This window comes from Zootoca vivipara, chromosome 1 (assembly GCF_965207765.1).
Source record: "Zootoca vivipara chromosome 1, rZooViv2.hap1.1, whole genome shotgun sequence".
Classification (NCBI taxonomy): Eukaryota; Metazoa; Chordata; class Lepidosauria; order Squamata; family Lacertidae; genus Zootoca; species Zootoca vivipara.
Genome location: NC_142582.1, coordinates 121,333,414 through 121,477,592, shown reverse-complemented (window position 1 = coordinate 121,477,592; position 144,179 = coordinate 121,333,414). Strand labels below are relative to the sequence as shown.

The 144,179-nt window shown below is 46.4% G+C and overlaps 2 protein-coding genes across 7 annotated transcripts; one reads left to right on the top strand and one right to left on the bottom strand.

Moving 5' to 3' along the window:
- Nucleotides 1-33,955: 33,955 nt before the first annotated feature.
- On the bottom strand, nucleotides 33,956-108,625 carry TRMT61A (tRNA methyltransferase 61A). Of its 3 annotated transcripts, none has more exons than XM_088655698.1 (4): nucleotides 108,479-108,625; nucleotides 88,543-88,907; nucleotides 67,153-67,419; nucleotides 33,956-35,445 (listed from the first exon to the last, which is right to left on the bottom strand). In XM_088655698.1, the coding sequence occupies exons 2-4, from the start codon at nucleotides 88,871-88,873 to the stop codon at nucleotides 35,117-35,119; spliced, it is 927 nt and encodes a 308-aa protein (XP_088511824.1). In that variant the 5' UTR covers nucleotides 88,874-88,907; nucleotides 108,479-108,625; the 3' UTR covers nucleotides 33,956-35,116. The 3 variants fall into 3 exon arrangements, with proteins under 3 accessions (XP_088511824.1, XP_088511823.1, XP_034961134.3); XM_088655697.1 differs by lacking the exon at nucleotides 108,479-108,625 and adding an exon at nucleotides 106,369-107,219; XM_035105243.3 differs by lacking the exon at nucleotides 108,479-108,625 and adding an exon at nucleotides 95,703-95,886.
- A 625-nt stretch (nucleotides 108,626-109,250) lies between these two features.
- CKB (creatine kinase B) lies at nucleotides 109,251-129,029 on the top strand. Of its 4 annotated transcripts, none has more exons than XM_035105323.3 (8): nucleotides 109,251-109,342; nucleotides 111,837-112,024; nucleotides 113,933-114,087; nucleotides 117,356-117,488; nucleotides 118,698-118,869; nucleotides 121,226-121,349; nucleotides 122,787-122,976; nucleotides 128,626-129,029. In XM_035105323.3, the coding sequence occupies exons 2-8, from the start codon at nucleotides 111,847-111,849 to the stop codon at nucleotides 128,802-128,804; spliced, it is 1,131 nt and encodes a 376-aa protein (XP_034961214.3). In that variant the 5' UTR covers nucleotides 109,251-109,342; nucleotides 111,837-111,846; the 3' UTR covers nucleotides 128,805-129,029. The 4 variants fall into 4 exon arrangements, with proteins under 4 accessions (XP_034961214.3, XP_034961205.1, XP_034961197.1 ...); XM_035105314.3 differs by lacking the exon at nucleotides 111,837-112,024 and adding an exon at nucleotides 111,144-111,349; XM_035105306.3 differs by lacking the exon at nucleotides 111,837-112,024 and adding an exon at nucleotides 111,140-111,349.
- The last annotated feature ends 15,150 nt before the right edge of the window (nucleotides 129,030-144,179 follow it).

Here is a 144,179-nt window from a genome sequence, read left to right as displayed (position 1 = left end):
CCTAGAAAAAGGTCAACAACTTTGGGCAACCGGGGGGGGGGGGAGCACCGAGCAGATCTTTGCACCCCAGCGCCGCATATGCTTAAGACGGCCCTGAGGAGGAGTGGGATCTAATACGCAACATTAGGGATGTCACAGAGTTCTGACCAAAACAAAAACAGGAGCAGAAATTGCTGGTGTTCGTTGATTTGCCACATTTCCAGAACAGAAATCAGCCCAGCAATTATAATTGGTAATTGTGGTTGTTGTTCGTGGTTGTTGCTTCGAGTGTGCAAACAATATGGAATTGATTACGCGCGTGCGCACACCCCGAATTGTGTTTCCTGTGAGTGGAATAACAATGTAATTAGATCATTTATGTAATTCTCATAAGTAATTACATTATGTAAGTTATGTAAGTGACGTACTCTTGCCATAGCAGAGAGTGAAACAAATACAGTGGTACCTCGGTTTACAAACACAATTGGTTCCTGAAGTCTGTACTTAACCTGAAGCGAACTTTCCCATTGAAAGTAATGGAAAGTGGATTAATCCGTTTCAGACGGGTCCGCGGAGTACTTAAACTGAAAATACTCAAACCGAGGTATACTTAAACCGAGGTATGACTTTAATGCAGTTTTTGGAGGAAGAGAATTTTTAGTGGAACAGAGGTGCTGCTGCAAGCGATGAATACGAGACATAATAGAAAATCATGCTGCCTTCTTTCCTCCCTACCCAAAAGCAAGGCTTGTTCTGTTTTGGCCTTGCAGGAAAGAAAAGAAAAACACACACACACTAAGATTGCCCTTGGGATAATGAACAGATACAGCTGATGAATCCAATATGCTGCTGTCATCCCTGTTGTTGTGGCATTAGTGTTTTATTATCTTGTTTTATATTGGTTGGCTGTGTTTTAAATTGATTTAAATTGTTTTATTATTGGGATAAGCTGCCTTGCGCACTGGCTCGAGCCAAGAATGCAGAATAAAAGCTGGAAAATAAATTAAAATAAATGACAGCTTATCCTATAATGGGGCATCTTCGCTGCATCACATAATATTGCTTTCTACTCCTTGAAAGAGGGCTGCAGCGTGGAGTACACAAAAATCTGTCCTTGGGGGGGAAAGAGTACTTGAAACTCAAGAGCAATGAGCAGATGGGGGGTGGGGAGGAATCCTGGATACAGAGTTTGCCAATATGACACCCATGGCTGCCAGTCACTATCACCCTCCCCTCTAGCTAAGGATCTCTGTTTGTAAGCCTGTTTGGTACCTGTCCCCAGAGTATGGTTCAAAGATGCTAAAAGCCGCCCCCCTGCTGATGCTAAACCTGCCTGGGTCTGGTCAACCTCCCTGGGAACCACATTTCTGCCACCTTGGTTTCCCGATCCAAGGAAAGGAAAGATAGATGTGTAAGAAAATATATTTACACTTATTTGCTAAATTTGTATCTCACCCTTCCTCCCAAAGAAGCCCAATAAGACAAGTGTTTGATAAAGCCTTTGTGCAATTGTGCGTCTGTCGGTTGCTTTTAAATAGCAAGGAAGTTTGCGCTTTGGCACTTAAAGCTGAATTACAGGATCAGGCTGCCGAAAGGACCTTTGTTTTACTTTGCTCAGGTTCTTTGTCTTGATCCTCCCAGATCAAGCAGTACCAAAGCTTGGGGGAGTGTGTGTGTGTGTGTGTGAGAGAGAGAGAGAGAGAGAGAGAGAGAGAGGATAACAGGAAGTATATTACACAAAAAGGTAGAACAATGAATCGCAAAGCCCTTACTAAGTACCATGGGCTTACAGTACACAAAGCTTCTACACCTGGCAAACATGCTGTTCTGATAAATGAAGGGCATTGCCTGAAGCGCTGAGGTAGTGTCTAAAAAAGCAACTGGCTGGAACACAGCTTTCAGAAGTCTTGCAGTCATCTCATTACACCTCCTGTGCCAGATAGACTACATTTCTTACTGCTTTCTTGTTGGGCTTTGCACACAATATTGTGTCATAGCTGCCAAGTTTCCACTTTTCTCGCGAGGAAGCCTATTCAGCATAAGGGAAAATCCCTGTAAAAAAGGGATAACTTGGCAGCTATGTATTGTGTGATTGATTATGCGGGGCGGAACTTACCTGCCCCCCCCCCAATATTTATTCAAGTTGGCACCCCTCGTTGGAGGAAAGCACATTTCAAAGCACTCCCCCCCCACCAATAATTCTGGGAACTGTAGTTTATTCCTCCCAGAGCTAAAATTCTCAGCACCCTTAGCTAACTGCAGTTCCAGGATTCTTTGAGGGCGAGGAAATATACTTTTAAACCATGGGAAGGCGAACTAAGGCCTGGGGGCTGGATCCAGCCCAATCACTTTCTAGATCTGGCCCGCGGACAGTCCAGGAATCAGCATGTTTTTACATGAGTAGAATGTGTGCTTTTATTTAAAATGCATCTCTGGGTTATTTGTGGGGCGTAGGAATTTTTCAAAATATAGTCCAGCCCCCCACAAGGTTTGAGGGACAGTGGACCGGCCCCCTGCTGAAAAAGTTTGCTGACCCCTGCTTTAAACGTATGGAATGTACCATAGCCAGCGTGTTTCATTGCAGTGGACATGACAGTATAGCTGACTAATATTAGGTACTTTTTGCCACAAGGAAGAAAATATGGGAAGTGAAACAGTAGATGGCAATTCACGAGAAAAGCAGAGTTGTGTGACTGTAAATAAACTTCTTTGGGGGAAGCAAGTCATAGGCCACATTGAAGGAGGACTCATTTATTGCTCAAATAATCCACCTCGCTTTGACTAAAACAGCCTATTTTGTTTTTATTCTGCTTAGAAGAAGCCGTATTTCTGAATACAGTGGTTTTATTTTGTTTAGGCAGTAGGAGCTCAAAGGGTGTAGTAGGCTAAACTGCATATGAACATGGAAAGCAATTGACAGACTTAAGCTGAGAATTCATTTCATTCCCTTCGCTATCTTTTTTGTTTATGTTCTATGCCTGCAGGCAGGGCTTGAATCCCTTTTATCTTTGTCATAGTCACTTAATTATAGTGCTCAGTGGGTTTTATGGGCTTTGTAAAATAGCAACCATCCTAATATCTGGGACAATGTATAATTGATTAACCAGATTGGTTTTAAAAGCTTATAAAGGAAAATGGTGCCCATAATTCATTGAGCACTAATGGAAGGAAAACAATAACTTTTAATACTAGCAGTGATGAAATCTGCAGGTGGGAATCACCGTCTTATTTTCTCATATATGAATTGGGATATTTCTAACAGAATACTTCTGAGAAGAAGATTGATGCAGCCAATGTATGCATTATCTAAAAATGAAGGCAACAGGCTTCAGCACTATTGTTTTTAGCAATTTGTAAGTTTAAACCCTGCTTATTTAACTTATATGCAGAATCCATCATGCGAAAGGCTGGACTAGATGAATCCCAAACCGGAATTAAGATTGCCGGAAGAAATATCAACAACCTCAGATATGCAGATGACACAACCTTGAAGGCAGAAAGTGAGGAGGAATTAGAGAACCGTTTAATGAGGGTGAAAGAGGAGAGCGCAAAATATGGTCTGAAGCTCAACATAAAAAAAAACCAAGATCATGGCCACTGGTCCCATCACCTCCTGGCAAATAGAAGGGGAAGAAATGGAGGCAGTGAGAGATTTTACTTTCTTGGGTTCCTTGATCACTGCAGATGGTGACAGCAGTCATGAAATTAAAAGACGCCTGCTTCTTGGGAGAAAAGCAATGACAAACCTAGACAGCATCTTAAAAAGCAGAGACATCACCTTGCCGACAAAGGTCCGTATAGTAAAAGCTATGGTTTTCCCAGTAGTGATGTATGGAAGTGAGAGCTGGACCATAAAGAAGGCTGATCGCCGAAGAATTGATGCTTTTGAATTGTGGTGCTGGAGGAGACTCTTGAGAGTCCCATGGACTGCAAGAAGATCAAACCTATCCATTCCGAAGGAAATCAGCCTTGAGTGCTCACTGGAAGGACAGATCCTGTAGCTGAGGCTCCAATACTTTGGCCACCTCATGAGAAGAAGACTCCCTGGAAAAGACCTTGATGTTGGGAAAGATTGAGGGCACTAGGAGAAGGGGACGACAGAGGACGAGATGGTTGGACAGTGTTCTCGAAGCTATGAACATGAGTTTGACCAAACTGCGGGAGGCAGTGGAAGACAGGAGTGCCTGGCATGCTCTGGTCCATGGGGTCACGAAGAGTCGGACACGACTAAACGACTAAACAACAACAAAGTTTAATCAACTGATTATTCAGTTCATTGGCTAAAACCCATGACTGAATTAGTGGCCCATGTGATGCTTAATTTGATTCTAAAAGGTAAAGGTAAAGGGGCCCCTGACCATCAGGTCCAGTCATGTCCGACTCTGGGGTTGCGGCGCTCATCTTGCTCTGTAGGCCGAGGGAGCCGGCATTTGTCCGCAGACAGCTTCCGGGTCATGTGGCCAGCATGACAAAGCTGCTTCTGGCGAACCAGAGCAGCGCACGGAAACGCCGTTTACCTTCCCGCCGGAGCGGACCCTATTTATCTACTTGCACTTTGATGTGCTTTCGAACTGCTAGGTGGGCAGGAGCTGGGACCGAGCAACAGGAGCTCACCGCGTTGCAGGGATTCGAACCGCTGACCTTCTGATCAGCAAGCCCTAGACTCTGTGGTTTAACCCACAGCACCACCTGGGTCCTATTTGATTCTACCATCCCTATAAATATATAAATGAAAAGAGCAGCCCAAGTGACTTGGACATCCCATTTATTTATTTGAAACATCTCAAGCACAGGCAGGGACTTAACGATGGCTACAGGGTTACAGCACATTCCTTCTGCAAAGCCCTTGAGATCTGAATGGGGAGGGCAGGGGCGGCTGAGGGCAACAAGAAGATGTTCACGTATTTCCCTCCATCCATTCCCCGGCTAAGCCTGCACAGGGAGGGAGCTGCATTAGTCAGCCTATTTTTAATTAATTAAAACTTAAATACCACTCTTTGACCAAAGGTCTCTGAGCAGATGGGGTTGCTGAGCAGCCGTTGTTCCTTCAGAGGTGCAGCCGAGAGCCCCATCTACAAGCTGGCTGGATTTGGAAATGGCATGTTTAATTCTGACTCCTCCTGCGCTGCGGAAATGCACATGTAGATCTCTGGCAATGATACTGCGGGCCGTTTATTTGGCTTGCAGAGTGGAAAATGCCACCTTTTTCTAGGATTAAGATGGAGAGGCAAGTCTCTTTGCTGGTTGGAGGAGGGAACTAGTGAAAACAAAAGCAGGTCTATAATACCCACCAATAACATGGGCTGCCTTTTCCCGCGAGGATTAGATTTTTAAATTTGGGACAGTCTGTTCCTGCATGTCTGACATACTTTGTCCTTTTCTGAAACAGCATTTACTGCGAGCATAGGCATAGCTTGGGAGCAGAAAGGAATAACGGCTGAATTGCTGGTGTAAAAATCATCTGATCCGAGTGAAGTACATTTAAGTCCAGTTTCCTCAAGCGAGAGAGTAACAGCCGAATCTTGTCCACAGTGCGATCTTGCTCTGAATGGGACTTATTCCCAGGTAAATGTATGGATACAATGCCAGCTTTGAAGACGTGTTTAACTCTCTTCCATTGAAATACCTGTAAATGTAACTTCCATGTGCCAAATTTGGGCTGGATTGCCACTGTTGAAAGCCAGCCAGCCAGCCAGCCAACCAAAGTGTTTGGGGACAATAGATGAAAGAGAAGAGGCTTTTTAGTGCATCCATCAGTGAAGGACTGGATAACTTGTGGTACTCCAGATGTACTCCAATTCCGATCAACCCAGCCTGTATGGCCAATTGTCAGGAATGATGGGAGTTGTGGTCCTGCAACATCTGGAATGCCACAGGTTAGCCACTGCTGCCCTAGTAAGTTTTGTTTTGTTTTGTTTTGTTTTGTTTTGTCTGTTTGTTTATTGAATTTGTAAATTCCCATTTTTCTGTGAGATGCTTTGAAAGACCTATCGAGTGTAGGAGTCGATCATTCTGACCTGTTTTGCACCCAGTTGCTTAGCTTATGCTGAGCAAGCTTGATGTCAGAGCCTGGCACTGTTGGGTTCCTCTGGCAGGGCCCCCTGATGCTTACTAGGGATGGGGGAGAAATTCAATTCAGTTAGCATTTAAAGGCGAACCTACCTAACCCAACACTTTTCGAAGCAGTGCATGAGCCCCAAACACCAGGCGTTCCTTGAACTTCAATTCAGATATTTAAAGGTGAACCTCCCTTTCTGAAACACGTCCTTCCTTTGAAATTTGCACTTCTCTGAATTCTGCAATGCAGCTTTCCAGCTATGTAACGTGCACAGAAAATGTTTATATTAGGAGAAAGCGTGTCTGAAAAACCGCACATCTTGTGGAAGGCTTCTACTGATTAGGTTTGCTAGCTGAATCCGGCCCCAACCCCAACTGAAGTTTGGACATGCTTCGTTCCATAAAAATTGCTGAGGCCTGCAGAGTGGGACAGGATATGAATGTGTATTCATGTATGCAAATGATTTTAAGGGGAGGAAAACCATGGTGTGCTTCTATGCATGCAGATCCAAAACAGATATAAGCACCTGAGCCAGTGAACAATGGCTGCTGCCCACACATTGCTCAATCTCTCATGCTTCTCCAAGGACGAGGGACTCAAGCGGATTTTACTTTGGCCATTTTGTAATATGAATGAAAAACCTACACCAGCCCAAATGCCTTTCCTCTACATTCTGGTCTATATCAGCCAGGCTGGGTAAGGTCCACAGAGCACATGTAGAAAGGCTAAGGTTCAGTTCCTGCCATCTCCAGCTAATAACTCTCTATCTCCTGGGTTGCGGAGCTAGATAGTTGCTTCAAGACAGGGGACTCAGCTACATTAGTCAAAAAACAGCGTTTTAAATGTGTTATAAAGATGCAACACCAGTTGGTAGTGTAGAGCACAAAACTTTTCTATGTGATTTTACAGAGGTTCCCCCCTCCCTTTTGTTATAATGATTTAATTTATGACTTATTTATAGCGGGTTTTTCCTGTGTGTAGATCCAGCCAGAGTAGATTGCACTGAGGTAGATATGGATCTAACTTCCTATAACACAGCTCCATATGATCAGCCACTAGCATAAAGCACTCAGAAACTCAAAGGCAATTTAGTACACTTGATAACCTCGCAAATATGTGTTTGCTTTGGCCACGGCTAACATGCTGTAGTAAGTCCCTTTGTTATTCCTCATGGACCTCGGCTTTTATCCACAAACACAAACGCGTTTCATTCTTCTGCCTCTATATCAAAACAGCATGAATCAGGTTGTGAATCAACTCTTCCCACTCATGTCAGGAGGTACCGCATTGAAATCTCAAGCAGCCTTGCTCAGGAGGGGAGATCTGAATCATGATGTGAATAAACTCCTCTTCATTATCCAGTGAAGATGAGCTGACAGCTCCTGTAAAAGCATCTCGAGTCAGCTGCCCAGGAAAAAGTAGGGCCAAGAAAAAACATGCTCTGCACCAAATGTTCAACCTAGAGATGAAGCCAACACCTGCATAGATTTTTGCAACCTATAGGATGCACAATTGCTCATGCACTTGAAGTCCTTTTAATCTACAATCTCTCATTAGATTGTGGAAGTGGCTAAAGCTCAATGCTAGAGCAGAGCATAAGATTATGGATCCAGTCCTTGCCAGGTCTCAAGCAGCAGAATTTTTGCCAGGCAGCTTCCACACATAGGGCACTTTCTCTGAAAGTAACGTCTTTTGTATTTCCAGAGAACCAAGAAGATTGCAGAGAGTCCGGATGACATCGCTGCCAAACGGCTACATATCAATCTTTTCGGTTGTGCTCCTGTCTTTTTAAAGAATTGGTTTGCAGCGTATTTTTCCTGCACCACCCTTTCCAAGTGCTATTGAAGTTCCACCTATATTTCCTGCTTGTAGCTCCTTCATTGCATGCTCTGCAATGTGACCTCTTTCCTCATTACTTTTAAGGGCCAAAATCTTACTCCTCCTGCCTTACTCACTTTAACTTTCCGATGCTTTGAATTGCATTAGTTTCCACTTCATTTCCAGGCACAGTTCTAAGCACTTGTTATTACCTAAAAATCTTGAATTGGCTTGAGCCCAGGACCATCTTCCCCTCTCATGAATCCGTCCACCCTCTGCAGTCTTGTTCCATGTCCCTTTGCCTTTTGAGGCTCAACTAGCCAGGACGCATTTACCATAGGAACATAGGAAATTTGCTTTATACCGAGTCAGACCATTGGACTGAGTACTGCCAACTGCTGACTTCACATTAGCAGTGATCCCTGCATTTCCACGTCCATCATTCAGCCCGGACACTGAAGTCCTGCTCCGAGGACCTTCTGGCGGTTCCCTGATTCCGAGAAGTGAAATTACAGGGAGCCAGGCAGAGGGCCTTTTCAGTAGTGGCACCCGCCCTGTGGAATGCCCTCCTGTTAGATGTCAAGGAACGAAACAACTACTGTATCTGACTTTTAGAAGACATCTGAAGGCAGCCCTGTGTCAGGAAGTTTGTAATGTTTGATGTCTCATTATAGTTTTATATTTGTTGGAAGCTGCCCAGAGTGGCTGGGACAACCCAGTCAGATGGGCAGGGCACAAATAATAAATTATTTTTACACTCTCTGGTTTTCTGTTGTATCGCATCATTTGCTGTACAAAATATACCAACCAACACAGGATTTCTGGGGCCTGTTTTTCTACAGAGAGTATTGACTATCTTTAAGGAGCCTGCTGTGTGGATGCATCTCACCTGCGCGTCTCTCTTTTTTCATCCTTGCTCCTTAAATCCATCATGGTTTCAGTGACTGCAGTAATTAATGGGTGACTGTATTCTGTGGCGTGCTTTTCCATGTGTCTTAAACCTTTCATTTTTCTCTCTGACATTAATAGTGTTCTCCAGTTGATGCCTTTAAGATTCTGGCAATATTTATTGTCATCTGATAACGTGGTTGACAGGAGGCATTATTTCCCCTCAAAATTGCTCAGTGGATTCTGTTGCTAAGAGCCGGTCTACACATTGTGCAGAATTCGGTGGCAAACTGGTGGAGTTTTGGACTGTGCTACTTCAGACTGTAGGTAGGTAGGGTCCAACTTTTTAAAAAACTACAACACTCCCCTACATAAAAAGAACACATTTCAGCTGGACATTATTGCCATGCAAGCTGAATCCCCTCTTCTGTGCAAGTATTAATGGTACAGCATCCTGCCCTATTTGCATCTAGTCACCCCCGACACTGCTACCAATGGAGCTACCACCAAAACCACAATTGTTCTTGTTACATTTAGAGTCCACCTTTCCTCCAAGGAGCTCAAGTTGGTGTAAACAATTCTCCCTCCCCATTTTATCCACACCACAACTTTATGAGGTAGGCTAGGCTGAGAGATGGTGAGAAAAGAAGAAGAGGAGTTTGGATTTGATATCCCGTTTTATCACTACCCAAAGAAGTCTCAAAGCGGCTAACATCCTCCTTTCCCTTCCTCCCCCACAACAAACACTCTGTGAGGTGAGTGAGGCTGAGAGACTTCATAGAATAGAATCATAGAGTTGGAAGAGACCACAAGGGCCATCCAGTCCAACCCCCTGCCGAGCAGGAAACACCATCAAAGCATTCTTGACATATGCCTGTCAAGCCTCCGCTTAAAGACCTCCAAAGAAGGAGACTCCACCACACTCCTTGGCAGCAAATTCCACTCTTACTGTCAGGAAGTTCTTCCTAATGTTTAGGTGGAATCTTCTTTCTTGTAGTTTGAATCCATTGCTCCGTGTCCGCTTCTCTGGAGCAGCAGAAAACAACCTTTCATCCTCCTCTATATGACATCCTTTTATATATTTGAACATGGTTATCATATCACCCCTTAGCCTTCTCTTCTCAAAGAAGTGTGACTAGCCCAAGGTCACCCAGCAGCTGCATGTGGAGGAGGGGAGATGCGAACCTGGTTCCCCAGATTACGAGTCTACTGCTCACAACCACTACACCACACTGGTGAGGCCTATATAATAATAATAATAATAATAATAATAATAATAATAATAATAATAATAATACCCCACCCATCTGGCTGGGTTTCCCCAGCCCCTCTGGGCAGCTTCCTGCACAGATAAAAACAAAGTAAAATGGCAGTGAGTTTCATGGCCGAGTGGGCTTTTGAACCCTGGTCTCCCAAGTCCTAGTCCACCACTCTAACCACACAACACTGGCTGTGGTGACAACACCTCTTTGTCCATGGAATGTACATCGAATGCAAGGGGTTACAGTGGTGATGCAATCCTGTATTCCTCCTTACGGTTAGAGACAATATGCCTCTAAATGCGAGTTGGTTGGAATTTCAGGTAGGCCTTCAGGTGTCTTCTAAAAGTCAGATAGTTGTTCAGTTCCTTGACGTCTAACGGGAGGGCGTTCCATAGGGCAGACACAACTACCGAGAAGGCCCTCTGCCTGCCTCCCTGTAATTTTACTTCTTGATGTGAGGAAACTGCCAGAAGGCCATCGGACCTGGACTTCAGTGTCTGGGCTGAACGATGGAGGTGGAAATTCAGAAATTACTGGTACTGTCAAGTCAGCAGTTGCCAGTACTCAGCCAAATGGTCCAATGGTCTGACTCAGTGTAAACTATTTCCTATGTTGCTATGGTAATTGCATCCTGGCCAGTTGAGCCTCGGAAGGCAAAGGGATATGGAACAAGATTGTAGAGGGGGGGGGGACAGATTAATGAGAGGGTGAGATGGTCTGTAGGCCTTCTGAATGCATCTGATTGGCCAAGCTGCTGGCCTAGATTGGTCATTGGCCATTGGGGCCTTTCTGCTGACATCCTCAATGGAACCCACGCCCTCTGTTCTTGTTTCGATCATCCAAGTTGCAGTGCTTGGCACCTGCTAATGTAAGGTGATTTCATTGGTTTATTATGATCAACAGACCAGAAATATCTAGGAGAGTTACTTCTTCACATAGGGCAGAGATAAACTATGGAACTCGCTGCCGCAGGAGGCAGTGATGGCCACCACCTAGACAGCTTCAAAAGAGGGTTAGACAAATTCATGGAGGAGAGGGCTATCGATGGCTACTAGCCATGGTGACAAGGCTCCGTCTCCACATTTAGAGCAGCAATGTTTCTGAATTGCTGGAAACCACACGAGGGGAGCATGGCCTTGTGCTTGTATTCTGCTTGCTGGTTTCCCACAGGCAACTGTTTGGCCACTGTGAGAACATGGTGCTGGACTAGCTGGGCCATTGGGCCTGCTCCAGCAGCCTCTTATGTTCTCATTTCCCTCTGACATCTGCTTTGAGGGCTCCTCTTCCCCCAGCTCTGTTCTTCCAATCATCAGATCTTCACTCTGAGCCACTTTAATCCCCTCCACCTCTCTCTCACTCCCAGCTGTGTCCTTGAGCTCTCTTGAGACAGCAGTCCTAACGCCACTTACGTTAATGATAATTTAACTGCAGGCTTCCATAAAGTCATGGGACGTCTGTCCACTGAACTCTGAAGATTGACACCAAGGCATGAAACTCTTATTTCCAGAGGAGACAATCTGGTCCTTTAAAAAGTAAAAATAAAAATCCTCCAACTTTGGGAAGCCTAAAGGTAAAGGTAAATAGGTAGGTAGCCGTGTTGGTCTGGGTCGAAGTAAAATAAAAAAATTCCTTCAGTAGCACCTTAAAGACCAACTAAGTTTTTATTTAAAAACTTAGTTGGTCTTTAAGGTGCTACTGAAGGTAAAGGTAAAGGTACCCCTGACTGTTAGGTCCAGTCACGGATGACTCTGGGGTTGCGGCGCTCATCTCACTCTATAGGCCGAGGGAGCTGGCATTTGTCCACAGACAGCTTCTGGGTCATGTGGCCAGCATGACTAAGCCGCGTCTGGTGAACCAGAGCAGCGCACAGAAACACTGTTTACCTTTCCACTGGAGCAGTACCTATTTATCTACTTGCACTTTGATGTGCTTTTGAACTGCTAGGTGGGCAGGAGCTGGGACCGAACAATGGGAGCTCACCCCGTCGTGGGGATTCGAACCACTGACCTTCTGATCGGCAAGCCCTAGGCTTTGTGGTTTAGACCCATGTCCCTAGGCTCCACCAAATGCAGAAAAATGGACACAAGATCTCCCTCAACTAGCGGGGGAAATTCATAATCTATGTTAGAAAAGCAAGCTTCCAAGAGATTTGGAGCGCATTTTGGGAACTCTTTGTCAAGTGATACCCTGAGCAGGAGGCACAACACAGGGACTGAAACATCTCCAACATAATGTTTGTTAATCTGGGGCCCAGCACAGCATCAGAATTAATTTTTCCTAACCCTTATTTGAGCAAGTGAACTTGAGGACATCAGATACGATGCCAAATGGCTGAACATCAGAAATGAAAACACCCTAATGAAAAAGGGAACGATGCGCAGATTGAGAGAGGGCGGAAACTAAGGTACTATACTTTTCATTATAATAATGAGAAAACTCTAACAAGCTGTTTGGCCAAGCACAGGCTAGTGATCCCAACAACTCTTCCTGGCAGGTATTGCCCCAATGAGGCAATTGCAAGGATGGAATGTCCCTGCCTTCCCACAGTCCCCTCTGCGGGGTTTCTCTCTCTCCAAGCAATCAGAGACTGTGTCTCTGCACAAACAGTCTCTCCTCTGCCCTTTTCACTTCTCTGCATGTTCTAGGAGATCACAGTGGGTAGGAGAGCAGCTTGCAGCAGGAGGGGGAGACACCCTGGGCTCTTCAGAAGCTCTGTGTCTCCCGGCTCCCCTCCTCTCCAGCCTCTGAATCAGGACTGCTCTCTGCCCCAGCTTCTTCCTGCTCACCAAACCCTGTTACTTCTTCAGCTTTTGACATCTCCTCCTCCTCGTCTGCTCCCTCTGACCACTCATCGTCCTCCTACCACCAGTTCTCTGGTTCTGAGCCTTCTTCCCTTGGGGGTTCCCCAGCTGGTGCCCCCCCACTCTTCTGCATTCAGCCAATCCATAGCAGACAGACTCCTACAAGAGGTGGTGGACTCTCCTTCCTTGTAGGTTTATAAGCAGAGGTTGGGTGGCCATCTGTCATGTATGATTTAGTTGAAATACCTTCATGGCAGGGGGTTGGACTAGATGACCCTTCCAACTCTAAAATTCTACAATTCAATAGGTAAGAAGAAGAAAACAGCAACAGGTTTGTAGTCATTCTTGTCTTTTATATCGCTCTTACTTAGAGGATATTCCTTTAAAACAGGGGTGGCCAACTCCCAAGAGACTGTGATCTACTCACAGAGTTAAAAACTGGCAGTGATCTACCCCCCTTTTTTGGGGTTCAGGTCAAAGTTGTTTAGCTTTTTTTTAGGAAGGAGGAAGGTCCATTTTGGGGGGGGGGTTTGGTCAATGTTGTTGAGTTTTTTCAGGGAGGAGGTAAAATGTTGAGCTTTTTTTAGGGGAGCCACAGTTGTTCAGCTTCTTTGAGGGGAGCCAGTGAACTACCAGTGATCTACTGCAGACGTCCAGTGATCTACCGGTAGATCACGATCTACCTGTTGGACATGCCTGCTTTAAAAGCACCACCCATGAATAGGACTGGGGGGGGGGGATGACAGTCTTATGCTTCCTCAGAGACAATGAAGAAAGAAGAGATGGGGTTTAAAAGGATTAGACAAAAACAGCATTTGCATCATATTAGTCAGCTCAGAAAAGACAATGGTTATTGATCCTTCACCCTCAAGGGAATAGATGTCTCTTGCCAGCTGGAGCCAGGAAGCCAAGCCCACCTCCCAGAGACATAGCCTAACGCAATTACACATGGCTTCCTCCAGAGCATCTGCTGGTTAGATGATACCCTGGCGGTTAGATGGGCCATTGATCCACTAAAAAAGTGACAATTACACAGATCTCAGGTTGCAGCTGAGGATGCCATCTGTAGCTGGTTTTATATTCAGATAAACTCGGGTCAGCTGTGGCTAATGGGAGCGAGCAGGTTGAAGCTGGGCAAAAAAATGCGTGCCGTTCATTTATTTCTTATGTTTCCTTCTTAGCATCACCTAGTTTCTGGGCCTGGACCAATCCACCAGGATTTGCCAGCTGTCAGAGTCACTTCCTGCCAAAAAAGGGGGACGAGGCAAAACAGACTGCAGCGAGACAAAGGCAGCAGGGAGTGGGGGGGGGAAGAGATGCTGTAGGTCTAGGGTGGTGGAGGCATCTTACAGTTGTGGGGTGGGAGAGGGCACTTGCCTGTGGCTTCTTCTCATCCTGGCTTGAGAAACGTTTTAGGTGGAGGAACCACATGGCTGAGATCAACGGCAAGTTGCTTTTCAGGCAAAGATTGCTCAGCAGGGACGCCAAGCAACATATGGGGCTGGAACTATGCCCCTGGCTCTGCCGTCGGGATTGTAAACATGGATCTGGACCTGTTGTCTTCCTCTGCCCACACCCCAGCTTCTATATCTAAACATTTCCACAGGGATGAGGAACCTCAAGCCTAAGGATCAATTGTGGCCCTCTAGGGTTCTCCATCTGGCCCTGTGGGCTTTCCTATGGCCACACACCCCTCTCCCTGATTCTTGAAGTGCCGTGGGGTATGAGCAGGCAGCCTGCATAAAGAGGGACATGACTTTGCCCAGGGTTTGGTGGCTAGTTTGGTTGCTTTAGACTCTGAGAGTCCGGTTCAAGTCTCAAGAGCTCTTTCCACTGTTGCGGCAAAAATAATATTCTGCAGGAGCTGGTAGACAGCATAGCAAGTCAACGGAGCTGTTCCACTTGATTCCAAATTAAGACATTGTTCTCTGTCATTCCAGTGTAATGATACGCTAGCACTTTGATTTATGTTTATTGAGTGTGTGCCTCCAACTTAATTTCCTAAAGTTAAAATTTAATGAAGCAGAACGGCCAAATAATTTTTTTATGTCCTGAAACTTCGTGCAGTCAGCACGTTCCCTTCTTCCTCCACCGCCAACACTTATTTCGTGGCTTCTTTCATTAAGATCCATTTTTTCATGCAAGGTAATAAATGGAAGAGACAGAGAAAAATCGATCCCATCAATCAATGTTTTGCTACCAGTGTCTTACTATATGTTCAGTTGTTTAGTGATCATCACGGTGATATCTAGCAATCTAGGGGTGGATCTACACATGGGGGGGGGGGAAACACGCTATAAATAAGTCATGAATTAAATCAGGCATCCCCAAACTTCGGCCCTCCAGGTGTTTTGGACTACAATTCCCATCTTCCCCAACCACTGGTCCTGTTAGCTAGGGTTCATGGGAGTTGTAGGCCAAAACATCTGGAGGGCCGCAGTTTGGGGATGCCTGAATTAAATCATCATAACAAAAGAAGAAGAAAAAACCCTATGGAAAATCACATGGAAAAGTGTTGTGCTCTATAGCGCCATCTGGTGTTGCATATTTATAACACATTTGAAATGCTGTTGTTTTTTTATACTAATATAGCTGAGTAGGAGTATTTATTTACTCTGTCTCTGTATGGCTGTTCATCTAACAGGACCATAATGTGATAAATCCTTGCTTCCACTGAAATCACCCACTGGAAGTCAGGCAATAGTGGGGTTGTCCACATTTTACAACACAAGGTCCAATGCCCATAGTCAGGGGCTTGGTCCAGATCTGACAGGAAGGAGGTTCTTCCTCCAGTCTTTCTCATGTCAGAAGAAGATTGGAATTTTACCCTTTTGATTGTGAACTAACTAACCACAGTTCCCTGTGATGCCTGAAGTCAAGGAACTGTAACTTGCTTAGTGAGCAAGTCAGGAACTGAAGTCACACTTTCACTCTGGTTTGTTCCCTAGCAGCCCCATGTTTGGCAACTGTGTGAGTGGACCCTGCACACCTACCAGTATCTGTAAGGAAAATGCAAGGCCTATTGCCATACAAAATGAGACCTTTCGGTGCCTGGGGCAAGATGTGCAGTTGACACTTTCCCCCCACCCCAAATCTGGGCCCATAACCTGGTGTGGTAGGAGGAGCATGATGGGTTGCTTCAGGTTATCTCATTGATGCACCAGCCATGCTAGGACAGCAAGTCAGCTAAGCAGCTGCAGAGCAGGACTCATGGCACACCTTTCTAGACACTTTCCACCTTTCAGAATTTGCTGCCTGAGGCAGCTACCTCATTCTGCCTCAAGGTAGGGCCAGCCCTGCCTGGAAGGTTGCCCAGAAGTTAAGGTGGCCATCAGATTGGAAAAGGCTCCCCATCACTGAACTAGATTTAGCAGCTCAACTGAAGCATTTCAGTTCAATTGCTCTGCCTCTTTGCTGTGTGAATAACAGCCCTGGCCAGGGTCGTTGCAAAGCAGGGGTGGGGGACGTCTGACCTTCCACATGGACTCCAATTCCCATCAAGCAGCATGGCAATTGATGGGAGCTGTAGTTCCTCATTCCTGCTGCAAAGAATACAGAGAATGGATGCAGACGTAACTGCAACCCTCTTAACTGATTCTGCTGTTCCCATAACTACCCACTATTTATGCGGTCTGATGCTGTTAGCAAGAACAATCATGCATGACTGTGGCTTCTCCACCCATGAGCAGGAGAAATTGCAACTTGGCAGAAAGACCGGAAATCCAGAATTTGTGGTGCAGAGACCTTGCTCTAGAGAAAACTCTATTGCTATTTCTTAATAGCATAGGTATGAGAGAATCTCAGCACTGCTATAGTTTGTGTGTGTGTGTTTGTAAAATGGCTGGCTCTAGTTACTTTAAGAACCTGGTTGCCATAGTAACCCTGGTGCCCCAGGATTCCGCTCCTAATTTGTAAGTGGGATGGGCCCCTGAGGCAAAGCAAGTTGCCTACAGATCAGAGGATAATAGCAGAGAGTGGAGGTTGCTGTCCTTGTTCCACAGGAACGCTCACTTGTCTCTGGGGACTCGCTTGGTGGAAGAACGGCAGTACCAATGTTTTCTACATTTACACCTCAAGCGATTTGATTGCTTACCTCGCATTCCCTGCAGAGATGATGGTGGGATATGACATTTTCCCGTGACAGGGCCGTTGGCGGCAGGGGGGGGGGGAAACTCCCAGGCATGTTTTCATGGAAAGAGATATGCTTGACTCTATGAAAATAACTATGCACTATTGACATTGTGCGAGGAGGCAACTGCTCCTGCTAGCATGGCTTTCAGGGTGAGCAAAGCATTTAGGGGATCTGAACAGGGGAGGCTGGTTCATTAGAGAAAATGAGACACTGCCCCACCAACCTCTGTTTACCCCCAGTTAGTCCCCACCTGTCTCCTGTCTAGCATACAACCAATCCAGGGGGTAGCATTGCCTGCCAGCCTCCTCCTCCTCCTTACTCTCAATGTTGCCAATGAGCCGGGAGCAGGATGGTGGCAAAAACTAGATCTGGGTCCACCTGCCTCTGGATCTGTCTACTGCTGGCTTCTGCCTTGCCAATTCCATTGGGCACCAATCACTATTGGCTCTGAAGACATTAACTTCAAATATATAACCCTCTGTCGCCAGTCCTCCCTTTAATCCCACCCACCCACCCTCAGCATTTAGGACCACATGACCAGGCGGCCACCATTTTAATCTCCCCACATTATACTCTGAGGCATGGTGGGAAGGGGTTCTCCCAGTGAGGGAAAGGTGGCCTGTGAATGAGATGCAAAAGATGTCCAACTTAGAATGAGAGCTTTATCAAAGTACCGTATTACACGAATCTAATGTGCCATCAAATCTGACATGCACCCTGATTTTCACAGCGTCGTTTGGCCAAAAAAAGGGTGCACATCAAGTACGGTAATACCATAGCTACAATAGTCCATATTTAAGATGACGCTTGTCCTGATGGTATTTCTTGTCTGAAGGAAGAATCTGTGGGGGGATTTCACCAGGGCTGTCTGATTAGACCGTCTGGATTCATGCTCAAGATAGTGTTCAGAATTCAATTGTTCCCCTAGTGTTCTTCTTCAATTTGTCATTGAAGAAGACATTTTAGTCAAAATGCATTGACTATTGGCTATGGAAGATATCTGGCTCACAATAGTGGATGGTGTAATGCGATGATAATGTTCACCTGTGCGCAATGGCCATTAGGCTGGCGTGGTGTAAATGCACTGGCAAAGTGTATCTGGTGCTTGGACTGCGTCAACCTTGCCCCTGCTTTGCTCCTACCCCTCCACTTCCTGATAAGCCACAGCCATGGGAAGCTGCTACCCTATTGTCCTCTACAGCTGGTTCATGCATAGTATATATGCCACAAGGTAAAGGTGACCCCTGACCATTAGGTCCAGTTGCAGACGACTCTGGGGTTGCGGCGCTCATCTCACTTTACTGGACGAGGGAGCCGGCGTACAGCTTCTGGGTCATGTGGCCAGCATGACTAAGCCGCTTCTGGTGAACCAGAGCAGTGCACGGACACGCCATTTGCCTTCCCGCTGGAGTGGTACCTATTTATCTACTTGCACTTTGATGTGCTTTCGAACTGCTAGGTTGGCAGGAGCTGGGACTGAGCAACGGGAGCTCACCCCATCGCGGGGATTCGAACTGCCGACCTTCTGATCGGCAAGCCCTAGGCTCTGTGGTTTAACCCACAGCGCCACCCGCGTCCTGTATATGCCACTACCACTTCCTAATTGATAAATATATTGGCATGCATTGAGTTTACCATTGCGCATTGTTGCAGGCAGGCATTACTGACTGTTGCGGCTATGGCATTCATTTTATGAAGCTATCATTTTAAGTTGAACCTTTTAAGTTGTATGTTTTATGCATCAAATAAATTTGTATCCCATTCACAGGTCACTTTGGCTTCTTTGTATTCATATATACAAAGGGAACATATACTCTTGCTCTAGCTATGAATCTCCAGTGGGGGCATGCTATTCTATTTCCCTACAGTGTCACTATGTCCAGGGCATTAAAATGGCAGCTTCCTGGCACTGCTTGCAGGAGCAACACGATCACTGAGTAAATCCAAATGAAGGTGGCACAGGCAAAGGAGGGGGCCCACTGCCAGCCCCTGTTCCTGCCCCCCAAGCCTGGAATTGACATGGTCAACAGATCCTACTGTCTTAACTATGGATCATAACAACATTAACTTATGTACAAAACACAGGCAATAAAACATTTAACTAGCTTTGCAACCGTCTATCACATGAATTTGTTGATGCAATAGATAGATTAGTCTCAACTGATCTGGTGCAAGGACAAAGGGAACAACCTTCTCTACCATTGACCTCTCATTTTTTCTGAATTCAATTCTCTGTTTATGCGACCAAAAGCAAAAACTAACAACTCATTTTTGTGGACTTACAGTCCATTAAGTATTATTGTTGCTGACACATTTTTTCTGGCCCATTACTATCCCTCCACAGTATTTGAACATTCAGGGAACGAAGGTTTTCAAAATCTACTTGCTCTTTACTACAGAGGTTTGCAGTGAATGGTTTTGCCCTCCTCTTCTGAGGTTTTATAGTCCAGAGGCAAAGCCCATTGGCTCGTTCCTTTCATATATGGCAACTGTTGTTTTTCATCTAGAACTGCTGACCAGTTAATATTGTCATTTCATTTATTTCAGATTTGTCCTGTTTCATTTCTTCAACGTAATATTAGGCTACCAATGGAAGCTTTTGTGTTGAAATGCTTCTGCCATATATTGAAATACACTGCAGAGGATTCAACCTACAGTATTATGATTGCATTATTGGAGTGTTATGGTAATCATTTCATGTAATAAAGAATATTGCATCTTGTGTGTGTGTTTTGATAATGACCGTCGGTAGCCCCATTGTTTGTAAGAATTTGGAAGAAGCTCATTGTATAACTGCATTTCGAGTTCCCCTAAATGTGGGACGCAGGTGGCGCTGTGAGTTACGGTAAACCACTGAGCCTAGGGCTTGCTGATCAGAAGGTCGGCACTTCGAATCCCCGCGATGGGGTGAGCTCCCGTTGCTTGGTCCCAGCTCTTGCCAACATAGCAGTTCGAAAGCTCGTCAAAGTGCAAGTAGATAAATAGGTACCGCTCCAAGCGGGAAGGTAAACGGCGTTTCCGTGTGCTGCTCTGGTTCGCTAGAAGCAGCTTTGTCATGCTGGCCACATGGCCTGGAAGCTGTACGCCGGCTCCCTCGGCCAATAATGCGAGATGAGTGCCGCAATACCAGAGTCGGTCGCGACTGGACCTAATGGTCAGGGGTCCCTTTACCTTTACCTAAATATGAGACAGGTGGCTCGAAACGGAGATAAGGAATATTTGCAGCTACCGTACTTCATAAAGGCAAAGAGAATAACAGCCACAAGGGATGGCCAGATTAGCACTAAGGAGAATTGGGAGGTGGAGACAGCAGGTGCAGCCCATATGGGACCTGGCATCGAGGGGGCACTTGGGCACTTGACTAGTGTTTGCACATTGCCTTGTGGATTACATGTTCTGCTTTTTTCTTATCAATACCGTAAATGAACAGGGAGAGATTAAGTTGAGATCAGTGCGTGCAAGTTCACTCCTTCCACCCACAAAGCTGAAACAGGAGCATTGCTGTGATTGTTAATCATCTCTTGCGGAGGACTCTCACATGATTGCAGCTTCCCTAGCCTGCCTTAATGAACAAGCACCCGATCGATAAGAGAGCATATTGCCTGACTCTTAGTCCCGCATCGCTCATTGCTACCACCATTATGCCGAAACAAGCCCTCCAGGGGCACACAAATGTCACCAGCACATGGGTATGACGCAGTGTCTTTCCCTTGGCGCGCATGCAAGAAGCATTACCTCCCAGTTAGGAGGCAACATTCAAAGGCTTCATATCATTTTTTAAAATGTGTTGGCCCGTGAGCTGCTATGCTTGCATCTCAACACATTTTTCCGCAGACTGCAATGCTTTAAAATGCATTAAAAACCTCCTGATACAGGGCTGCCTTCAGATGTTGTCTAAAAGTTGTGTAGTTCTTTATCTCCTTGACATCTGAAGGGAGGGTGTTCCACAGAGCAGGTGCCACTACAGAGAAGGCCCTGAGAAACTGAAACTAAAGAAATTAGACAAGGGTCATAGAATCAAAAGAACTGTGGAGTTGGATGAGACCCCTAAGTGTCATCCAGTCTAACCCTCTGCAATTCAGGAATCCCTTCAATAATAATAATAATAATAATAATAACAACAACAACAATAATAACAATAATAAAATTAAAATTAAAATAAAAACATGGAGCCTAAAGACATCACAGTCCCTGCTGTTTCTCACTGTCCAAAAGGTAACACAGACCCTGGTAAGCGTGCCTGGTGTCCCTGGAATCTCAAACTGCTCGGAGGTTGCATGTAACAGTATTCTTCCTCAACAATCCCTTTTCCTCCAGCGAATGGCTTTTAATACAATGCAGGATTGGCTCTGTGGTTTACACCATTAAGCCTCTTGGGCTTGCCAATTAGAAGGTTGGCGGTTCGAATCCCCGCCAACTGCCAACCTAGCAGTTCGAAAGCACACCAGCGCAAGTAGATAAATAGGCGGGAAGGTAAACAGCGTTTCCGTGTGCTCTGGCTTCTGGCTCTGTTGCACCAGAAGCGGTTTAGTCATGCTGGCCACATGACCCAGAAAGCTGTCTGTGGACAAACACTGGCTCCCTCAGCCTGAAAAGCGAGATAGTCACCTTTGACTGGACTTAATTGTCCAGGGGCCCTTTACCTTTTACCCACTACAGCCACAGGTTAAGAGGCAGCTAAGCCATGATAAGCTGTGTGGAGAAACTCACACCAAGGTGGATCACATGTGTTGTTTGGAAATTATGGCTGATGGTGCGCTGACATCTGCTTGTATCTGCCATGAGGATGGAGAAGGGACTAGAACAGGCTGTTGCTTGCTTGTAGGGATGAAATATTTCTAGGCAGAAGCGCCAAGATATTCCAGAGCCCTAATATCTCTGTTCCGTTTTATAAGCTCCGAAAGAACATGATTCTATCACAGTTTGCCTTGCCTGTGCCTTATTCACAAACATAGCTAATTTATTGTGGCCATTAGTTCTGAGATTTACAAGACATCTCTACTGAGATTTGAATGTGGCCTTGTTTTCTTTAAATTTCCATTGCTGCCAAAAAGAGTATTTTCAGAACCACAATGGAAATTTATCTTGAGCTACTGGGGCCCCGCAGAACTGGTCAGCGTGATTATTAATGTGACTGACAAGTGTGACAATTACTATATCAGGAACTGTGACAAATCCCTTCTCACACCCTGCCCCCCCAACCCAACCCAAGACTGCCGAAAAGAGCAGAGTTCACACTATCAAAAATGCTGAGACTTCATTTATGGCTTCCTTGTTTCTGAGCCAGAATGAGACATTGGAGGCTTGACTTCCCCTGACTCTGGATGTTTTAACTCAAGAATTGCTAACCTGGTGCCCTCCTCATGCTATGGGCAACAATCCCCATCAGCTTCAGATGGAAATTGTCGTCCAAAGAATCTGGAAGACCAAGCTAGAGACCCCTATTGCCCTCACAGAGGTACAATTCCCAGAGCTCCCAGGGAAGATGAATTGATTATTAAACCGGTCTGAGAATTTTAGCTCGGTGTGAGGGGAATCAAGGGTCTCCTGACAACTGTCACCATCTTATGCAAACTACAGTCCCCAGAATTCTTTGTGTGAAGCCATGACTGTTTAAAGGGTGGCAGATGGGGCCTTTGTTTGTGTAAAACATTTCTGCTTCCCCTTTGCACACACTCCACACACGACATGCAACCGTCGTACGATATCATAAGATTGCGACGCCCATTATATCTCTACCAATCTGTTGCCTGCAGTGAAAGTGACTTTGCCTCTTTAGCAACACACGCCAGGTATATTTTGTGCCTACAGTCCCTTTGTACACTCTAAAGCAAATGATTGACGTCGTTCAGACTTCTTTTGAATATGGGTGTTTCCAAGCAAAGGCTAAACAAATATCCTTCCTTTATTACCCTTGCCTAGCTCTTCAACACCCTTGAATTTGTAACCTTCAAATGTTTATTCCTGAGGTTTTATCAACGTTCTTGGCCAGCTACTGAATTTTTGGAGTACAGTGGAACCTCGGTTTACGAACACCTCAGTTTACAAATTTTCGGTTTACGAACGCTGCAGACCCATCTGGAACGGATGAATTCACTTTCCATTACTTTCAATGGGAAAGTTTGCTTCAGTTTATGAATGCTTCAGTTTATGAACAGACTTCCGGAACCAATTACACCATGCTTCGGGTTAAGTACGCTTCAGGTTGAGTACTCCACGGACCCATCTTGAATGGGTTAATCCACTTTCCATTACTTTCAATGGGAAAGTTCGCTTCAGTTTATGAACGCTTCAGTTTATGAACAGACTTCTGGAACCAATTGTGTTCATAAACTGAGGTACCACTGTATATATACATGGCCTACTTTTTTTTTGCACTGGATTTACTTGGCCAGAAGTATTAGCTTCAATGGGACTGTCCTCTGAGAGGACACTCTATGATCACAATGTATGGCTGGAAGCAGAGGAGAGGTGGAAGGTGGCAGCTGGGGAACCCCCAAGGGAAGAAAGCTGAGAGCCAGGGGATTGATGGTGAGACAACGAGAAGTGGTCAGAGGGAGAAGTGGTGTTGGAAGCTGAAGAGGGTAACAAGGTTTAGTGAGCAGGAAGAGGCTGTGGAAGACAGCAGTCCAGAAGCAGAGGCAGAAGCAGAGACTGGAGAGGAGGGGAGGCTCAGAGGCAGAGATGAGGCAGGCTGCTGAAGAAGCCAGGGAGTCTCCCCCTCCTGCTACAACCAGCTCTCCTCTCCCGTGGTCTCAGAACCCGAAGAAGTATGAAGAGGGTGGAGCAAAGACAGTCACAGTGACAAAGTCTCAGATTGCTTGGGAAGGACCCAGGGGAGGAGGAAGCTTAGGGAACTGTGGGAAGGCGGGGACCTTCAGTTCTCTCAACTGCCTCATTGGGGCAAGGTCTACCAGGAAGAGATGCTGTGCTTACTCTAATCAGGAGTAGTGTGATAATTAAGGGTTCTTCCAGATGGGCTTAACTGAAAATGGGTCACTGAGATATTCCAATATTTCCTTTCTTTACGTATCTGATTTTCTCCAGTTTTAAATGGGGAGGGAGGCATTTTGTTGCCTTCAGTGTTGTGTTGATGCTGCTAAAAGCTTGCCTGCATGAGGAGCACCAGTCTCACGATAAGCACACATCTGGGCGTTTCTATTTCCCCTTAATTGCCAAGTTCCTAGGATGAACCTTTGACCCTCTTATGCACAATTTCCTGAGTAAAAGGTCCTTTTGAACTTTTAACGTCCTTGTGCACTTTTGAACCTTCTATGCAGGAGAGGCAAAAGGCAACCATTTTTCAACCCAAGTTAGAGAGTACTCGGCAAGGAAAGGGCTTTATCCTGTGAGTTTAATGGACCAAAAATGCAAGCATCGTTTGGGTAAATTCCTCCTTAAAGGTCACCACTTTCCCTAAAGAATTCCTTGTATCCTTGTCCAATCACTGAGGATTTGGGGGGTGTCACTGTTAATGGTCCCCTATGGCTTGGATGCACAGCTCGGATACAGCAGGAGTCATGAATTTTCTGGGCCCAATTTTGTGCAACTCTCTTCCAGTTGAGGTCAGACAAGCCCCATCCCTGTTGAAGTTCTAGCACCTACTGAAGACATCTTTTCAACCCTGCAAGCACTTTAATTGAAGTCTGGTTTTATTGTCTTAAGGGACACGGGTGGCGCTGTGGGTTAAAACACAGAGCCTAGGGCTTGCTGATCGGAAGGACAGCGGTTCGAATCCCCATGACGGGGTGAGCTCCCGTTGCTCGGTCCCAGCTCCTGCCAACCTACCAGTTCGAAAGCACGTCAAAGTGCAAGTAGATAAATAGGTACCGCTCTGGTGGGAAGGTAAACGGCATTTCCGTGCACTGCTCTAGTTTCGCCAGAAGTGGCTTAGTCATGCTGGCCACATGACCCGGAAGCTGTACGCTGGCTCCCTCGGCCAATAAAGCGAGATGTGCGCTGCAACCCCAGAGTCGGTCATGACTGGACTTAACTGTCAGGGGTCCTGTACCTTTATTGTCTTAAGATTTTTTATTTTTATTTTCTCTGTTTTGTATCTTGTACACTGTTTAGAGATGACTGTACGTAAGCAGTGTGTGTGTGATTTCTTAAGTTTACAAAAATGTGTGCATTGCCTCTTTTCAAGTTGTTTTCTACAGATCAGTTTCATTTGTTGTGAGACATTAGTGTTGCATACAGTGTTACGTCAGGAAGAAAAGAGGGGAAAAGAAGAGGGGGCATGGTGAGTAGGGTGGGGTCGAGTGGTTATGCTTCTATTATTCTACTTAAGTGTGTGTGAAAGGTTGTGTCAGCGTCGCTTGTGCAGGTTCTCTTTACTATTCACTCGTATTCCTTTGGTGGCGAGAGATGTTGGGTGTGGTTGGTTGTTTGTGATTGGTTGTGGTGAACTTGGTTTTCATTGCGAGTGGGGTGGGTCGGTGTTTTTCAATCAGGTTAGCCAGATTGAATCGTATCCTGTTGGTGGATTCTTGTCGTTGTCTTGTTGGGCTGTGATGTGATAAAAGGGGAGTCATACCAGGGTGAAGGCATCTTCTTCTATTTGCGCTTGTGTCAGTTTCAGCTTATTGGTTAGTTTTTCTAATAAGGCTGTTTCCCATACTATTTGGTACCATTGGTCCATGCTTACTCCTTACAGGTCTCTCCAGTGTCTGGCTATGATGCTTCTGGCTGCTGAGAGGAGGTGGGTTATGAGCTCCTTTAATTAAGCGGTATATAAATTGCTTAAATTAAATAAATAAACGTGCAGAAAGTTCTGCCTCCACTGTTCCACCCACACTGTTGTGTGCCTCTGAGCAAGAGTTTTCGGAAACCACAAATAGATAGAGATCTTTTGTGCTCATCAGGTCCTGCTTTTCCACTTCCTGTTGGAACATCTGGCTGGTCATAATCATAATCATATATTATTTATACCCCACCTATCTAGTTGGGTTTCCCCAGCCACTCTGGGCGGCTTCCAACAAAACATTAAAATACAATAACCTATTAAACATTAAAAGCTTCCCTAAACAGGGCTGCCTTCAGATGTCTTCTAAAAGTCTGGTAGTTGTTTTTCTCTGTGACATCTGATGGGAGGGCGTTCCACAGGGCGGTTGCCACTACCGAGAAGGCCCTCTGCCTGGTCCCCTGCAACTTGGCTTCTCGCAACGAGGGAACCGCCAGAAGGCCCTCGGTGCTGGACCTCAGTGTCCGGGCAGAACGATGGGGGTGGAGACGCTCCTTCAGGCATAGTGGACCGAGGCCGTTTAGTGAGAACAGGATGCTGGATTAAGATGGACCATTGGCCTGATCCAGCAGAACTCTTCTTACATTTATTTCATAGAATCATAGCATTGGAAGGGGGATCCCGAGGATCATGTAGTCCAGGCTTTCCCAAACTTGGGTCTCCAGATGTTTTGGGACTACAATTCCCACCATCCCTGACCGCTGGCCCTGCTAGCTAGGGATGATGGGAGTTGTAGTCCAACAACTGCTAAGAAACCCAAGTTTGGGAAGCTCCGCTCTAGTCCAACTCCCTGCAATGCAGGAATTTGCAGCTGTCCCTTACAGGGATCGAACCTGCAGCTTTGGCGTTATATTACTGCTTGATTGTAATAAAACTTGTTTTTAGCTTTTAATGATTTTGCTCTGCTTCATGTTTTTTTGATATTGCTGCAAACTGCTGTGATATATTTTTAATGATGCAGTGCTATATAAATATGTTTAATAAGTAAATAAATAAAACCTCTAAGCGGTTTACAAGAAATATTAAAATGATTTCATCTTCACCAGCCTCTCTTGATTCAGGTTGCCTGGAGAACTATAGTTGAGTGTCACCAGCATTCTGGTGGTACCTTGCCCCCAAAACTCCTGATGATTGTTCCATCAGCTTCACATTAAATAGCATCAGGAACTGAATAGCACTCTGCAGCACTCCAGAGAGATGACTCTGTAACATCCACAGGTAGCCGGGGGGGGGGGGGGAGAACCTGTGAAGCTCTTTATAATTTGGCAGTGCCAGTCTTCCTCTGCAGCTGGAAGGAACTGCTTGTCTCCTTGTATAAATCATTCACAGCATACAACAAATTGCTTCACATCCAGGTCCTAGAGGTGATTAATCACAGGTTGTCAGCTCTTGCTGTTCATCAGCTTGCAAAATTAAAAGACTACTCTTTTCGTCCTAGGTAGGCCACAGCAGACCTGGAAAACTATCAATATATATATAGGAAATAAATTTATAAGTGGAAGCATTGCTTTAAATTGAAAAGGGGGACAGAATTGGTGCTTGGAAGGCATATTTTTCCACCCACCTGCCTTTCCAGTTTGGGCAGGTGAAGTCCTGAATTGCCAGAATCCTAGCCATGCCTGATTCAGATGCAACAGAGAGGAAGAGCCGAGTGTCACCAGCATAATGTTTTTATTTATTTTTGATGGTAGAGATCAGGGGTCAGCAACCTTTTTCAGCCATGGGCTGGTCCCTCAGATCATGTGGTGGGCTGGACTATATTTTGAAGACAAAAAAAAAGGAACGAATTCCTATGCCCCACAATAACCCAGAGATGCATTTAAAATAAAAGGACACATTCTACTCATGTAAAAACATCCTGATTCCCGGACCATCTGGGGGCTGGATGGAGAAGGCGATTGGGCCGCATCCGGCCCCCGGGCCTTAGGTTGCCTACCCTGGTACAGGTGATTTGTTTTGAGAACGTACCGGTAATTGTTGCAACAGTAAACAACAAATACCATGTCCTAATAAAATTACAGCTTTTTGTCATGCTATGTAATAAAATTTTCTTTTGATCACTCCAGATTGTGCCAGATTTCCCGATGGGTGAGACTCCCACCAGAGTCTTAACAATTAATGTATAAATAAACATTGGTATCATGTTGATGGCATCCCTGCCCCAGACTCCTAATGACCACTCCCAGATAAGAAGAGTACTGGTGATAAAATGGTGCCCTTTGGTACACCATAGGGTAGACATCAAGGGGCTGATGAACACTCACCCAATGTAGATATGAACAGAATTGCTCCAGATTACCATGGCCACTGGCATCGAAAGCTGCAGAAGTGCTGTAGCTCAGTGCGTGCTTTGGGTGCATAATGTCCCATGTTCAATCCCCAGCTCCTCCTCCCAGCCAGCATGGTGTAGTGGTTAAGAGCAGTGGACTCGTAATCTGGGGAACCGGGTTCGCTTCCCCGCTCCTCCACATGCGGCTGCTAGGTGACCTTGGGCTAGTCACACTTATCTGAAAGTCTCTCAGCCTCACTCACCTCACAGAGTGTTTGTTGTGGGGGAGGAAGGGAAAGGAGAATGTTAGTCGCTTTGAGACTCCTTAAGGGGAGTGAAAGGCGGGATATCAAGTCCAAACTCCTCCTTCTCCTTCTCCTCCTCCTCTTCTTCTTCTCCTTCTCCCCTGCCTAGAACTCTGGAGAGCTACTGCCAGTCAGTGTAGACAATATTGTGGTTGATGGACCAATGCCCGGATTCAGTATGTTCCCAGCATGTTTGCACTCCTGTCTCAGCCGCATCTACACTGGCTTGGTCATGTCCACAGAATGGAAGATGGCAGGATCCCCGAGGACATGCCCTATGGGGAGCTGCCATCAGGCACCAGGCCCATTGGGAGACCAACTCTGCCCTAGAGGTGTATTCCAAACATGACATGAAGTCCGGCAACATCAATCCTGTCATGTGGGAATCCCCTGCAGACAACCGCGGTGCCTGGAGACAGCCAGGCCATGTATCTCCAGCAGTGACCCGAGGAGGAATGACTGCCGGGAGGAGCACAGGCAGAAGAAACGCCACGGTGCACCTGCAGCAGCTCAACTGGATGCCTTCATCTGCCCCAGCTGCAACAAAACATGTCTCTCCTGTATCGGTCTCTGCGGTCACGGCAGGCCCTGCAACCATCCAACAGTTTGACTTCACCCCCAAGGGAGCACTCCTCCATTGTTTCCCAAGAAAAATAAATGCCAACAACTGGGCCTAGGGCGGACTTATTGAGCATGTGGTCAGATGCGCCAGGACTCACATCTTCTGAAACTGATGCCACAGCAGAAGCTTAGACATGGCAATGGACACCTCTACAGAGGTTGTGACGGCCACTAGCTGATGGCTTTAAAAAACAAACAAACCAGGAAGATAAATGAATAAAGGACAATGCTAGTCATGGCTTTTAGATATAATTTCAGGAAGCTGCCTTATCCAGTCAGGCTATCTGTCCATCAAGTCTGTTATTGTATACTCTGAAAGGCAGCAGATCTTAAAAATCTGAGGCAGACAAAGGCCTTTCCCCATCACTTGCTACCTCAATTGCTTTTAACTGGAGATGACAAGCACTGAACCTGAGACTTTCTGCAAGCAAAGCATGTTTTCTATCACCGAGTGGTGGTCCTCCACTAAGATGGGAACCTCGAGGTTTAGACAAGAAAAGCAAACCTAAATAATATAGTCCATGACCAATCAATAGATGCAAAAGGATAAACAGAGTCAAGGTACCCAATAAACTGCATGCATTTCTGTCACAGATATGAAAATGTTTCAGCAATGTTACAAAAAGTCAGTCCTAAGGCCCCTGGCCAATAGACTACTATACAATAACAACCAAGTAATCCTATGTGCTTCACAACACTGAAATGAAGACAAACACAGTGTGGAGCAGTGGGAATTTGAGTCAGCACAGCTAGGTATTTCAGAATACATTTTTCTGTGCACCATGGTTGAGGTATTTCAGAATATACTGATGTGATAGACACCGCCTGCAACTGTATATGGGCCAGAGTCCATAGACTTACTCTTCGAAAAGTTTTTTTTAATATTTTCATATCTGCGTTCTAGAAATACATGATGCTTCTGTAGTGTCATTAAGTGTTTTCTCCCCACCCCACCCCTGGTTTAGAAACACATTTCTGGCCCTTTGTAAAGATAGGCTTGAAAGTATGTAAGTAACATGTCAAGAGACAGAGCTCTGGGGGCCCTTTCTCAAAAGCAATGCTATGTAAATGTGTGCAGATTCTTACATTATTAACCAGCCTCATGAACAGACCATAGGATAGTTTTTCCTGAACTTTATTTTGCAGAGTGAAGACGGCTCTCTATGGTGATAAGGAGCACCTGGCTGACCATTAATGGAACCAAAATGTAGAACCTGATGGTCCCTTGGTCAGAGATCCTGCAAGCCAGTTCTTCAAATCACGTGTTCTTGTAAGGTAAGAAGTGTAAGACCTTTGTTCATGCAAAAGAACTACAGAAACGACGAGAGTGAGGTCAGCGCTTCCCACACATTGACATCTTTGAAGCCAGTCTGTTGGAGCAGCTGCAGAGGTGGGTGTGCTGCTCCACGTCCCCAAATCACGTCAGAAGAGCCGGGCATATCTGCCAGCTTTGAAGAATCTAAAGGACACCCCACAATGCCCTGGTGTAGAAAACATGTGCTGGGCTTGAACGGATGAAAAGCATGTAACTTAAGAGTGCAAGAGCCTGCTGCTGGATCAGGCCAATGGCCCTGTTCTCACAGTGGTCAAAACTGATACCTGCGGGAAACCTGCAAACAGGATTTGAGTGCAAGAGGATGCCCCAATTGTGCGGTTTCCAGCAAGTGGCACCCAGAAGCATCGTCAATAGCCCTCTCCTCCATGCAGTTGTCCAATCCCCTTTTAAAACCACCCAACTCAAGTTTCCATTACTGCCACCAATGGGAGCGAGTTTCATAGCTGTTAGCTATGCACTGGCTGAACAAGTACTTACTTTTATTGGCCCTGAATCTCCCAACAGGGAGATTCACACCTGCGAGTGTTGTACTTCAGGCTCTGTTTGTGGGCTTCCCACAGGCATCTGCAGGAAGAGGGTGTTGGACTAGCGAAGCCTTTGGGTGCTTCTTAAATTTATGCATGCAACCCTCTCTCTCTCCCGTCTCTCTGCCGCAGACCCAAGCCGCAGAGATTGTCTTCATTAAGACTGCCAGCGCCGACTTTGGTGCAGGTGTTCTTCCTTTCCGCCGGGGATGCTGGAAGACACTTTGCAATTCAATCAGGCATGCAGAGACTTGTCCGCAGGGAATGACAGCTCTTCCACACCTGCCTAGGCGAGCGAGTCAAGGAAGGAGAGAACAGGCTGCACCCTCCATCGCTCTCCTGTGAAACCCAGCAGTGGGGCACCAGCAATGAATAACGGCAGAGGTGTGAATTCTTTGAATAATGGCAGAGATGTGAATTCTTAGTTTGACTGCAACGTTTTAACCGGGAGTGAGGGACAATGTAAGAGGCATTGACACTATAAGCCTGTCTTCACCAACTTTGGACCACAATTTCCAACAGGGGCAGCTGTAACCCAAAACCTCTGAGGGGCACCAGGTTGCAAAAGGCTGCACAGGCAACTTAACTCACCTAGCTGCAAAAAGTGCTGTGCATTTAGGTTTTCCAACTTTTAGAAACCCATCCCTGCTCTGTCCCTTTATTGCTTCCTCCTCCTTTTTAATACCAGAGAAGAAAAGTGCTTGGCATTTTTATAGCATTGTATGTTTGATGTTCTGTCCTGCGGCAAAAGGGGAAGAAAATACAGCCCTCTGTTACAGCACTTTCCAACTCGCTGCAATGCAGCGAATGCTGGAGCAACAGGGGGAGGCTTCATGAGACTGGCTAAGGCTGCAAAGACTGTGCACATTTTCTCAGGACAAGCGCCACTGAACGCCACTTACTTCTGAATAAACGGGCCAACACCACATGAAATAAGCCAAAATTAAATCACATCTGCACTGTTGATTGCAACATTTCATTTCAGTTTGCCTGGGAGCCTGATTCAGCCCTCAGGTCTCTCTGTTCAGCCCTTGTTGTTGTTGTTGTTTAGTCGTTTAGTCGTGTCCGACTCTTCGTGACCCCATGGACCATAGCACGCCAGGCACTCCTGTCTTGCACTGCCTCCCGCAGTTTGGTCAAACTCATCTTCGTAGCTTCGAGAACACTGTCCAACCATCTCGTCCTCTGTCGTCCCCTTCTCCTAGTGCCCTCAATCTTTCCCAACATCAGGGTCTTTTCCAAGGATTCTTCTCTTCTCATGAGGTGGCCAAAGTATTGGAGCCTCAGCTTCACGATCTGTCCTTCCAGGGTGCACTCAGGGCTGATTTCCTTAAGAATGGATAGGTTTGATCTTCTTGCAGTCCATGGGACTCTCAAGAGTCTCCTCCAGCACCATAATTCAAAAGCATCAATTCTTTGGCGATCAGCCTTCTTTATGGTCCAGCTCTCACTTCCATACATCTACACCTTCCTTTGAGAGTTTTTGACAGGACTGGAATGAGTCCTTGTTCTCACATAATCCCTCTTGCTTGCCTAGATGGAGGGTTGAGAGCAGGGTCCGACTCTGTGTATAATTGAGCCTACTCTTGTTGGCATCCATCTGTATTGAGAGAGAATGGAGTGTGCCTCTGGGGGTGAAGTCAAACTATTGTGTTAGCAGCACCCAAGGGATTTCCCCAGGGTACAAGCCTGGGCAGTGTGTCTGGAGGTCCTGGGCTGTCCAGATGACGAGACACCCCCCCCTTTTGGCCTGGCTGATGTGGTCCAAAGGAAAGCAGAGCAAGACGTTTGGCACCAGCTTGGCTGCAGGAGTTGCCGGAAGGAGGCGTTCAAGGCGCCATCCAACCATCTTAGGGACTCCCTTCTGGATCTGTGTAGAGTTTTTACTCCTGAGCCTTTTCTTCTCCTGAAGAGATCCCGCAAGGCAGCATAGGCTTAGAATCAAGAATAATGGGGTGTTAGGGGAGGGGTGGGGGACATGTTCTGCTCCTTCTGGGTTCCTGTTCCATCTTTGGTTCCTGTTTGCAGCTCTCACCTGTGGCTCCTAGAAGCTGCCAGCATGTGACAGCAGCTGCACCCTGGCAAACGGCTTCAACTGGCCGGCTAAACCAGGTGAGGGCAGCCGATGGGTCTCCAAGCCCTTGGTGAGTTAGGGACTTCCTCTGCATGTGAAGACAGGCTCCAGCAGATTCAACCAATATTGGGTCCAATGGTCAAGGAGGGGGTTTCCTGTGTGTGCTGTAGAAGGAAGCGAGGGGCAGATGAGGCTTGCCTAGGGCTGGGCAATACATAAAAATATTGTCCAAAACTGGTTTGAAGCCCATATTGTGTTTTTGGTTTCATCATTTTTGACCTAGCAAAAATATTGCGAATCATGATGTGTGTGTGTGTGCGCGCACGCACGCGCTATGTAAAAATCACAATGCGGGGAAAACAGTGAATCCAGCCAGTGCCCCCATATAGCTCTATCCTTATATCATGTGATAGATCAGTATTTCGGGATGTTTAGCTGGTGATATATTGCAATGCTGAAAACCAGGTATCGCCCAGCTCTCGGCTCGTCAGCCTTGGAAAACATCCCATCTAGCCTACTGCACAAAGGTAGCATATACATTCGTTGCTCCGCCCCCTTTGCCTCTGGCCACGCCCACCACCTGCATGTGACCCCTATAAGGTTGTTCAAATGGGAGTATGGAAAAAGCCCCCTCCCCCTTTTCTGGCTTTGCACTAGAAGCACATTGTACCAAGGACACCCAGTGTCGATTTGACTGCAAGCATCTTAAGGACAGAGGCGTTCCCTTGGTTCCGTTTCCTCTCCTTTTGTAGGTTTAAGCAGCTCTCCCCCCCTCCTTCCCAGTTGACCTGATGTTTGCATATGCCTGCTGTTCTCTCTTTGCTTGCAGGCAGGCGTTTGTAGCTACCCCATTAATGATGCAGCAGCAGTAGCAACTTCTAACCCTGCTTTCCCTCAAAAGTACTTTCGAGCACTGCATAACAGAAGACTTTTAACATCCTTCCGAAGAGGAGGAGGAGGAGGAGGAGGAGGAGGAGGAGGAGGAGGAGGAGGAGGAGGAAAGCTGCAGCCCTGGAACACTTACGTAACAGCCTCGAGCTCAAATGATTTGCTTTTCTGGTTTTTAATCTGCTCAGCTGTTCTATCTTTGCTCGCTGCGGTTGGTGGAACTTTTGTTAAACTGTTACGGATTAGCACCGGGGCTGTAACCCGTCAAAAGCTCAGCCATGTTTATTTTTGGTCAAGAAAAGGGTAAAACCGGATCCCGCACTTTCAGCCGTATCTATTAATCAGCCGGCGCATGGAATGGATAAAAAGATTTGCCTCGTGGCTCGCATTTCACCCAGGCCCTAGGAAGATAAGGTTGTGGCGTGCATGTACGCTGGTTAAGAACGCCAGGGAAGGGTTCGTTCTGTTTACAGCAATGGACATCTGTAAATACAAGTACCGTCTTACAATACAGGACAGATGGGTTAAGGGAGGGTTTTTTTGTTGCTTGTTGTTTGGCAGGGAGGAAGCAGGATGCAAATCTAGCCATTTATTCAGGACCAAGTGAATGTGCGATTGTGCTGAGGATGTTGCTCACACAGAAGAGGTAGTAGAATTGTCCCTGGACAGAATTGCAAGCAGGGATGAGACTAAATGACACTTCCTATAGGAAACCTCCAGCTCCATTCAGCATTCGATATCAGGGTGAAGACTTGCAGCCTAACTTCCCCCCCTCAAAAGCTAGATCTGCACTTTTGACAAGGGAGACTCACTCCCATCACCCAACCACAATAAATTGGGTTTGATGCTCTTTCCAGGGTGGTTCACCTATGTATGTATGCATGTATGTGTATATATGGATCCACACACCCACCTGCATTTTTATACTCTCTTTGGTGGGGGTGCTGCTAGCCAATTCTGGGCCTATGGCAAAATCTTTTTTTAAAAAAAACCCAAATATTAAATGAATTCCTAATGGCAAATAAAAAGCCGAAAGCAAAAAATTCTCCCCATTGCACACCCTCTTAGAGGGAAGAATCAATGCAGGGGTTCCAGAAAGCAAAAGGAAACCTCGTTGACATCCCCCCCCCAGCAACCTCAATAAGTGGCTTTTGATTTTGCAAAGTCCAACCCACAGCTATTAGCTGCTAATCCATCTTCCTACCTGACAGGCAGCCAGCCAAGCACTGTTCCAGAAGGACAGTGTACTGCAAGGCTGATCTGGTTAGCGCTCCTGCGTGCTATTTAAACAAAAGCATAATCTTACTCAGTCTGACTATATATGGAATTGCCCGACGAGCAAAAAAAAGCTCGGGATGCTTGATTGGGAGGGAGGGAGGGAGGGAGAGCAGCGAGGAGGCCGCTAGCTTCTCCCGTAACTAAAATAGGCTTTTGGTAGCGAAGGTCAAATACCCAGTGTGACCCACCATCTCCCTAGGTGGCACGCCGCTTTTAAACTGTGCGTTTCCCTGCTGGAGACCAGCAGAAGAGGCACCTTGATCTGGTGGGCTGCCTTTGTCAGACGCTGCCCTGCCATCACCCCCAGCTCCTCTTCCAAGGTCAGGGACTGGCAAGCTGATTGTCCGAACGTTGTACACTCTCAGCAGGATCTCCAGAGTATTAAATTCGGCAAAGCCGTGCTCCTCCAGAGCCAGGCAGGTCCTTTGCACTTGTTCGATGCAAGGGGAAAAGGAACAGATGCGTCCACCTACAGAAAAAAAGGGGGGGTAAAAAAGAGGATGAATGAATGAGAACCGGCACCCTGGCTAATCTCCTCCAACCCTCCCCCCCCCGCCCCTTCCCTAGCAGTGCTACCCAAGCTCCCGTTCTGTGAATCACTTATTTCCGTAGCAGCTTTGCTGAAGTTGCTGGGGCTGCCCCCCTGGTGTAAATTCTATGACAGGTGCAGTTTTTCGATTTCCTGGTTTTATACAAAGTGGGGAAGGCCGCTGACTCCTACTCACTGGAGATTTAGAGAGAGGTGGGTGGGTGCAGGGGCGAGGGTCTGCCTCCTCCAATTCAGTGCAAGTTTTATCTTGTATTTCATGCAGACAGGCAACAGGAACAGTCTGTGCCTTATCCTTGTGCCTGGTTCCTGGGTTGTTAGCATGTCACTTCCTAGATCCTTCACACAGATGCTACAGCACCTCAGTAAAGAGATACTGACTTTCACACAACGCGCTTCGTTAATGTCAGAGCTGTGTAAACAGTGACGGTCTCTCTTTTCCTCCGCTGCTGTACAAGTTGTCTCGGGCCGGAGAAAAGATTTCAAGGTTTGCGATTGGGACAGGCATTCCAGCTAATCTCCCCTGGCATCTCCTCGACTCGCACTCCCCCCAAAAGGGTGGCATCCAATTAAACAGTTCCACAGGACGTTCAACTGTGCGATGGAACTTCCCTGCCTTCGTCTCTGTTGTGGGAAGAACATATTTAGGGGTTGCACAGCATGACAAGTCCTTGGATGGACTAGTGGAACTGTCTAGTTGGTCACCGCCCAACATTATAAACAGTAGGTGTATGCAAATCTAACCGGTAATCCTGTTTTTTTTTTGCCTCCCTTTGCAGGAAGGAAGGCATTGCACAACCTCTTCCAGACTTACACAATGCTGGCTACTTCACTATGCCTTAGGGATATATCTCAGGGATATCTCACAAGTTGCCTTTTCTGCTTGCCAGTACACTGAAGAACACAGCAGTCTTTTATACAGAGCCCGACCTAGATGCATCTAGCTCAGGTTGTCTCAAACTTGGGTCTCCAGCTGTTGTTGGACTACAACTCCCATCATCCTTAGCTAGCAGGATCAAAGGTCAGGGAGGATGGGAGTTGTAGTCCAAAAACAGCTGGGGACCCAAGTTTAGCTGAAACGCTGATTTAGCTGAATATGTGCCCACCTTGACTGGCAGCAGCTCTCCAAAATTTGAGGCCTCTCCCAACCCTACCTGGAGATGCTGGGGATTGAACACAGGACCTTCTGCAAGCAGAGCAGGTGTTCTGTGTCCCAGATATCCAGCGTTTGAAAACAGAAGTTAATCAGACTCAAACAGCAGCCCACAATCCCAGCAGAAGGAAGCATACTTGCACAGGAAACACACAAATATAATTTCTGGGGCTACAAGGAGCAGACAATCCACATGGTTTGGAGAGATATAATTGCTTCTCTTAATTTTTTTTTTTTTTTGCATTCGTATGAATGGCAGCATTAGACCACATGAGGACTGTGGATCCACGGGCCTTACATAGCTAGGCTTAAACTGAATGTCTTATCATTTCTTTTCCTATTATGACTACTTATCTACCTGTTTCAGAAGGAACGGTGCTTTAATCCCTGTGCAAAAACATCAATAGGCAATCAGCAGCAAAATTGTAAACTTTGAAGTGCAAGAGATTTTCGTGATCGGTTCCAAAACCACACCTCTTAAGAAAATCCAGCCCATATCCATCTATTCCCAGTAACAATATAATACTCTTTATTTTTAAAGGATCAGCCAGCAAGATATATGGCAGGCATCCCCAAACTGCGGCCCTCCAGATGTTTTAGCCTACAACTCCCATGATCCCTAGCTAATAGGACCAGTGGTCAGGGATGATGGGAATTGTAGACCAAAACATCTGGAGGGCCGAAGTCTGGGGATGCCTGATATATGGGTTAGTCAGCTACATTTTACTCAGAGTTAACCCACTGGAATTAATGGACCTAACATAGCCATGTCCATTCATTTCGATGGATCTACTCTGAGTAAAACTTCAACTAATTCAACTAATACACCCTCCCCGTTTACAGAATAAATTCCAGCTTGTTTTTTTTTTTTAAAAAAAACTACAACAACACATTGAGCTTTTACAAAATACCTCCAGTCAGCTGAAATTTAAACTTGGTGTTTAATTAGAAATGCAAACGCTTCTGCAAAGAAATGTCACCTTTTAAACTGCTAGGGTGAATCAAGGACAAAGAAAAAAATACCAACAAACCCTGATTTCTCTGTCTATCTCTGTGACTCCCTATATGTTAACCCAGGCACCCCCAAACTTCAGCCCTCCAGATGTTTTTGGACTACAATTCCCATCTTCCCCAACCACTCGTCCTGTTAGCTAGGGACCATGGGAGTTGTAGGCCAAAACATCTGGAGGGCCGCAGTTTGGGGGTGCCTGTGCTTAACCTATCACAAACAATAGTAAAACTTGAAAGCCTCCTTATCACCTCCTTTATCCTGCCATTCTGCCGGATGACATCACTGGTCCTGCTCTAAAAGATGTCCTGCATACCATTAAAGGTGATAAAACGTATTACACTATCATAATCATCATCATTTTGATTTCTTACTTGCCCATTTGCCAGAAGGTTTCAGGTCGGGTCACAGCAACTTAAAATTCAATATTAAAAAACAACAACAATTCTAAACCAACGGCTGTCACTATACTCTACATTAGGCTGGGGTGGGATTGAAGGTATTTAAAAAGCCTGGGATTTTACAGTAGGTGGAAAAATAATCCCTGCTTGTGGAATGTCCTCCCTGGTGAGACGTCTCTGCCTCCCTCATTTAAAAGCATTCCTGCTCAGCCAGCCGTTTGTTGGCTCAAAAATACTGGCCATGGCAACCTTGAACTTCTTAGCGGTGAGGGCAATGTGGTTGCTTTTAGGTGGGTTTAAATGTTTTAAGTAGTTTTTCTTTAAAAAAATGTTCTTAATTGTGTCGTTGCAACTTTTTTTGTGTTTGTTGCCCTGAGCTTCTCCGGTAAGAAGGGCAGGATGTAAATTTAATACATCAAATATAATTGTTGGTGAAGTGGCCTTTGAGGAGGAGGAGGATAGACTGAGACAAACACATTGTGCGGAATAAGTTCTGAGCTGGTAGAATGGGTTGTGCTACTTCAGACTGCAAGTGAAGGGCTGTTCCCCCCCCCTTCTTCCTTAAGTGTTTCTTTTTATTTTAAAAAACCTCCCTGCAAGCAGAAAATGGTGACAGGAGGAAGAGGGCTGAGCTACTACATGGCTCCCTGATGTTCTAGTTTTTTAAAAAAGAAGGGAATTTAAATTTAAAACACGCATGCATGCACTCACACACACAATCATCATAAACATCATCATCACCTCTACTAGAACCAGGGCCTTCTCAACACTGGCCCCGACCTGGTGGAACGCTCTGTCTCCTGAAACCAGGGCCCTGCGGGACCTGATTTCTTTCCACAGGGCCTGTAAGACAGAGTTGTTCCACTTGGCATTTGGCCTGGAGCCAACCTGATTCCATCCCCCTTTTTCCCTTTTATATGAGGCTGCATTTTAAATTTAATTTTGATGTATGTAGTCTTGTTGTTGAGTTGTATTTTAATCAGTTGCTTTGGCTGGGGAGGGCGGGGTATAAATAAAAATTTGCTATTATTATTTTATTATTGTAATTATTATGTGACTCAAGGCAGCTTACATATAAAAATGAGAACCGCTAAAAACATAGAAAAAAACAATCATTAAACAACTATTCCACATTGTTAAAAGTAAAACTATATACATGTACATAGTACAAGCTGTTTGACAGTGGAACAGTCTACTCAGGTGGTTGTGGACTCTCCTTCCTTGGAGGTGTATAACCAGAAGTTGGATGGCCGTCATGGATGCTTTAGCTGAGATTCCTGCATTGCAGGGGGTTGGACTAGATGACCCTCGGGGTCCCTTCCAACTTTATCATTTTACAATTCTATACAGTTAAACCTCGGTTTTCGAATGCCTCAGCTGCTGAACATTTCAGAAGCCAAACACCCAAAACTGAAGTGAATGCTTCAGTTTTCAAACTCGCCTCAGAAGTCAAACGGCTTCCGAGGCGCGTTTCTCCATTTTTCTCAATGGAACTTCCTGACAGCCCTTTTATACCTGGTTTTCTAACGTTTTGGAAGTCAAACGGACTTCCAGAACGGATTACGTTAGAAAACCGAGGTTCCACTGTGTATAAAATCTGTTACAAATAATTACAACAAAAACTGCACGCAACACGCATGCAAGGGGATGTTAAAAGATGGCACCTACCCAGGGCCTTAGCTAGGTGGTGGTGAAGTGGGCCCCCGCCAGGGGCGCAGATGGGGGGGGGGGTGGCGGCACGCAAAATCAGCTTAAAAAGATGTCCATAAATATGTCTGTAAATAAAAATATCGTTATTGCCTCATAAGAAAAGGTTATTAATAGAGGGTGAATTGAATGGGTGTAAGGGGGGGATGGAGGAGAGGCAGAAAGAACTAATTTGTCTGTGGCTAGGGGGGTGCAATCTGGACAGTTCTGCCAGGGGCGCAAGATCACCTAGGTACGGCTCTGCACCCCTACCATCAGAGATGGTATGGTTCATTCCAGAGGTGCCACAAGACGCGATAAGATTTATGGTGGCATGAGTTTCTGTGGACGAGATCCCACTTCAGCCAATGAAGTGGAAATTCATCAGCCTCAAATTCAGTCACTTTGGTGCTGCAAATGCAGCGGTTTGGCTTCACGCCCAAATGTGCGCTCAATTGTCTCTTCTCTGACCCACAAAAGGTTGGCAATCCCTGGTCTACGTACTACTACACAGATCTTCTGCGCGTTTGCCGAAGTAGGCTGTAAAATTGAAATAAGGACATCTGCACAACTGAGCATGGTTCTGTCGTCCACTTCCTTCCATGGGTTTTTGGCTAGAGCTGAGTTTTCAACCAAAAGTTCAGATTTTATTGATTCTCCGAGACTGTGGTACCCACAAGGAGGACTTTTCTTTTGCAGTTTCCGCCCCATCTTCTTCTAAAATTTTAATCCTCTAGCAAAGCAAATGCTTGTTTGCCCATCTGCAGTGGGGTGTCTGGGCCACAATTGCTTGAGGGAAGAGGTCAAAAGGTTGACCACAAGAGAGGAACTAGGTCAAATGGGCAGAAGGCGCAGGATGCTTGCTTCTTACTATCTCCAAACTAGAGATCAATCGGGGGTCACCAGAAGGCAACCACAGAAAGCCTGCAACACACACACACACACACACACACACACACACACACACAAAATCTGCATCTGCAACCCACCAGAAAGTTCACCTTAACTCCTGAGTGAAACACCCAAACCTTGGCAGGTTACATTTTTATCTGGAAGCCAATGTCTAAAACTTAGATACAGTCATACCTTATGTTGCGGATGCTTCAGGTTATGTCTTTTCGGGTTGCAGACCGTGGGAAACCCGGAAGTACCGGAACGGGTTACTTCCGGGTTTTGCCAATCGCACTTTGCGCATGCACAGAAGCACCAAATCGCGGTGTCGCTTGCACAAACGTGGCGCTTCAGGATGTGAACGCTGCGGGTTGCGGACGTGCCTCCGTCACAGATTACGTCCGCAACCTGAGGTTCCATTGTATAAGCTAATTGCCAAATGGCACCATGTCTAAGTGCCTTTTTTCTCCCCAATGAAATTTATTATGATTATTATGATTCATTTATATACCACTTTATAGGGACGCGGGTGGCGCTGTGGTCTAAACCACAGAGCCTAGCGCAGGCATCCCCAAACTGCAGCCCTCCTGATGTTTTGGCCTACAACTCCCATGATCCCTAGCTAACAGGACCAGTGGTTGGGGAAGATGGGAATAGTAGTCCAAAACATCTGGAGGGCCGAAGTTTGGGGATGCCTGGCCTAGGGCTTGCCGATCAGAAGGTCGGCGGTTCAAATCTCCGCGACGGGGTGAGCTCCCGTTGCTCGGTCCCTGCTCCTGCCCACCTAGCAGTTTGAAAGCACGTCAAAGTGCAAGTAGACAAATAGGTAGATAAACGGCATTTCCGTGCACTGCTCTGGTTCACCAGAAGCAGCTTAGTCATGCTGGCCACATGACCCGGAAGCTGTACGCCGGCTCCCTTGGCCAGTAAAGGGAGATGAGTGCCGCAACCCCAGAGTCAATCACAACTGGGCCTAACAGCCAAGGGTCCCTTTACCTTTATACCACTTTATATTTTAAAGAAAAAATCTCAAAGCAGATTACAACACATTAAAACATCAAACAAAACAGTCTAGAGCCAAGAAAGAAAGAAAGAAAGAAAGAAAGAAAGAAAGAAAGAAAGAAAGAAAGAAAGAAAGAAAGAAAGAAAGAAAGAAAGTTGGGAACCATTGGTGTAGAGTAGAAGAAATTCAAGGGTTCATGATCTGTTCTCTAAGGAACATTCTGCTTTCCTCATATTCACTGTCCCTCTCACCCCCTTTTTCCATTTCTCTTTCCTCCACAACCCCACCCTGATGACCACCAAAATGCCTCAAATTGACTATAATGACCTGTATGAAAGACTATGATTTGAAAATAAAGACACAGAATGAACTCGTTACTTATGGGAAAATGGTATCACACATCAAGTTTACTTTTATCCTTTTGTGGATTGCACCAAGTTCCTATTCAATTGACCCTTAACAGTGCACAACTACTCAGAAGTCAGCACTATAGAGTTTGATAGGACTTACTCCCAGGTTAAGTGGGTGCAGGATTGCAGCCTAAGGATATAATAATCGTCACCCAGGAATTGCATTTCCCCCTTAAATACCTGCAATAAATTGTTTACAAAGCCTTAATAAATACACAATACCCATAATTATGATATCGTTAATTAAGTGTCTATTTCCTAGCATGCGCTCAGTCATTAAATACTGCAAAAACGCAAAATAAATCCTACGCAGCGTTCTCAAAACAGAGAGATAAAACAAGTGCATTTTTCCTACTTCCTGGAACCAACATGAACGATTACGTAGAGTTATTGCTAAAACCCCAAAATTATTTACACAACCTCCTCTGAACATACAAATTAGTAACACATTTTCACACTAAGATCAGCCAAGGTTAAGAATGCACTGCCAAATTATAATCCTCAAGTAAGAATTGTTGCAAGGACCCTAAATTAATTTTTTTAAAAAATTCTACAAGTTCACAGAGTAGCTTCCCTCTCACGAAGAACAAAGGCCGACCAAAAAAATATGTCGGCAGACTTTCCGTATCTTACGACTGAACAATATACTTTTGCAGGAACCCAAAACCAATTGCACAACCACCAAAGATTCTAATAAACAAGAGGTTCTAAGCAGCAACATGTTGTGTGTGTGTGTGTGTGTTGTGGGGGAGCCTTGAGACTCCCCAGGGTAAGTGAACAGTCAGCTGGGCAAGTGAGGTAGCGATCAGGTGAGCAAATGACCAGGTGGGTGGAAGCTGGCCAGCTGGTGAAGAGGTGTTGCACAGCCAACATCTAAATGGGCTGGCACACAGATACAGTAGCTTTCCCCCTCTAGCGCAGTGTTTCTCAACCTTTTTGGGGCCACGGCACACTTGTTCCGTGAAAAAAATCACGAGGCACACCACCATTAAAAAAGTTTAAAAAATTAACTCTGTGCCGCCCTATATTATAATTATGACTGCAAGAAACACTTGCCAAATATTGCTTTCCGGCGGATCAGTGTTGTATATTGGCGGCCGCCAGGCTCGTTTGCACTGAGCTTTGGGAAAGAGGAGGAGAAATATTGCTTTCCGGCGGGTTAGTGTTGGGTATTGGCGGCCGCCAGGCAAGTGACAATGCAAATCGCCCTTCCAGTCGCCGCACGTCGCGGCACACCAGCCAGCGTCTCGCGGCACACTAGTGTGCCACGGAACAGTGGTTGAGAAACGCTGCTCTAGCGGATGGTCTTGTGGCCAGCTCAGCTCCTCTCCAGCTGTGGGAGGAGGGTGGAGGCAGCGCAAGCAAGCAAGCAAACAAACAAATAAGTTTTTATTTATACCTCACCCACCTGGCTGGGTTGCCCTAGCCACTCTGGGCGGCTTCCAACACATAGAGAACTACTGTAATAATAAAACATAAAACATTAATAGTAACACCCTGATCCGCTATAAAAAGTCGCAATAACTTTAGAATAAACAACCTGGATATCAAATAAAGCAATATTCGATAATCCATTAGGATCCAATGGTAAGCAAATAACAGTTAAACAATAATTCACACGTATCAGTTACAGGTAGGTAGCCGTGTTGGTCTGACGTAGTCAAAACAAAATTTGAAAAATCCTTCCAGTAGCACCTTAGAGACCAACTAAGTTTGTCATAGGTATGAGCTTTCGTGTGCATGCACACTTCCACACGAAAGTTCATACCTATGACAAACTTAGTTGGTCTCTAAGGTGCTACTGGAAGGATTTTTTAAATTTTGTTTTCACACGTATCAGTTATAAGGAAGAATTGCTAATCTATACAAAAAAACAACAACAGCAAAACACAATGCATAAAATATCACACAAAGGGTCAAATTGAGAAACAAGGACGCCTTCTTTTGTATGGGTGTTATTATTATCATTGATTCATTAATTGCCTTCTAAACTACAGTCTGAAGGCGATTTACACATGAAAAACAGTTTAAAAAACACACATTTAAAACCCTAACAAGTGGGCAGTCATGGTAAAATACCTATTTAAAACCCTGCAGAAACAAAAATGTGTTCAACTGTTTCCGGAAAGTGCAGACATTGGGTGCCTGTCGTACCTTGACGGGAATGTTATTCCACAGGACAGGGGCAGCCACCAAAAAAGCCCTGCACCGAGATACTGCTCTGATTTACTCTCTGAATAACCCATTCAAAGTGAGGGCTGTCCCTTTGACTATGACAGGAATGGAAATAAAATCTAGGGTGAATTGCACCCTGCCCTTGCCTTCCCCGCACCTCAAACTTGCTAGAATCAGCTTGAGTTGAATGGACTAGCAATGATCTCAATTTTAATTTTTGGAAGAACCACTTGCACCCACCAATATAGTCAAAGGTTAACTACAAGGCAATCCCAATCCCACACTTTTCAGCCCTCCATTCCCATTCCACTGGGAATTGTTGACGAGAAGCACAATCTTTTCTCAACCAGTTACTCAGGGAAAGACACGCACCGGGCCTTCTTGTTCCATTATAATCCGTTCAAAAGGAACATAACATAGTTCTCTTGGGGGAAAAGGGAAAATAAATATGGTTCGACTTCCTTAACTTCCCAATTAAGTCAATGCAATCCTTCTTGGTGCTTGTCCCAAAGCAGTCTTTGCAAACCACACTTTGGTCCTGCCACAGCATTGGCCTGGCAGGTTATTTAAGCTAGTAAGTCTTTCTGGAATCTTCATCCCAGGATTTTCATCCTCCCAGCCTCCAATAGGAGCAAGGAAACTTGCTAAATCTTCAAGAGGTAGATGGAGACTTTGCTCCCCCATCTCATACTCCTTTTCTCTAGTCTACGGCTTTTTCCTCTTACCCTTAATTTGCCCTCCACTAAACCCATATCCACGCCCCCTGCTATACAGTGGTACCTCTGGTTACGAACTTAATTCGTTCCGGAGGTCCGTTCTTAACCTGAAACCGTTCTTAATCTGAGGTACCACTTTAGCTAATGGGGCCTCCCGCTGCCGCCGTGCCATCGGCACACAATTTCTGTTCTCATCCTGAGGTAAAGTTCATAACCCGAGGTACTATTTCTGGGTTAGCAGCGTCTATAACCTGAAGCCTTGGTAACCCGAGGTGTTTGTAACCCGAGGTACCACTGAAACAGCCAAACTACTTTAAAAAAAAAAAGAACTGCTGGAAAAAGAGGCTAAACTACAATATAGAAAAGACCACGCAGATGGAAGCAAATTTATAGGAAATGGTTGAAAGAATAATCTATTTTCGTCCTCAGAATCTGGTTTCACCTTAGCTTGCTTTTTAAAAAATATTGGCGCTATGAGCGCTATACCTTAGCGCTATACACTTGCGATTAAGTGCCATCAGAAAAAGGACAGCAAAAGATTTTTGTTGCACCTAGCACGTTTATTACGGCATAAGCTTGTGCGGACTGGGATTCGCTACACCAAGCCTCGTCCACAAATGTTTATGCCAGAATGAAATGTGTTGTCTTTAAGGTGACACAAGGCTCTTGTTGTGACAGGCTCACACAGCTACCCCTTCTGGAAACTGTCAGCAAAGGAGCGCTGACGAGTTTGCTAGCTGCATCCTCTTCCTTTACAAGCTCAGATTTTTCTGCCCAATTATTTTCAGGAGGCCCAGTTTGGCCAGGACACTTCTTGGGCAGTTCCGAAATCTGCTAGGTTCAGACTGCGTGGAATAGCTGTTTGCTGCTTTGGACTAAAAAGGGGAGAATTTTTTTTAAAGGAAAGCGATGATGACGGTTCTCTAGTAAAGTAGAATTAGGCCACATCAACCATATATATTTAAAGCAGGGTTCCCCAAACTTGGGTCTCTAGCTGTTTTTTGGACTACAATTCCCATCACCCCTGACCACTGGTCTTGCTAGCTAGGGAGGATAGGAGTTGTAGTCCAAAAACAGCTGGAGACCCAAGTTTGGGAAACCCTGATTCAAATCATTAGGATGCCACTGTAACAGTCATGGGAATCCTGGGAACTGTAGTCTGATACGCGTGTTGAGTTTTTTAGGAGACCTCTATCTCCCCCACAGAACTACAATTCCCAGAGTTCCCTGGAAAGAGGGATTGATAGTTAAACCATTCAATGTAAGCTCCCTATGTTTCTTATCTCTATTGAGTTTCTCCACCCCATGGATAATTTTATATACCTCTTTCATATTCACATCCCCCCCCCCCCCCGAGCAAAAAAGCCTCAAATGCTGTTGCCTTTCTGCAAAGGGCTGTTGCTTCGGCCCTCTGATAATTTTGGCTGCCCTTTCCTGAACCCTTTTCCACAGCTCCACAACATCCTTTTTGATGCATGGTGACCAAATCTGCAGACAGTATTCCAAGTACAATTGCATCATCGATTGCATAATGGCATTATGATATTGGCAGTTTTACTTTCAACCCCTTTCCTAGCATGGAATTAGCCTTTTTCAAAGCTCTCACATCCTGGGCTGATATCGTCACTGAGCTATCCGCTATGACCCTGGTCAGTCATGACCAGTTTAGACCTCATGAGTGCACATGTGTGAGTTAGGGTGTTTTACTCCCATGTGCATTACACATGTTTTTTTCCACCCTGGACAATTTAGTGTCATCTATAAACCTGGCCACCTCACTGCTCGCCCTTAACTCCAGCTTATTTATGAACAAGTTAAAAAGTCGCAAGTCCTAATGCTGATTCTTGCATATGCCCACTTCTTACATCCCTCAGTTGTGGAAACTGTCCATTATTCTTACCCTCTGCTTCCCGTTTTTTAACCAGCTACTGAACCGTAAAAGGAGATCTCCTCTTATCCCATCACTGCTAAGGTTCCTCTGGAGGCTTTGGGGAGGGATTTTTTTTAAAGCTTTTCGAAAGTCCAAGTACACAATGTTAACTTGATCACTTATATCCATATGCTTGTTGATGCTTTTAAAGAATTCTGAAAAATTAGTGAGACAGGAGTTGCTCTCCAGGAAGCCATGCTGGTTCTGCCTCAAAAAGACTTGTTCTTCTACACGTAAGATTATTCTATTGTTAATCATGTTTCCCACCAGTTTTCCAGTTAAGCTAAGCGGCCTGTAATTTCCTAGATTCCAGTTTAAAAATTGATATCGCATCGCTCACTTTCCAATCCCAACTTGTGGAACCTGATCTTAGGGACAAGTTGCATATTTTTGTTACAAAATCAGCATTTTCACATTTGAGTTGGGAAAGACACCATCTGGAGCTGAGGGTTTGTCTGTTTTTAATTTGTCAATAAGTCCTAGAACCTCACCATGTTGGTTCTACTTCTGCAAGACTTATATGCTTAGTAATTCTTTAATAGCACTTTCCACTAGTTTGCCGAGAACAGATGTTAAGCTAACTGAATTCTAATTTTCCAGATTTCCATCGATTCCCCCCCCCTTTTAAATGCTATTTCACGGGCCATTCTCTATTTCCCCATTTCCTGGAGGAATGTTGTATATCTGCGAACAGTGGAATCCTTAGAAGAGATTTCTCAGCAAATAATTAAGAGTTCCTAGGATTCTTCAAGGAAACAATATTCACACATTTTAGTCCAATTTGCCCACCAACTTTTTCTTGAGATGTGCTTTGGGGCCTACGCTGCACTGCCTGCGATATTACATGCAGATAGAGTGGAACAGGGTTGTGTTTATTTAAAGGGGATGGTATGTGTAAACAGAATAATCCCCAGTCCTTAGATGGAGTGCTCTGGAGACTGTTAGCTTTCCACCCAAGAGGCTTCGCATCTCCTGAATGCATCAACGCAACTCGACAAGAGACAATCCCCCCAAGGCTAACTGATCTGAAACATTGCGAAGGGTAGACAGAAACCAACATCTTTCAGCCGGTCATGTTTGAAGAGAGGCTCTGTTCCTAGATAGCACCCGAAGCCACCTCCAGTCCAGAGCTTTTAAGACGCACCTTTCCTTTCTTTACGGGGAGAGACTGCGTCTCCCGTTTGTCACAATGTCACCTCTGCGGCTGGGAATAGAAGGCTTCGGGCTTTGCTCCGAAAAGCCACCCAGCCAAATCAGCTCAAGGAATTAAAAAAGGACGTGGTCTGCCAGAAATCCAGGGATCATGTGGTCTCGCTCATGATGTAATGTCCTCATAAGGCAGGCAGGCTTCCTGGCACGGAGTAGGTTTTAATGAGTGGGGGAAGGGGGAGAGAAAAAGAATGGCTGGGGTGGCGCTAATTGTTGTTCGGCTCCTCTGCATTCTTTCCAATCTCCCCAACTGGCTGCTGGGTCCTCTAACGAAGGCGCCCTCCTTTGCAGCCGCCCCGGAGGAGGAAGAAGAAGAGGAAGAGGAAGAAAGCCCGTTATGCAATCTATGCAAATGATAACAAGGCAACCTGTCTGATAAAAATAGAGGGTAATGGGGACGCCAGAGTGCCCTGTTTATATCCAACGCTCACCTAAAAGAGGAAAGTCACAAGTTAAGCAGAAAAAGGCGGTCCAGTTTAGGACCACACTACTTGGCAGGTGAGAACATTTGCAAAGGATCTTCCATATGGAAACAAACAAACAACCGGCCTGGATTTATATAGCCAGTGTGGACTTAGGGTTGCCACCTGTCCTGAATAATACAGGATTGCCCCGTATTCTGATGTAAAATGCTATGTCCTGTATTGATACCGGTAGTTTTGTCCTGTATTTCAGGACTTCTCTCTCCGCCAAGTTAGGGACCCTCTCCAAATGCATGTGTTTGAGAAAGGGTGTGTGAAAGGTCACGCATTTAAGCTCTGGGTAGCAAAGCACAGACAGGTTTACACATGTGTGTGTGTGTGTGTGTGTGTGTGTGTGTGACAAATTCCAGAGGGGCCATCCTGTTAGAGATTGTAATGGATTGCTTTGAAGTCGCTTCAGCACCACACACACACACACACACAAATTCTCCCCCCAACTGCACTGCCCCACTCTCTCCTGTAATTTGCCAGAACAAAGGTGACAAGCCTAAGTGTGATGGAGTGGTCAGCATGTTGGACGACGACCTGGGGGACCTGGGTTCAAATCCTCACCGGGCCATGAAGTTAACTGGCTGACCTTGGGCCAAACCAGTATATCTCAGGCTAACCTACCCCACAGGGCTGCTGTGAACTGAAGATCTGAAAGGGGAAACTGCAGTCCTTTGTGGGCGGGGTTGGGGGTGCTTTCAGTGTGCTTTAAACGTCTGGTGTGTACACGGCCCATGCCTCCAAGGTCCTAGCCTAAGCACTTCATTGCATTGTATCTAAAAGCATTTTTTTAAAAATGTATTAGAAAAAATAATCGTCTTGTAATATATGAACAGTTTAAAATCACCAGTTGCAGCAATCAGACAATGCATAGAATCATAGAGTTGGAAGAGACCACAAGGGCCATCCAGTCCAACCCCCTGCCAAGCAGGAAACAGCATCAAAGCATTCCTGACAGATGGCTGTCAAACCTCCGCTTACAGACCTCCAAAGAAGGAGGAGTCTAAAACCTAAAGGATGGCAACTAGGAGGTCTCACATGGTTTTTAATATGTCGCCCTCAAAAGACCGAAGCAGCCCAGTGATTTTTGACCAGGAGAAGCAACAGGAAACCAGTAAGTAGGTGGCCCCTGAGAAACAAGTACTGTTTGTAGCACAGAGGGGGGACATCATAGGGAGATTCTGAGTTCAGCCTTGCACAGATGCACTCAAAGTAAATCGTCACTGAGTAACTAATCCCATGGCTGCTAATCCTGCTGCTACAAATGGTTCTGCAGGACAGACCCGCTAGCTCAGCCTGAGAATTAAAAGGGGGGAAACACACCCACACAACTCGCAAAGTCCTTGCTGACGATGGGCAAGTTTACCATGCACCTTGGAAGGCAAAGGTGCTTCTCCGCTCCCTGTGCCAAGCGTGATGGAGCACAGGGAAAAATCCCCACAACCTGCCCCCGTTTGCTCCAAATACGGCCCATTCATTTATGTTGGAGCATCCGGAACGCAAGAGGCGAGTGTGTGTGTGTGTGTGTGTGTGTGTGTGTGTGTGTGAATGCGTGTGTCACTCAGCATCACCCTCCAAATCGCTGAACATCTGGAGCAGAGGTTCCTTCCCAGCTCAAACTTGTTTGCATTTCTGCAGTGCCAAGTTCATTTTAAGAAAACAGCACAGAAGGAAAACCCAGAGGGGAGTCTAATTAATAAATCACAGCTCTAACAGACAATATATTCTGGCTTTTTGCCACCAAGCTAAGCATTAAAAACAAAAACAAAAAACCAGAGGATGTTAACCAGGGTGCTGGGTATTCTCAGCATTTAGGCAAATGGCTGCAAGGGGTGGTGGAGTATGGGATCTCCGTGAAATGTCACCTCACAATAAATGCTTTGTGCTCAAGAGAAGGCGCTGGGGGGGACGGGACATGGGAGCAGCTTACTATTGTTCCCAGCAGGCTTCTCGAGAGTTTCTCCGTAGTGGTTCGCCCTGGAATGTTATGGAAGTGTTATGATTGACAGTTACACCAGCAGAGCTCCAGAGAAATGGAAAAGATGGCCCAATTGTAAACATTTCCAACAAAACCCAAACCAGAGAAGACCCACAGTTGGGTTTTTGAGACATGCATTCCAAGCCAGGCTGCAGAAGCAACACATGGGCTGTGTGGGCATGTCTCTATGTGTTAACTCTTGGGCGCACCTGCATTACAAGACGTCTTATGTCACTTTGCCATCATGGCTTCCCTCAAAGGATCTTGGGAGCTGCAGTTGGGTAATCAACATCCAAAAGAGATCTCTAGCTCTGTATGTCAGAACTAGTTCCCAGGGTTCCTGGTGTGTGTGTGTGTGTGTGTGTGTGTGTGTGTGTGTGAAAATAGAGACAAATGATGGTGATGATGATGATGATGATGATGATGATAATATATTTATTATACCCTGCCCATCTGACTGGGTTGTCCCAGCCACTCTGGGCAGCTTCCAACAAAACTAACACAGGGTTTATTTATTTTTTTGGTCCCTGGTGAATATCGCTGTGCAGCTTTTCTGTAGCTGCAGTTTCCACAGCACAGCTTCCCAAGGGAATTCCAGCCCAGGAGCAAACCCCTAACGAGAAAGATGTGTCGTGTGAACGCTCCCCACTGCAACCACCCCCAAGGCGGCACCTTCAAGAACTCCCCTACCCCTGCCCCCAACTTTCGAAACAGCTACCCCCAACTCAATTTGTTTAATGAGATCTGTGCGTTAGCCCGAGTTGATACAGTAATTATCCCAGATTAGTCTTGCTCACATTGGGAAGCTGTGTGAGCCTTTTGATCCGGGGAGCTGTCTTAAAAAATGAATGCATTCATGTATAATGCATCTGGCGTGGAGGTGGGGGGAACAATGAGGGGGCCTGTCGAAACCCTTCCAGCCCACATCCATTCGACGCAGGGGGCGAAAGAGCTCTGCGGAGCCACTTTTGCGGAGAGGTCAAGCCTCTCTGTTTCTCGTAGGCTGGGGGGGGAAAGAGCTTAGATGGAAGACCGGCAGACGCGATAAGTAGCAGAGGATTCGGAGTTTGCACAGGTCAAAGCACAGCTTGGGTTGGAGAGATTGGAAATGAGGGGTGCTCTCAGTACAGGATCTTCCCATCCACTTTCTCAGTGTTGAAGCATGAAGCCTTGAGTCACCTGCTTTACAACGGAGGCTACGTCAGCCATCCCTCGGGAGACAAAAGGGCCATGGATAATTCATGCATTCCCATAATCTGAATAACTGCCTTCACAAAACACAAAGAATACTGTTTTGCAGCCGGTGCAGGAGCGCCGGGCCTTGCAGTACTATAAACAGTCTCCTGCCAGAACTGCAGCCCACAACTATGTAAAGCGGGGTTGCCAAAACCTCTGAGTCCCGTGACCCCTTGATGAGCTTATAAAATGGTCATTGACCCCCAAACCAAATCCTCTGAAAATAATGTCAAGATATATGAATAGAAAATCAACATTTATTAGTCACAGAATTGTAGGGTTGGGTGGCACCCCAAGGGTCATTTGGTGCAATGCAGGAATCTCAACATGTGGTCTCCCATCCAATTTGAAACCATACCGGGTCCTGCTTAGCTTTACAAATGTTCCAGCAGTTTTGTATAAATGATGTTATATTGTGGAATCACCTTATTTAATGCAGAGTTTCCTCTCGCGCAAGGGAGCTGCACTCTGTACATGACCCATGCCCTTTATTTCAGAGGTTCGTAGTTCTTCTTCTTCTTCTTCTTCTTCTTCTTCTTCTTCTTCTTCTTCTTCTTCTTCTTCTTCTTCTTCTTCTTCTTCTTCTTCTTCTTCTTCTTCTTCTTCTTTTGCACTATAACTTGCAAATGTCTTTTCAACCCGTTTTTGAACCCTAGATCTTTATTCGACACCTGCACAATCTCATCAAAAGGGTCCATATCAACCACCCTGTGCAGGGCCTTTAAACATCCTTGCCACTGCAGACATAGGAACCACAAGACTAAAAGAAGCCAATAATTTAGCCATTTGCAATGCATGTACTTCAATTTCTGGCCCTCTTTGGCTTCCCAACAAATCCAGACCCATGAGTGGATCATGAGAGCTAGGAGAAACAAAAGAAAAAGGAGCGCCTGCAATTAAGGTGTGTGGGTCCTGTTTCTAGAAGCTGTACCAAGCCGTCAAGCTAGGACAGTGAACTAGCACCTAGAGCCAGATCAATGTCCTTGCGATGAGACCCCTGCATCAAGAACTCAAGTGCCACAAGATATACCATGTTGCACCAAATCACAGTCCATCTTTAATCCACCATCCTGTCTCCAAAAGCGGCTGGCCGTCACTTGGGCAAACACAGAGGCAGGACCTGACGCAATAGCCCTGCGCTCTGTAGTTTCCAACCAGCACCCAGTGCTACCACGACAAGGACAGCTTCTTCTCCTAAGGGTGGGGCTGCTTCTTCTACTGATGTCACATGGGGATAAGCTTGAAAGGTGTGCAGGGGCTCCGGAGAAGGGCAAGACCTACTGCTAAGGCAGTGATGGGCAACCTTTTGAGCTTGGTGTGTCAAAATTCACCAAAAAACTGAGCATAACTTGGGTAGTGTGTCACTTCGAGAAAAAACACACCATAATTTCACGATATTTATAGTTTAAATAACAAAAATGTATAATTGTAATATATAACTGTATTTAATAAACCAAAAACCCCTTATTTATCACAAAGCGCCCAGAATTGTTGAGCTTTTTTGGGGAAGTTGCTGACCAAAGGTTTGGAGGTTTTTTTGGGGGTGCAAAAGTTGCTTTGCTTTTGGGGAGGGGTGCCCCAAAGCTGCAGCGCTTTTTTGGGGGGGAGAAGAGAACAGAAATAAATGCCGAATAATACCTTCGGTGGAACTAACACGCAGCATCGACATAGTCTGCCAAAGCGCCAAAAACCCCAGCACAGAACGGGTTAAAAAACGAACGCTGTTAACCCAATCATCGTCTGCCAAAGCGCCAGAAAAAACAGCACAGAAAGGGTTTAAAAAACCCCATCTCTGGCTACCAGCAGCAACAACAACAACAACAACAGCGTGAGGAGGAGCGGGAGAACAAATGGGGAAAACAACAACAACAGCGCGAATGGGCTGGTGGGGCACATGCCAGCCAGGAGGGCTCTGTGTGTCACGTCTGACACACGTGTCATAGGTTCACCATCACTGTGCTAAGGACTTCATGTTGAGAAGTGCCGGTATCCCAGTAGATGCCTAACTGAGTGTTGCCCTTCGTGTGGGCAGGTGTAACCTCCCATCCCTAAGTAGATCTCCCAAGAAGGGCCATAAGCTCAGGGACAGAGCTTTTGCTTTCCAGGCAGAAGGCGGATGGGCACCTCCAGCTAGGACCAGGAATGACTCATGTCTGAAGCTCTGGAGTGACACTGCCAGTCAGGGTAGGCCAGGGGTAGCCACCAGCATGGACCATCATCAGGGATAATGGGTGTCCCAAAAACATCTGGAGGACACTGGTTTGTTCTGAATTGCCCTAAGGTACAGTGCACATTCCGGTGCTTTATTTCTTAATACCTAAACCTATGATTCCTAACAGGACATCTTCAGGAGAAGAAAAGGTTAAGGAGTAAACCCTACACAAATCTGGAGCGGAGTCCCTAAGACAGCTGGATGGCGCCTTGCACACCTTCCGGCAACTCCTGCAGTCAAGCTGGTGCCAAACGTACTTGTCAGAGGTTGTTGTTGCGACTACTCTAGAGTAACGACACTCCGCATTCTTGCCTTTAGACAGTTTTATTTAGTGCAGTCTATTTACAGTGGAACTGGTGTGTAGAACATGTCTGCTTAATCCGATGCAGAATCCGGGAATGGACCGCCCCTCGACTTCTTCCAGCATAAGAGTCTCGGGACGGCAAACCTTCTTCCCCTCCTTCTCCTGCGTAATTCCGGAACCGGCGGGGGGGAGGGGAGGGTCTACGCTCCATGTTTTCCTTCTCCCCCTCTCTCTCTTCCTCCCTCACGTGTAGCAGGGGCTCTTCTGTGTTGCCAGAGCCCTGCATCCCTCTTCCTCCTTCCTCACTGGACTCCTCCCTGCTGGCAGTGCTGCTATTGGAGAAGCTGCTCTTGATGATGGGAGGAGGATCCCTGTATTCTCTTCTCCTTACAGTACTGTTCAGCTTTCCTTCGGACCACATCAGCGAGGCTGAGATAGGGGTCTTGTCGTCTGGGCAGCCCAGGAGCTCCATACACACTGCCCAGGCTTGCGCCCCAAGGAGGTCACTTTGGTGCTGCTAAATCAGCAGTTTTTGACTTCGTCCTTGGAAGGGCACTCCATTGCCTCTCGAGAAAGACAGGTGCTGACAATCAGACAGGTGCTGAACATCAGAAACGGTCCTCACCACCCTTCCTGGGAAATTAAAGTCTTCCTAACAATTTCAGGCACCAAAAAGAAACCGTAGAAGCAACGCCACACCATTTAAACTTCTGTATTTTTAGAAATGCATTTGTCGCGGTGCTGCGATACCACGGCTGCGTCACAACAACAGCAGGAAATTGCCATTATCTTGGTGGTGGGAGGCACTGATGGTTTGAGTGGGGGTGTGCGCAGCAACATCAGACGGCAGCATCCCTTTCTTTTGGCACTTGCTCAATGCTTACTAGCACACTAAAAAACATTGCCTTTGCAAACAGGGGGACAGAACGTCCTTTAAGAGAGCAGGCACGTGGGCAAACGGATGTTTCGCTGACAAGGGAAATCAGAGGGTTTAGCTCTCCCAAGGAAAGATGGGAGAATGCACTGAATCCATTACAAGGGGAGGGGAGGGGACACTGACAAATCGGAGCATCACCCATGAAGCAAGGTTACTTTGGCTGGAAGGAAAGAATACAAGATTCTGTGCATGTCAGGTCTCAAACCTGACTAGCGCCACATTTGCTCTTCTAATCATCTCAACTTTAATGAAATATGATCATCATCATCATCATCATCATCATCTTCTAGTGCTCACTGGGGGTTTCTTGGGTGGGATGTGGAATATCTATAGAAGGGCCAGAGCTCAGTGACAGAGCATCTGGTTTGTATGCAGAGGCAGCTAGTTGACCACTGCAAGAATCATAGAATCATAAAATCATAGAGTTGGAAGAGACCACAAGGGCCATCCAGTCCAACCCCCTGCCAAGCAGGAAACACCATCAAAGCATTCTTGACATATGCCTGTCAAGCCTCTGCTTAAAGACCTCCAAAGAAGGTCTCCACCACACTTCTTGGCAGCAAATTCCACTGTTGAACAGCTCTTACTGTCAGGAAGTTCTTCCTAATGTTTAGGTGGAATCTTCTTTCTTGTAGTTTGAATCCATTGCTCCATGACCGCTTCTCTGGAGCAGCAGAAAACAACCTTTCACCCTCCTCTATATGACAGAACAGGATGCTGGACTAGATGGGCCCAGGGGCCAGATCCAGCAGAGATCTTCTGATGTTCTCATCTTCACGTTCATGCAGATGGTTCCCCCAGGCTCAATCCCTTTCATCTCCAGGTAAGTCTTGGAGAGAACCCCGTCTGAAATACTGGGAAGCTGTTGCAAGTCAGTGTAAATCATAGTACCGCTCTATTCTGCTTTGGTCAGACCACAGCTGGAATAATGAGCGCAATTCTAGGCACCACAATTTAAGAAGGATGTTGACAAGCTGGAACATGTGCAGAGGAGGGCAACCAAGATGACCAAGGGTCCGGAAAACAAGCCTTATGAGGAACGGTCGAAGGAGCTGGGTATGTATAGCCTGGAGAAGAGGAAACTGAGAGGAGATATGATTGCCGTCTTCAAATATCTGAAGGGCTGTCACATGGAAGATGGAGAAAGCTTGTTTTCTCCTGCTCTAGAGGGTAGGACTCAAACCAATGGCTTCAAGTTACAAGAAAGGAGATTCCAACTAAACATTTGGGGAAACTTTCTGACAGTAAGAGCTGTTCAGCAGTGGAACAGACTCCCACGAGAGGTGGTAGACCCTCCTTCCTAGGAGGTTTTTAAGCAGAGATTGGATGGCCATCTGTTGTGGATGCTTTAGCTGAGATTCCTGCATTGCAGGGGGTTGGACTAGATGACCCTCGGATCCCTTCTAGCCCCTCACCCCCCAAAAGGAAAAAGAATCCAGCAAACTGTGGATGAGAGCACTGATAATTCTTTATTGGCAATCTATAGCCCTCTCCCCCTTACAGAATGACTGCTTCCAGAGAGGAATGGGAAGGATATGAAAATTAGATTTGGATTAAATCTTGCAGCAAAGCTACAGAAGTGCTGCCCGCTGGTCCCTCGCTGTCTAGAGCTCTCCATCCTCGGCCATTTATTTATTCATCCCCTCTCCCTCCGCTTCCTCATCCGTGCCCAGCTCTTCCTAATTATTCGGGAGTTTAAATGCTGCAGTCGGGAACGTTATGCAAATGAAATGCCACACAGCTTATTCTAAGCACATCATCTGGGCTTCTCCAGCACAGGATTAAGGAGGGGTTTCTGTTGGAAGCCTGATGTTCTGTCTTTCTTTTTTTAAAAAGAAAAAGTTCCCCAAACATTTTAGGGTGGGGAGGAGGAATTATTTATAAAGAGACAGAGAAAGGGAAATATAAGAAACAGTCGTCCGCAGCAGTGGCAGGAGGAAGCCCTACAAGTGGGACACCGACATATTGCGGTCACTGCAGCTTGCTTCGAAGTCTAGCATGGGAGACAGATGGAAACATAAGAGAGTTTCTGGATCAGGCCATGCAGCTTTCTAGATGGTTTCGCATCAGCCTTAACAACAACAACAACAACAACAGGAGGCACAAGATAAAAGAAACCAAAATAGAGTGGCACAATGGTTCAGTGTATTTGGCTGTTAACCAGAAAGTTGGCGGTTCGAGCCCACCCAGGTACGGTTGCAGGCAGGATTCCTGCATTGCAGGGGGGTTGGACTAGATGGCCCTTGGGGGTCCCTTCCAACTCTACAATTCTATGATCTCCATGTGGAACACAGGAAGCTGGAGTCAGACCGCTGTCAGTATGGCAGGGGTAGACTTTGGTCTTTCCAATTGCAGTGGTGCCCTGTGCGAGGTTAGAATTCAGCGCCCCCGCCTCTCGCCTTGCGTTCTGCCCAATTCACTATGTCATAGTTGCAGCGTCCTGCAGCACCCCCAGGCTAAGCATCCGGTGCAGTAGAATCACTCACACTGCCCTAAATTCACCTGTGAGCATGGCTACATTGATGAGCAGCAGCTCCCCAGTTTCCAGACTGTGGTCTCTTCCAGTTCTACCTGGATATACTGGGGGTCAACATGCGACCTTCTGCATGCCAAGCAGATGCTCTACCAGGACTTGCGAAAGGGTTACTGTAGTAAATGTCAAACAATGTGTTTTGGAAAAAGCTTAATTTGTTTTTTGGGGGGGGGAGTTTTCCTTCCTCGGGGACAATCTAAAACGTATATTTTACATTAGAAAGAATTTAGAAGATGTGTTAAAAACTTTTTAAACAGTTTGCAAAGAAGGGGCGATAGTGCTGAGCTACCCAGCAGGGTATCTTGCAAGGCTCATTGAGATAATGGGAAATACTTTTCAACAACAAAACCCCGAAATACAGTACTTAATGAAACTGTCAGTTCCGGGAAGGGGAACGGACAAATTCCCACCACTCAGGAACTTCAGATCAATCCTGCACTTAATGTAAACACAGTATGGAACTGTAAACAGCGTTCACTAGACAATCCCACTATTGTCTTCCTGGGGATGAAAGAGCCCCTGCCCTGGTATCACAAACAATCTTCCAATTCAACATCCCATTTAGTTTGTGGGAGTATGAGTGCATTAGAAATCGGGAACTGTCACTGACTGAGCACCTGAACATGTCCTACCGCGAAGCGCATCAGAATTAATGAAAGAAAAAGTTTGTGCATCTTCATCGACACAGCTGAACTGGAGTGAGCCTCCTCTTTATTTTGTATTTATTAAATTTCTAGACATCCGAGGATCACAGGGCTGTTGACAATATAAAAACACAAGGAAAAATAGCAAGAAACAAAAACAATACCCCCCGCCTCAAGTTTAAAAGGCCAAAGATTATTTAATTCGCCAAAGGCCTGAGAGGAGAGGTAGGATTTCGCCTAAAGATATGCAATGAAGGTGCCAGGCGAGTCTCCCTGGGGAGAGCATTCCACAAAACGGGGAGCCACCACAGATAAGTCCTGTTCTTGCGTTACCACCCTCCGGACCTCACGTGGCGGAGGCACACAAGGAAGGGCTGCAAAGGTGCTGCAAAGGAAAGGGTTGGGTGGGGAGAGGCAGGACAGGTTTAGAAGATGAAGGGAGATCTGCAGTGCAGCAGCTTTTGAAAGCAAGAACCGCTGCTGTCAGGAAGCCCACAGTGACAGTAGCAGGAAGCCCTGGCCAAAAGGTACACAGCCGCAAGGCTGGTCCCAGCATGCTACACCTCACCGAGCAACGAATAAGGACCTTGGAAAGGCAAAAACCCAGGGAAGGAGGAGCAGCAGCAATGGATGGATGCTTAACAGACCATTAACCCTCAAGGCTATTAAAATAATGAACTGCAACTATTCAGAGATCAGGGAGTGAGTCAAGCAAGGGCAGAAAAGGCTCCCTCTCCACTTGTTAACGGGATTTATGGAATGTTTAACATTAAAAATTAACACCCACTTTTCAAATAAAATGTTATCTCATCTCTGGGGGAGGGGGGGAGGAGGCAGACAGGCTAAAAGGACGATGACAAGCTGCCTGTTATTTTAGAGTTGGTAAGCACACTCCTTGCCTGCATATGATGGTTTAAATACATGGGAAGGTACCCTAGGCTTGAATTATGGGCAAAGAGATAGGGGTGTGTGTGTGTGTGTGTGTGTGTGTGTGTGTGTGTGTGTGTGTGTGTTGGGCCATCTATGAAATCCACAACCTCCTACTTCCATTTTCGCCCATGATGTATTTTCACTTCACTCATCGCTGCTGAACACATTGCTAGCTCCTATGCTGGGAAGCTCAAGTTCCCAGACACACAGCAGGGAATTCCCAGAGAACCAGCAGAAAACAGCTAGCCTTGGAAATGCTACTGAATTATTCACCCTAAAATAATTAAGTACAGTGCGGCTTGCTGATCTGAGAAATCAGATAAGCTTTACGGCCGGTAGAGTAGAACGTCAGGCTAAGGCAAGGGTGCATGGATTAATTGTTTGCCCACTCGGCAACAGAAAAGGAACAACATACCCAGCTTCAAATATTACTGAGCCCAACTCAAGATGCTGATATTAAGCCCTGCATGACTTGGGGGCCAGATGCATCTGGGGACCACCTCTCTACACATGGGCTTCAGGGCATCCTGAGCAAGTTTGCAGATGACACCAAATTGGGAGCGGTGGCTAATACCCCAGAGGTCAGGATCACACTTCAGAATGACCTTAACAGATTAGACAACTGGGCCAAAGCAAACAAGATGAATTTTAACAAGGAGAAATGTAAGGTACTACACTTGGGCAGAAAAAATGAAAGGCACAAATACAGGATGGGTGACACCTGGCTTGAGAGCAGTACATGTGAAAAGGATTTAGGAGTCTTGGTAGACCACAAACTTGACATGAGTCAGCAGTGTGATGCAGCAGCTAAAAAAGCCAATGCAATTCTGGGCTGCATCAACAGGAGTATAGCATCTAGATCTAGGGAAGTAATAGTACCACTGTATTCTGCTCTGGTCAGACCTCACCTGGAGTACTGGGTCCAGTTCTGGGCACCACAGTTCAAGAAGGATACTGACAAACTGGAACATGTCCAGAGGAGGGCAACCAAAATGGTCAAAGGCCTGGAAACGATGCCTCATGAGGAACGGCTTAGGGAGCTGGGTATGTTTAGCCTGGAGAAGAGAAGGTTAAGGGGTGATATGATAGCCATGTTCAAATATGTGAAAGGATAGTCATATGGAGGAGGGAGAAAGATTGTTTTCTGCTGCTCCAGAGAAGCGGACACGGATCAATGGATTCAAACTACAAGAAAGAAGATTCCACCTAAACATTAGGAAGAACTTCCTGACAGTAAGAGCTGTTCGGCAGTGGAATTTGCTACCAAGGAGTGTGATGGAGTCTCCTTCTTTGGAGGTCTTTAAGTAGAGGCTTGACAGGCATATGTCAAGAATGCTTTGATGGTGTTTCCTGCTTGGCAGGGGGTTGGACTGGATGGCCCTTGCGGTCTCTTCCAACTCTATGATTCTAGGTAGGCAAATGGGCTGGCCCAATGCAAGTTTGCTTCCTGTATTCTTGTAAGTGCTTGAAACCCTTCCAATGGAATTTTTTGGGTCTTGATGACGACAGGCACAAATCCTGACACCATCATCTTTTCGAGGGCAAAGGTGGAGGGGGAAATACCGTAGCATCACCCCAAACTGTTGGTGGTTTGAGTTGTTTATACAGTGGAACACAACAGCCATGATTCTGCAAGCATTTTGTGCACGCATAACTGAAAATGTTGGCATTTGACTTGAACTGGAACCCTGACTGAGCTTTAACAGCAACACCCATGGGACTATGGGAATGTTCTTCTGGCATCTTGCCACATTGCCTTTTTTGCCTAAATTTATTCCAGATATAAGGTCAATGCAATTTACAAGTCTCCAGTTCACGAGCAGAGGCGATGCTGTGCCGTGGGAACAGAAGTGATTGCGAGTTGAGAATGCCCAAAGATGGTCTCCAGAATCATAGAATCATAGAAGTGCAGTCCTGTGCGTGTCTACCCAAAAATAAGCCTTGTTGAGTTCAATGGGGCTTGCTCCTAGGTAAGCAAGTACAGGACGGCAGCTTAGGAGCCTGCTAAGCTCAAAGCAATGCTTTAATCATGTATAATGTGGGTTGAATCTGAAGCCTTTGATAGCGCTAAATCCCTGTTTCCAATTTGGCACGGAGCAATCAATTCTCCTCTGGGAAAGGAAGCCCCAGTTCACCCCCCCCATGTCCATAACCTATGGCCTTTGCACTTGATCAAGGTAGCTGGAGTTGGAATCCAACCACACTAAGAAGACCCCGTTTGGATCCAAACATGCTCTGCCCTTCAGCATACAAAAGGAATCTCCAGCAAACTGCAGGGCGATGTTAGACTTCGTGCTAGGGGCATGAGAAAAAAAATATGCAGAAACAGAAGCAGAGTAATTTCTATAGGACCTCCTTCTTACAGCAGGGCTGGGAGCTGCGGGTCCGCCTTGAAATGCTTTCGAGCTACATCTCCCACCCTTCTTGAACTCAGCGTTCAAAATTCGCCAGTAGCTATCGACCACTGGCAACCAAGTGAAGATGACCGGGGGCCAGGATAGCGCCTGACGTCTCTACCATCAGGAGGTGTGTGCCCGGGTATCCTTGGCTCTTGCCTGTTTTCACACACTAACACACCCTGTAGAATTCTATCCGTCATATTTTATCTACCCAATCAGAATGAATTTCAGGAACCAAAAAAAACACAAAAAATCCCCCACAACTTTTGAGCCGTCTGGCCCCCAAACGGCAGCTAGACATTTCGTTACGGCGACTATAACCCTAGTTTAAGGAGCCATTGGGCCCCTAGCTTATATACCTGAGCTTCTAACACTTCCCCAATCATTGTTCTTGCTGGCTGGGGTTGAAGAGAGTTGGAGCTCAACAATTTTTAGAGGGCTACATGTTCCTCATTTGCAGATATTTCCCCTTCTGATCGCAACTCTTGGTTCCATCCTATTACATTTGAAGCAGGGCTGGATAAAGACATCCCGAGGCCCTAAACTTTCTCAAGTCCAAGAAAGCCCCCCTCCATCCCTTGATGGTGCTGTCATCAAGGGATAACTGCAGACGAGTGACTCAGCCCCCAAGACATGGGTGTAGACAGGGGGGGCAGGAGGGGGCAGCTGCCCCCCCCTAGAAGCAAAAAATTATTGTATTTTACAGACCATAACCAATACTTTGCCCCTCCAAAAACTGAAGTGGAAAGGGCTTTGCTTTAGCAAGAGCAGCTCTCCACTTGCTGGGGGCGGGAACACAGCTGTAACAAAAACACATCAAATAAATAAAGCAAAGTGGCTACCAGTACTTAAGCAGTTAAGACAATGGAGCAGAATATCCCTTCAGGCAAGGTCCACCCTATTCACCCTATTGTTATTCAGTGGGAGTTGTTAATGGGCATTCAGGGATCGCATTAACAGTTCTATTGACGATTTAATGAGGGTGCAGAGGATTCAATTTGACTAAGGTGGCCCTGCAAGGCTAAAAGGAAGTGAATAAGAAGGGGGGGGGCTGTAGCTTTGATAGACACAGTGATGTTTATAAAAAGCATTGGTGTTCCAGTCTGCCCCTCCTCCTGCATCTGTATACTGTAAATCAGGGGTGGCCACCTCCCAAGAGACTCTGATCTACTCACAGAGTTAAAAACTGGGAGTGATCTACCCCCTTTTGGGGGGTTCAGGTCAAAGCTGTTGAGTTTTTTTAAGGAAGGGAAGCCCTGTTTTGGGGGGTTTAGGTCAAACTTGTTGAGCTTCTTTTAGGAGGGAGGGAGGCCCATTTTTGTTTAGGGCTTCAGGTCATAGTTCAGCTTTTTTTTAGGGAGGAGGAAAAATTTGGGTGAGCTTTTTTTAGGGGTGCCAGTGATCTAGCAGTGATCTACCACAGACATCCAGTGATCTACTGGTAGATCACAATCTACCTGTTGGACGTGCCTGCTGTAAATCAAGCAGAGAGAAAGCTGCTTACAAGGCTCCTGTACATCACAGCGTCACCCAGAGGCACCCACAAATGTGAGTTATCCCTCTCTCTATTTCTTCCTTCCTTTCCTCCCTCTTCCATCCTCAATAAAATACTGGGGGGGGGGCAGATAAGCCCCACATAGAAAGCCCATCAACATGGGGGGGAGGACTCTTTAAAATACAGTATTTACCAGTAATTTCTTTTGGGGGGGGCACCTAGGCCTCTAGGAGTTGGCTGCTATGCCTAGGACAATTCAAGAAAGCAGAATCATGCATATGCTATGGTAATATATCAATAGAATCATGGAATTGTAGTCGGAAGGGACCACAAGGGTCATCTAGTCCAACCCCCTGCAATGCAGGAATTTTTCCCCAATGTGGGGCTTGAACCCACAACATGGTTGAAATATTATGCTGATATGCAGCAACGCCTCGGAGCCATCGAGACTGCGGCCCTGTCTTGCCTCGCCCTCGCCTGCCCTGCCACCCCCTCTCCCCTGCCCGACCCTCCCATCCTCTTGCTGCAGAGTTCCAGCTTCACAGCATCACCCAGAGGCACCCACAAATATGAGGTATCCCTCTCTCTATTATTCCTTCCTTCCCTCCCTCTTCCATTCTTAATAAAATATGGGGGGGGGCAGATAAGCCCCACATAGAAAGCCCATCAACATGGGGGGGATGACTCTTTCACATACGGTATTTACTAGTATTTGGGGGGGGGGAGGCACCTAGGCCTCTAGGCGTTGGCTGCTATGCCTAGGAGTAGGACAATTCAAGAAAGCAGAATGATGCATATGCTATGGTAATATATCAATGGAATCATAGAATTGTAGTCGGAAGGGACCACAAGGGTCATCTAGTCCAACCCCCTGCAATGCAGGATTTTTCCCCCAAGGTGGGGCTTGAACCCACAACATGGTTGAAATATTATGCTGATATGCAGCAACGCCTCGGAGCTGTCGTGACTGCAGCCGTGCCTTCCCTCGCCCTCACCCGCCCTGCCACCCCCTCTCGCCTGCCCGACCCTGCCGTCCTCTTGCTGCAGAGTTCCAGCATCACAGCGTCACCCAGAGGCACCCACAAATATGAGTTATCCCTCTCTCTATTTCTTCCTTCCTTCCCTCCCTCTTCCATTCTTAATAAAATATGGGGGGGGGGCAGATAAGCCCCACATAGAAAGCCCATCAACATGGGGGGGATGACTCTTTCACATACGGTATTTACTAGTATTTGGGGGGGGGAGGCACCTAGGCCTCTAGGCGTTGGCTGCTATGCCTAGGAGTAGGACAATTCAAGAAAGCAGAATGATGCATATGCTATGGCAATATATCAATAGAATCATAGAATTGTAGTCGGAAGGGACCACAAGGGTCATCTAGTCCAACCCCCTGCAATGCAGGAATTTTTTCCTAAGGTGGGGCTTGAACCCACAACATGGTTGAAATATTATGCTGATATGCAGCAACGCCTCGGAGCCGTCGTGACTGCGGCCGTGCCTTGCCTTGCCCTCGCCCACCCTGTCACCCCCTCTTGCCTGCCCAACCCTCCCGTCCTCTCCAGCCAAGCAGGGTAGCCGCCGCCGTTGCCAGCCCCAGAAGCACAAGGTGGCCGCTGCCGCCGCTGCCGCCACCACGATGTCGTCAGGCCAGCTGGCCCTGTAGCCCCGCCCACGTTCCCACTTTGTGGCCCCGCCCCTGAATGATCATGGCTTGCCCCCCCCCTAGTTTTGATCCTGGCTACGCCCTTGCCCCAAGAATATGAAATGTGTGCTGTTCCTGACTCAAAGCCCTAAGAGATGGCTTTCCCAATCTTTCATTCAACCACCACGGTCATTAGCAGGAATTTTTTTTATAAAAAAAATCTATATTACACACACACGCACACACCCATCAAAATGTCGCAGAGCATTTACTTTCATCAAGCTATGTTACTATGCCTTCCCACTCACTCGCAGCTCAGCTAGAAGTTCAAGAGCTTTTTATATTATTCACATGCCAATTACTGTGGAATCAAAGGGGGGGAGGGGAAAACAGTGGGAGAAAAGTTGTTTTTCTCCTTTCAGATCTCTGCCACTTGATGCAAAACCTGAAGCTCTTATTTTTAATTGCTTTTTAAGTAAAAAGATCTAAATGGATCTTAGCAACAAGCCGAGCATTTCAAGGCAAGGCCTGCAGAGCTTAAAGGTCAGGAGCCCAGTTCACACATCAACAATATTCCTTGCAGAAATACAGACAGAAGCAGGAAATAATAATTATTATTATTCTGCCATTTTTGCTCCATGCACAGCCTGGCAATAACATAAAATAAAAAAACTGAGCAGGTATAGATCACTTTCAAGTGTTCACAGAGCTTTGCATGCATTATCTTTCCCCTGTCTACCCCCCCCCATCTGAAATCTGTGCCCAGAGTTCAAAAACGGCTCGCGCTAATGAAATTCCCTGTTGCAAAATGTGCCTAGAACAATGGGAGTTTCGAACACTACCCATTGCTTTCTCTCTTAGACTTTCACCCACCTAAGTTATTGTGGCAGGAAAAGGAACACACCTGCAATTCCTTGGAAGGAACAAAAGGACAAAAATGCTACAACTCACAGGTCACTACTAGGGCTGGGTGATACAATAATAATAGTGATGATGATGATGATGATTTACTATTTATACCCCGTCCATCTGGCTGGGTTTCCCCAGCCACTCTGGGCGGCTTCCAACAAAATATTAAAATACAATAGTCCTTCAGATATTAAAAGCTTCCCTAAACAGGGCTGCCTTCAGATGTCTCCTAAAAGTCTGGTAGTTGTTTACTCCTTTGACATCTGATGGGAGGGTGTTCCACAGGGCGGGTGCCACTACAGAGAAGGCCCTCTGCCTGGTTCCCTGTAACTTCGCTTCTCGCAGTGAGCGAACCGCCAGAAGGCCCTTGGAGCTGGACCTCAGTATATCTCGATATATCATCCAAAACCAGTCTGAAGTCCATATTGTGATATCAGATTCATAATTTTTGACCTGGAAATATATTGAGGATCATGGTGTGTGCGTGCGCTATGCAAAATTCACAATGCAGGAAAAACTGTGAAACCAGTGCCTCTACATAGCTCCATCCATATTTCAGGCATTGTGATATATCAGTATATTAAAAAGTTTAGTTAGTGTTGAAAACCAGATACAGCAGTACCTTGGTTAACAAACTTAATCCGTTCCAGAAGTCCGTTCTTAAACCAAAGTGTTCGTAAACCAAGGCGTGCTTTCCCAAAGCAGCGGGGGACTCAATTTACAAATGGAACACACTCAACAGGGAGCGGAACATGTTCTTATTCCAAGGCAAAGTTCACAAACCAAAACACTTACTTCAGGGTTTGCAGCGTTCTTAATCCAAGTTGTTCATAAACTAATCTGTTCTTAAACCAAGGTACCACTGTATTGCCCAGTCCTACTGTTTGCCTCTCCATAGCTCCATTCTTATTTCAGACATTGTTATATATTGTTATATTGACATGTTCGGCTGGTATATCACGATATTGAAAACCAGGTATCACCCAGCCCTAGTCACTACCCTTATTTTCCTTGACCAAACAGAGGCGGTGGCCCCAATCCCTTCCCTAGCCACTGCCTACTTTCAGTCAACCGCATTTCCCCCAGAGTTGTAAAACTTCCCAAAATGATTTTGCATTTGCATCACGTTTCAAGGTTGGGGGTTTTTTTATTTAAAAAGTGAGCCCATTCATAGTGCATAGCTGGTCCGTGATCGCATAATAAAATCTGTATTTCACATGCTAACATCTTATAGTCCAATAATATCATTTGAGATTCTCTTCAAGTGAGGAATTTGGAGGCCTCTGTTGGTACATGCTCTCTACTCCCATGCCCATCTAAGACCCCGGATGGATAAACCACAAAACAGGTAACATACCTTCATGCTTTAGCGCAGATTTGGCGTGCCCTATGGCTTCCCACGGCGACGGAATGTCCAGGAAGACTGCGTCTGCAAGGTGAGTGACGCCAAAGCCGCTCTTGCAGACATCTTGGTTCTTCACCGTCACCAAATGGCCCACCTTGTGCTCTTCAAACTCCTCGATGGCTTTCTCAGCTCTCTGCTGGTGGAACTCCACTGTATACAGGTGCCCTGTTGGGGCAATTGTCCTGATGATTGCATGAGACAAGGAGCCACTTCCAGTACCTAGAAGGGAGGGGAAGGAATTGCAGCCTTTGAGAAAGCATTTCTTACGAGAGAAGCATTCCCTCTTTATGCCCTTGTGTTAAAAGGATCTAGCAAGGGTTCATGGTCAAAGAGGCATTCAAAAACCGAGTCTCCCTGCTCCTAAACCCACCATCTAACCACTATTCCACACTGCCCCACGACTAGGGATCTGGCCAATTTTATTTCATCCACGGTAGAGGATTCTGATCATCTACTTTGCTAATGGGGAGAAAAGCACAGAGCTAAGTCTCTGCCCCATCTGCCTAGTGGGAGGTCGCCTTCTGTTACACAGCAGCTAACAAGACTTTTGCTTGCAGGGAATTTGTACGTTTGGAAGATAGTAAGTGAACAGAGATGAAAGGAGAATTTGCAGCAAGATCTTGAAGACTTAGTCATGTACTGTGCACCGTATCCAGGTTCGCTTTTTCACTAATTTTACAATCATTTTGACATTTCAAAAATTTACTTCCTTCCCCCTCTTTCTGCGGTTCCTTGAATTTATTTTCAATAACTTCTGCACATCCAAATTAACTTAATACAGTGGTGCCTCGACTTACGAATTTAATCCGTTCCGAAGGCACCTTCGTAGGTCGAAAAATTCATAAGTCGAAAAGCGCCATTGTAAACGCAATTTCCCATAGGAATGCATTGGAAACGGAAAAATTCGTAAGTCGAAGCAACCCCATCTAAAAATTCATAAGTTGAAAAAACCCTATCTAAAACTGCCGCAGTTTCCATTCGGATGTCAAAAAAATCGTAAACGCGCGGCCATTTGCCCCATTCGTAAGTCGAAAAATTTGGTTGTCGGGTCGTTCGTAAGTCAAGGTACCACTGTATGCTCGTTTATTCATCTTCTTTAAATATATACTCTTATGAAACTGCAGGTTATTACGGTACCATAATCCCACCAATGTTCTTATCTGTTTACAATTTATCTGTAAATATTCAATAAACCATTTCCATTCTTTTATATAAAAAAGTTTGTTATCTTGATTTCTTATTCTTCCGGTAAGTTTCGCCATTTCTGCATATTCCACAAGTTTTTGTATCCATTCTTCCTTTGCTGGGACTTCTGCTTCTTTCCACTTTTGAGCAAGTAGAATTATTGCTGCTGTAGTAGCATACATGAATAAATTTCTATACATTTTAGGTAGCTCTGTCCCTATAATTCCCAAAGAAAAAGCTTCTGGGTTTTGTTGTTTTACAAAGGTTATTTTAAACATCCTTTTCATTTTATTATATATAATTTCCCAGTAAGCTTTAACCTTACTACAAGACCACCACATACGATAAAAGAACCTTCTTTCTCTTTACATTTCCAACACTTATTTTAGATTTATACTTTTTTGTCAATTTACTCAGTGTAAGATACCATCGATATAACATTTTTATATAATTCTCTCAGACCATAACATGCTGTAAATTTTATATCCAGATTCCACAATCGCTCGCATGCTTCCACGTCTATATATTATGACCAATATCTATTTCCCAGTATCTACCGGGCAATATCCAGATTCACTTCTAACAGATGCAACAGCCATGGGAATCAACAGTTCCACAAACAATGTTCGCTATAATGTCAGACGCAGCAAAAGGAAGTGATCTGAAACGGCTTTGGTAGAAGAGTTAGTGGCCCACTTGAATCACAGAATTGTAGAATTGGAAGGGGCCACAAAGCTCATCTGGTCCAAAAAGATAGCCTGCAATGCAGGAATCTTTTGCCCAACGTGGGGCTCGAACCCACAACCCTGAGGTTAAGAGTCTCATGCTCTACCAACTGAGTCTCATGCTCTACCTAGCCATGGGGCTTTCCCCTAGGAATCCTGGGTGCTGCAGTTTGTTCAAGGAGCTGAGAGTTGCTCAGAAACTCTTGTTCCCTGCACAGTGCTATAATTAGCTGTGCCCGCCCCACTCTTCAAAGGAAGGTGCATAGCCAACGATCGGGGGGAAGATGGCAGTGGTAACATCTGGAGGGCTAGAGGTTCCCCATACCTGGATTGTAGGCTAAATCATGACGTTTGAGCTACTTGTGGCAACAGATGTTTTAGAATCTTAAGTAAATGAAAAATTGTACTGACGGTCGAGTAAAGAATGTGCGCTTTTGTCTGTTAATTGCAGCATGAATAATCTTTGCAAATTGCTGGAAGTGGCAGACAGAACCATTGAAAGCGGATAGTTGTTTAAGATATGGGATATGATTTAGTTAAATTCCCCAAGTTTAAAATTTCTTAAAACAAGGCACTGTTAATAAAGAGAAACACGGAAGTAGTTGTTAGGTATCCTGCAGCGGAACAGCCAGTTGAACGCAAAAGAATGTTTTCTATTAAAAAAAACACACCATGCTGTTTGAATACAGGGCAAAATGTTTATGCTCTCTTTTTCACTTTCCCACTATTTGTTTTTTTATGCGTCAGTGTGAATTTATACGTTTATGTATATGCATAACTCACTGTACGCCATGAATACTGAAATCTTCTTACTTGCAGCATATACAAGGAAAACCTGCAACAAAATAGGAATGTAAGAAGTGTTCTGCAGGATCAGCCCAGCATCCTGTTCTCACAGAGGCCAACCAGATGTCTAGTGCATGAGTGCAATAGATACTTACATTCAGAGGCATTATTATTTATTTATTTATTATTATTATTTATACACAGCCACTCTGGGAGGCTTCCAACAAAATATTAAAATACAATAGTCTGTTAAACATTAAAAGCTTCCCTAAACAGGGCTGCCTTCAGATGTCTTCTAAAAGTCTGGCAGATGTTTTTCTCTTTGACATCTGGTGGGAGGGTGTTCCACAGGGCGGGTGCCACTACCGAGAAGGCCCTCTGCCTGGTTCCATACTGCCTGTGACAGAGGAGACAGGAGCATAGCCACAAAAGTCTTCATGGCTAGTAGCCACAGCCCTCCCCTCTGTGAAAATGTTGCAGCAGGGCATGCTCTTGGTCCGAACGCCAGCCAGGCCTCCTCTCTGCAGCAGCTACGGTTCCCAGAGTAGCTTAACAATCAGTCCCTCTTCACAAGGAAACCTGGGAAATGTAGCTCAGGGAGGGGGGAAAGGGGGTCGCCTAACAATTCTCACCACCCTCTACAAACTATCTTCCCATGATTCTTTGAGGGAAGCCATGACTGTTCGAAGTGCTATCGCAGTGCTTGAAATGCAAGGTGCAAACGCGGACTCATTATGCAGCTTCTTCCATACTTAAGTTTTGTATTCCAACAGGGGTTTCTAGTTGGCTGCCAGTCACTTGGAATTATAGCATGTTCGTTTCCCCACCCCACCCCTGCTCCGGAGGCTAGGACCCAAACTCATGGCTTCAAATAAATAAATAAAATGTCCAGTAGCACCTTAGAGACCAGCTAAGGTAGTTCTGGGTATAAGCTTTTGTGTGCATGCAGTCCTTAACAGTCATCAACAGGTTTACCATACCCATTGAGTCAATCACCCGTCTCCTACTACCCTCCTGAGAAAAACCCCACCCCACCCTCCCACTGTATAGGTCTGGTGACTTCTGTTTCACAGAAGTCTGTGCATGCACACGAAAGCTTATACCCAAAACTAACATACAGTGTTGGTTTCTAAGGTGCCACTGGACATTTTATTTATTTATTTCGACTGCGTCAGACCAACACGGCTACCTACCTGAACCATGGCTTCAAGGTACAAGAAAGGAGATTCCAACTGAACACCAGGAACAACTTTCTGATAGTTCTAGTTACAGGTAGCTAGCCATGTTGGTCTGCCATAGTCAAAACAAAATAAAAAAATTCCTTCCAGTAGCACCTTAGAGACCAACTAAGTTTGTCATTGGTATGAGCTTTCGTGTGTATGCACACTTCTGAAGAAGTATCTGAAGAAGTGTGCATGCACACAAAAGCTCATACCAATGACAAACCTTTGTTATTGTTTAGTCGTTCAGCCGTGTCCGACTCTTCGTGACCCCATGGACCAGAGCAAGCCAGGCACTCCTGTCTTCCACTGCTTCCCACAGTTTGGTCAAACTCATGTTGGTAGCTTCGAGAACACTGTCCAACCATCTCATCCTCTGTCGTCCCCTTCTCCTTGTACCCTCAATCTTTCCCAACATCAGGGTCTTTTCCAGGGAGTCTTCTCCTCTCATGAGGAGGGTCCTCAGCTTCCTGGGACCTGAAGGACCAGGTGCGCAGCCTGGGAGTCATTCTGGACTAACAGCTGTCCATGGAGGCGCAGGTCAATTCTGTGTCCAAGTATTGTAGCCTCAGCTTCAGGGTCTGTCCTTCCAGTGAGCACTCGGGGCTGATTTCCTTCAGAATGGATAGGTTTGATCTTCTTGCGGTCCATGATGGGACTCTCAAGAGTCTCCTCCAGCACCAAACTTCAAAAGCATCAATTCTTCGGCAATCAGCCTTCTTTACGGTCCAGCTCTCACTTCCATACAAACTTAGTTGGTCTCTAAGGTGCTACTGGAAGGAATTTTTTTAACTTTCTGACAGTAAGAACAGTCTCCCTCGGGAGGTTGTAGACTCTCTTTCCTTGGAGGTTTTCAAACAGAGGTTGGATGGCCACCTGCTGAGTTTCTTGCATTGTAGAGTTGGACTCGATGACCCTCAAGGTCCCGTCCAACTCTCCCTTTTCCATGATCCTATCTCCCAAGCCCACTTCCTCCCTTGCCAAGAGCTCTTAAGAGAGCCTTGCTGTGCTCCACAGCACAATGCCCCCACCCTCCAAGCATCTTTATTTACTTCTGGGGGAACCGCAAGCCCCATGCTAAATTACGCAGGCAAACAAGCCTGCCCATCGATTGCTTAGCGTGACAACAGCTGCATGAAGCCTCTTGCCAGGACTGGGGAATTTGGGGCATGCCAGGGAGTGTAATGATTTCTGCTCCCCAGAGGGTTAACCATTGCCCTCGCCCCAGGTCCCTCCCCCATTCATCTCCAGAAGCAAACAGAAGGTAGTCAACACAGCAGGGGTGGGGAGAAGCAAAGGGGGCAGCTTGGCTCTCGTTTCCCACTCTTGCTTCTACATTTTTAATTATCTGGCTTTTAAAAACCTGCTCCTGAACCACCAGGGAAGAAGACTGTTCTCCTTCCCTTTCTAGGAAACCCACCCCCCCCCATTAAAGTTGGCTTTGGCTCAGCGCCTGGGCTCTTGAGATTCATCGCAAGCCCTGTTTATGCCAAGCCTGGAATCTGACGCTATTTGGTGGTGGTTGCTCTTTAATGGCAGGAAGAATGGTGGAGCTTATCAACAAGGCATCACCCCCTGCGGCAGAGAGGGGGGATATTTGCTCAATCGACACCCAAATGTACTTGAAAATATATTTCGCTTGGGGAAAGGACTGCAGCTAAGAATGTTGTAGGAGCCCTACTGATTTGACTCAAGGGTCTGGCTAGTTCTGCAACCAGCTGGGAGCATCTGGGAAGCTCACAACAGCCCTGGCCTGCTGCCTGTGCCCAGTATCTTGCACTCAGAGATAAACTGCTTCAGACTAGGGATACTCCATTTACCTATGAAGGTAACCATTTGGATCCCTTCCAGTCGGGATTCAGTCCTCATTATGGGACTGAAACTGCCTTGGTCGCACTGGTCGATGATCTCCGGCGGGCGAGGGACAAAGGTGAGAGTTGTTTCCTAGTTCTGCTGGATCTCTCAGCGGCTTTGGACACCATCAACCATAACATCCTTCTGGACCGTCTAGAGGGGTTGGGAGCTGGGGGCACTGTCATACAGTGGTCTCCTTCCTCCTGGACCATGTTCAGAGAGTGGTGGGGGGGATGAGTGTTCAGACCCCTGGGCTCTCACTTGTGGGGTGCCTCAGGGCTCTGTCCTCTCCCCCATGCTTCTTAACATCTACATGCAGCCGCTGGGAGAGATCATCAGGGGGTTTGGGCTGGGTGTTCATCAGTATGTGGATGATACCCAGCTCTACCTCTCTTTCAAATCAGAACCAGTGAAGGCGGTGAAGGTCCTGTGTGAATGCCTGGAGGCAGTTGGAGGATGGATGGCGGCTAACAGATTGAGGTTGAATCCTGACAAGACAGAAGTACTATTTGTGGGGGACAGGAGGCAGGCAGGTGTGGAGGACTCCCTGGTCCTGAATGGGGTAACTGTCCCCTTGCACAGTTAATCGCAAGAGAGAGGCAGACAGACAGACAGAGAGAACGCATGAGATGGCCTTTGTTATTGTGGGATCTTCAAGCATAACACATTTGAATTTCGCTGCTCCTTCTGGTTCTTTGTCCTCATGAGGACTAGGAACTTGCCCCGAAGAGAAAAAAGCAGCAGCAGCAGCAGCAATAATGGAGCGAAACTCTCAAGGCTCATGGAGAGCATGGGAAAAGTCTGGAAGCCACATGAAAGCACTTGAGGCCGTGTGTGGGCTTGACGCCCACATTGTTCTTAGCTGCTAATTGCTATTCGGAGAATGCAGAATGCAACCCCATAGTTCCTCTACTTAGGCCACTAATGCTCTTTTCTGGCAGGCGTTTTCAGACAGTTCTGCCTCCCAAGATCTGCCATTGTTCCTGCCAATGTTCCCGTTGTTATGAGAACAAAATATCTGAAGTGCACAACCGTGTATAAATTAGTATTCCTGAAAGGCACCAGAGATAACGAGGCTTGGCATGAGGGCTACACAAAGCCAGCTTGTCTCGCACAGGGCACCCACCAGCCAGCGGAATAATACTGTCCTGAATGTGCCATCAGGCTAGGCCTCACAGTTGCAACCTGCTTCCATCTCTAAAGAGAGAGACCATACTACCCTGAACCTGCTTGATCTAAGCAGGGTCAGGCCTGGCTAGTACTTGGATGGGAATACGAGGTGCCCTAGGCTTTTGCCTCCTTAAGAGATGGGAACATCTCAGTCGGTAGAGTATGAGACTCTTAATCTCAGGGCTGTGGGTTCAATCCCCACGTTCGGCAAAATATTTTCAAGATTGCACAGGGTTGGATTAGATGACCCTCGTGGTCCCTCCCAACTCTACAATTCTGTGATTTTAAGATTCACGTTCTTACAAGCTCATGAGCAGCAGTTACGAGATTCCTGGGACAGACCAGAACTAGGTCTACCATTAGGCAGTGGCTACCTCAGACAGGTGATTTTGAGTGTCGCAGAAAAGACAACAAATGGCTAACTTTTAACATTAATAATAATAATAATTTATTATTTATACCCCGCCCATCTGGGCCGGGTCCCGTGCCCCCGCCACTCTGGGCGGCTTCCAACACACATTAAAATATCACAGATTAAAAATTTCCCTAAACAGGGCTGCCATTAGGTATTTTCTAAATGTCAGGTAGTTGTTCATCTCCCTGACCTCCGATGGGAGGGCGTTCCACAGGGCGGGTGCCACTACAGAGAAGGCCCTCTGCCTGGTTCCCTGTAGCTTTGGTTCTCGCAGTGAGGGAACTACCAGAAGGCCCTCGGTGCTGGACCTCAGTGTCCGGACTGAATGATGGAGGTGGAGATGCTCCTTCAGGTATACAGGACCGAGGCCGTTTAGGGCTTTAAAGGTCAGCACCAACACTTTGAATTGTGCTCGGAAACATACTGGGAGCCAATGTAGGTCTCTCAGGACTGGTGTTATGTGGTCCCGGCGGCACTCCCAGTCACTAGTCTAGCTGCCGCATTCTGGATTAATTGCAGTTTCCGGGTCACCTTCAAAGGTAGCCCCATGTAGAGTGCATTGCAGTAGTCCAAGCAGGACTACTATTATTTATTATTATTATTATTATTATTATTATTATTATTGCCAGGGAGGTGCTTGGTCTGAGGCGTCAAACTAACCTCAACAGTCTTGGGAGCCACAGGTCTTAATCCAACTTAGTCTGACTCAGAGCAGACATGCTGAAATCAGTGAACTGAAATCAGGCACGATTAATGAGTTTAATGGGTCTACTCTGAGCCAGTTAGACTGGATAGAGGTCGCCAGGAGCCAATCCTCCTTGTGTAACATCCTGCCTGGTAGAGACGGAGGAAGAATATAATGTGAAACAGAAACTCCTCGGTTCAAAGCTCACCTCTCCCATGAACTCATTCGAGGGCCCGAGAAGAGTCAAGTCACTCTCAGGTCTGCCCTCTCTGCAACGAAGAGGTAATGATACTCAAACGCCTTGTTCATTATTTAATGTCCTGCATTTAGGTTGCAGCTCCGCAGGAAAAGTTCTATAGCAGGCTCACAAGGCAAAATAGCAACCCCGCTTGGAAAAAGAACAGAGAGTTGGAAGGGACCTTGAGGACCATCTAGCCCAGGGTTTCTCAAACTTGGGTCTTTTTCTTTTTTTGGACTACAACTCCCATCACCCCTAGCTAGTAGGACCAGTGGTCAGGGATGATGGGAATCATAGTCCCAAAACAAATGGCAGACCCAAGTTTGGGAAAGCCTAACCCTGCAAAGCAGGAATATTCATCTGACCCTTACAGGAATCGAACCCTCAATCTTGGCTGTATCAGCACCAGGCTCTAATCAACTGAGCTATCCAGCCACAAAAACAACAAATTAATTATTATTTATTTATTTATTTATTATTTTTTTAAAATGAAAACACAATTAGAATTCTGAGAGGCCCAGGTTACGGAAGGCAAGTTGTTCAAAAGGCCTGGGTGAGTAGAAAGCTGCCAAAGGTGAACTTCATCCACAAAGCTCCCTGGGCCAGGCACTGTCTGTCCCCCTCCTATTTCAGAGATGTACTTAAGACCGTTTTATTTATCCAAGCGTTTCCTGGATGAGATTTTTAGCTCTAGTCCACCAACCATCTTTTGCAACAGCACCGTGGATTTTAACTGCATAATTTACTGCTGGGCTTTCCGCACGCTGCTCTGAAATGTCATAATAATGTGAGCAGTTTATGAATTTGCTTCCGTGCAAAGAATTCCCTTCCTCGAGCTCTGCCACTGACTGCTGCTCCCAATTATACCCAGGCCATTATTCTATGTGCGCGCCAGTTATTCATCGACTCTCTGCCCCATACCCGGCCAAGTCCCAAAAGCTATGGGATGATGCGGTGAAAAGCGTGTCCCCAAATCCCAGAGCCAACTCCCTTCACTCTGCCGTTGGCATGCTAGGCTCCTAAGCGACAGGAAGAACACCCAGACCCTTGCTAGGCTGCCCTGCTTAAAGTCTCTTTAAAAAAAAAAAAAAAAGGTCGTTTGCTCTTGCACTCAACTGGAGCGCATTAATCATGCATGTGCTCGGTGTACAAATGAGAGCAGAATCTAGGTTACTTCACACCGCCGCTATTCAGAGCTGCCCTCAGCTGCCTCACTTGCTGCTTCGGGAATCAGCCATGCATACAAATGCCATCCGCAGGCCGCCAAGACCCACCGCCACGGCTCTTGCTGCAACAAGGCAGATCAAATATTTGATCATAATGCCACATCCTTGCGCACAAGCATTACCGTATCTCGGCTGTGTGGTTCGACTTCCATCCATAGCTGCCAAGTACCCCGTTTTCCCCGGGAAACCTCCATTTTTACTTACCTTTTCCCGGTGGTCCCCCGTATCACTTCGTCTCCCGTTTTTCTCCGTTATTTTCTCCTGCCAGCGCCCATTTCTTTTCTTTCTGATTTGCCCTTCTATGGGCACCCAAAATGGCCGCCAGCGGCTTCAAAAGTCGCATCTACGCATGTCCGGAAGTGCATAACCTGGCTTCCGGTGTCGGCAGTGGCCATTTTTGGTGCCCATAGATGGGCAGAGCGACACCAGAAGTTGTGTCGACGCACTTCCTGACATGCGTAGAAGCGACTTTTGAAGCCACCGCCAGTCATTTTTGGTGCCCATAGAAAGGCAAAGCGACACCGAAAGTTACGTCGACGCAACTTCCGGTGTCACACGGCTGCCGGTCCCGGATTCTGCAGTCCGGGACTTGGAAGGTAAGCTTCCACCAGGAGCTGGAGGGATCCCACCTGCTTGCAAATGCCTTATGCACTCTCGAGGCCCGAATCCAGAGCCTGGTCGCTTGTATCCAGGAACTGCAAAGGGTGACTCATCACCTACCATGGCCACCTGCTCAGCAAGAAACACACTCACAAGCACACCCACCCACCCAAGCATTCTAGATATCTACAAACTTGAAGCGGTATTGATTTTCAGGAGAGCAGACAGGGAGCAGAGAGGATAGAGAAGGGTGGAAGTGGTGTTCTTATTTTTGCAGATTCGGTGGGGGTGGGGTGGGGGGTGGGAATCAAGCATCACCCTTTGTGACCTTGTGGATCCAAACAGAATGAGCCCATTAGCAGGCCTAAGGATACATGGGTTAGGGCAAATTCAGAGGGAAGGCCAGTTGCAGGAAAAAAGCATGGAAGGAGGTCAGCCAGGGTCCACCCACAGACAAAAGCAGCTAAGAGAATCCAATCAGGAAGTAGAAACTGCAACAGGAGAAGGCTGCTAATAACCTCTGCAGTAAAACATTGCATGCAAATTGCAGGGTTTGGCTACATGCCTCATGCCTAAAAGCAGGGGTCAGCAAAAAAATTCAGCAGAGGGCCGGTCCACTGTCCTTCAGACCTTGTGGGGGGCGGACTATATGGGGGGGGGGGATGAATGAATTCCTATGCCCCACAAATAACCAAGAGATGCATTTTAAATAAAAGGACACATTCTACTCATGTAAAAACACACTGATTCCCGGACCGTCCGCGGGCCAGATTTAGAAGGCGATTGGGCCGCATCCGGCCCCCGGAAATGCCCGCTCCCCTCAAGACGGAGCACAGCTTAGCAGCAACGCCTCAACACAAAGAAGAAATTAAAGAGCAGAGCTAAGGACATTTTTAATACATTTTAATACACTTGGACATCAAGAGCTCTGCTGTACTAAATAATTTAACTGACTAACGACAATTAAGAGAATATATAAACGGAACTTATCTCTGGTCTCAGAGGACACGCGAACTGCATTAAAAAGCAGCATGAGACAACAAAGAACGTGGTGCGGAGATCCAGAGAACTGAGAGCGAAAGGAACCGACCCCACCCCCCACCCCTCAACGCCTGGTCTGGACGTACCCAGATTGCTGGGGAAAGGACGAGGTGGACATTGCCAAAAACGTGCGTGGCGGAGCTAGCTATTCAGAGCTACAATTTCCAGGGTTCTCTATAGGGTTGCCAGACTCAATAGAGGACAGGACTCCTGTGCCTTTAATTGCCCTGCTCTCTTTTGAGTCTGGAAACCTTAAAGAGAAACCAGCAGACCCTTTGTCTAATTTCCAAGCAAACCTGGTTTCTCTTTAAGGTTTCCAGACTCAAAAGAGAGCAGGGCAATTAAAGGCACAGAAGTCCTGTCCTCTATTGAGTCTGGCAACCCTAGTTCTCTTTTAAGAGGAGTTGGTTGTTAAGCCACTCTTAGAACCGTAGCTGCTGCTGGAGGAGGCATGGCTTACATTCTGAGCAGAAGGATGCCATGCTGCAACTGTTTTCACAGAGGAGAGGCCTACCAATGGCTCCTCCTCCCCATCTTCTCCCTCTGACCACTCATTGTCGTCCCACCACCAAATCCCCGGGCTCTGAGTTTTCTTCCCTCGGGGGTTCCCCAGCTGGTTCCTCCCACCAGTCCATGACACTCAAGCAGGGAGGCGGCTGTCGCACTCATGATCTGCTCGTGGGCTTCCCATAGCCGTCTGGTTGGCCTGTGTAAGGACAGGATGCGGGCCTGATCCTGCAGGGCTCCTCTCATACAGTATTCCTGTTTTGTTGCAGATATTACTTGTAGATGCTGCAGGTAAGGAGATTTCAGTATTCCGGGTGCACATGTACTTATAAATTCATACTGACGCTTTAAAAAGAAATACAGTAGTGGGATAGCAAAGAAGAAGAAAGGGGGGGGGGGAGAGCATAAATACCTGCTCTGTATTCAAGGAAGCACAATACAATTTTTTTTTTAAAAAAAACACCAACAACATCATTTTGCTTACAGGTAGGTAGCCGTGTTGGTCTGAGTCGAAGCAAAATAAAAAAATTCCTTCAGTAGCACCTTAAAGACCAACTAAGTTTATATTTTGGTATGAGCTTTCGTGTGCATGCAGTATCTGAAGAAGTGTGCATGCACACGAAAGCTCATACCAAAATATAAACTTAGTTGGTCTTTAACATCATTTTGCATTCAACTGGATGTTCCACTGCAGAATACCTAACAACTAAACCCCTGTTTCTCTTATTAAACAGTGCCTTATTATAAGAAATTTTAATCTCAGGGAATTTAACTAAATCGTATCTCATATCTTAAACAACTACCCACTTTCAATGGTTCTGTCTCCCACTTCCAGCAATTTGCAAGGATTATTCATGCTGCAATTAACAGACAAAGCACACATTCTCTAATCTACCGTCCGCCGTTTTAATAAAATTTTAACAGACGTACTACTGAGACAAATTTCCAGCTACTTAAGATCTACGCGTCAACTGCTTGGGAGCCACAAGTAGATAGATAGATAGATGGATAGTTAGAGTAGATAGAGTAGATAGATACTTTATTGTCATTGTACATAGTACACCGAAATTGAATGCCATCAAATAAAAAACAAAACAAAAACACAATTACAGCCACACACACACACCCATCACAACTCCCCAAGATCATATTATTTAGCTACAGCATTTAAGATGGTTATAGCTCTTGGACAAAATAAAAAAATTCCTTCAGTAGCACCTTAAAGACCAACTAAGTTTTTATTTTGGTATGAGCTTTCGTGTGCATGCACACTTCTTCAGATACAGTGTGCATGCACACGAAAGCTCATACCAAAATAAAAACTTAGTTGGTCTTTAAGGTGCTACTGAAGGAATTTTTTTATTTTACTTCGATCCAGACCAACACGGCTACCTACCTGTAACCAGCTCTTGGACAGAAACTGTTTTTTAATCTATTCATTCCTGATTTAAAAGTAGCTCAAACACCATGAATTTGCCTACAATTCAGGTGTGGGGAACCCTCTGGCCCTCTTGATGTTGCAACTCCCATCATCTCTGATCATTGGCTAGGCACCTTCCCTTTGAAGAGTGAGGCATGCACAGCGCTTAATAGCAGCTGGAGTCCTAGGACAGGGTGAGTAAACAAGCATTCCTTCAAGTGGGCTGAGCCTGTGAAGTTTCTTCATGCCAACGCTGGTGTCAAGACTCATTATTCAAGATGCTTGCAGCAGACTCAAGTCAAGACTCAAGTCAAGGCTCATTCTAAGTCATGTTCCTTTGTAGGAGGCTCTAGTAGATGGTGCTTCAGGCAGTTCCTCATCAGGAGGTGTCTGACATAGGGTGTCTGGTGTCATGGGGACAGAACGCTCTTTGTCCACCCACTTCATCCCTCCCCTGGACCCAGTTCTCCATCCCACACACCTCTGGTCCTCTCTCCAGGCTCAGACATCTGTTGGGGTCCTGCAGCTCTTTCTCCCACCCCACTATGAACCTCCCCAGGGTTGCACAGCTCCAACTTTCTGAGCTGCTCCCATCAGGATCTGACCCCCCCCCCGGTCCAAGGTGACACACAACCTCAAGATGGAAGCCAGAGTGAGGTTTTGCACAAACTCTTGTACAATGTCACACACATCTTCCGCTAGCCCTTGTACAACAGATCGTCAGGAACAGTGCTACCGCCAGAAGTTCCTCTCCCTACACACACATTTCTGAATCCTTCCCATGACATTTATCACCCTCTCAAGATTTGCAAAGGGCTTAATTTAAAAGCCTGGCCGGCACAAAATACCAGCCCGATCATTTGCTAGCTCACAAGATGACAGCAACGCGTCCTTCAGTTGTAACTTGGCATCCTCCACATATGCAAAATGTTATGAGGATTATATTACATCCTACTGAAAATGTGTAAATGAGTTATTTCTCACAGGGCTTGTGTGTGTGTGTCTGTGTGTGTGTGTGTGTGTGTGTGTGTGTGTGTGTGTGTTTGTGTCTTTATTTCAATGTGGTCCTTTTCACCAAGCAAACTGCCTACCTCTGCTTGACAATATGTACTGTCAAACGATTTGAAACATAAAAGCAGGCATGCAAAACAAGTTGGAGCAATACGTTCACCTCATCTGCCAGTAACCCGCTTTAAAAAAAGAGAAAAACCCAACATGATGTATGCAAGACTCGACGGCATAAGATTAAAAATCCTGCCCATCAAGTTGGCAATTAATTTCAGCATTAAGCCAACTCCAACGCCCCGAGTTCCTTGCACAACCTCACAGGAACTCGTTTGCAGTATCGCTTCATTCAACAATAGCACAAACGCGAAACATCTCTCCTTCACCTCTGGCCTAGAAAGAAGAAAGACGGGGGAAATGTGGCCCTGCACACACATCCCTGAGCATTGGCTGTGCTGGCTAGGGCTGATGGGAGCTGGAAGTCCAGCAACATCTGAACAGCCACAGATTTCACAACAAGCAAGCAGCTGGCCAGTAAATAATTTTGCAAGAAGGCTATGGAGGTAGCTGACCAAAGTCGCATCCTCATTCCCAAACTGGCAAGCCACCAGCAATTCACAGTGCTACTGCAAACTTATACACAGAATCATAGAATCGTAGAGCTGAAAAAAGCTAGTGCTATTCTAGGCTGCATCAACAGAAGTATAGCAACCAGATCAAGGGAAGTATACTGCTCTATTCTGCCTTGGTCAGACCACACCTGGAGTACTGTGTCCAGTTCTGGGCACCACAATTTAAGAAGGATGTTGACAAGCTGGAAGGTGTGCAGAGGAGGGCAACCAAGATGATCAGGGGTCTGGAAACCAAGCCTTATGAGGAACGGTTGAAGGAGCTGGGTATGTTTAGCCTGGAGAAGAGGAGACTGAGAGGAGATAGGATGGCCATCTTCAAATGTCACTTTCAGAGCTGTCACATGGAAGATGGAGCAAGCTTTTTTCTCCTGCTCTTGGGGGTAGGACACGAAGCAATGGCTTCAAGTTACAAGAAAGGAGATTCCGACTAAACATCAGGAAGAATTTTCTGACAGTAAGAGCCGTTCAACACTTGAACGGTTTCCCTCGGGAGGTTGTGGACTCTCCTTCCTTGGAGGTTTCAAAGCAGAGGTTGGTTGGCCGTCTGTCATGGATGCTTTAGCTGAGATTCCTGCAATGCAAGAATCTCACCCAACGTAGGACTCAAACCCAAGACTCTGAGGTTAAGAGTCTCATGCTCTATGCACCAACCTACCTTCTGGGCAATCACTATTTTGCCTCCAGGTTGCCAAAGCAGAGGGGCCAGGATGTTGACTTCCAGGGGTGCCGATCCCCAGCCTAATGTTTTGTGATGTATTACAGAAACACTGGGTTGAAGCAACCAAGAGGCACTCTGGACCAGGCTTCAGATGTTGTTGAGACTATAACTCCCATCATCTCTTACCACTGGTCATGCTAGCTGGGGCTGATGGGAGCTGAAGTCCAGAAGATCTGGAGGACACCGGGCTGGTGAAGGGTAACATAGATTAACCCCTTGCCCAAAAGGACAGACCCATCTGCCAAACACCAGCCTACGAAGCAACTTAAAGAATCTGGGAAACAAGGTCAGAGTTAATTAAGACGGTGAGAATTGCCACACACATGACGAGTTTCCTCATTCAGTAAGAATTACCATATGAACTGAAGACGTGAGGTTTTCCCACACGTAACTGGTGCCCCCCAGCAAGGGTAGAGCCCTGACTCACCTGCAAAGTTCTACTGAATGATACGGAAACAGGTGTGAGCATGAAAATCTCTCCATAGGCATGTCGCTCTCCAATGGCAAGTGCACTGCTTTCTTGCAAACGGGGCTGTATTACAGAATCTCAAACGAGTTGGGAAAGCCAACGCTGCTTTCATGCAGGAAATCCTCTGCTCTCACTGCCCCAAGTAAACGGCCGTTCAGCCTCTGCTTAACAACCTCTATTGGAGGAGAATCCCCTGCCTTATAAGGTAGCATGTTCCATGCAACACTGGAAGTTACAGGTCAGACCATTGGTCCATCCAGCTGGGCCTAGGACCCTCGCACTTATGAGACCGCCTCTCCCGGTATGCCCCACGGAGGACCTTAAGGTCCATAAATAGTAACACCCTAGAGGTCCCGGGCCCGAAGGAAGTCAGATTAGCCTCAACTAGAACCAGGGCCTTTTCAACGCTGGCTCTGACCTGGTGGAACGCTCTGTCTCATGAGACCAGGGCCCTGCGGGACCTGATTTCTTTCCGCAGGGCCTGTAAGACAGAGTTGATCCGCCTGGCCTTTGGCCTGGACCCAACTTGATCCCCTCCCCCACTTTCCCTTTTCGTATGAGGCTGCATTTTAATTTTAATTTTAATGTTGTATTTAATCTTGTTTTTACGTTCTATCTTAATCAATTGTTTTATATCTAGCGTTAGCTGCCCTGAGCCCAGTTTTGGCTGGGGAGGGCAGGGTATAAATAAATTTTATTATTGTTGTTGTTATTATTATTATTATTATTATTATTATTATGGGGTACACTGACTAGCAGTGGCTCTCTAGGGCTCAGACAAGTGTCTTCTCCCAGCCTTAACTGGAGATTCTCAGAATCGAACTCAAGACTTTATGCTGGCAAATCAGAACCTGCAGCCCCTTCTCTTAGCATGCACATGCACACCAGTTAACATTCCATGAAACCAAGGGTGCCACTGTGGAAGTGATGGCTGACCTTTTTCATTATTTCGTTATGGCATAATTCTTTAGCAGAGGTCGAAATGAGGGCCGCTTGCCCTCTAGTAGCCAGGAGCAAACACGGCAAAGCTTCTCCCATGTGCCACCTGCCGTAACCACAATCCCAGGTGAAAAGATCGCTGCTTTGAATGCAGAAGGTCTCAGATTCAACTCCCAGGCATCTCCAGGCAAGGCTGGTACGGCAACCTGTCAGAAACCCTGGAGAACTGCTGCCAACCAGAGTAGACAACACTGAGACAGATGGGACAAACGGTTCGACTCGGTATAAGGCAGCTTCCCTAGCTTCAAAGCAAGGATAATACAACAAGAATTGGTTGCAAAAGTTCACCGCCTCCTCAGACCCCCCCCCCCCCGTGGCTCCATCTTGCTTCCTGCAGGAACTAGCAAGTACCCATGAGAGCTGGGTATCCGCTCTTTAAAGCTAGTGTAGGGGATCAGGCAGAAATCCAGCAGGTGTTGAAAGAGCTGAAGACACCAACAGCTGGAGTAACAAATTTGAGATACCCCCTGCAAGTGCCACATTTGGGAGAGCTGAGGAAAGCCAACATGTGTTTGCCTTTACAGAGTTCCACCCTTATTTCAGACACCATGATACAGTATAAGGGTACTGTCAGAGGTTCTTGTGGCTACTCTTGTGTAACCACGCTCCACACCTGCTTGTCTTTAAGGTGTTTTTATTGTGCATTCTATTTACAGTGCAAAGAGTCTGGAAAACATGTCTGCTTAGTCCAAGGCAGAACCTCGCAATGGCTTCTTTCTGTTTCGCGCCCAACATAACAGCTTGGGAACCCCAAAGCGCCTCCCTCTTGCCCTACGGGGTGCCGTGCGCCTCAATTCAGGTGTCGGGGGAAGGGCCGTCCTTCTGACTGCTCTCCCGTCATTTCCTCCCCAGCTGCCTCCTTCTCTACTCGGTGTTGAGGCTCTTTCATGCTGTTAGAGCCTCTTCCCTCCCTCTCTACTTCCTGACTCCTGTAATCTGATCCGCTACTGGAGTTACTGCTCTGAGAGGAACTCGACCTGATGAGGGGGGGGGGCTGTTCCCTATAAGCCCTCCCCCTTACAGGTACATCACAATGTTTAGCTGGTGATATTTTACAGTGTTGAAAACCAGATATCGCCAAGCCCTACCAACATCATTTTTGTTGTTTTAATAAAGCTAATGATTGTTTAATGTGGTGTACTTCTGCTTTAAATGTATTGTGCAAGAAGGTTCTTGATCGCCACAGGCCTACCAATAGAGCACCTATATACAATCCCGAATGTACAATCTAGCCTGGCTCTCTGTGCTACTGAAGCTGCCATCTTGGATTTCCCAGCCCTAAACTTAAGCTCCATCTGCACTATACACTGAAAGCAGTATCCTGCCATCTTTGGTTTCCATGGTTTCCCCCAAATAATTCTGGGGGCTGCAGTTTGTTAAGGGTGCTGAGAGTCGCTAGGGCACCCCTATTCCCCTCACAAAGCTAAAATTCTCAAAATGGTTGAGTAGTCATTCCCTCTTCCCAGGGAATGCTGGGAACCACAGCTCTGTGAGGGGAACAGTAGCCTCCCAACAACTCCCAGCACCCTTAAACTAAAGTTGCCAAGATTCTTGGGGGGACGCTATGACTATTTAAAGTGGCACAATGCTGCTTTAAACGCAGGTTGCAGGTGAGGCCTTACCTGAAGAGGCTAATAAGACTAAAGCATGACCGAAAGACTCCTAGCGATTTCTAGCGCAAAGTTCAAAGCATCAACTCAGTCCCTGGAGCTGTTTACCGGCAGTGCGAGTTTCCCACATGGAAGCGGGGAGAAACATCCTGCTGAAGAAGGAAACAGGATGACAGATGGCATTTCGGCCGTCCAAGAAAGATACTGTCATGCCCAGACGCCTGCCAAAAGCTTGTGCAATCATAACAATATTGCTTTCGCTCGAGAGTCACAGGCTTTCGCTTGTTTTCTGACACCATGGTGCATGGGACGTGAGCACACTGGGCAGCGAGAGTGTGGGGAGGGGTGTCCTCAGGGGCCGCCCTCCCCTGGGTGGAACTCTCTCCCACAGAGGGCCTGCCAAAGACCAACCCTGAGCACCTGCTAGACCCATCTCTAAGCCTTCGGGGGCTGAAAAGCCAAGTTGCAAAAGAACAGCAAAATTTCAACGAGTTTGATTTGAATGCTATTCCAGTGCTTAGTCTTAGAATCCTTTCCCTGGGTCTTGAAGAATAGACTTGCTATTAAATGCATACCCACATCAACTTAAGCACAGCTACTTATTCATTCCATACCATGGCGCCTATGATGATGTCATTTTAGCATAGGGCATCTGATCGCCGCAATGCACACATACAGAGATACCTCAACTCATAGAATCATAAAATCATAGAGTTGGAAGAGACCACAAGGGCCATCCAGTCCAACCCCCTGCCAAGCAGGAAACACCATCAAAGCATTCCTGACATATGCCTGTCAAGCCTTTGCTTAAAGACCTCCAAAGAAGGAGACTCCACCACACTCCATGGTAGCAAATTCCACCGCCGAACAGCTCTTACTGTCAGGAAGTTCTTCCTAATGTTTAGGTGGAATCTTCTTTCTTGTAGTTTGAATCCATTGCTCCGTGTCCGCTTCTCTGGAGCAGCAGAAAACAACCTTTCTCCCTCCTCTATATGACACCCTTTTATATATTTGAACATGGCTATCAAATCACCCCTTAACCTTCTCTTCTCCAGGCTAAACATACCCAGCTCCCTAAGCCGTTCAATGGACCCTTTTGCACATTGAGATGGAGGGCAGCTGTTTTCCTCGGCTAGTTCAGTCTTCCCAATCTTCCCACAGTTGCGCTGCACACCACAGCAGCAAAGAGAGGATGCTTGGGGGGGGAGGATTTGGGGGTCCTGCTCCTTTGCGTGTCCCCCAAACCACAAAGATCAAGATAGCAACATGCTAGATTCTAAGCTGGACAGGAAGAAATGCACCCACTGAAGTGTATGAGGTCCCCCCCACCCACCCAAAAATAATAAGCCCCCTTCAAAAGCCAGGGTGCCATGACCCTCGGGGTCTCTTCCAGCTCTACGATTCCTTTTGGATCAGAAGTTTTTGAATGACTGTGCTGCAGACACAGTAATAGTACCAGGAATAACAATACGTGCAAGAGGAATTTCCCCGGTGAAAACAGTAGTACAGTGGTACCTCGGTTTACGAACACCTCGGTTTACGAACTTTCGGTTTACGAACTATCCTAACCCGGAAGTTAGTAAACCGAGGTGCCGGAGGTCTACTGAGCGTCCGATGCCTTCGGGGAGGCCGGGCCTTCGCTCCGATGCCTCCTGGAGGCCCGAAGGCATCGGAGCGAAGGCCAAACCTCCCCAAAGGCATCGGAGCGTCGGATACCTTCGGGGAGGCTGGGCTTCGCTCCGATGCCTCTGCGGAGGCCGGGGAGCGTTTCCGCGACTGGGCTGCAGCCGCGAAAGCGGTCCCCGGCCTCCGCAAAGGCATCAGAGCAAAGCCCCAGCCTCCAGAAGGCATCGGAGCCGGGACTTCGCTCCGATGCCTTTGCGGAGGCCGGGGACCGCTTTCGCGGCTCCCCAGCCTCCGCAAAGGCATCGGAGCGAAGTCCCGGCTCCGATGCCTTCCGGAGGCCGGGGAGCGTTTCCGCGACTGGGCTGTGCAGCTGCGAAAGGGGTCCCTGGCTTCCGGTTGCCGGGGACCGCTTTCGCGGCTGCACAGCCCAGTCGCGGAAACGCTCCCCGGCCTCCGGAAGGCATCGGAGCCGGGACTTCGCTCCGATGCCTTTGCGGAGGCCCCGCTCCGATGTCTTTGCGGAGGCCGGGGAGCACTTTCGCGACGCTCCCCAGCCTCTGGAAGGCATCGGAGCCGGGACTTCGCTCCGATGCCTTCCAGAGGCCGGGGAGCGTTTCCGCGACTGGGCTGTGCAGCCGCGAAAGCGGTCCCCGGCTTCCGGTAGCCGGGGACTGCTTTCGCGGCTGCACAGCCCAGTCGCGGAAACGCTCCCCGGCCTCCGGAAGGCATCGGAGCCGGGACTTCGCTCTGATGCCTTTGCGGAGGCCGGGGACCACCTCCGCAAAGGCATCGGAGCGAAGTCCCAGCTCCGATGCCTTCCGGAGGCTGGGGCTTTGCTCCGATATCTTTGCGGAGGCCGGGGACCGCTTTCGCGGCTGCAGCCCAGTCGCAGAAACGCTCCCCAGCCTCCGCGAAGGCATCGGAGCAAAGCGGTTAATCCGTTCTAGGGGGTGTTTTTCCTCGTCTAGAACGGATTAATCAACTTCCCATTACTTTCAATGGGAAAGTTCACTTCGGTTTACGAACACTTCGGTTTATGAACAGACTTCTGGAACCTTATTGTGTTCGTAAACCGAGGTTCCACTGTAATGAAATGAGTAATTTTAAGGCCATGCAATGGATATAGTAATAACAATAGCAATACACCCCCCCGCCCCCGAGAGAGTAATCCCAATTGCCATTATTAAATGCCATGCAACAAGAACCATTACCTGATTCACAGACAACGGACCCCGGCTTCAGCTCGAGCATCATGGTGATGAGAGAGATGTCCGTCGAATACAAGATCTGCGTCCGGTGGGGGAGGTTCTGAGTCCACAGCTCGGGAGTCGGGTGAAGAATATATACCCAGCCTCCTTTGCTGCAGGTCACCTTGGAGCCATACTGCTTGCCTATGAGGTCGGCGGAATGCCTGATGACACCGTACTTCGTCTGGGTTTTACCGCCATGCTGCACCTTCACCGGAAACATGGACTCGTGGCCCAAGAAGACGATGGCCGTGTCCCCATCCTTTATCGTCTGCCTGTAGTCAATAAAACTCATCGCGATAGTCTTGTGGCTGGCAGGTTAGCTGGAGCTAAGGAAGAAGGGAACACACAGATTGTTTATTTCCCCCCCTATGTGCCCATTCCTGCCTCCAATGTCTACACTTTGGGGGATGGCAAGGTTCATGCTCGGGGGCCAAATGCGTCCTTCCAGGACTGGGAATCCGGCCCTCAAAACTCTCCCTGGGCCACATCCGCTCTCTGTTCCTGTTTTGCACCCTGATTGGTTTTTGCCTGGCTGGAACGCATCCCTGAAATCAGACAATGCCTCTTGTTCCCCTGGATGAAGGACCACCTTTAAATACCGTCCTATCATGAGGTCAATTCCACATGGAATCAAAGAATTGTAGAGTTGGAAGGGACCATGAGGATCATCTAATCTAACCCCTTGCAATCTTTCGGGCCTCTGGTGTGGCATCCCTTTGGAACCCACTCCCACCATAAATCAGACAGGTGCCTTCCCCATTGTCTTTTGGGTGCCTGTTGAAGATTTCCCTCTTTCGACCACTTGTGGGATGCTCTCCCCAGTGAGGCCCGCCTTGTGCCTTCATTATATATCTTTAGGCTCCAGATGAAAACGTTCCTCTTCTACGAGGCCTTCATTATTTATGAAATAAATAATAACAATAGAAATAATAGCGATAGATTTCCAGTCTAAATATGGCAGACATAACAATGCACCGGGTTGGCTTAGCAGACTGTCTACTGGTGATAGGCACAGATATCTGAGATAGTCCAAAAGCTATTTCAGGTTGTAGCCTTAATTAAATCCCAGTCTCCCTTCATCACAGTTGTGATTCCAAATATGAGGAACGGGCATGGTTCTCAGAAGCAGCAATCTTGGGCAACCAGTTCTGCTCAAAGCACAGCCCCCCCCCCCCATTTATCACAAATAGGAGTTAACAGATTCCTAGGCTCACTGTTAAGTGGGCAACTTCAAATGTATCCCAGAGGAGCAGAGATCTCGAAAGGACAGGGACCATAGCAACTCAACTCTCATCCAACAGGGATATGAGTTCTAAGAGGGCAGTATATAAATAAACCACATCCCTCATGGATTAGAAGGGCTGAGAGAGCTCCTTCTCAAACACACACACACACACTGGACAGGTAAGCATTCCAAGTACTAACGGATTTATAAGACAGGCTTAACAAAATATCTCATTGCAAAGCATATCGCAAGCATTCAGGCCTGCAGCATGTCTTGATCCAATTGATAGTGCTTAAAATTAAAAAAAAAATAACTTATTATTACGTATGCATTTAGATTTATACTATAAGCCGCCTTGTGATCACCAGGTGAAGGATGGTAGAGAAAAATAATAATAATAGAATATTAGAGTTGGAAGGGACCCAAGGGTCATCTAGTCCAGCTCCCTGCATTGAGGAATCTGAGCTAAAGCATCCATGACAGATGGCCATCCGAACCCTGCTGAAAAAGCTCCAAGGAAGGAGAGTCCACCCCCTCCTGATAACAACAACAATGTATATTGAACCTGCCTACCCTAGGGTATAAGAGGAGCGCTATTGGATCAGGCCATAAGCTTGTTGAGCCCAGCAACCTGTTCTCACAGTAGTCAACAGTAAAGTTAAGATTTCTTTATTTTTGCCCCAATATGCATCACTTAGTTCAGGGCTTTTTCAAACTTGGGTCTCCAGCTGTTTTTGGACTACAGTTCCCATCATCCCTGACCTCTGGCCCTGCCTGCTAGCTAGGGATGATGGGAGTTGTAGTCCAAAAAAACAGCTGGAGACCCAAGTCTGGAAAGCCCCAACTGAGTTCTTGTTTGCATGACCCAGGAAACATGACACCTACTCCAAGATACGACCAGAGCTGCTGTCAATTAAGTGTTCAGAAAAATCCCTTTGCACTCTCGGTATCTTGTACAGGTGAAACCTGCAACAGGTTGTTGCAATGTGGAATGCTGTTCCAAGGTTTTAGTTGGCCGGCCAGCTGGCCAGGCCCTTTTCCATTCTATTTTCTCCTCCCTCCTTGGTTTTCTGCCTCCCCCAAACCCATTCCATGACCTGAAAACACTGGCGTTCCCCCAACTCTGCTGATTCCTGCATCCTCTCATGCATGGATGGTATAGTTTTAGCAACCAAAGGATAGGTGTTCAGGACTTCCGGTTCGTCGCGGCAGTGAGAAGGACGCAGGGACTTCGCGTGCCGAGGTCCCTGGCTTCTCGGAGGGGGGGGAAGTCCGCAGAGCGAGCGGACTCCCCGTAAAAGCATCGGATCGAGAGTTCCGATGACTTAGGCGTCCAGCGGCTGCTCCGTTTGGCGGATCCCCCGCCGCCCGAGAGCTCAATAGAGCGATCGTGAGCCGGTGGGGTTGAACCGCGGGAGCCATTTTGGGCCACATCTTACCTCCGGGAAGCGAAGCTCCGAGTCCTGACCCAGCAAGCGGCGGATTCTTCCGATTTGATACTAAAGATTCCTAAAGAAGTAAGTGGAACTTTGATCGGGATCCTAAATTTGCTGATTGGAAAATAGGAGAGACTTAAAGAAACGGAAGCCGGTCTCTTCCTAATGGGAAACTGGGAGGCGTTTGGAAAAAAAAATCCAAAGCTGAATAACGAAAGAATTTGAAACTGTGGTCCCGAGAGGGAAAAAAGACTTTTTGGAACCATCTCAGCCCCCGAGTCCGGCACTCCTTGAGGTACAGCGGCATTAAGGGGAAAAGTGTTTTGACAGCTGTCAAAAGCTGTCAAACTGTCAAAAGACCGGGTGGATTGATTGTATTGCTGTGAACAGGAAAAATTGTTGGTAAAAGTGAAAGAACTATTTAAATTGGAAGTAAGAATGGATTTGGGACTGAGTTAAGAATCAAGAAAAAGAACAGCCAAAATGGAGTCGATCGTCTGAGAGAGGAATTTTCCAGTACCCATTGTTCCCTACCCCCTGTTTATCTGCGGTTACGAGAGGTATGAAAACAAAGCTGTCTCGAGCCTTCCAGGAGACTGTACTGAACTACTTGCTGTCATGGGAAGATTTCTACAAGGAATGGCATCATCCCAACTTACCACCAGTTGAGATTGAAGTCCAAGTCCAGGACTTAGAGCAGGGTCCCCAAACTACGGCCCGGGGGCCGGATGCGGCCCAATTGGGCTCCAAATCCAGCCCGCGACGACCTCCGCCGCTCGCCGCCGCCGCCCGCTCTTACGGCGCGCAGCGCGGCGGCGCTCTTCCAGGTCGGAAAAAAGCGCCGAAAATCCTTTGTGCGCATGCGTATGGGCCTCTCCCGACCCAGAAGAGGTCATTTCTGGTGCACTTCCGGGTCGGGGGAGGCCTATACGCATGCACACAAACGATTTCCGGCGCTTTTTCCGGCCTGGAAGCGTGCCGTCACACCAGTAAGCGCCCGTGCGCATGCGCATGGGCGCGCACTCCCCCGCCCTCCGGCCCGCCGCGCGATCGGCGCGGTGGGAACCGGCCCAAAGCCCGGTAAGTCTGGGGACCCCTGACTTAGAGGATAATTTAAATTTAAATTTGGAGACTGCTGATTCTGAGACTGTGTGTGAGGAGAAACAATCGGAAGAGGACTTGGACTGTGACAATTTTGTTTGGGATGAAGCAAAATATGACTTCCAAAAGGAAGAAAAACAACCAGAACAAGAAGATGAGAGACTAAGGGACTTAAAGTTTAATGGATTTGAAGATCCTGGAGGGGTTAAAATGTGGAGTGGGGTGTTTGAGGGATGGGAAGGACAGGGGCAGGGGGGGGCAAAGGCCTGGAGATGGACTTGGGAAAGAATGGGTGTGGGGTAAAAACTTTAGTTAAAAGGTATTGTTTTGGTTTCTGAAAGACGGTCTTCGAAATCTTGGCATGACAATGGAAATGCTGAACCAATTGGGGGGGAAAAGACTTAGGGAGAGGAGATGGAATGTAAAAAAGAAAGGGAAAAAAGTGTTATGTTTCCTTAAGGGAGTATAAGAATGGCTTGGAAAGAAGTTTTAAGTTACTGTAAATTATTGCAGGTTAAGTGAGGTGTTTAGGCAGAAAGCTGCCTGCCCCCCTCTCCTTACTCTGAGGCACTCAGTGGCAGGGGGTGCCCAGAGGGGTGAGGAGGAAATGGAACCTTGGAAGTGCTGTACCCTGCAGGCACCTCTTGTGGCAGGAGGGGACCTGTGGGAGGGCAGCATGAAAAAGGAGGAGGATTGAGTTAATATTATAAGATTAAGATTTGAAGCTGAGTTGGAAAATTCGCCACAAGTAATTAGAATTTGCAAGGAAAACCATGAGGAAGACAACCGAGGGAGTCGCAATTAAGATGTCAAAATAATAAGAACTGGGAAGTTTGAACTCTTCCCAATTTTCTTTTTCTTTTTGTTTTTTTCCCCTTCTTTCCTTTCTTTCTTTCTCTTTTTTTCTAGGTTTATTAATATGATTATGAAAGAGTTGGGGGATGCAGATCCCCATAACTCCTTCCTCCCTGTTCTCTCAGTGGCAGGGGGGGGATATGGAGGGAGGAGGGAGGGGGGAAGCAGAACTCAACTCACAATTGGACCCCTTTGTTTCCTAAAGCACACGGGCCCTACTGGTGGCAGAAGTGGACCGGTGGGTGGAGGGAAAATGAAGGGATAGTGTTATATTATATGTCTTGTTTGTGTATTTCTTGTTTGAAAAATTAATAAAAATCTCTTTAAAAAAAAAAGGATAGGTGTTCAGAGAATGTGCTTATTATTAGTAGACAGGATACTCTCAAGGCCTCGTTAAGCTCTGAAGAACAGGCTCAAAAAAGCATTCTGAAAACTTAACACTCAAAATATCACTCTGCATCCAGTTCTCAGCCTAATAATTAATAAGATTACGGTCAATGCAAATTTGATCTTTGCATCATAAGGAGGGAGGCGCCATCCTTTTTTTTCATCCTGTGCTCCCAACACACTGTGCTATTAGAAAGCAATTGAGAGGCAAGTGCAGTTAATTCCGAAACGCTAATTAAGTGCTGCGATCCTGCCTTCTGATTTGATTAACTTCCATTTGCAATTTAAAAGCTAATGGGATTTTAAAGAGAGGAAAAGAAAAATGCAAAAAAAAAAGAGAGGACAAGATGACGAGCAGGTGGCAAGAAGAAACCTTTGGGCTGGGATTGTTAATTGCATAAATACATTTTTTAAAAACAGCTTTGCTCCTGTATGATTAAGAGAAGCATAATCAGTGAGATATGTGAAGCTTTTCCATGCATGGAAACAGGTGGCAGAAAACACTTTGCCTACTAGATTTTGAGGGGCTGCTGTAAAAGAAATGGGTGCAGGGCTGGGGTTTTTTCCCTTCCTTTCTTTTCTTCCAAAGGTAACAGCCCTGCACTGCAGTAAAGAGGGTGGAAAAGCAAAAATCTTTAAGGTGCCCAAGTCTGGCAGACCCCTTGCAGGGTCCCTGACTAGCTTAGGCCTCTGAGGCCCCGGGGAATTGTACCAGGCTGTTCCCTCCTCCTCATGGGCCTACAACAAACTCAGACCCTCCAAGTGTCTCTATTTTCCAGGGACAGTCCCGGATTTACAGAAACCATCCCAGTTTCCAATTTGATCCCGGAATGTCCATTTTTCCTTAAAGGTAAAGGTAAAGGGAACCCTGACCATTAGGTCCAGTCGTGACCGACTCTGGGGTTGCAGCGCTCATCTCGCATTATTGGCCGAGGGAGCCAGCATACAACTTCCAGGTCATGTGGCCACCATGACAAAGCGGCTTTTGGCGAACCAGAGCAGCACACGGAAACGCCATTTACCTTCCCGCTTGCAGCGGTACCTATTTATCTACTTGCACTTTGACGTGCTTTTGAACTGCCAGGTTGGCAGGAGCTGGGACTGAGCAACGGGAGCTCACCCCGTCGCGGGGATTCGAACCGCCGACCTTCTGATCGGCAAGCCCTAGGCTCTGCGGTTTAACCCACAGCGCCACCTGCATCCCCTGTTTTTCCTTAGGACAGGCATAGGCAACCTTGGCTCTCCAGATGTTTTGGAACTACAACTCCCATGAATCCCTAGCTAACAGGACCAGTGGTCAGGGATCATGGGAGTTGTAGTTCCAAAACATCTGGAGAGCCAAGGTTGCCTATGCCTGCCTTAGGACATCCCTATTGTCATTGGAGAAATGTTGGAGGGTATGGAGTTATGCTTTAACAGGGAGTCCCAGTCAGATGGGTGGGGTATAAATATTAAACTGATGATGTTGATGTTGTTGTTGTTGATGATGATGATGGAATAGGAAGTCCCGGTTTTCATTGGAGACATGGTGGGAGAGTATGCAAACTACAGCTCCCATAATTCTTTGGGGGCAAGCCGGCCTGCTTAGAGAGCTATCATCACGCTTTTAATGCAAGGTGCAAATAGCCAACCCTGATTACAGGAGGAAGCCTCACACACACACACACACACCATTTCCTTCAAACGGGGATCCCCTTCCCAGGCTACGGGTGCAAAGGGCTTGCAATCCCTTAACTCAGAGCTTTTGTTTGTTTTCCCCTCCACTACACAAGGAAACAGGCTTGTAGTAGCCCATCTGGCTCAGCATCCTGTTCTTGGGGGGGGGGAACCCCCAGAGAGAAAGACCCCGGAACAGGAGCAACCCTCTGGTTTCCAGCAAGTGGTATTCTGAAGTACAGTACTGCTTCCTCCAGCTGCAGAGGCGCAGGGCAGAATGGCTATCATGCCACTAAACTAAAGCAAGCCTCATCCCCCATGAAAATGTGCTCGGTCCCCTTTGAAAGCCATCCCAAGAAGTGGCCGCCCATCGCGAGTTCCGCATTTCGACTGCGCTTTTCGGAATCTTCCAGCGACCAGCTCCTTTTAGGATCTCAGCAGGTGTATTTATAGATCCTTACCTTTGCCGGCTTCCCACGTGGGCGCACAGGAAGAAGGAAGCGGGGAGGGTGCATAGGATCAGAGCAGATAAACAACCTCACTCATTCGCGCACGTGGGTTGTTTTTTTTCCTTCTTCCCTCCTTTCTCTTATTGTCGCTCTTTCCGCTTTCTTCTCTCTTCTCTCGGGCTGTCGCAGGCTGCTGACGCTCCTCGGCTTCCCCGCCCTCGATGGCTCCCTGCCAGGGAGAAGCTTGCCTAGTTCCCGGTTTGAATGCAGCGAGCGGTTTTTCGCTTCCTCCGTCCTCAGCATTTTTTGTTTTTTAAATTTCCACTGCAGTTTGTCTGAAGCAGAACGAGACGAAGCGAAGGCACGCGTGCAAGGCTTTATAGCATACACACAGTGACGGATAAACTAAACAAGCCATACTATAGCTAAGGGCCCCACTTTCTTGGGGGGGCCCCCAACAAAAATTTAAAGGAAAAAGAAACTGGATGTACATTTCCAAAATGTTTGTTATGAATCAAAAACCATTTTAAGTTAGAGCTTAATAATTATTTCACTATTAATATACTTCTTAATTGTATTTCACTATTAATTCACTATTAATATACTATTATTCTCTATTAATATACCTCTTCTTAACTGTGTTTCACTATTAATATACTTCTTCTTAACTGTGTTTCAGTTCAACAATTACTTTGACAGAGGACCCAGTGTTATTATTTGCTGTAGTCTACCTCCCTAAGTAGTAAAAAATCAGTTTTCTTTTAAACAATTGTGAAAACCTATATTTATTGCCTATTTTTAGATCATTACTGTTTTTCTTTTATTGTTTTATGTATTGCATATTTATGTGTGCTGGTCAAGAACCGTAATAAATCAATCAATCAATCAATTACTTTGATAAAATACATATTTTGTTATGTGCAAATGGCAGTATTGTCGATTCGGCCGCTCAAAGTAGGATAAAGCGATCTTGTGGGTAAATTGGTCCTAAGTCTAACCACTGTGCCACACTGCCTGCAGTGAAATATGCAGGTTGACTATTCTTCCCCTTTGCTTAAGCACTCACACTCTATGGGGGGGTGGGGGTGGATCTCACTTCCTGTTTCACAATCATTCTATACCAATGGAATTCTTGAGGCTACTGACTCAGGCTGAGAATGAGTCCATTTGAAGAAGACAAAACGTAATAATACCAGGGATTGAAGGACATGTTGCAACAAACTTTTTTCTCACATGGTTGCTTCCCAGAAAGCATCCTGGCCAACGTTTCAGAGCAAGCGTTGAACTGAAGCCTTGCACACACACACCCCAGGCACAACACTCCTATCTAAATATATCATTTGGCTTTTACTACTTAGATGGGATTTAGTTTATAAACAATTAGGCAACTGGCTGCCCAGAGGCTAAATCTCACATGTGGGTAGAGACCTCAAACCCTCAGGGCTTGTCCGCACTCTGGGTTTGATGCTGCTGGTGTGCATTTCTTTGTGTTCAGGGTGCCCACATGTCCTTATCTCCCCCCCCCCTCCCCGCAACTAAATTCAGATTTTACTGATCTGACAGTGGAAGAAAACCCAATAAAAAATTGCATGTTACCCAATCCTTGATGCTCTGAAATGCATTGTGTGGGTGGCTTTTTCATAGAATCATAGAGTTGGAAGAGACCACAAGGGCCATCCAGTCCAACCCCCTGCCAAGCAGGAAACACCATCAAAGCATTCCTGACAGATGGCTGTCAAGCCTCCGCTTAAATACCTCCAAAGAAGGAGACTCCACCACACTCCTTGGCAGCAAGTTCCACTGCCGAACAGCTCTTACTGTCAGGAAGTTCTTCCTAATGTTTAGGTGGAATCTTCTTTCTTGTAGTTTGAATCCATTGCTCCGGGTCCGCTTCCCTGGAGCAGCAGAAAACAACCTTTCTCCCTCCTCTATATGACATCCTTTCATATATTTGAACATGGCTATCATATCACCCCTTAACCTTCTCTTCTCCAGGCTAAACATACCCAGCTCCCTAAGCCGTTCCTCATAAGGCATTGTTTCCAGGCCTTTGACCATTTTGGTTGCCCTCCTTTGGACACGTTCCAGCTTGTCAGTATCCTTCTTGAACTGTGGTGCCCAGAACTGGACACAGTATTCCAGGTGAGGTCTAACCAGAGCAGAATACAGTGGTACTATTACTTCCCTTGATCTAGATGCTATACTCCTATTGATGCAGCCTAGAATTGCATTGGCTTTTTTAGCTGCTGCATCACACTGTTGACTCATGTCAAGTTTGTGGCCTACCAAGACTCCTAGATCCTTTTCACATGTACTGCTCTCAAGCCAGGTGTCACCCATCCTGTATTTGTGCCTTTCATTTTTTTTTTTGCCCAAGTCTAGTACTTTACATTTCTCCCTGTTAAAATTCATCTTGTTTGCTTTGGCCCAGTTGTCTAACCTGTTAAGGTCATTCTGAAGTGTGATCCTGTCCTCTGGGGTATTAGCCACCCCTCCCAATTTGGTGTCATCTGCAAACTTGCTCAGGATGCCCTCAAGCCCATCATCCAAGTCATTGATGAAGATGTTGAATAAGAGTGGGCCCAAAACAGAACCCTGTGGCACCCCACTAGTCTTCCAGGTGTTGTTGGACCCCAACACCCATCAGTCCACAGGCAATACGACCAATGTCCAAGGACAATGGCAGCTGGAATCCAGCAACCATTGCAAGGTTCAACACACCACAGGTTCTCCCCCAGATCTACCTCAGCTGGCAACAGTTCCCCAAGGTCTCATGCTGGGGGTCTTTCCCAGGAGCTGCTATCCAAGATATTTCTTTGATATCTGTGGTGACACGTCACTGGGTGGCATCTATTGTCACACACAGTTTTTAATCTGTGACATTTTATTGTATTTTAATCTTTGCTGGAAGCCGCCCAGAGTGGCTGGGGAGACCCGGCCATATGGGGTACAAATAATAAAATATTATTATATTATATTATATAATTATATTCTTCCATTTTGTTTCCGACATCAGCCCAAAAGAAAGGACTCAGCCTGCCCTTTTCCCACTGGTTATTTCTGAAGGTTTTTTTTTAAAGCTCTTTTGAGCAGATCTGCTCTTGCACAAAACAGCTGTATTAATAAAAATAAAAAATTGCCCTTGCAGGTACAGGGGGTGGGAAAAGAGGAGCAAATGCATTCCTAATAAAAATCCCACTACTACTACTACTACTACCGGTACTACTACTACTAGTAACTACTACTACTACTAAAGGAGGTGGCTTCTCAGTGCAGGAAAGGCTGAGTCTGTGCAAACAGGAACTGAGCAGGAAGAGCACACAGATTCTCATGGCTTGAGGATTTTTGAGGGGGTGTTTATTGAGAACTTTCATGGGTGCCATAGAAGGTACTGGCTGACATACATGAGCCCTTGAGTGCTGCTATTGGCAACCATTGCTCCCCACCCCCCGACACGTGTCTATAATTTCCAGGGACAGTCCTGGATTTATAGAATATATCTCCGTTTCTGATTTGATCCTGGGATGTCCTGCTTTTCCTTAGGATATCTCTATTTTCATCGGAGAAATATTGAAGGGTATGGAGTTGTGCAACTCCTGAGCCAAGGAGATAAGTAACTGTTCAGCCTTTGGAAGACATTTGAAGGCTGTATAGGGAAGGTTCCCCCCCAGTGTTTAATATTTTATTGTGTTTTTATATATGTTGGAAGCCACCCAGAGAGGCTGGGCCAACCCAGTCAGATAGGCCGGGTATAAATATTTATTATTATTATTATTATTATTATTATTATTATTATTATTATTATTATATAGGACATCCCTGTTTCCACCGGAGAAATGTTGGAAGGTATGCTCTGGGACTTTTAACAGTTACCAGACATGCAGGAATTAACCAGGTTTAGCTTTCCCCATTATGTTCTCTCCGTACCAGGAAAAGCTTCACCTGTTGAATTTCTGCATGTCAGGCTTCTGTTAAAGGCATAGGAGCAGAGCCAGTTTTTTTTTTAAAGGAAGCAGCCATATACTAGTTAAGCCTACAAAGGAACAATTCACCTTTCTGACAGCACTCAGATGTAATTTTAGAAGTATTTGCAATTTTAGAAGAACACAGAAAATGCTCAGATGCAAACGATTTCATTATTTCGTGGGCAGGCAACTTCATAATATTTATTGGGCCAAATATTTCAGTGAAAACTGCCCTTTAAGTTCAGAGAGAAACATCTCCCATCCTTGGGCTTTAACAGTCCCTATGAAATGTGGGAAACAAAGTTGCCTCTAATTACGTTATTTTCTAATCCTAGTGGTTTTAAAAAATAATAATCTCCACATTCAGGAAAACAGTGTCTGTTCTTTCACATGTGCGTGCAAGGCAATAATTTGTCTGAAAGAATTTGACTGTAAGGTCACCAAAAGGACACAGTATCAGCAGGTAGGATTAGTTTAGACATCTGAGGGCTTGTTCACGGATTCCGGGATCTAAATATTGCATTGGGTGATCATAAAGACCATAGAATCATACGGCTGGTGGGGACCACAAGGGCCATTTAGTCCAACCCCCTGCAATGCAGGACTCTTCTGCCCAATGGGGTGCAATTCCTCTCTCTCCTTTTTTGGGTGGGGGGAAAGTGTAAAGAACAACTTCCCTACTTCAGATAGATGCAATGTGAAAATTACAAACCTTCCAAAAAATGCAAAAGAAATAAACTGCAAGCAACGTAGGTAGCAAACCTCACTTCTTTGTAACTAAAGTGGTGTTAGGTAAAATGCAATCTTGTGCACACTTAAACTAGGAGAAAGCCCTATTGAACGAAGTGGAATTTACTCCTGAGTAGACATATCTAGGACTGCACTGTGATATAGGGTGCTTAGATTCTCCTGCACCATTTCAGAAATGTAAGCCAGGGGTCAGTAAACCTTTTCAGCAGGGGGCTGTCCCTGAGACCTTGGGGGGGGGAGAGCTATATTTTTTTGGGGGGGGATGAACGAATTCCTATGCCTCACAAATAACCTAGAGATGCATTTTAAATAAAAGGACACATTCTACTCATGTAAAAACATGCTGATTCCCAGACTGTCCATGGGCCGGATTTAGAAGGCAATTGGGCCGGATCTGGCCCCCGGGCCTTAGTTTGCTTACCCATGATGTAAGCAATCCCTCTTACCTGCAGCGCACACTGCATAACATTTATAATTAAGCCTCTGGGGGAAATGAATAGCACAGCCCCCGAGAAACTTCTATGCTTCTCCCCCATCTACGTATTAGAAATCTTTGGAGCAATTATCTGAGGGCTCCATATTTGATTGCAAACATGCTTCCTGCTCTATAATTCAGACCCATCTGCTGTATAATTCAACAAGATACTTATACGGTCAGTCGAGGAAATATCTAATGCCACCTTCTATCCCAGAGCGGTTATCAACACACGGGAAAGTTTGGGGGCGGGGGAAGCAATGTCCCAGTTCAGCAAAGCTCCCAGGCACAGCCCCCCCAAATCTATTTGCTTTTTGAAACACAGAAATCTGATGCACAACAATGATAATTAACCCGCAGGGGAAGGTGGGAAAGGCTGATGAAAGAGGAAGCAGGCAGGTATCCTCTAGCTACAGGTTCCTCGAAGATGTTGTATAGTAGCTGGTTTTTGTTACAGATTGACCTCTAGCATCTTTTAAGATACTGGGACAGGAAAACTCTGCCAGCTGCTATATCTATAGGCCGTTAGCTAGTAGGGCTCTCTGCCTAACGGTGGTAAGGCAGAAATTAAGCTATAAGGGCCTGTCCACAATGACGTTTAATGCGGATTTGAAACTGCTTCTCTCGCTCTTTTGCGGGATCCACACAATGTTGACAGGAGAGCATGAGACCCTTAATCTCATTGAGTCATGGGCTCAGGTCCCACGTTGGCCAAATGGATTCCTGCATTGCAGGGGGTTGGACTAGATGGCCCTCGTGGTCCCTTCCAAATGTACAATTATATGATTCTATAAAACGACAGCTTGCACCCCCCGCCCCTTCATTTGGATTTTCCCAACCCACAGATAATCCAGTAAGAAAACCACAGCTGCCCCCACATGCCAGGCAGCTTTAAATGTGATCCTTGGATGAAGGGTGGTATGTAAACAAGCAAACAAATACTGTAATCAAATATGAACTGTTTGTGTTTATTTTGCAAGGTGCTAGTCCCTGGTGTGGCTTGGGCTCAGCTGCAGTCCTGGCAAGTGGAGTTTTGAGGGTAGGCTTTGGATTATTGTAGTTCTCTGCGGCTGCTTGTTTGACGTGTCACTGTTAAAGATAACATTGCTACTGCTTGGAACAAGTATTGTGATTTTCTGTACACTGACCCGTAGTAACAACAACAGTAACAACAACAACAACAACAACAACAACTTATTATTTATACCCCGCCCATCTGGCTGGGTTTCCCCAGCCACTCTGGGCAGCTTCCAACAAAATATTAAAATACAATAGTCCTTCAGATATTAAAAGCTTCCCTAAATAATAAGTAAGTTATTTATATTAAATAAACTGTAAGTTTAACAGCAACCTCAAACCCAGAAATTGAGCAGGTGAACGTTTTCCTGCATGGATATAAGTGCTGGCAATAATTTAATATTATTATTATTATTATTTATTAAATTTATATACTATCCTTCATCCGAGGATCACAGGATGGATTACGGGATAAAAACACAAAAATATTATTTTGTGCCAAGGACACCGAAGCAAGGAAAGTTAAGAGATAGCTTTGAGTAGTCATGAAAAGGCATTTGCAGGATAAAAATTAACAATCTAGAATCAGAGACCAAAGTGAGCTCATTGGCTGGGGTGGGGGGTGAAGGTTGGCAAAATGAAAGCAAGAAATGGAGAGGTCACCTGACAATTCTAGAACAAGCCAAATGTAACCTAAGATAACCCACTGGGAACTCTAAGTCTGGCATTAAGAGGAATTATCTCAGCTGGAGTTGTGCTAAGAAGACAGCAGGGATTCTTGGCTTCCCCTTTGACGGCCTAAGACTTGAGGGAAGAAATCGGAACCTGCTCTGAAGTCATTAAAAAAAATGCAATTCTTGTACACAGTTATTTTGGATGAGGGATTAACACCTTTGAAAACATTTCAGTGGAAAGGCTTCTCTTCCTTTAGTTTGGGGGCGGGGAACCTGTGCCCCCACCCCAGAGGATGAAAAGTGGAGTCTAGCAACCTCTGCAGGGACCAAAGGTTCTCCAACCTTGCTTTGACTGCTGTCTAAGGGGCTGAATGGGAACAGTGAGACCTTTCCCCATCAAAATGCACTAAGGCAACCTTCCCCAACCTGGTGCCCTCTCAAGATGTGGTGGACTGCACCCCCCCAAAAAAAAAACTTGCTGAGCTGGTTGGGAGTTGTTGTCTAAGACATCTAGAGGGCGTCCAGTTGGGGAAGGCTGAGCGAAGGAAGACTTTAAAGCTCCAACAGCTCTCTGTCCACAGAATAGAGTTACAACCCTCATTGGGGGGGGGGTTGTATTCAGATGCATATGGACCTGCCTCTGCCATTTTGTCATAGCGTTGGACTTCTGTTGATTTATCTATCTACTATATATATATTTGGAAAGCTGTTTTGTCTGTTTGGAAACCCCTTGAGATATCGTAAGCAGATTTTGCATATTTCAAGGTTTCTGTCTCAGTAGGAGCCTATTTTGAATAAAGATGGCCGACTGAACCTTTCAAAATGGCACCAAGCAACACTGGCTATGAGGCTTCAAGACTTCAAGTGGTATATAAAGGGTATACATTTAAGCATTCCGCTATTGTTATTTCGTTTTGGCTTTAATTAGGGTGGCCAGGTTAAAAAAACAACAACGACTGGCCTCTTATACCTTTTATTAGCTGTGTAGTAGAGCTGATTCCAGCAGGTGTGCATTACAATGGCTACCATGATTTGAATAGACTGCTAGTAAAGGTAAAGGGACCTCTGACCATTAGGTCCAGTTGTGACTGACTCTGTGGCTGCGGCACTCATCTCGTGTTATTGGCCGAGGGAGCCGGCGTACAGCTTCCAGGTCATGTGGCCAGCATGACAAAGCCGCTTCTGGCGAACCAGAGCAGCGCATGGAAACGCCGTTTACCTTCCCGCCGGAGCAGTACCTATTTTTCTACTTGCACTTTGACTTGCTTTTGAATTGAACTGCTAGGTTGGCAGGAGCTGGGACCGAACAACGGGAGCTCACCCCGTCACAGGGATTCGAACCGCCGACCTTCTGATCGGCAAGCCCTAGGCTCTGTGGTTTAACCCACAGTGCCACCCGTGCCCCAGGCTGCTAGGTTTAGAACCAATATACCTTAGCAGTGAGCACAATTATTCTTTTCAGAGGACAATGTCCTAAAAATCACTCCCCCCCACATTTTCTCCTTCCTCTATGCTGCTCAGTATGGCGATAGGAAGCAGCCCAGAGTCATCTGGAGAGCTCTCTGTGGCTGAGGAGGGATTTGATCCTGGCTCTCTCCAGTCCTCAAGATAAGCCTTATCTCTTGCTAATGGCTCCAGATATCCGGTAAGCAGCAGCTGACAACCTTTGTTGGCGAATATTCCAGAAATCAATTTCAAAATATATGGCTTTCTCCCAGCTCCTCAGAATGGAGTGGTGGGTGGTAGAGAAGAGCTGTGCGTCTGATGATAGCAGTATCAACATTATAGCTCCATACGGCCTCACTAATCCCATTCATTGATTCGTTCATGGATTCAGTCATGAATCCCGAGCGCTTAGCAAATCAACCTAGCCTTGCCATCTAAAAAGTCACGATGTTAAATGAAAAAGGAATAGGGAGGGAAGCGGAATTACTATCACCATCATCATCCTTCCCTGCGTCATTTTGTCATCAGATTGATCACAGATCACTGTTTGAATAGGAAAACTACCAGGCAAAACTATCAGTGCTTTAAAAAAAAACAAGGCTTAAAAAATGAAAACAGGAGCCTCTACAGACCTGAAAGTCCGGATTCCCTTTGAAATAAAGTAACCAGACTCAAAACACTGTGTGCAATTTGATTTCACTTCTGAAAACCAGGTCTGGAGTAATATGAAGCTGTTGGGCCTGATTCTGCTGAAGTCTTGCAGCCGTACTTATCTGCAATCTCACCCGACTTAGGCTTGAGTTTCCGTGTAACATTAGATGCAACTGGTAGGAAATGATTAATTGGTACTGTTGACAAAGCATATTGTTATATCCCTGTGTAAATCTTGGCCAAGGAACCAGTTCCACAAACATTCGGCACTTTATAGCCGTATATAAGTTAATGGAGCTTTGCAGGGTTCTCAAACACGAACAATTTCTGTTGGAGAAGTTCACCTAGGAGACTAGATCCAGGGCTCAGATTAAATACACTAGCTGGGGACCTCTGTCTCAAATGATTGCACAACAGGCAAAAATTCACCAAGATGAGCTGCAGTTCTGGGGGAAACTGCACCTGTTGAAAAAACAACAGCAGCATGGTATAGTGGTTACAGCATTAGACTAGGACTTGGGAGACCAGCATCCAAATCCCTACTAAATCATGAAGCTCACTGGGTGACCTTGGGCCAGTCATACTGCTTCTCAGCCTAACCTACCTCACAGGGTTGTTATGGGGGTTTAAATGAAGAGGAGGAGAATAATGGACAAGACCTTGAGCTCCTTGAAGAAAAAAGGTGGAACTGCAACTAACTAACTTCCACCACTATTAAAGAGGCATATTCCTTATCAGGAGAGAAAAGACCCTGTGCGCATGTTTCCCGCTTCCTCAAAATGATGGGAAGTTCCAGGAACATCACAGTGGAACATACAGCATTGTCATAATATTTGTTCTATTTGCAAATATACAAGCAGATCATACTGGAAGTACCGTAAATTGGCACTCCTACAGCAGGCAGCACACGCACTGATCCATCACTAGCTTCCTCATACAAATTGGTATCACCTTCCCTGAAACTCTGATAGAAGTTACAGCTCAAGACTGGAGAGAGAGAGAGAGAGAGAGAGAGAGCGCTATGAAGGAACATCAACAGAACTTCTGCACTTTTCAAGGTCACTCCCGGCTGACCTGTTTACTGAGCACTCATTTTGAGTTGTTTGCAGAGATGTTGTATGACAACAGTGTCAAGCAACTGTTATCTCCACACTTTGCAGAGCATCTTTCCAACCACAAAAAAGTCTGGGCGGTTTTTAGAAACGGGTTTGTTGTGGAACAGCACCCTATCCTCTGCAAACTACACAACCTGAGTTTGCAGAATGCAAATCTCACTTGCTCAATAGCCACAGTCTGGAAGCGCCCTGACAGTTGTGCAGAAGTGAGAATTTTGTCTGGTGTGGTTTCCCATCACGCTTAAAGAAGATGCATTTTAGGGTGACTGGGTTGCCGGCCTTTAACAGTTGTACGGTAGAGGCACTTTTGGCAGAAAATGTATTGTTGTTCTTTAGTCGTTTAGTCGTGTCCGAATCTTCGTGACCCCATGGACCAGAGCACACCAGGCACTCCTGTCTTACAGGAAAAATGTATTACACAAGCTAAAATGTCCTCTTTACACAATTGCTTCTGTTCCTTGACATTTCAAATCTCGCATTTTCCCCAAGGAGTTCCAGTTGCTACACACAGTTCTTCCCCCTAACTTTTATCCCCACAACTGTTGTTGTTGTTGTTTGATAGAAAAATAAGGTGTTGATACTCACCATGAAGTTGTTGTAGTAATTGCCTTGCTGGTGGGGGAAGGTGCACTGCCTACCTTTTGAGTATCTTCAGAAAAAAGCACTGCCCACAACAGTCCTGTGAGGTGGGTTAAGTCACGAAAAAGCACCCAAGATTACCCACTGACTTCCATGGCTGAACAGGGATTTGATTGCCACTAGTCCAGGGTGATGCATTCTGTTGACTAGGCTAACCAGGCTCTTTAGTATCCTTTATATCTGATGGCTCAGTTGGTTAGAGTGAGCCAAGGCTGCAGGTTCGATCCTCTTATGGGACAGCTGCATATTCCTGCATTGCAGGGGGGTGGACTAGATGATCCCCAACTCTATGATTCTATGACCCTAGCTTAGAAAAAGGGAGCAGCTTGCTCAGAGCTCAATCCAACCTGTGAAAATAGGCTTGCCAATTTTTCAACCGTCTCATGTAGCTGTGGCCTTAATCTGGAGCAATTAGCAGGTAGAGCTTTTCACAGTGCAGAAATAAACCTGTTCTCTTCCAAGATCCCACAGACCAAGTGGCTATTAAATAAAGCCTAGCTTGTATGCAGCTCAGCTTCTTATCCCTGCGCAAAAGCATTATTGGTGGCTTACTGGGAGAGCAGGTCTACCCATTTTACCAAGTGGGGTGATAGAATCCCAAGGTGGCTGAAGTGGAGTGGTCAATTTAAGATTGTAGGTGGGCATGGCATTTAAAGACACACACACAACACCTTCCCCTATTAAACAATAACACATCTCCCTGCAGGAAAAAAAGTAGCCCATCAGTGAGAAACTGGGTCTAGTCTAGCTTGCTTGCTGTTGTGCTAGTTTTCTGCTTGCACTGCTCTCTCCCCACATGCAAAAGAAATTTAAAAATGTGAGCTGCTACTTGCAGGCTCGCCTGAGATGCAGTATTTTGTTGCCTGTGGAGAGGGACTAGGCGGCACTGTTCCTCATGCCATGTACAAAAGTCAAATTGAATCTTACTGAAACACTGGCAGCAGGACATTTTAATTCACTGCACCCAGAGCAGCAGGCTAGCTTGGGGAGGGGTTGCGTACCCAAGGAATGCAGCAAGGCGCACAAAGGTTTGCCTTCCAAAACTTTGCACACACTCCTTGCCCCACCTCACTCTACCCAATGGTAGGACCGGCCCTGAGCCCATTTTTATCCCTCCATTTCACTTATATGTGTTGACTGGCAACACAAGGGATGTGGAGCTGGGAGTGCTGAAACGCAGCTGGCTGGAACAGGATCCTGGAACAGATTAAAATAATAACAATTATCCTACATTTATATCCCATCTTTTTCTCCAAGGAACTCAAGGTGACCTACATAGTTCTCCCTCTCTCCATTTTATCCTCACCACGACCCTGTGAGGTAGGTCTAGCAGAGAGACTGACTGGCCCAAGGTCACCCAGCAAACTTTACGGCTGAATGGGGATTTAGAACTCTGGTTTCCCAAGTCCTAGTCCAACACTCTAACCACTACACCTTACTGCCTCTCGATATATATGGAGCGTTGTCCAGGAGGGCTCATCTTATGACCAGGCTTCACACATGGGAAAAGGGACATGCCAACTCTTCTCTTATTGGAGAAGCTGCAAAAGAAATATTGTCAGCTGATGCAGAGAAAGGAAGAATCCTACTGAATGTTGCTTTTCACATGGAATGGAAGGGGTTAACAAACCTTTGTCTTAAAGAGTCCTTTCCCAAAAAAAGGCCCCTGTTAAAAATTATTTGCTGACTAGGCCTCAGCTGCACCTGCTGAAATTATTTCTGCCCTTCAAGATCTGAGTCCTCAACCACATCTCTCTGCATCTGGGGGAATTTCACTTTCTGCCTGGACCCTTAAAGACACAGGAAATGTCTCATCGGCTCACACACCACACCAGAACCGAAAGAGAACAAATATAATATGCATTTCTCACGCAATTCTGTGACAAGCAGCAACAAATGAAAAATTAAACCAGCTTTTGAATCATAGTGTAAAAAAGTAAACAAAAAACACCTTCTTTCTTTGGTAGATTTAAAAGCTGCAGTCCTATGCACACACTGACCAGGGCACATAAGCCCTATGGAAATGGGTGTGGCACTTACTCCTAAGTAGACTTACCCAGGCTTGGCCTGCAAATGCCAGGCAGAGGCACAATGCAGTCCGGTTTGCAGCCCAGAGCTTCTGTGAAGCTTACAGAGAAAGGCAGCAAATCGCTCACATGACTCTCAGGTCTGGCCAGCGACAGATCCCCGACAGGTCTTGTTTGTATTTCAGTGCATTAAAAATATATATGTCGTCAGGTCCCCCAAAGAGCTGGGAATTTGGAAACCTTGGCACAAACTGGCATGTACCTGGCAACAGACTATTAATCAGTATTGTATTAAGAAAACACATTTGTGACGTCCAATGATGCTGCAAGTTTAGATGCAAGTCCCATTCCATCCAGCTGGGCTTATTCTCAATGATGCATCTGTTTATTTACATTTTTTTTCTCGCCCTGCTTTTCGGGTGGGGGCCGTCCTCCTAAGTCAAGGGTATATAGGACTGCAGCCTGAATCCCATACCCTCAGCCCACGTCCCCGAGTAACTTTCCTTTGTTCGAAAGGTCTTTTGCTTTAGCCTGTCAGAGAGTTTTAAAGTCCGGAGCTCCATCACTTTCTCTTTCAACCTCCGCCGCTCCCCCACCCCCACCCCCACCCCTCGCGCCTCCCCAATCTGACTGGGGAGGCTGGACAGCAAACTGGGGGAGCGATAATAGGCAAGAAAAGACGGAGTGAGCTCACCCCTCCTCGAGAGCCGGGATCCAATGGAATGAATGGAATATAAATACTAGCCAATAGGCAGCGTGCTCTGGGTATCTATAAAAGTGATGGGAAGGTGGGGGCCAGGTTCCATTCCCAGCAGGTCTTTCTGGGAGAGCTGTGGGGTTGTAAGAGGCAAAGGGAACAAGCGCTTTGCCTTTTCTCGTCTTTGAAGCTCTCGGTAAGTTTTTGGAGACCAGGCGGAGCAACAGCAGCTGCGGTCCTTTCTAGCAATGGAATGAGACTCCGGTTAGAGATGCAGGCTGGGCGAAAAAGGAGATCGGCTGGTGGCGGCGGTGGCTGTTGTTTTCCTTTTTAGGGAAAAGCAGCCAAGAAATTGCACAGGGATAAAGAGAGCTTTTTAGGGGACGGGGGGGGTAGGGTTGCCCCAAGATGCGCGTTTGTAAGCTTCTTGGGAAGGGACCGAAGATGCTAGATTTTATTCTAAGGCGCGGGGCGGGGGAGACGACGCAGCTCAGAGCTAGGAATGCGTCCACCATAACCAAGAAACAGAGATGCTTCAAACATTGGATGCCTCGCTTAAAAAAAAATTCTTCTGCTGCAGGTATATTGCTAGGACGCCTCAGTCCGGCTTAGCTGATATTTAGCAGGGTGTTCGCATCCATTCATCTCTCGCCGAGGTCTCCAAAGCAGGCAGAGGAATGCGTTATATAATGGGGACTGTTTCATTTTCCATTATGTTCCTCCCGAGCTAAGCAAACGAGAGGAGAAGAAAGAGAGCCATTGTAGCGAATGAGGACTTTTTTTTTTAAAGGGGGTATTAGAAAATCTCTGGATCGGTTCTGCGGGGCAGAACTGCCCCCCTTGAGAGTGGAGAGAGAGAGGCGCTGCAGAGAAGCCCCAGGAATCTGGGCGCGCTCGCCTAGTCTTCCTCCTCCTTCCCCCGAGCCGAGCTGCAGCCAGCCAGCCGCCCCTCTCCAAAACGCGGGTCTCGGGTCGCCTTTGGTCCGCGGTTCTCCGGGCTGCCCCCGAGCCTTGAGCAAGGCAGAAGGAGCCGGCTGCATCGGGGCGGGGCGGGGCGGCGCGGCGAGAGCGCGGCCGTGCGCTCTGGGCGCCTTCAGCCCGCGCCCTGCCTGCCTGCTTGCTTGCTCGAAGGGGCGGGAGACGCTCGGTTTCCCTGCGCCCGCGATGCCTCCGAGATGCACCAGCAGCAGGCAGTCCCTGCCACCTGCTCTTCGCCAAAGTCCTTCCTAGCGTTCGGCCGAGAAGCGTCGGCCGGATTTCCAGCTTCCTCGCCCTCTTCCCCGCCTGCTGGCTTGCTGTGCGCCAAACGCTCCGCATCCCGGACCGGCTTTTCTACTCTTGCAAAAGAGAGGCGAGCCGGGGCCTGGGGCGCGCGGAGAGGCTGCTCCAAGGGGCGGCTCCTCTCGCTCGCTTTGCAAGTCTCTCCCGGGAGACCGGATCTCTCTCTCTCTCTCTCTGCAAGCGAAACTAAGCACCCTGCAGTGCGTGCGTAATTTTGCTCGCGAGGAGATCGCGTCTTCTGCCTCGCTGCAAAATAAGTCTCCTCCCCGGCCTTGAAGGTCACCCCTTGGGACCGAGGAAAGGAAGGGAGGCGCTCGGTAGCCAAGCTCTTTAAAAGCTCCTGGAGGAAGCGCTTGGGCGGCTTGTTTTCTATTCCTGGCGCTGCCACCGATGCAGCGCCTTGACCTTGGGCAAATCTCTTAGCGACGGCTTCCCCTCTCTTTCGCTGTTCCCGGAGGCGACCTGTGCCAGCAGGAGAGGGAGCCTGGGGTGGGGGGTGGGGACTGAGCCATGTTTGCCAAGTACCTGGCATTCCTCCAGGAGGGCAGGTGCCCGGGAGGCAGGGTGTTTGAATGGGCAGGTAGGGCAGGTGGCAAGGTGACCTTGCTCCGTGGCCCAGCCTCCTTCCGGAGAGCGACTGCTAAGCCAGTGCCCTGTGGGAAGAGGCAAGGTGATGGCAACACGCTCTCTTCTTCTTCTCCTTCTCCCCTAGCCAGTCAGGTGCCAGCCATGCCATTCTCAAACAGCCACAACCTCTTGAAGTGCAAGTACTCTGCAGAGGATGAATATCCCGATCTGAGTGTCCACAACAACCATATGGCTAAAGTGTTGACCTTGGAATTGTATGCCAAGCTGAGGGACAAAAAGACGGCTAGCGGCTGCACCGTGGATGATGTGATTCAAACTGGGGTGGACAACCCAGGTAAAAAAAAAATGGACACCTGCTTTGATCCGGATCTGTTCTCCCTCCGTTATCGAGGAAGTGCTGCTTTGAAATGGCATCTGGAAGGGGATTCAACCTTGAAGCCTCCAAAAGGCCTGGCTACTTTAAAAAAGCCTCGCATATTGGTGCAAAAGCCCTTGACCACCCAAAACCTTGAAGGTGGCTTTATTCAAGGAATATAAATCCTGTCATTACATGCAATGGCCCCCACGGTCTCCCAGCAAATCCCTATGTAAATACCCTGCTAAATATGCAAACTGCTGCACAAGAAGAATTTTTCTTTTTAACCCAAGTTCTTAAAACTGAGGCTGTTTTATATATAGAAAATTCCCTTCCTTGGTTGTCTTCCGTGGCACTTCTTTGGCAAATAAAAGGGGAGCAGATCTTGGTGACCTTTTTTTGCTGTCTGTCTTAACGCTGCCGTGTTTGCGTTTTGTTTTTGTTTTGTCACACATTCTCTCTCTAGCAAGAATAAAATGGCCCTCTTTAATAACCAGAAGCTGCCTCCCGATGAGGAATACCCAGACCTGAGCGTCCACAACAATCATATGGCCAAGATCCTAACCCCGGAATTGTACCAGAAACTGAGAGACAAAGTAACCGCTAGCGGCTGCACCGTGGATGATGTCATTCAGACTGGGGTTGATAATCCTGGTAAAAAGCCTTGATTGAGACTCTTCTCTGGACCAGTGGCTTTTTGCTTAGGCTGGCATTGACCCCTGTGTATGTGTTTGTGCCTGAAGCCAGAGCTGGGATTGCGGAAACGTTTTACGAGAAGTGTGGTTCCAATGAAACAAGTTACGCAACTGAGCCTAACTCATAATTTGTGATGGAGTTTCTTAAGGCTTGTTTCCCTCCCCACCCCACACTTCCTAATTTGGAAACAATGCCCTGTCCCATTCACCTTAATGGCTTTAAAAGGAGATTAGGAAAAGACACGGACATGGTTATTAGTCACAATATCTATATGTACAGTGTATCTGAAGAAGTGTGCATGCACACAAAAGCTCACACCAATAACAAACTTAGTTGGTCTCTAAGGTGCTACTGGAAGGAATTTTTTATATGTACAGGATTAGAGCTGGAGTTCCCCTGAATATTGGTTGCTGGGGAATGGCGGTACGAGAGCAATGTTGCCCTCATGCTTTTGGGTTTCCCCTAAAAACTCGCCCCCCAAGGTATACCTTGGAGTACTAGACATTTGCCTGAGGGCTGCGCTGCTGTCTTGACATCCTGTTTGTATGTTTCTCAGATGTCTGGGCAGCTAGGTTGGAGACAGGATGCTAGACCAGGTGGCCTCTAGATTTGCAATTTTTGTTGGGGGGGGGGAAAATCTGTGTTAACAATTGGACAGGCTCCTGAACTGTGTGCACCTTTGTATAATGGTGACTGCATCTAAGCAGTGTGACATTTCCAAACAAGGGTTTTTTTTTTTGGCCTTCATGGTCCTATATTGGTTCCAGGCAATACATATCTTGGTTAGCTCCATTGGAAACTAGTTCCTTAAAGGATCGCACACCCCCAGACAGCATAAACACACACAGCATGAAGCTAGAATGTATGCCATGATTATGTGAATCACAGGATTTAGCTCTGGGTGCAGAACTTGGTTTCCTGGGAAACTTGGCTGGCTAATGGAGATAAAACGTTTGTAGTCCTTACTGCAGTTTCTGCCGAAACTTAAGAAGCCAAAGGATTCTCTTGATAAAATTCCAGAGGTTTGAGTGTGAAGCTTCTTCCCTGCATAACTCCTTGTTCCTGCAATATTAAATTGTGCAAAAGGGAAAGGAAAAATAACTAGAGTTATGCAGGAAGATAGTTCTCCCTCCCCCTCAAATTGCATCATGCATTCTAGCTTCAGAATCTTGATTAACGGGGTCAGAATTTTAATGTTGACACTGAAAAGACAAAGCCCTGTAAATGAGAAATGGTGGCCAGACTCTTTGAAGATGCCAGTACTGTATGGGGCTTGGGAAGCAGGCTAGGGACATCTCTTTGCCAAGCTGTAACCTTCCACTGGGTGATTATATTCATACGTGGAATAGATGCAATTGAAATCAATCAACTTTAGTCCTTCAGTTTCAATGGGTCTACTCAGAATATGAATGACGATGAATAATTGCCCATTGTCAGTAATCTGCCAGGCTCTTTCTCAATACTAGGCAGTGCCCCAAACCTAGAAACCCTTTGTAATACCAGTGAACAAAAACCAGCTAATTGTGACCATCCAAGTCTGGTTTTGGGATTTCATAATGTTGAACGGTGACAGCGATCCAGGCACCTTTGCTAAAACTAGCTTTCTAAAAATATTGCACTTTTGTTGTTGTAAGCTGGTGTTGGTCATATGCATTTGTCTGCAAACTGCAAAATTTATTGAATTGGGCTTTGGGCCTTTACACCACAGTGAAACATGCTTTACTTATGCCTTATAAAGTGAATGGCATGCAAAATCTGTTCTTGTTCTTCTTCCTGATGACTTGAGTGCATGAAGCTGTTGGTATCTTGGAACTAGACGAGAGCACCACCCAAACTTTGGCTTTTCTGGCTTGTTGACCTCTGTAGGGCACCCGTACATTATGACAGTAGGATGTGTAGCCGGTGATGAGGAATGCTACGACGTGTTTAAGGAACTCTTTGACCCCATTATTGAAGACCGACATGGAGGCTACAAGCCTACAGACCAGCACAAGACGGACCTGAATTCTGATAACTTGCAGGTAGAGAAAACTTCTTTATATAGGGGTAGGTTTGTTGGAATTGCATTTTAAATTGACCTTACAGGGCTGACAGGACTTCAGTACATCCGGAGGGGGAGGTAAAAGCTCACTTGCTCTGGAACAATATCGTAGGCACTTGCCAAATGTTACACCCTGCCTTTTGCAGAAGCGGAACAGGCTTCCTTGAAGCCATCCTTAGGTTGACCTTGATATTTGCATGGGTTGACTACGATGACTGCTCCTGCTGGAAGAATAGTAGACTCAGACTTGTAGAGTTGGGGCCAGCCTCCTGCAATGCAGGAATTTTAACTTAAGCATCCATGACAGATGGCCATCCAACCCCTGCTTAAAAACCTCCAAGGAAGGAGAGACCATCACCTCCCAAGGGAGACTGGTCCACTGTCAAAGAGCTCTTGCCATCAGAAAATACTTCCTGGCGCTTAGGTGGAATCTCCTTGAAACTTGAAGCCACTGGTTTGAATCCTACCTTCTAGAGTAGGAGGAAACAAGCTTGCTCCCTCTTCCACATGACAACCCTTGAGATGTTTGAAGATGGCTATCGTATCCCCTCTTATCTAGGCTCAACATATTCAACTCCCTCAACCCTTCCTCACAAGGCTGGTGGGAGAAAGTGATAAACTCCCGCAAAGAGCTTGTTAGCACAGCCACTGAGACGGATCCAAACCCGTATTTCTTAAAAGAGGTGATTCTTCCCATTAAAAAGCCCCAATAATGGCTGTCTAGGCATATATGCCTAGGGCTGCGGGTGGCACTGTGGTCTAAACCACTGAGCCTCTTGGGCTTGCCGATCAGAAGGTCGGCGGTTCGAATCCCCATGACGGGGTGAGCTCCCGTTGCTCGGTCCCTGATCCTACCCACCTAGCAGTTCGACAGCACATCAAGTGCAAGTAGATAAATAGGTACCACTCTGGTGGGAAGGTAAACGGCGTTTCCGTGCACTGCTCTGGCTCGCCAGAAGCGGCTTTGTCATGCTGGCCACATGACCCGGAAGCTCCCTTGGCCAGTAAAGCAAGATGAGCGCCGCAACACCAGAGTTGTCCGTGACTGGACCTAACGGTCAGAGGTCCCTTTACCTTTCTTTACCTAGGCATATATGCAGACATAGATACTGAGAATTTATTAGGCTTGGTTGTGTGTAGGGGGGCAAATGCTATTTGTAGATTACTGTGAGTGCCTGGTGGCTATTGCTTCTTGGAGCAATTCTGGCGAGACATGTTCCTCTTAAGGCTGATGGTCTCTCTGAATGAGATTGGTGCAGGATTACTCTCTCTCCCTTTGTGTGTCTGCTGCTTCTGCAAAATTAACTCCTCCTCCCTCTGTGTCCCACTCACCCCAGTGTAAAGCTTGGAAAGAACAGTTCCTAAGAAAGGAATAGAGTAGCCAGCAATATTTTGATCGTCTGCATAAAACTGATAGAGCTACATGTGGCTGAGAAAACCGATCTGTCTATACCTGTGGTTCTCATACTTTTCCCCCCCTCTGGGCCACACTTTGAGAACAAAAATTTGCTCATGCCACACAAGTTTTTTTTTTTAATTGGAAAACGAAAAGGAACAACTCCTAGCAGTGCTTGATTTACAGCATAGAACACAACTCTTTTATAACGTGGTTACAGGACAACGTATGATCAGGAATCATTCCCAAAATATAATAGATTGCCCTTGGATCTTCCTCCCCCACACCAATGTTGTATGCCACATCCTTTGAGAACCACTGATCTATCCATTCACACAGCCAGGGATAGTGGGATTGAATGAGCCCTAGATCACTTTGATGGCTGTTGGTTTCAGTGGTGCCATTAGGTAATCTTGGACTTTTGGATGTAATGAGCTTATGGGGCCCCCCTCTGGTAACGTGTGTTACTTCTGAATGCAGTAGGCTTGACTTGCTGATTTGCTGTGCTGGGGGGGGTCTCATTCTGCTGTGTGGGGCCTGGGATCTTAGCCCCCAAGTCCTAACCTGAGTAAGCTCCTGGCTGGATTTGACTAGCAAGCAGTCTGTGTGTTTGGAAGGTAACTTATTTCCCGTTTAATGTTCTGTGTGTGCACATCAACACCCACACGCTAAATCTATGGTCCCATCCACACCATATATATACAGTAAAGCAGATTTATAGCACTTTAACAGTCATGGCTTTCCCCATCGAATCCTGGGAACTGGAGTTTGTTAAAGGTGCTGGGAATTGTTGCTCTGCGAGTGATAAAGGGCAGTTCCAAGGGTTCTTGAGGTTGCGGCAGGGGAACCGTGGCTGTTGAAGTGGGATGAATTTGCTTGGAAGGGATGGTGTCGATGTGGACAGAGCTTATTTAATTTAAATCGTAGCTGCTTCCCAGGACTGCGAGTTGGCCTGATCTCACGGACAAACTGAATCTTGCCACTTTTCCTCCCTGACCATGAGGCAGGAAGATCCAACAATGGGGAACTAATTAATAATAGCAGCAAACTGCCTTATTAATATAGTAATCCCAAGAGCATTCTCTTTAGCAAGTCTGACATTTATGGCCAAAGTCCTGCCTCTTAATACGGACATGAGCCATGTAGCTATGACTTCTTCCCTTCAGGGATTACTTTTCATTTCTCTGGGTGTGAATGGCAAAATGCTGCTTTCTGCAGAACTCTGGGACCAGCGCTTTTAATCTAGATCAGGGTTTCCCAAACTTGGGTTTGTAGCTGTTGTGGGACTACAACTCCCAGCGTCCCTAGCTAGCAGGACCCAGCGGTCAGGGATGATGGGAACTGTAGTCCCAAAACAGCTGGAGGGCCGAGTTTGGGAAACCCTGATCTAGATGCTGGCTGTGCTTGAAATGTCTGAAGGGAAAGCTTACCAAGGAGAAATAGACCTTATCATAAATTGGCTGCACCATCGTCTGGATAGCTCAGTTGGCTAGGGCATGGTGCTGATAACGCCAAGGTTGCAGGTTCGATCCCCATATGGGAGAGCTGCGTCTTTATTCCTGTGTTACAGGGGGTTGGACTAGATGATCCTCAGGGTCCCTTCCATCTTTACAAATTATATATATATAATCATGGCAGCTGAGAACTTGTGATCTGCTGGCTGGGAAATCAATCTGCATCCATCTATAATGCATGGCTGTGAGGCAGGCCATTAAAGTTTCAGCACAGAAGCTTCACCAAATGACTTGTGTTTTAATTCCTGGGTTGTTGCACTCATTAAATGCTGGGCCTGATGAATCATCTGCGGTTGCGCTGGAGTTGGTTCTAAGATGTTCCTTCCTGTATCTTGCAGGGTGGCGACGACTTGGACCCCAACTACGTGCTGAGCTCACGTGTCCGAACTGGTAGGAGCATCCGTGGCTTTTGCCTGCCGCCTCATTGCAGCCGAGGAGAGAGGCGTGCTATCGAGAAGCTGTCCGTGGAAGGTAAAAGGTTCTGCCATTTGCATGCTGCAAAAAAAAAGCGAGCAGAGACTCTCTAGCCCGTAGCCCTGGACGTAACCTGATCACGTGGGACGAGGAAGAAATGCAAAATGCATGAATCATTCAAGCCTTGTATACGATGACATAGAGTTCTAGTTAAACAAGGCGCTTGGGACTGAATCCTCTGGGGTGCCCCCCACCCCCAAGTTTAGGTTCTTGGCAGCATTTGGGAAGCTGGCACCTCCGTTCCATAGCACCTCTTTAAAAGAGGAAAGGACTGCATTGTTGTCTCTAAAAGGTGAGATGTGGAAGAGGAAGTTTATTGTACAATAAAGGCAAGCACACAGCCAGACAAGCCACACCTGCAGCAGGAAGCTGGGAGCTGGAGGAGTTCTATGCTCTTTCCCATGCTTGCATAAGCCTTGGCTCCTCCCTGGTATGGAAAAGCATACCTGACAGCAGATAAGCAAGTGTTGTTCCTTGGCATCCAACAACTTAATAGGGGAACAAAAGGGTTGAGAATAGTGGGCTCAGATTCCTCTTTTTCTCTTCCCCATCCCTGACTGCCTGGGGAAGTTGCCAGCTAAGCTGGTGGAGAATTAAAAAATTATATATAAGCACACTTGAGTTGCCATGCTGAGCTTGGATTGGCTGCCATCTTGGTATGTTGAGGTCATGTCTGCGGCATGCATTTAAAGCACATGACTTCACCCAAAGAATCCTCGGAATTGCAGTTCACCCTTAGCAGAGCTACAATTATCAGCACCTTCAACAAACAGCAGTTTGCAGGATGGGGTAGTGGAGCCACATGAATTGGATCTTAGCGTTGGGACCCAAGGGTCATCTAGTCCAACCCCCTGCAATGCAGGAATCTCTGCTAAAGCATCCGTGACGGATGGCCATCCAACCTCTGCTTTAAAAACCTCCCAAGGAAGGAGAGTCCACAACCTCCCGAGGGAGACTGTTCCACTGCCAAACAGCTCTTACTATCAGAAAGTTCTTCCTGATATTTAGTTGGAATCTCCCTTTTTTTTGCAACTTGAAGCCATTGGCTCGAGTCCTAGCTTCCTTTATGATGTGCATGTGTATAATCTAAATAAGAACGTTGTTTGCATTCCCTTAAAGATTGTGACATGTTTTTTTTAAAAAAAAAAAATAAAAAATAAAAAACCCCAGCAGTAATTCTGCAAGCCTCTTTCTTGCTTTCTCCAGCTTTGGCTAGCCTGGAAGGGGACCTGAACGGGAAGTACTATGCTCTGAAAAACATGACGGATGCGGAACAGCAGCAGCTCATTGATGACCACTTCCTCTTTGACAAGCCGGTCTCTCCTCTGCTCTTAGCCTCCGGAATGGCACGTGACTGGCCTGATGGCAGGGGCATCTGGTGAGTAACGCCCAGTAAAGGCAACCCTTTAAAAAAAAACCGGAAGGAAGGAAATGGGGGATGCCAATATTCACTTGGCTGGAAACACCTAATATGTGTAGGTAGATTCCGGTCTTGCTTGATGCATGTCTTCAGCAGACAGGAGGAACAAGCCCTGGTCAGCAAATATTAATTAAGACCTTTTGAACAATGATTAAAAAGCAGTTGCTTCCAATGTAAAATGGCCTTAGGGTGCAGCCTTTGTCAACCTAGTGCCCTCCAGATGTTTTGGATAACAACTCTGACCACTGGACATGCTGACCAGGGATGATAGGAATTTTAGCAACTTCCAGAGGGCCACAGGTTAGCTGCCACCCTGTAACTAAACTCACTTGGAGCCATTAGGCTGATTCCAAGGGAGGTGTTGATATCGACTACCCTTCTGATAAAACAGTTTCACGGCCTATTATCGAGTAGCTGTTCACAAAGCTACGATAATGATTCCTCCTCCTTGGATCTCTTCCAGGATCTTAGCTTGGCCTCAAAGAATAAAGGCAACGTGAAGCGTTCTCTAGATTGCCCTGATAATTCAGTTGTAGCGTGTGAATTTTGTATTGGGAGCAAGCCAAGTCATGCGCCAGGGAGTGCCGGTTCTGGGGTGGGAATGAATCCCTGCTATGCAAATAAATCCAGCATTCCTCACTTCTCCAAGTAGCCTGGATTATAGACGTGGGCATCCCCCCTCTGGTATGATTTAGGGTTGCTATACGTAAGAGGATGAGAGCTTTAAATGGCACAGCCATGTCTTGGCAAGAATATATGGAAGTCTGAACTTGTCCCAAAGTGAAGATCAGAGCTAGGAATTGAGGATTTCAAAAGCAGGATGCCAGTGACTATTGCATGCACTGAAAAAAATCTTTCAGGAAGATTTTATTGCAACCTTTCATAATACAATACAGGGAAAAAACAAACTGCTCTAAATGAGAGGCAGAGAAGAGTGCAAAGTCCTGTCTCACAGGTAGATCTTAACTTTTCCCACACCGAAAATGCTGAACCCTCCCAGCTCTCGCCTGCAAGCTTCCCTTTCTTTCCCCCATCCTGCCTCTCACACAGGGTCCTTCACCAAGCTTTCCTCACCTTCATCTGTATGCAACCCCCCCCAAATAAACCCTGAGTAGACAATAACAAACACACCCACCCAAGAAACTGAATAAAGCAGCAGCAAAAACAAGGTGGGGAAAAAATAGAGATAAAAATATTAAAGGAATAAAAAAATGGATTAAGAAAAAAGATAAAGAACATTATCATTGAGGAGTTTATTTGCAAGGCACCTTCAAACCCGCCCCATGGATTGGATCCTAACTAGGCTTCCATTCATAGATGGACTAAGATCCAGTAGATCAGGGGTCAGAAAACTTTTTCAGCAGGGGGCCGGTCCACTGGCCCTCAAACCTTGTGGGGGGCCGAACTATATTTTGAAAAAAATAAATGAATGAATTCCTATGCCCCACAAATAACCCAGAGATGCATTTTAAATAAAAGGACACATTCTACTCATGTAAAAACATGCTGATTCCTGGACCACCCGCGGGCCGGATTTAGAAGGCGATTGGGCCGTGTCCGGCCCCCGGGCTTTAGTTTGGGAACCCCTGCAGTAGATCTTCCTACTGGCAGAATTTCCATTAATTTACCTAACGTTCCCTGCACTGCAGCTCATGCTGTGCCCCCAAATCTCTAGAGCAAGTTTTTTTTGGGGGGTGGGTGGGACACAATAAACTCTAGGGACAAGGGGAGATCTTGATAGTTGTTTTCCCCCACTGTTTTCTACTGGCGGGGATGATAATTCCAATTGTGGGATATGCCTGCCAATGGGATCAAACTCAGGATCTCAGTCCAATCCCATTTTATCCTTGCAACAAAACAAAGTAGAATAGGTTGTGAAATGGCTATTTGCCAGGGCTCCCTACTTCGGATCCGAATTCAGATCTCCAGGTATTGAGTGCATTGTGTTACCCACTGCCCGGCCCTGAGTTGTTGCTGTTTTAGAAACCCAAAAGTCTTTACCAGATGGATCCCTACATTTCCAAGGTTTTCTTGTTCAGCTGAAAGCTAAAACAGTCAACCTGCGATGTGCATAACATTTGGTTGAAGGCAGAAAGCTCAAAACGCCCTGGCGTAGTTTTGATGGCCATCTAAGAGGGGGGTGGGCTTCTGCAAAGTCACCGTGGGCACAGAAAGCATCTGTGGAAGATCTCTCAAAAGCTACAACTATAGACACAGCAAGGTTTAAAAATGTGGCTAGCTTAGCTTAGATCTATGGCTCGGGGAAAGGTTAAAGGAACAGCTCTCAACGCCTTCCCTGCCTTGTGTCCTTCAGGCACAACGACAACAAGACATTCCTTGTGTGGATCAACGAGGAAGATCACCTTAGAGTTATTTCTATGCAGAAAGGTGGAAATATGAAGGAAGTTTTCACCCGCTTCTGTACTGGGCTAACGCAGGTAAGTCCCCTCCCTCCCTGTGTGTGTGTGTGTGTGTGTGTGTGTGTGTGTTAGTATTTTGATGTGCTGCAACCTTCTCTGCAGAGCTCAAAAGTGCTGACCTAAGTGTCGGCTCTAAACTCAATGCAGCAGAGTGTGGCTTTGCGAATTCGCATTTCAGGCAGAGATGGTGGCGCAGGGAGAAGAGAATGCAGCTGCCCTCCTGGCAACAGAGCCCTTGTGCCTGCGCAGGAGTGCTTTCTGCCTTCGTATCTGGAGGAATGAGAGGTCTCGGGCAATTGACCTTGGCCATGTGCTCCCAGGGGAAAGCTTGTCTCTGAAATTTCTGGAGAGCGTTGGAAGGCAGGCAGCCTTTGCATGCTTAAAGCTGTCATCCTCTGCAGATGGAAACACAGTGCTCTTTGAGGTTGCCTGCATGTTCGCAGCAACCTGATAGGCTCGAATAGATGCTCTAAGGCACATCATCCATAGTGGCAGGTTTTTGTAATCATGAGAGCTCTGAAAGGGTAAGAGGGCAGGTTTCTTCCTGACAGTAAGAGCTGTTCGACAGTGGAATTTGCTGCCAAGAAGTGTGGTGGAGTCTCCTTCTTTGGAGGTCTTTAAGCAGAGGCTTGACAGGCATATGTCAAGAATGCTTTGATGGTGTTTCCTGCTTGGCAGGGGGTTGGACTGGATGGCCCTTGTGGTCTCTTCCAACTCTGGGATTCTGTGATTCTCTTCTGTGTTTTCATATCCTCATAATCATTCGGGTATTTGGTCACTGCCTCTTTCTAAGAAAAGAGTCAGTTGAGTGTGAGGCAGTAGCCACATATTGGGTGGGGAACCTGTCTCATCCTGAGGGCCACTTTCCTTCACAGTCAAACTTCCGGGGGCCGCAGCACACTTGTGGTAGATGGAGCCCACTGCAAAAGTTGGCAGAGAAACAGGTGCAGTTTGCAGTAAGCTACCTACAAGCCAGAAGTTTTCACGCTCTTCCATCTCTTCATCCTGGCAGGCAAGAGGCATTTTTTTTGCCTTTTGAGGACATATTCCTGAAGGGCTGCATTAAGCCTCAAGGCTGTGAGGCCATGAGGTGTAGCGGTTAGAGTGCTAGGACCTGGGAGACCAGGGTTCAAATCCCCACTGAGCGGCGAAGCTCACTGGGTGAGCTTGGGCCCAGCCACTGCATAAGCTCCTGGTTTCATCTCCATTTTATCATCGCAACTACACAGCTCATTAGGTCAGGTTGAGAGACATTGGCTGGCTTCCTGGCTGAGTGAGGATTTGAACCCCGGTCTCTCAGGTCCCTAGCCCAGCACTCTAACTGCTGCAGCTGACTGACCTCTCTACCACCCTGCAATTATAGTCATGAAGAGGACTTGTAGCTCCTTAATCTTGAGAGGGAAAGGGGTTTCTTCATAATGGCCTCTCTTTTTTTTTCGCCCCTGACACACCTAGATTGAAAACCTCTTCAAATCCAAAAGCTACGAATTCATGTGGAACCCTCACCTGGGCTACATCTTGACCTGTCCATCCAACCTGGGCACAGGTCTCCGTGCCGGAGTGCATATTAAGCTACCCAACCTCGGCAAGCACGAGAAATTTGGAGACATCCTCAAGAAGCTGAGGCTGCAGAAACGGGGCACAGGTGAGGAACCCAAAACCTGGACTTGGGGTTTTATATAAAATTTACTTCTTTCTCTTTTGGCAAGAGCAAGTGGCACTCAGGCTGTCGCGCAGACCAAGCCATAAAAATATGTGAAATGACCACGACAGGCATTTAAAAAAAACGAACATTGAAAATTAGGCCATTCTCTTGATTTGGTGGCCTGATCCAGCACTTTGGAATGGCCCTGATCTAACCCCGAAGGCAGCCAGGCACCGGTCAAGACGCTGAACTCACTTTTACAGTCTTGCAGTTGGGGCTGGGGAATCATGTGGAGGGATTTTTTGAGAGGGGGGGGTGGAGCCCTGATTAAGCATACAGGGGGAAGATAAGGCGATGGTCATTAACTTTATTTATATGCCACCCATCTGACCGTGTCGCTTCAGCCACTCTGGGTGGCTTCCAACAAAATATTGAAACACAAAAAAACCCTCAAACATTTCTAACCTCCCTGTACAGGTGTCTTCTTAAAATCAGATAGATGTTTATTTCCTTGACATCTGATTGGAGGGCATTCCACAGGGTGGGTGCCACTACCAAGAAGGCCCTTGTCTCTGCCCTCTTAGATGCAGGCAGGCAGGCAGGCAGGCACTTCACTGTTGGCGTCCCCCCCCCCCCGACAGCCCTGGGCTCTGGGTCACCTCAATTCAGTTTGTGATCCAGTGTTACAACCGTAAGGAAACAAATTGGAAGGTCAGGGCAATGGACACTTTTTCACCAGGTGTCAAAAAGGAGCGGTGTTCTTCAGCACAAACATTGGGAGAAGACAAAGCTTTCTATTACCGGTAGTTTCCTCCCCCAAATAAATTCCATTAGTTTTCCACTATTTCCCAGTAATAGCCCGATTATAACATTTGGTACAAATCGGTAAAAACCAGGCAAAAGCTTTACAGCGAAAACCGCAGGTGCAGCGAACATTGGAAGCGGCTCTATATCAAGTCAGAAAACTGATCCATTTGGCTTCATATTGCCTGCACTGGCTGGCAGCAGCTCTCTAGGATTTCAGACAGCAGTCTTTTCCTGAGCTACCTGGAGATGCCCAGGATCAAACCTGGAACCTTCTGCTTGCAAACCAAGTCCTCCAAGCACTGCTGTTGCCTTGGATGTAGTCCCATATTTGAAGGAAAATAATAATAATAATAATAATAATAATAATAATAATAATAATTTTTATTTATACCCCGCCCTTCCCAGTCAAGACCGGGCTCAGGGCGGCTAACAACAAATAATATCAACACAAATATAAAAGAAACAATTCAGTTAAAACAACAGAATAATACAATGTTAAAATTCAATTTTAAAATTAAAAATCTACGAATAAGATAAAACCATTATAAATAAAACCTTAGGGGAGGGTAACCGTGGGGTCAGACTGCGTCAGTCTGAAGGCCAAACGAAACAGCTCTGTCTTGCAGGCCCTACGAAAAGATGACAAATCCCACAGGGCCCTAGTCTCCTGAGACAGAGCGTTCCACCAGGTCGGGGCCAGTACTGAGAAGGCCCTGGTCCTGGTCGAGGCCAGCCTAGCCACCTTGTGACTCGGGATCTCCAATATGTTATTATTTGTGGACCGTAATGTCCTCTGTGGGTCATACCGGGAGAGGCGGTCCCGTAGGTACGTCTTGCTGCTTTAGGTTTATGGCCAGCTTGCAGGTCCAGCTGTTAGGCTGTTTGTCAGACACAGGGAACTTCAGGCAAATTATGCTTGCCGGGGTCCTGAATCGGCCTGCAAACCCTCAGCCACAGCTAAGAACATTTGGCAAAGCTGTGGTTCCAAAGGAGCACTCGGGAGCCTTTGAGGGCATTCCTGATTATTCCTTTGCAGGCAGGGCTTGCCTTCAGCACCAAAAGCGAGCCCTGCTGGGATTGGTGCTACTCAGGAGCTCTTGAGTGCAGCCAGTCCCTGCTGTTCGTCACTCTTCCTGCTTTCGGCAGGAATCTTTCCATCCATGGTTTGATTTCAAACCGAGGCTGGAAAGGAAGAGTTCAGACATGCACCTTTGAAGTTGAAAGTGCCTGGCGCAATGCAACATTGGTTGACAGGCAGAAAGGGAAGCTGCATCTGGCCTTACCCACTTCTGCTCTTGATAGTGCTAAAAAAAAGAGAGTATATAGTCAGGCAGTAGTGCCTATTAGGCAGCACAGCCAAAGGGGGGCACCCTTTGAAATTTGTCAGGGCAACACTAGGGTTGCCATATCTTGAAGAGCAAAAAGTAGGATAGCTTGAGCTGCTGCCAGCCTGAGAAAGAGCGCACGGGGCCGTTGCCACACCCATGCGTCTCTTTCCCCGGCTCGGGTTGGCAGTGGCCATGGCGTGCAGAGCGAGCCTGAGCTGCTGCCAGCCAGAGCAGTGTCAGGACCCCAGCTCCTACCTGATAATTTGCCGTGACGGCCTCACTCTGTGGTGGTGCTTCCACTTCCAGGGCACAGCACCCTCCAAAGCATGCAAGCCTCCCCCCACAATATTTAAGAAACCCTCCAAATCCAGACATTTCTTTTAAAATGTAAAAAATCTGCCTGGATGGGCAAGTTGGCTCCCAAAAAGAGGGCGTGTCCTGGTTTTCTCGGAGGTATGGCAACCCTAGCTAACACTTGGTTATTAAGTTGAGATAGATGTTAGATGGCCATTTGCAAATGGCATCCTGGAAACCTAAGAGGCTGGTTCCTAAAGACGAATGTAGTGGAGAAAAATCTGTTTTAAGGATTTGGTGCAGGAAGGCATAAATGGACTCTGTATTCCTAAATTTCTTAGAGCCGCAGCATGCTACTCGTGTTTCGGAATTTATATCTCCTTATTTGAAGGACCACCCCAAAGCCAGCCTCATAAGTCAAAATCATTAGAAATAACACAGCAATGTAACCTCCGGTGCAATAAAATAAGTCATAAATTTGGATCCCATTGTTCCGCTTTATTGTACTAGCCTGGCTGTGGGGAACGTCTTTCATCCCTTCAGGCTAACCTTTATATGCTGTGAATGTATAAAAATATCAAAGTGGTTTACAACAACACATAAAAACATATAATGAAAAAAATACGAAAGTTAAAAACAGGCCCATTTCTGTCTGGCTTCAGGCCTGGTTATGGTACTAAAACAACCATTACTGAGGCTCCTGACTTTTATTAGGAGAAAGAGGGTAGAGATCATCTATCGATTCTCGTTGGCCTCTGTGTCATTCATTGACGATGGTTTCTTTCTGGAGAGACTGTTGGGAGAAGGGAGCACCATGTTTATTTAGGAATACACACACACACACACACACTAGCTGCCCCTGCCATGCGGTGCTGTGGCTCATCCCTGTGACTGCCCCATCCTGTCCCGACCCATGAACTATCCCGGCCCCTCGGCCAAGTCTGTGAAGCCGAGGCGAGATGCTGTGGAGAGGGAAGCTTTCCTAGCTGCAGTACCAGTGTAGCCGTCGCTAGAGGGCGCTGTTTTGCAACATCTCCTGTGCTCCCAGCATGCACTTGAGGGTGATTTGTGAGTTCTGGAACACAGGGTTTTGGGGTTTTTACGTGGCCCAGGTGTGACATCTGTCTACGCAACCTGTATATGGTCACTCTCATATTCGCTTTGGACGTTGTGTCAAAATTTGAACGTAATCGGTCAAGCGGTTTTGGAGAAAAGTGGGCAGCCACCCAAATGCCCTTTTTACATATACAGTGGTGCCTCGCTAGACGAAATTAATTCGTTCCACGGGTCTTTTTTTATAGCGAAAATTTCGTCTAGCGAATCCCATAGGAATGCACTGATTTTTTTTTTACTTTTTTTTGCCCATAGGAACGCATTAATTGAATTTCAATGCATTCCTATGGGAAACCACGATTCGCTAGACGAATTTTTTGTAAAATGCATTCGTCTAGCGAGGCAACCTCCACTCGAAAAATCCTTTCGTTAAGCGGAAATTTCGTTAAGCAGGGCATTCGTTAAGCGAGGCACCACTGTATATAATTCCACAATTCATAAATATCAGAGCAGCTGACAACAATCATACATAAAAAAACCATACAGTAGAAACAATATAAAATATTTAAATGAGTTCAGCAGTTACAGAAGGATATTTTCTTAATTGTTGGCATAATTTTGGCAGCATGGAAACATTTTCAGAAGGTGTTCGAAGGTGAGATTAGAAGGCACCTGCTGAATCTCTTTTGGAAAAACTTTCCACAGGGGTGGGACAGTGATACTAAAAACTTGGTTTCTTGTTGCTGTCAGAGGAACCTCACCAACTCAGGAGATGGGCAGCAATGCTCCTGCAGACTGTTTTGGGAGACCGAGCTGGATATTAGGGTTCAGGTGTTCCCTAAGCTACCCAGGACCCAAGTTGCTCAGAGCTTTATAAATCAATACAAGGACTTTGATGTTTCATTAACTTCACTCCTCCTTGCTGGATCAGTAGTAAAGGAGGGTAAGAAAGATGCCTGCCAGCCATATGGGAAAGAAACCGTGTGAGAAAAGGTTGAAGGAACTAGATCCTAGGGAGCGATGGATCCATCTCTGTGTGCCTTCTAGCGGCTCCCTCATTGTGGGAAGCGAAGCTACAGGGAACCATGTAGGAGGGTCTTCTCGGTAGTGGCACCTGCCTTGTTGAACACCCTCCCATCAGATGTCAAGGGCAGGGGTACCAACTTGAATAAAATATTGTGGGGGCCCAGGTAAGGCCCGCCCTGCATAATCGATCACATGATGAAGTGCATACACACCATTTGAATGGGAATGTCCATCAACTTTGTAGGGGCCCAGCCCCCCCTCAAATATTTTATTGTGGGGGCCAAAGCCCCCACAGCCCCTAGAAGTTGGCTCCCTATTGTCCAGGAGATGAGGAACTAGACAACCTCTAGAAAACATTTGAAGGCAGCCCTGTATAGGGATGCTATTTAATGTTTTATTATCTTTTTATATACTCTTTTTTTTGCATGTATAAGACCATATCCCCCCCCCCAATTTTTTAAAGTTTAAAATTGGGGGTCATATTACACCATAGGTGCCAACTTCCAGACCGAAAAATCCGGGATCGGCAGCTGCGCGGAACCGGAAGTTGCGCTGCGGCCATTTTGGAACTGGGCAGAGCGACACCGGAAGTTGCTTCTACGCATGCTCTGGCCAGTTCCAAAATGGCCGCAGCGCCGGAAGTCACACTGCGACCATTTTGGAACTGGGCAGAGCAGCACCGGAAGTCTCTTCTACGCATGCTCTGCCCATTTCCAAAATGGCCATCGTGCCAGAAATCGCTTCTGCGCATGTCCAGAGACTCCAGACATGTGCAGAAGGAGCCTCCCTGGGCTGGTAAGAATCCGGGGGATTTATGGGGTTTTTAAAAATCTGGGCTGCCAGCGGGAAATGGCTGGAAAAACGGGGGTTTCCCGGGGAATACGGGAGACTTGGCAGCTATGTCTTGCACATGAATGTTGCCATTATTTATTTCCTAATCTTGGGCTCAGAAAATAGGGGTTGTCTTATACATGGAAAAATACGGTATGTTGGAAGCCACCCAGAGTGGCTGGGACAAGCCGGTCAAATGGGCGTGGAGTACAAATAATAAATTATTATTTATCTGCAAGGCCAACTTGAGTTTTAGGCAGAGTTCTTGGCCTTTTGGTTTGATCCACTTTTCCTGTTTGGTTTTCCTCAGGTGGTGTGGACACGGCTGCGGTGGGAGGAGTGTTTGATGTCTCCAACGCCGACCGCCTTGGGTTCTCTGAGGTGGAGCTGGTACAGATGGTGGTTGATGGAGTGAAGCTGCTGATCGAAATGGAGAAGCGCCTTGAGAAAGGCCAGGGTATTGACGACCTCATCCCAGCTCAGAAATGAAAAGCACTTTAACACCCCAGCTCTACCCCATGCTTCTTCCTAACTTATTGGATAATTAATTAAAACAAAAAGAAATATGCTCCAATCAAAATCCTGGAGTCGAAAGAGAAATTCCCACTTAGTAACACTTGTAGAAAGTCTTCCATCCATTATGTGTTAGAGTTTATTTTTTTGATGGCTGAAATGTCACAGAGAAAATGAAATAAAAACCATTGTTTGGCCTGACTAATGATTGATTGGTTGCCTTCTGTTCCGGAGGTCCGTTCTTAACCTGAAACGGTTCATAACCTGAGACACCACTTTAGCTAATGGGGGCTCCTGCTGCCGCCAGAGCACGATTTCTGTTCTCATCCTGAAGCAAAGTTCTTAACCCGAGGTACTATTTCTGGGTTAGCGGAGTCTGTAACCTGAAGCGTTTTGTAACCCAAGGTACCACTGTATAAGATAATTTGTCCTTTGGTTCTAACTTGCTTCACCAACATCATTCTAGGGCCATTGTGCAAATCCTGAATTTATATATACCCAGAACACACTCCCCCTCACATATTTATGTATCTTCCTATATAAAGAAACATGTAAGATGTCTTCACGCTCTGCAGGTTTGCATGTCTCCCAGTAGGTGGCCATGCCGACTACAGCATGAGGCATGGCAGGCAACCCCAGATGAGCTATATATTGAGGAGAGCCCTGCCCCCACCCCTCCTTTTCACAAGAGCTCGGGGACCGTGAACTTTAGGGTTTTCTCCACCTCATTCCCGAAGCAGCTGAAAGATGGTTTAAGATTTAAGATGGTGACTATCTTCAATGTCTCCTATCGGAAGCGGCTGGCTGGAATGGGCCACGCTAGGCAACATTGGAGCCAACTTCAGGGGGCTGTGGGTGCTTGGGCACCCACAATAATATAGTTGTGGGGGCTGGGCACCCAAAAAGTCCATGAAAACCCCCAGCATGGGTGGTGGCTCTGAGAGAAGCTGTTCCGCTCCATCCTCAGCACAGCCGGCAAGTGAGGTTATCCTTTTCCAGGGGGTGGGGCTTGGATGTGGAGGCAGAGTCTCTCTGCCTTGGAGTTTGAACCCGAGACTCCGAGTGAGTGGCTTGGCAAACATGATTCAACCTTTCCTTGCTTCCACGAAGGAGAAATATCAAACGGGGGGTATACTAAATAGGAGTGATGAGTGTCCCCTGCTACAAAATACATACCCTAAATTGATTTACAGTGGTACCTCGACTTCCGAATACCTCAACTTCCGAAGCTTTCGACTTACCAGGAAGTCGGCAAACCTGGAAGTATTTTCGCCGCGTGTGCGTTCTGCGCCTTCGCAGAAGCAGTGCGTGCGGTCTGCGCAAAGTGCAAAATCACGCTTCGTGCATGCGCAAAATGGGCGCTTCGACATCCAAAGGTTTCGACTTACAAAGAGGGCCACGGAACGGATCGCCTTCGTAAGTCGAGGTACCACTGTAGATCTCTCTCTCTCTCTCTCTCTCTCTCTCTCTCTCTCTCTCTCTCTCACACACACACACACACACACACACACACACACACACAGTATATGGGATAATTTAATTGCTGATCAGAAGACACCAATGAGGAATTATGGAAGTGGGATAATTTAATTGGGAAAACTGAAATACGATACACCAATCTTCAAAATTAATATGGGATAATTTAATTGCTGATCAGAAGACACCAATGAGGAATTATGGAACATGGTGGCTACTAAGAATAAATTGAGGTGTTCTGACAGGAGCAATTATTCTTACTGTGTATTATTGCGATGCTAGCAAAATCTTTATCACCGTGTGTGTGTGTGGTGGAAGGTCTTATAAATGACGTACATAGATGCCAGGGAGTGCAATTTGTTGCTGTATGCATTAAGCCAGGGGTCGGCAGACTTCAGACTTATGAGAGCTGTGCTTTAGATTAGAAATCTGATGTGCACTAGCCAAAGCCAGATGTAACCATATAGTTATTGGGGGTGTGCGCACGTGCACACACACACACACACACACTCTTAAGGAAAAGGCTCTGGGTATGGTAATCGTGGTTTTTTAAGTGGAATAAATAATGTGCATTGACTGCCTGCTAGGGATGGGGAGAGAGATTCGATTCAGTTGGCATTTAAAGGTGAATTTACTTAATCCAGGCATGTCCAAAGTCCATTTCTTCAATCCTAAAAAAGCTGAAGTACTTTGGTCGGCCCTCACGCATGTTCATTTCATCAAATCTGGCCCTCTTTGAAAAAAGTTTGGACACCCCTGACTTAATCCACCCTTTTCAGGAACAGTACGAAAACTGAAATACGATACACCAATCTTCAAAATTTGCACTTCTCGAAATGCAGTTCACCGGGTACATTAATGTGCACCAAAATGAATACATTAGTGAAAATAACATACCTGCGCATTACATATTATAAGAACATACACAATGCATTCAATTAGGGGAAATTGTTTCACCAAAATGTGTATATCTGGCAAAATAGAAAAATGTGCGCATTAGGAGAATTTTGCACTTAAAAACTGAATAATTTTCATGAGGACCTTTATGCAGGGGGCGGGGGTGGGAATCACAAACTGGTGTGGAAATGTGAAGACCTGAACTTAAGACTGGGAAATTAAAAATGCAGAGAACCGAAAATTGATACATTCTCCTGTTCCTACTCCCTGCAAAAAAAAACCTTATACAGTCGTATCTTGGAAGTCGAACAAAATCCGAAGTCCGTCCGACTTCCAAAATGTTTGGAAACCAAAGTGTGACTTCTGATTGGCTGCAGGAAGCTCCTGTAGCCAATCGGAAGCTGTGGAAGCCCCATCGGACATTCGGCTTCCAAAAATAGTTCGCAAACTGGAACAGCCAAAACGTTCGAGAACTAAGATGTTTGAAAACCACAAGAAAGTAAAGGATGGGTGTTGACTACATGAAACAAATGATGACCTGGAATGGATAAGGCACGCTGCACTCTGGAGTGAAAATACTATTTTTGCCCAGCTTATCTAGCTTTCAAAACATACTCAGAAATTTTTATTGCCTCTTGGTTCCCAGCTATGGGACATTTGGCACAACAGAGAGCTTTCCTTGTTAGGTAGCTGCAGCTATGCTTTGATCTTGGCTCATAATCCCTCCTTTGCTAATTCTCAACATGTTCCTTCTTGTCTTTCTACCCCACTGAGGGAAAAATAATAATGCTTGAGTTCACATATGAAATTAATCAGGACTAAATTAAAACTAATGGGGGCACTAATAATGCAGGAGGCCCCTTGGGCGCAGTGACTTTCCCCCACTTGCTATGAACACACAGTGATTCACACCATTTGAAAGCACAGAGGCAAACCCAACTACATTGCTCTGCGATCTCTGCAGCTTCACACATGCCTCTTTACATTAACGGAGAGCATTTGACAGTGGTTTTCCCCTTTACTGCCAGCAGGGGGAGATGCTGCTTTATCTGACTCTGCTTTAAGGGTTTCCACTGGTGAAAAGAATTGCATATGGCGGACTCCCCTTCACTGGAGGCTTTTAAACAGAGATTGGATGGCATTCTGTCGGGAATTATTTAGCTGTGTTCTCTGAATTGCAAGGAGTTACACTAGATGGTCCTTGGGGTTTCTTCCAGCTCTACAATTCTGTGAACTAATCAGGGGTCTCTCCCCCCCCCCAACTATCAGGGGTAGCCAACCCAGTGCTCTCCAAGTATGGCTGGACTCCAACTCCCATCCTCTCCAGGCAGCATGACCAATGGTCAGGCACAATGGGAGTTGAAGCTGAATGACATTTGAAGGGCACAACATTAGCTACCATGGTTGGCAATATCTGGTTTTCTTTTTCCTTTTTAAAGAGCTTTATTTAAACATTTAAGTATTACAAAACAAGAAAAAAACACCAACAATTCAAAACAAACAATAGATATTCAATATATTCAAGCAGACTTAAAGAAAAAAGAAAAAAAACATTTACTCCCCTCCCCCCTCACGCTTCCCTCTATCCGTGTCCGATCTTCTTTTACCTACTGTACTATTTATAATTGTTCATTATAATTGCTTCATTGATTATGAAAAAGCCTTTGACTGTGTCGACCACAGCAAACTATGGCAAGTTCTTAAAAGAATGGGAGTGCCTGAACACCTCATCTGTCTTCTGAGAAATCTCTATGTGGGACAAGAAGCTACAGTTAGAACTGGATATGGAACAACTGATTGGTTCAAAATTGGGAAAGGAGTATGACAAGGTTGTATATTGTCTCCCTGCTTATTTAACTTATATGCAGAATTCATCATGTGAAAGGCCGGACTAGATGAATCCCAAGCCGGAATTAAGATTGCCGGAAGAAATATCAACAACCTCAGGTATGCAGATGACACAACCTTGATGGCAGAAAGTGAGGAGGAATTAAAGAACCTTTTAATGAGGGTGAAAGAGGAGAGCGCAAAATATGGGCTGAAGCTCAACATCAAAAAAACCAAGATCATGGCCACTGGTCCCATCACCTCCTGGCAAATGGAAGGGGAAGAAATGGAGGCAGTGAGAGATTTTACTTTCTTGGGCTCCTTGATCACTGCAGATGGTGACAGCAGTCACGAAATTAAAAGACGCCTGCTTCTTGGGAGAAAAGCAATGACAAACCTAGACAGCATCTTAAAAAGCAGAGACATCACCTTGCCGACAAAGGTCCGTATAGTTAAAGCTATGGTTTTCCCAGTAGTGATGTATGGAAGTGAGAGCTGGACCATAAAGAAGGCTGATCGCCGAAGAATTGATGCTTTTGAATTATGGTGCTGGAGGAGACTCTTGAGAGTCCCATGGACTGCAAGAAGATCAAACCTATCCATTCTTAAGGAAATCAGCCCTGAATGCTCCCTGGAAGGACAGATCGTGAAGCTGAGGCTCCAATACTTTGGCTCCAATACTCTTCATGAGAAGAGAAGACTCCCTGGAAAAGACCCTGATGTTGGGAAAGATTGAGGGCACAAGGAGAAGGGGACGACAGAGGGTGAGATGGTTGGATAGTGTTCTCGAAGCTATGAACATGAGGTTGACCAAACTGCGGGAGGCAGTGGAAGACAGGAGTGCCTGGCGTGCTATGGTCCATGGGGTCACGAAGATGCTGTCTAGGTTTGTCATTGCTTTTCTCCCAAGAAGCAGGCGTCTTTTAATTTCGTGACTGCTGTCACCATCTGCAGTGATCAAGGAGCCCAAGAAAGTAAAATCTCTCACTGCCTTAAACAATACCCCAGCCCAAAAATCTGCTCAGAACACTCAGCTTTTGTAGCCGGGCCCTGACCTCACAGGCCAGGTGGGAAAAGACCCATAAGGCAGGGAGCAGGTCTGCCAGGACTAATAGCCAAAGTAGCCTACTCTTGAAGTTGTTACAACAACAACAACAACACCCATCTGACTGGGTTTCCCCAGCCACTCTGGGTGGCTTCCAGCAAAACATAATAATAATAATAATAATAATAATAATAATAATAATAATAATAATAATAATAAAATATTATTTATACCCCGCCCATCTGTCTGGGTTTCCCCAGCCACTCTGGGCAGCTTCCAACAGAAAAATACAATACAATAATCTATTAAACATTAAAAGCCTCCCTAAACAGGGCTGCCTTCAGATGTCTTCTAAAAATCTGGTAGTTGTTTTTCTCTTTGACATCTGTTGGGAGGGCATTCCACAGGATGGGCGCCACTACCGAGAAGGCCCTCTGCCTGGTTCCCTGCAACTTGGCTTCTCGCAATGAGGGAACCGCCAGAAGGCCCTCGCCGCTGGACCTCAGTGTCCGGGCTAGACAATGGGGGTGGAGACGCTCCTTCAGGTATACTGGACCGAGGCCATTAAAAAAAAAAAAAGTCAAACACTAAAAGCTTCCCAATACAGGGTTGTCTCCAACTCCCTTGTGCTTATGGTTCCTTTTGCAGTGTGCTGCTGGCCCAGACTTTATTTTTGCTTCCATGTATGGCTTTCTGTTCTGCTTTCTGATTTATGCAAAATATAGACACAGCTTTTGGAGCAATGAGTGCCCCGCTGTGCCTTTGCACTTCCTCCTCAGCCCAGCAGCAGGAGAGGCATTGACCTGACACATGGGCACTGCCAGGGCGACTCTCATTTGACCGGCTCGTTGCTGCCAGGCATACGTAAACAGCAGCTCGACTTAAAAATAAAATTTAAAAAGTCAGCTGCAAGGACCAGCAAAGGGCACAGCTTGTTTCCATGGGAACTAGGCAAATAAGTGCCATGTCAAGCAAGGCTTTGTTTGTGCAAGAACAATGCTTGCCCCTCTTAGCGTTACCTAGCCCCAAAGCAGCACCATATCTCGAGGCTCTTGTGAAAGGTATGGGCAAAGCTGCTTTAAGGACATAGGAACCCGCCTAATACCGAGCCAGGCCATTGGTCCATCTAGCCCAGTACAGTCATACCCTGGTTTAAGTAAGCCTCGGTTTGAGTACTTTCAGTTTAAGTACTCCGCGGAACCATCTGGAAACTGATTATTCCACTTTCCATTACTTTCAATGGGAAAGTTCGCTTCAGGTTAAGTACGCTTCAGGTTAAGTACAGACTTCCAGAACCAATTGTGTTTGTAAACCGAGGTACCACTGTATTGTCCACACTGATTGGCAGGTCTGGTAGGTCACAGGGGTGGCCAACTCCCAAGAGACTGTGATCTACTTACAGAATTAAAAACTGGCAGTGATCTACCCCCGTTTTTGGTTGGTTCAGGGCAAAGTTGAGGGAGGAAAGGGACCCAGCGATCGACCACAATCTACCAAAACCTCCCAGGGGTCTACCAGTAGATCACGATCAACCTGTTGGACATCCCTGTGGTAGGACTCTCTCAGCTCTGCCTTGAGTAACTGGAGGTTTAGGCTGGGACCATCCGCATGCAAGGCCGATCGTCTCTTACTCCCCTACAGTCCTTCTCCAGCTTTGTGGCTAGGGAGATGGTCACTTTTTAACATTTTACATTATAATATACTTGCTACGCTTTCAGATATGTTTTCAGGCACAATCCAAAATGCTGGCCTCTGCCCACACCAGTGGTTCTCAAAGGGCGTGACTGAGGATGTCAAGAGGATGGCAAGTGTGTCAGGAAGATTCAAGGACAGTCAAAGAAACATTTAAACATTTCAGTGCAGTATAGTATACTATACTATAGGATCAAGATCAGAAATAGAGAAAGGCTTCTTTGTGTCGATGCGGAGATGAGTTAGTCTGTCTCAAACCAGACCCAAAATAAATGAGATTGCCTGGCCACAGCAAGCTCACACCTCTCATTGAGTTTGTATAAGGCATGTAAGAATCTCATTCATAATTACATATCAGGGATGCGGGTGGCGCTGTGGTCTAAACCACTGAGCCCCTTGGGCTTGCCCATTGGAAGGTCAGTGGTTTGAATCCCCGCGATGGAGTGAGCTCCCATTGCTCGGTCCCAGCTCCTGCCAACCTAGCAGTTCGAAAGCATGCCAGTGCAAGTAGATAAATAGGTACCTCTGTGGCGGGAAGGTAAACTGCGTTTCCATGCGCTCTAGCACTCGTCACGGTCCTCCGTGCGCCGGTAGCGGTTTAGTCATGCTAGCCACATGACCTGGAAAGCTGTCTGTGGCCAAACGCCAGCTCCCTCGGCCTGAAAGCGAGATGAGCGCCGCAATCCCATAGTCGCCTTTGACTGGACTTAACTGTCCAGGGGTCCTTTACCTTTTTTAACCTTATAATTACCTTTTGGGAATGATCCATGCTCCTATGTAGCTGCATTGTTAAATAACTTCTGGATGTCCCTTGATCATATTTGAAAGCAGTTGTGTTCATGTGTTATAAATCAAATGCTGCCAGGAGTCATTTCTTTTTGTTTTCCAATATGTTTCTTAGCAAAATAAATAAATAAATAAATAAATAAATAAATAAATAAATAAGTGCAGCACATGAGCAAATTTTTATTCTGAAAGTGCGGCCCAGAGGAAAAAAATGTCCGAGAACCCCTGACCTATACAGACCTGCAGGGACACTTCCTGGAATAGCACAGAGTTTTAGAGTTGGAAGATGCAATGGCAAAAAGAAGATACTGTCCAAGCTCTGCGAAAATACTTCTGGGTGAAAGAAAGCCGACCTCCTCTCATGGCAGTCTGTTCCCTTGGTGACCAAATCTTAATCAGACATGTCCAAAGTCCATTTCGGGGGCCTAATCCGGCCTGCCGGTCGGTTTAATCCGGCGCCTGCGGCAGTTTATTTTCTGGGGTAAAATCCTAAGAAATCTCAACAACGTCACCCAAACTTGGGTCGGCCCCCACGGCCCATCACTTCATCAAATCTGGCCCTCTTTGGAAAAAGTTTAGACGCCACATCGGCCTGAGTGTAACCAGGCATCTTTGGCCAGGAAGCGATAAATTTTAGAGGCATGAAATTAAAAACACTCACGTGCGGATGAAGGCAGAGAAATACCCACATCGAACCAGCAACCCATGAATGCATTAATGCCATAGTACAGACACAGCCGTAGTCCAAAACCTCTGGAGGGCACGAGGCAAAGGCTGGCTAAAGCAATGGTTTGGGGGCTAGCTGGCTTCAGCCATTGTTGCCTCTCTGCCAGCACTGTTCTTCCCCAGCCATTTGAAGCCACCGACTTCACAGATCATTTAATATTTACTTGACTGCTAATTTGCATTTTGCTGTGTTTTAAACATATCAGAATGCTGTTCTGGGGCTTTGCTAGAAAAAACAAAAGGCTAAAAATATATTTTTTAAAACCAACCCTAAACCAACCAACACTTTCACCAGCAAACCAAATTAAATCCTGGCATTCCTTCCCTTGTTACTAAATTGCTGTGGTTCTTCCAGGAGCTGTGTATGGTAAGACAAAAAAAGCAGCATCTTTTTTTTGCGTTTTTGCATCTGAGCGCCACCTTGTGGCTGCTACAGTCATCACCACTTCGTAACCTTCACTTTGTGCTAATTTTTAGCCCTGCTATGAATTCCAGAGTGGTAGTCCTGTTAACTGGGGGGTGGGGTGGGGAGGATCCAGATTGGGGTTCTCTTGCAGGGCGACCTTCTCCATTAATGCTGTGTGGAGGGGCTACAGAGCAGCATCAAAACAATCAATCCCTGGAATACTGTGTCCGATTCTGGGCACTGCGGTTTAAGAAGGATGTTGACAAGCTGGAAAGTTTGCAGAGCGGGTGACCAAGATGATCAAGGGTCCAGAAACCAAGCCTGATGAGGAACGGTTGAGGGAACTGGATATGTTTAGCCTTGGAAAAGAGGAAACTGAAAGGAGATACGATAGCCATCTTCAAATATCTCAAGGGCTGTCACACGGAAGAGGCAATAAGCTTGTTTTCTCCTGCCTTGGAGGGTAGGACTTGAACCAGTGGCTTCGAGTTACAAGAAAGGAGATTCTGACCAAACACCAGGAAGAACTTTCCAACAGTAAGAGCTGTTTGACAGTGTAACGAGCTCCTTTGGAAGGTTTAAACATTAAAAGCTTCCCTAAACAGGGCTGCCTTCAGATGTCTCCTAAAAGTCTGGTTGTTGTTTTTCTCTTTGACATCTGGTGGGAGGGCATTCCACAGGGCGGGTGCCACTGCCGAGAAGGCCCTCTGCCTGGTTCCCTGTAACTTGGCTTCTCGCAGCAAGGGAACCGCCAGAAGGCCCTTGGCACTGGACCTCGGTGTCTGGGCAGAAAGATGGAGGTGGAGAGGCTCCTTCAGGTATACTGGACCGAGGTCGTTTAGGGCTTTAAAGGTCAGCACCAAGACTTTGAATTGTGCTCGGAAACGTACTGAGAGCCAATGTAGGTCTTTCAAGACCGGTGTTTTTCATGTTTGATATGTTTCTATGTTTTATATATTCTGTAAGCTGCCCAGAGTGGCTAGGGAAACACAGCCAGATAGGTGGGGTATAATAAATAAATAAAGAAATATATAATCAATCATTGGAAGTTTTAAAGCTGAATTTGGGTGGCCATGGATGAATTAGTTGAGGGGTTCCTTCCAACTCTGTGATTCTATGGAGTATAAAAATGATTTTAATAATAACCCCAACATAGAAAACTGCCTTAAACTGAGTCAGGCCATTGTTCCATCTAACTCAGTACTGTTATACACCGAGTGGCAGTAAAACTCCTATGTTTCAGACAGAGGACACTCCCTGCCCTGCCTGAAGATACCGAGGATAGAATCTGGGACCTTATTCATGCAAAACAGATGCTCTATCACCGAGCTGCAGCCCAAAGTTCGCAAAAGTACCAAAAGCCCTTAATAAAAGAACACAGGAACAGCCCACACTGCACCATTTTGTTGCAGAACCCACGTGTTAGCCCTATTTCTACGCATGGTCTTGGAGGAGACAGGATCCAGCCGGTGATAATATGGCCTCCACAGTCACTTAAGGACTCATTGTTAAAACCGTGTTTATGGAAGACAATCTTACTCGGCTACGAGTGATCACCAAAGAAGAAGACAGGAAATGTGCAAACGCCCTTTTAATTTCCCCCCCTACCTTGTTAAACGTGGGCAGATGAAGACAGTTTGTAAAATTAAAATGGCTATTTAACTGCAGTGAATTCTCTCCCCCTCCCACCCAAAATGGACAGAGGGAAGAGATGGCTTCACTCTTCCTAGCAGCTCGCTATGAATAAAAGACCCTGTGTGTTCCATCACTGGGGGGCGGGGGAGGCAGCACTGGGTCCCAATGGTTTCAAAGAAATGTGTGACCAAATCCGGCAAAATGCTAAAGGCCACACTTGCTATTGTGTGATTGCTTGGTGGCATTCAGCAGTGAACAAACTGCTCTGTGGTTGTGACATTAAGCCGCTGGACTCGGAACGGCCAGTGCTTTGGTTTCCAGAGCAACTGTCAACACAGCCACTTTGTACTGCAGAGAATCCATGTGCCTCCTAAGAGCAAGCAATGTTCCCCAGAGCTTCCTGCCCTCAGGAAAACCCTTCTGTGCTGATTTTTTCTGCCCAGAGCCCTGCATGCTGAAGGCACTTCACCAACCTGGCGCCCTCTGGGTGATCTAGATAACAACCTCCACCAGCCACCAACCAGCATGGAGGGTGTTAAGATTGCTGATGGTTGAGCTGCTTCCTCTGCATGCATGGGGCAGGAGTTGGGGTTGGAAAGCCCTTGCCCCCCAAATGAAAAACACACACCACACACATTTACAGAACCCCTGCAGGGGAAGTTCCTTGCCATTGTTGATCCATATGCAGGTAAATTTGAGGATACTCGGTGGTCACACAGCTTGGAAATTCAGAGTTTCAGATGAAATTTTTAGGTAGCAATCCCGTACACACTTCCCCGGGAGCAAGTCCTATTGAGCTCTAAGAGGTTTATCTCTTGAGTGTGAAACAGAAACTTTAGTAGAAAAGGTTGTTCAATTTGCCCTTGCCCGAGACTTCAGTTTGTCTAAGCTATGCTGTTGGAAACAACATTAGATAGATCTATATGCAAAGCACAGCAGAAGAATCAGCTTCTGCAAGTCACAGAATTGTAGAGTTGGAAGGGACCCTGAGGATTAATAATAATAATAATAATAATAATAATAATAATAATAATATACCCCACCCATCTGGCTGGGTTTCCCCAGTCACTCTGGGCAGCTTCCAACAAAAGATTAAAAATACATTAAAACATCAGTCATTAAAAACTTCCCAATAAAGGGCTGCCTTCAGGTGTCTTCCAAAAGTCTTGTAGTTCTTTATCTCCTTGGCATCTGATGGGAGGGCATTCCACAGGGCGGGCGCCACTACCAAGAAGGCCCTCTGCTTGGTTCCCTGTAACCTCACTTTTCACAGTGAGGGAACGGCGAGAAGGTCCTCAGCGCTGGATTTCTGTGTCCGGGTTGAACAATGGGGGTGGAGATGCTCCTTCAGGTATACTGGGCTGAGGCCGTTTAGGGCACCAACACTTTGAATAGTGCTCGGAAATGTACTGGGAGCCAATGTAGGTCTTTCAAGACTGGTGTTATGTGGTCTTGGCGGCCACTCCCAGTCACCAGTCTAGCTGCCGCATTCTAGATTAGTTGTAGTTTCCGGGTCACCTTCAAAGGTAGCCCCATATAGAGCGCATTGCAGTAGTCCAAGCGGGAGATAATCAGAGCATGTACCACTCTGGCAAGACAGTCCACGGGCAGGTAGGGTTTCAGCCTGCGTACCAGATAGAGCTGGTAGACAGCTGCCCTGGACACAGAATTGACCTGCACCTCAATGGACAGCTGTGAGTCCAAAATGACTCCCAGGCTGCGCACCTGGTCCTTCAGGGGCACAGTTACCCCATTCAGGACCAGAGAGTCCCCCACACCCGCCCGCCCCATCAATCCCCTGCAATGTAAATTTGATTTACTCCCATCCGGACGTCAGTACGGGACTCTATATACAAAAACGTCTAGACACAGGAGTAGCTTTTTTCCTTGTGCCATCAAATTGTTGAATCTGTAGTTGTGGGCGGAAGGGAGGCCAGTTGGTGGTATGGGGTCTTTTCGCTGTGAGAGGAACAGTGTTTGTATGAGGTATGTTTTTTCTTTACACTGCAATGTAGTCAAAGCAAAATTCAAAGTATGGTCGATACTTGGCCAATACACTATACCAGGGGTGGCCAACTCCCAAGAGACCGCGGTCTACTCAGAGAGTTAAAAACTGGCAGTGATCTACCCCCTTTTTTGCGTTCAGGTCAAAGTTCTTGAGCTTTTATTAGAGAGGAGAGCCCTGGTTTTTTGGGGTTTAGGTAAAAGTTGTTAAGCTACCACAGACGTCCAGTGATCTACCGGTAGATCACGATCTACTTGTTGGACATGCCTGCACTATACTGTACTACAGTGGTACCTCTGGTTAATAACTTAATTCCTTCCGGAGGTCCGTTCTTAACCTGAAACTGTTCTTAAACTGAAGCACCACTTTAGCTAATGGGGCCTCCTGCTGCTGCCGCGCTGCCGGAGCACGATTTCTGTTCTCATCCTGAAGCAAAGTTCTTAACCTAAGGTACTATTTCTGGGTTAGTGGAGTTTGTAACCTGAAGCGTTTGTAACCTGAAGCGTTTGTAACCCGAGCTACCACTGTATACTATACTATACAATACTGTTGTTGTTGTTTAGTTTAGTCGTGTCCGACTCTTTGTGACCCCATGGACCATAGCACGCCAGGCACTCCTGTCTTGCACTGCCTCCCGCAGTTTGCTCAAACTCATGTTCGTAGCTTCAAGAACACTGTCCAACCATCTCGTCCTCTGTCGTCCCCTGTATACTATACTATACTATTCTATTTTCTATTCTATTTTAATTCTCTCTCTCTCTCTCTGTGTGTGTGTGTGTGTGTGTGTGTGTGTGTGAGAGAGAGAGAGAGAGAGAGAGAGAGAGAGAGAGAGAGAGAGAGAGCAAGCAAGACCCAAAACACAAGTAACATAAAATACTTTGTGATGAGAAAGCATCAATTATTTAGACCAGGCATCCCCAAACTGCGGCCCTCCAGATGTTTTGGCCTACAACTCCCATGATCCCTAGCTAACAGGACCAGTGGTCGGGGAAGATGGCAACTGTAGTCCAAAACATCTGGAGGGCCAAAGTTTGGGGATGCCTGATTTAGACCTTTGGTTTGGTCACACTTTATGTGCTTCTACAAGGAATTCTGATAACCTATTGCAGCTGCACAAAAAAAGGACTAAATAGTTTTTTTAAAAAATTCTAAACTAGAGATCAAGATACTCACCTGAGATTTTAAGTGCCTTGAAATGTTTACTGCTTCAACAAAATGGGAGAAGCAATGCCCATTACAGACGTTGTTCAACAATCAAATATCTATACATACGGTAGCAAGCAGTTTAAAAAATCAGACATTTTATACTTTCTTTTACAGTAATGATAACCTTTATCTCAGCCACCAGCAACTGGAGTTGATTACAGAGAACACCAAGGCTGCATTAGGATGTTTTTAACTAATAGGTAAAAGAGTCCAGTCAAAGGTGACTATGGGGTGCGGCGCTCATCTTGCTTTTCAGGCTGAGGGAGCCAGCATTTGTCCTCAGACAGCTTTCTGGGTCATGTGACCAGCATGACAAAACTGCTTCTGGCGCAACGGAACACCGTGACGAAAACCAGAGCACACGGAAATGCCATTTACCTTCCCGTCGCAGCCGTACCTATTTATCTACTTGCACTGGTGAGCTTTCGAACTGCTAGGTTGGCAGGAGCTGGGACAGAGCAACGGGAGCTCACTCCGTCATGGGGATTCGAACTGCCGACCTTCCAATCAGCAAGCCCAAGAGGCTCAGTGGTTTAGACCACAGTGCCATTCGTGTCCCTTTTAAGTAGTATAGCATGTTTGCAATGACGTTTTACACAGATGTGAAATTGGATGTGAAACATTCAGTATTGGCCTCCTAGGCCGAACTCAAGATGGGTGCATCAAGTACAGTACGTTTTAAAAGTAATGTAAAATAAAGCTCTTTCCACGCTTGTGCTTTGCTGGACTGGGGGCCACAAGCACTAAAGCACACAAGAGGACTCATGTGAAAATTACGTTAGGTAATTAAGCCTGTATTAAATCTAGGTCTTGAAGGACATTTCGCATAACCAGAAGAGCGAACAAGATGATGCTAATCTGTGCTTTGATTCAAAGAAGACATATCCATTCTGGTAACTGTCGCTAGAAGCATTGTCTCATAGAAAAGGTTGGTCACTTCTGGGTTCTTAAGACCAACAGATATGGAGAATCTATACAATGCAAATCATAAAATATACTCTGCAATGCAGTGACCCCAGCAGGGTTTTTTAAAAAATTATTTTGATTAAAGGTTTCTAGTGATGATGATTTCACAGATGGTGTGCAATTCTTTGGTAATGACTAAGAAAAGAGAGGTAATATGGATAAAGGCCCAGGAACCAGACTTAGCTACTCAGCGTGACAGTTCATACCGACAACCTTACAACTGCTGTCTCACGCTGTCCCTTTTCCTGATGCAATGGAGCTGAAAAAGTTTCAGATACAAAGCTTGCAAACCCCCAGATTCTGTGAGCATACAGATTTGTTCCAGTTGCTTCCAAGTCTCAGAATATGCTTGGTGTTTGTGTCTGGGTCCGCATGTGCAGAATCTTTTTTTAATAGTTTAGATATGTATCAAGAAAAGCACTGCAACCGCCTTTACATTGGCAGGCAAAGTGGCAGCCCTCTTTTAATCACTTTTTTTTTTGCTTTAAGGACAAAATCTCCAGTTAACAGTTTGCGAAGGAAGAGTAGCCACTGGCTTTTGCCCTGGCTGCTATTAGGTAGATTTAGAACAAACTGGTACCCCTCCAGTTGTTTTGTGCTAGATGATAGATAGATAGATAGATAGATAGATAGATAGATAGATAGATAGATAGATAGATAGATAAAAATTTCCATACCTTACCC

Bases quoted from the DNA above. Each gene is read 5' to 3' on its own strand.
- TRMT61A (XM_088655698.1), bottom strand. From the start codon at position 88,873: ATGAGTTTTATTGACTACAGGCAGACGATAAAGGATGGGGACACGGCC. The intron at 67,420-88,542 runs GTAATGGTTCTT...CCTCCCTTCTAG, and splicing joins GTCCGTTGTCTGTGAATCAG to GTACTGGAAGTGGCTCCTTG. The intron at 35,446-67,152 runs GTATGTTACCTG...TTTTTTCTGTAG, and splicing joins ATCTGCGCTAAAGCATGAAG to GTGGACGCATCTGTTCCTTT.
- CKB (XM_035105314.3), top strand. From the start codon at position 111,157: ATGCCATTCTCAAACAGCCACAACCTCTTGAAGTGCAAGTACTCTGCA. The intron at 111,350-113,932 runs GTAAAAAAAAAA...TGACCTCTGTAG, and splicing joins AACTGGGGTGGACAACCCAG to GGCACCCGTACATTATGACA. The intron at 118,870-121,225 runs GTGAGTAACGCC...TGTGTCCTTCAG, and splicing joins CCTGATGGCAGGGGCATCTG to GCACAACGACAACAAGACAT.